Below are 142879 nucleotides of genomic sequence, written 5' to 3' on the forward strand. Positions count from 1 at the left end.
TAGAGCACCTCTAGGGGTCACTGTGGCCTAATGCCACACCACAAGACTCAAGAGTCTGCTTTGACACTGTCCAACACAAAACCTCTTGCTGTGTAAGCCACAGCGGGTGCTGTCAGTCTCCGGCTCTGAGGCCAGATGGAACAGCAGAAGCTGTCTTGTCCAGTGGACCTCGTGTTCGGCTCACCACAGGGGCCTAGGTACCTTAATTTCCCCCTCTAATTTTATTTTGAAAAATATCCTTTTGACAAGTTGAAAGAGTAAAGAATGCCCTCTCCCCTCAATATTTTGTCCCATTTGCTTTCTCTTTTCTTGAACCATTTAAAAGTAATTCATTGGTTTTTTTTTTTAAAAAAAAGCTGTAGATATGACACTTCATTCTTTAATACTTAGGCCTGTATCATCACCTAAAAATAAAAGACATTCCCCTATATTTCCAGAATACTGTTATCACATCTAAGAAAAGTATCAAGAATTCAGTCTTGGGCAGCCCCAGTGGCGCAGCAGTTTAGCGCCGCCTGCAGTCTGGGGTGTGATCCTGGAGTCCTGGGATCGAGTCCCACGTCAGGCTTCCCGTAGGGGGCGTGCTTCTCCCTCTGCCTGTGTCTCTGCCTCTCTCTCTGTGTGTCTCTATGAATAAATAAGCAAAATCTTTAAAAAAAAAAAGAGTCTGCTTCTTGGTTCGACTCTCTCTCTTAAAAAAAAAAAGAATTCAGTCTTAACATTTGCCTAGGATTCCCCCCCCCACCCCAAATCTTACACCTTTTTTTAATATCTAGGTCTCAGCTAAGGTTTGTGGCTTGTATCTTGTTATGTCTAGTCTCTGTTAATCTAGAACTGTCTGCCTGGTAGGCTTCAAAAATACAGATTCTTCAACCCTACCCTTGAAGATTTTGACTCAGTAGGTCAGATGTGCAACTGGAATCTATATTTTTTAAACAGCAACATGTTTAATGAGCCTCCAGGGTTGTGAGCTGGACCATGCCCCACTTTGCTGCCACTGTATGCCAATACACACGTTCCCTAGACAGGAGTCTCCTGGAAAGGTGGGCTTTGAGCTCATGAATATCAAAAGAGAACTTCTTCCATCACTTTGGGCCACCAGGTACCTGATTTCTCTTATTAGGCTTTGTAACATTAAGCTGAAACTTTCCTTCTAACTCACTCGTCAGTGACAGGCTCTAATGGCCATCCCAGGCTACACAGCTGGCTGGCACCTGCTTTCACCTGATAGTCCTTTAGAAATAGGACGCTTGTAAGGACATCAGGGCATCTCAACACTCAGGCATTTATGGATTTCAGACCTGCTGCCATCATGATGTTACGTGGCCTTACGGTGTGGCAGCCGCGTCTGGGGAAACATCAGATGCAGTGATAGCGGTGCTGAATTGAGTGCTCCCTTAATAGGGACACTTCACTTTTCTCACTGTGCTGCTGGTCCATGTGGAACTTGGTCCAGCTGACTGCTCCAGGTCGTTTTCACATGGTCTACTGTCAAGTCACTTTCCCATCATGCACTCACACAGTCAATTTTTGGAACACAAATGTGGAGTTCTGTGTATACCCTACTGTTAAGATTTCATTTTATTATAGTTTCTACCCATCTTAAGTGAGTTCACGTTCTTAATGATCCTGATTTGGCCATCTGACATTGTTAGCTCTGCCTCCCAGTTTTGAGATTGCAAGATTGGATAAACAAGCCTTCAACCTGTCTGTTGGAAACATTGAATGAGACAGAGTCACAGAAGATCCCTTTGGTAAAAAATTCATTTTATATGGCAACCTGCTCCATATACTCACCCAGCAAGATTCATGTGATAATAATGTGCTCTGATACTTTCTAAGTTCAATTCTTTTCTAGTTCTTTTTAAAAAGGGAAACAACACTGAATTGATTGCACAATGCAAAAATAAGTCTCTGTCACAATTTGCTTGTGAGTCACTCCGGGACAGTAAGAGTGCCTACTGTACCTCTGGGTGCACACAGCACGGCTGTATGTAGGGAGGCGCACTTGGGTCCCCATCCCCATCTTCTCACCTACCAACCGGGCAGCCTCCTGCAACTGACCTCATTCAACTTCCTAAAATCAGGCTCCTCATCTGGGAACAGTTTGAGGAGGACTGGCAGGATCGTTTGAGAATTAAGTAAGCTCACATGTCCCTGGGCAAACCCTCAATAGATGGTAGCCAGTTACTATGAATTCCTGTTACTGGCAAAGACAACATTTATGTCCCCCCAAAACCCATACCTTGAAATCTAATCCCTTCCCTCAAAGGTGTGAAGAGTTGGAGCCTTTGGCAGGGGAATGGCTCCACCCTCATGAATGGGATTTGTGCCCCTTGAAAGAGACCCTGGAGAGCTCCTTTGCCACTCTGTCAGCTGAGGACACTGCAGCATGGTTGGCCCAGCCAGAGAGTGAGCTCCTATCGGGCACTGCATCTGCCAGCACCCTGATCTTGGACTCCCCAGCCTCCAGAACTGTGAGAAATACATTTCTGTTGTTTATATACCACCCAGTCTGTGGTATTTGTTATAGCAGCTTGCACTGACCAAGACAGTACCTGATGAAGGCCCTCGTATCCTGAGCAGGTGAAGGACAGGGCCTGATCCTACTACGGTGTTAGGCTCTGGACCAGGTAGAAGCGATTCTGTCTCTCCCCAGTTCTAAGACTTCGAAATATGCTGCTGCCAACCTGTGGATGTGTCACTGCTTTGCAATCCACCATTCAAATAGCTACTCTTCATTCCATTTCACAAGCGAGGAAACAAGCTCCAGGAACATATGACTTAGGAAAGTTTTCTGGCTCTCCATCTAACATTGCCCCTCAGGCCCCCAAGGCTGTTGGAGCTATTTTAATTTGCTCTGTAATTCAGTCATTCATGCATTTACTCAGTCCTGTGAGTCTGCACTAACTTCCTAGAAGCAGACAAATAATGGAGTTGATTCCTTTCTGGGGCCTCCAGAGGGGTTCTGGAAATAGCCCATGCTCAAAAAATGCTTTGGAGTTACCAACAAGTCAGAAAAGTTGAGCTGATCCTGCTCGAGTCCCACTGCTCATTGTCTCTGTCAGGGACCTGGGAAAGGTGGACACTAGGATGTGGCTGCGGGTCAGTCAGCCCCCCAGCAGGACCAGTTAGACCAGATGAGGACCCTAAGACGGCTATGGGGAAGGTGGGAAGGTGGCTCGGAAGAGGCAGGAAGGCAGGAGCACTGGTTTCCTACCAGGGCCTGGTTCTGTGCTTGTGGACCGGCTGATGTGAATAGAGCAGAGCAGGGTCCTGTGTCAGGATAACACCCACATGCTGAGCACTGCTTCTGGCGGAACCGGGGTTCCCAGGGCGCCTTCCCCACAGCATCCTTAGCAGGCTCTGCGGGGCCTGGTGTCCAGTCTGAGGCAGCCGGGCCTGCTGGGAAGACGGGAGCAAGGAGGTGGCCGTCAGAGTTGGAGCAGTGGCTTTTGTGTACTTGGTCCTGGGGAAGCAGAGCTAAAATTAGGTCTTCCAGCTGTGTACAGGTGTGGAATCCCGCCCTTTCCCCTCCCCCAAACCAGGATCTTGGAATCACCACCAATCCCTCCTTCCGTCTCTTAGCTCCCATTCCTCTGGTCACACCAGGCCCAGATGATCTCCAAGGTGGCAAGTGAGGGGACGGTGGCAGGCAGTGGCTTTGGCGTCCCTGGCTGGTCTGGGGCACTATGCAGAACAGATATTTTCCTCTCCTACTGCCACCCATGTGGGGCCCCTGCCTCCTCCGCTGGCCTCCCGCCTCATGGGCTCTGTGCCCCATCTGTGCTCTGCCCCTCTCTGCCCACCGCCTCAGAGGCAGCCTGTCATCCCTTCCATCCCTTGCCGTTCAGACAGGCAGTGGGGCCCAGGGCAGTACGATGTGTGCCCGCTCCCTCTCCCTACATGAGGCCAAAGCTTGAAGAGCATGGCGCTTGCTCCTCATGATGGATGTGCCTCTCAGTCCCAGTCACTGTGCTCTGGGCCCCTGCCTCCCTGGTCCCCGGGATAAGGCTCACACCTGTGCTTGGGTCTCGGCTCAGAGCCTGGCTCTGACTCCAGCGCGTGCGTGCAACATGATTTCAGGTGAGCGCCATCTCCTTAGTCCTGGCTTCCCTACCGGCAGAGTGAGGGAGGGGCTGCGCAGGCTCCCGGGTCCCTCCTGGGCTGCTGTCCTTTCACTGTCGAGGGCCGCGGACTCCTTCGAGAAAGGCAGCCTGCAGGGGTGGCTCGCTGGAGACGGGCTGAGGGAGGCTGGAAGCTGCAGGGGAGAAGTGGGCTGAGGGGCCTCTGAGGAGGTGTGAATGAGGGGGGCAGGGCAGGCTGGTGTGGACAGCCTGGGCCCAGCCCTATCTCCCGTCCCTGACACCCTCTCCACACCCCAGCCCCGATAAGCAGGTGTGAGCCATGGCCGCCTTGTGACAGGCCCTTCAGCAGGGAGGGCAGGGCGGGGGTCCACTCCACTTCTGAAGTCAGACGTCAGCATCTTCCTCCCCCACCACTATTTCCCTGCCAGACTGGCCTCCTCCTGACACTAGGCCCAGCTTGGGCCCTACGACTCTGTCCCTGCCCACGAGGCCTGCTTCCTTGGGAGGCAGGGGACAGACCACCCTCAGTCCTTTCTGGCCAAGTGCAAAGGAGGACAGCCACCCCCAGACAAGCCCACGCCTGCAGTGACTGTGGTGCTGGGGCCCGGCAACCCCTGCTTCTCGCAGGGTGTGCCTCAAGGCCGGTCCTCTTCTCATCCTGTCTCCCCCGGTCCCTGTGGCCATCAGCTTTCACTTGTCTTTCCTCAACCTTGGCTTTGGGTCTGCTGCTTTAGCTGGGCCCCCGTCTCTCCATCAAGGCCCCAGCCAGTGTCCAGAAGGCCAAGGCCAGAAACACCTAGTTTCTACATTTGTGGGCATTGGGGCTGGGGGAAGAAGAGATGCAGGGCTTGGGGCTCTAGGAGAGGGTAAGAGAAGGCCAATAGGGCTTCTGGGGAGGAGGGTCTTCATGCAGGCCCCCAAACCCAAGGCACTAAACTCCTTTCTACTTTCTCATAGGAGTTCTTTCCAGTTCACACCTGAAGATTATTTTGATCCTCAGGCTGTGACGTTTTGGCACCAGGCAGCCCATCTGTGTGTGTGTGTGTGTGTGTGTGTGTGTGTGTGTGTGTGTAAGGCGTGCTTGTCCTCCATGTGCATGCCTGTCCATGGGCCACAGAGCACACTGGCCAAGCATGGACTATGGAGCCCAGTGGAAGGGCCCAACACTGGGTCTCCGCTCTGCCGTCTTACTAGGTAGGGGGCTCAGGCAGGTCTCAAAACAGCTCTGTGCCTCGTTTCCTCATCCATAAAATGAAGATGACCATATATCTTGTAGGACTATTTTAAGTATCGAGTTGACACATGTAAAGTATTTAAACAGTGCCCAGCACACAGTAAGCGGCATATGATTGCTGGCCATTGTTGTGATTTAGGTAAATCTCGTAGTGTAATTTCAAATTTACAGAAAAGTTGCAAGCAATTCCAATACATCCTTTATGGAGACTCACCAATTATTTACATTTTGCTCATCTACTTTATAATTCTCTCTGTGCTTCCGTGTGCATATAATATATTCTACATTCAATAATGTATATATATACTATACATCATATATACACACATACACATGCACATTTTTTCCCGAATCAACTAAGAGTAAGTTGAAGACACAATGTCTTTTTATCCCTAAATAGTTCAATGTGTATTGATAAAGACAAGAATATTCTTTTTTTTTAAAGCTTTAATTCACTTTTATTTTTCTTGTATAAAACTATGTGGTTGGGGATCCCTGGGTGGCGCAGCGGTTTAGCGCCTGCCTTTGGCCCAGGGCGTGATCCTGGAGACCCGGGATCGAGTCCCACATCGGGCTCCCGGTGCATGGAGTCTGTCTCTGCCTCTCTCTCTCTCTCTGACTATCATAAATAAATAAAAATGTTTAAAAAAAAAAAACAAAACTATGTGGTTGCCACAGCTGGACCTGGGTCCTCTGCACGGAGACTCTAGTGTGGGTCTTCACAAGATGGTCAGTGAATTCCTAGTAGGGAGACTTGGTGAACACAGTCTCTTTCCAGAGATCCGGGGTGAGATAGCTGTAGGTCTTAGAGATCGCACCAAAAGTAGCCTTGGCAAAGTTCCCCAGGGTGCCAGTGCAGCCCCGGCCGAAGTGTAGCAGTCGTCAATACCAGCCATCATCAGTAGCTTCTTGGGCACAGGGGCTGAGACAATGCCAGTGCCTCTGGGGGCAGGGATGAGATGCACCAGTACAGAACCACAGTGGCCAGTCACCTTGCATGGGACAGTGTGGGGCCAGTCACCTTGCATAGGACAGTGTGAGGCTTGCGGATCTTGTTCCCCCAGTAGCCTTGCCGCACGGAAAGCTTGGCCAGGATGATGGCCCACGGATGGCAGTGGCTACCTCCTTGGAGCACTTGATGCCAGACCCACGTGTCTGTTGTAATCTCCCATGGCAACAAATGCCCTGAACCTGGTCTGCGGGCCAGCACGGGTCTGCTTTTCCACGGGCATGATTTTCAAAACCTCATCCTTGAGGGATGCCCCCAAGAAGTCAGTGATCTCAGATTCCTTGATGGGCAGAGAAAAGAGATAGATCTCCTCCAGGGACTTGATCTTCATGTCCTTGGCTAGGTGGCCCAGCTTGGTGACGGGGATCCACTCCTTGTCCTCCGCCTTGCCTCCACGAGCTCCGCGGCCTTGGCCCCGGCCCGGGGCCCGACCACGGCCATTGCTCCGGCCCCGGATGCCGCTGCTGAAGCCTCCGCGGAGGCTGCCGCGGCCTCCTATTCCGAGGCCCACCGCAGCACCGGCATCATCCACCATTTGGTGTTCTCTCGGAGAAGAAGCAAGAATATTCTTTTATAAAACCACAATACAGTTATCAAAAGTGGCGAATTTAATATTGATATAATACTGTTACTAGTCCATAGTCTTTTGAAAGAATTATTTATTTTTAAAATTTAAATTCTATTTGCCAACATATAGTCCATAGCCCATATTCAAATTTTATCAGTTGCCTCAATCACATCTCCTTTATGTCGTTTTTTTCTCCTGTTCCAGGGTCACCCACTGCATTTAGTTGTCATCTGCTAATCTGGGTAAATTCCTCAGCCTTTCTTTGTGTTTTTTGAGTTTGACATATTTGAAGAGTTCAGGCCAGTTATTTTGTGGAATGATATTGCTCAAATTCTGTTCTGCTGTTTCCTCATTATTAGTTTCAGGTTATGCATTTTTGGCAAGATCGCCACAAAGGGTGACACTGTGTCATCCTCAGAGTATCACATGGGGAGGTTCCCAATGTTCCATTTCCCATTTGTTAGACATGCTGTCTCTGGTCACTTGGTTTAGGTGATGTGCACCAAACTCCCCCTGGGTACAACTGCTGTTTTCTCTTTGCAATTAAAAAAGGAACCATGAGAGATACTCTTACCCACTAGTTTCCATCCATTGGTGATTTTTGACTCCATCATTCCTTCCAAACTTCCATGACTCTTGGCATCTTGCCCATCTTCGAGCACTTTCTTACCTTCTGGCACTACATGCTCTGGGCTCACCTTGTATTTTCTGTGCTCTGGCAATGAATCAGCCACTTCACCAAGGAGTCCTGTTTTCTTTTAACAGAGAATGGTATTTAGAAACCAAGGTTTGGGTACCGCGTGTGCTCATTCACACTGGTGTATTATCGTTAACAGTTTTTATTGTTCGTTTGTGTGGATGGGATAGTGGGGGGCAGCGCTGAGGAAGCTGCAGGTTAGAGACGGAAGGGGGAAGGTTTCGAGATGGTCTAGAGAAAGAGTTCCCTCTCCTTGTCTAGCTCCCTGGGTCTTGCCTGCTTTCTCTTTCCTTCTTCCCTTTTCATCATGACCTCATCTCCCCTTTCTTGGTCAGAATTCCTCTGGAGATTCCAGCTGTGGGAACCTCTGAAACCATTTCCCCAGCTACGTGTGTGATATCAGAGGCAGACAGCTATGTGACCTTTGTGTGTGAACAGCCAAAGGCAAAGATAATTTATGAGAAAGTTTTTGCTTAGAACAGTCTGGTGACAAGGTGATTGGGGAAGACACATTTGGAAGATTTCCACCTGGAAACTATTCTTTTCCCTGCATGAAAAGCACTTAGATCACAGCATGTGCTGAGGTTGGGATGGGGCAGTGTTAGAGGTCTGCTCTCTAAATAAGCCTCCTCAAGGTTCTGGGGCCTGCAGGGAAGATTAACTGCCCAGGATGGCCCACTTACTGTGTCCACAGGTGGCAGGGACAGGTAGAGTTTAAAGGAAAATGCCTAGAGTCCAGTGAAGGCCACTTGACTGGATTTCTCACTATTCAAATGTAGGGTGAGTGGGGCTCTTCCGACACTTACAGAGTTAGTTAACTGTTTTCAGACTAGATCCAGGTCTTCCCCTTCCTGAGATCCCCAGTATGCAAAGCTGGCCCCTGGAGGAAATGCAGCAATTTACAGAGAGGCCCAGGCTTCAGGAAGAGAAGACCACATCCAGCTGCTCTTTCTTGAGATGGGAAGGGAAGGAGATCTGTTGGGGTGGAGTGGGAGACCCACGATGAAGGCCTTGGGCCACAGCCTTCGAAAATGAAATTACCCCAAGGAAAACAGGAGTCTGGGGGGGGGCGGTGGCTGAGGTTTCCAGGAAGGTCCTGCCTGTGTTTATTGGGGGAGGGCTGACTTCAGCCTGCCGTGGAGCTGCTGTCGGGAGTTCTAGACGCTCGGCCTTGCTGGGATTCTGTGCTCTTGGTTGGGGCCTGTGGTTACTTATCCACAGGACCATCACCTAAAGAGGAGTCAAGTAGGGGCTCCCACCAGGCTCCCCTTGACTTAGAGGATTGGTACCGTCTTTGGTAGCCTGCCCTGGACCCCATCAGGTGTTCGAGTGTCCTCAACAGCGATGTGGCAGTGGACCCCAAATCCTGTCTTGTTTTTCAAATCATTCAAGCTGAAGGCAAAGTTCCCTCAAGAGGGAGTATGTCATGTAAGTTCTTAATTGGGTAATAGAAAAAAATTGGAAGGAGCCTGAGGCCACCTTTGTGCTCTGTGCTCTGGGGCAGTTCATGCACCGGGGTGGGGGTGGGGGTGGCGCAGTACGTACAGGTGCATTCACAGTGACCAGAGATGCAGAAGTGTTCCCATCACTGGCGATGTGTGCCTGCCTCCAGCAGGTCTTTTTGAGCTCATGCTACTTATGATAGACATAGGACAGGAGGAGGGAAGATAGGGCCTATAATTAATTCTTAAATACAAGAAGCCCCCAAAGAATCATCCATCCTACTTGCCAAGTGCTCATTGTGGCAGATGGGGGAGGCCTGAGGGCCAGCCCAGGAGGGGACCCGAGGAGGTCCCTTGTGGCACCTTCCCTACTGTCCTACCCAGAGGCCTCCTCACCCACTCTTGGGTGCTTTGTCTTCCAATTTTGCATCCTAAATAGCTATCAAGTTTCTCACTTTCCACAGTCCCCTTCCTGGGTCAAGTCCCCATCATGTGTCCTGACAGAGGCCCCCTGACCTATTTGCCCCATTCATTTTTGCCCCTCCACAAACCTTGTCCTCAGAGCAGGAGGCAGAATCTTACTAAAGTACAACCCATTTAGCAATCATGCTCTTCCCCGCAAAACACAAAGTACAGGCAGTAAACCTCATCAACAGCCCTGTGGTGCCCTTGGCTCACATCTGATCCTTTCCTAGGAGAGACTCCCTCTCACTCTCTGGGTCCAGCCAGGGGGGCCGTTTTCCCTTCTGGAATGGGTCCCACTCTGTCTCATCAAGGTCAAGACCTTTAGATTTGCTCTTTCCTCTGCCTGGAAGCACCCAACTCAGGAAGACAAAAATGGGGTCTCCCCTGACTCCACCGCCTGGACATTCCTGCTCATTGCATTTGGTACTCTGCCAGCCCCCAACACCCAGCTTTGTGACTATGAACAGTCCCTGTTGGTGGATTTTGAGGTTAACATCTGTCTTGCCAGCTTGATTTTGAGTTACACCAGGGTAGGGGTCTTATCTGCTTTTGCTCGTTTTTAGAACTCCAAAAGCTGCCAGATGCACACAGTACATGTTTGCTAAAGGAAGAATGGACAGATGCCACTGTTTCTCCAGCTGGTCCTCTGTGTAGGCTGACATCATTCTGTGGGAACGAGTGAGGAAGGGGACCCCTTTGGCTCTGAGGCCTACTGCCACTCACTCCTGGCATGTATCACTGGCATCGGCCCTGCTGGCTGGGCCTGGGCCACTGCTCAGCTTTGATTTATCCTGCAAACAGGGTGGTCTCCGCAGGAGAAGGAGACGGTGGCTTGGCTGCATCCCAGGTAAAGCTGGCACAGGGCTTCATGATGAGGCTATCCTTGGGGTTGAGTGGTCTTCAGCTGGGACTTGGAGCAGAGAAATTAACTCGGAGGGTCATGTGGCTGGGGTCTGATAGCAGGCATGTGGTGAGAGAGCACGAGCCGGAGAGGGTGGGGAGAGGAGGGCACGAGCCGGCCAGGGTGCCAGCGTAGTCTTGGGGGAGGCTGGTGGCTGGGGAGGCTGAGTGGGGCTGCCCACATCTGAGGTGACAGTGAGCATGAAGAGCTTGCCTAGTGGAAGTGAATGACTAGGGTGATGTGGCGGGGGGGGGAGTGTGGGGGTGGTAGAGCTTCCCCTCCCACACCCCCTGCCCCTCAGTGCCTCCTGTCCTCCCTGCTCTGGCCTCCAGAACCCTCAGGCTGCAGCCCCTAAGCCCTAGAAGCTTCCCCAGCCACGGCCCTGGTAGGCGGGCCCTGGGCCTGTTGGGCTGTCCTCTCACCACCTCATCCTCACTCCCCATGGCATCCTGGTTCCAGCCCCAGACCTGTGCCTTCCCACTACTCCAGTTCCGTCCCCACTCCCTTCCCCAGGAGGAGGCCTGGTTCTCCTCCAGAGGTCATTTGGGGTGAGAGTGGGGCTCATGGAGGCCTGGCAGTTCACCTATGGTACTGAGCTAGGGAGAGGGCTGGGACAGGGAGGGGGTAGTGGGGGGAGAGCATGCTGAGCTACTGTGGGGCATGAGCAGTGTCCCTGCAAGGCCACACCACTTTCCCCAGACTCCCAGGGTCTGTTGGTCCTGTCTGGTGTCATCTACCATCCACCTATTCATCATACTCCTTCCTGTTTCTTATGGTCCCTCTTACTGGTGACCAACGACCTGGCCCTAGGCCATCGTGTGGTGTTGCATGTGTGATGAGGGTCCTGGGGCTGCATGGCTGTCAGGGGCTCCTCTGGGTGGAGGAAGGGACCTGAGAGAGGTGTGTCAGGAAACAGAGAACAGCTCATGAGAATCAGGGGCTATTAGTACAGAAGGGCCTTGGGAATGGTGCCAACCACTCACAGAGAAAACCCAGGGTGCTGAGGCGGAGAATGAGATTGACAGGAGCAAGTCACCCAGGGCTTCGTAATAATACTCGTCATCACCACACTGGGCATTTATTAAGAGCTTGCCATGTACGGGGGATTGCTGTAAACTCTTAGTTTACCCCATCCTTCACATTCCCGTTACGCCCATTCACAGACTCCCGACCAAGCCCACGCAGAGCAATGGGAATGTGGTCACGCTGCATGGGTGCTTTGCTCCTTTGAATGACGATGGCAATCAACATAGCATTTGCTGAGAGCTCCTTCTCTACGTGGCAGACATTCTACTGAAGAAGATACAGGGGCCGATAAGCACATGGAAAGATGTGCAACATCATCAGTCATCAGGGAAATGCAAATTAAAATTATGGGATACACCCACTCAAGTGGTCAAAATTAAAGAAAAAATAAAAAGATTGACAGTACCAAATGTTGGCATGGGATAGAGATGGAGCCACTGGAACTCCCACTGCCGCTGGGGATGAAAAATGAACAGCCACTTTGGAAAACATCGGCTAACTTGTAGAGTCAAACATACGGTAATCATAGGAGCCTGATATTCAATTTCTAGGTATTTACCCAAAAGATAAAAGACAACGTGTCCACATGAACACCTGTATGCAAATGTTCTTAGCAGCCTCATTCATGATGACAAAATGCTGAGGACATCCCAAACGTCCATCAGGTATTGCATGGAAAATAAACTGCGGTACATCCATGTAATGGAACGCATTCAATGGAAAGGGACTAACAAATCCAGCTAACACTCATAGGGATGAGGCTCAGGTGCCTTATGCTGAGCAACTGCACCCAGACGGGACAGGGTACAGCATTACTCCTTTTATATGAACTCTTCGGAAAAAGTAGTTCTATAGGCACAGAAAACAGCTCAGCGGTTGCCAGAGGCTGGGGTGGGGGACCTCCCTGGCGTGATGGAAATGTTTGATATATTGATTTCGGTGCTGCCTCCACTGCTTATACATTTGTCAAACTCATCAAACTGTGCATTTAGATGTGTGAATTTTATTGCATGGAAATTATACCTCGGTGAACCTGATTTAAGTACAGCCGCAGTGGACTGCAGAGGGTAGAAAATAGAATGATCTTGGTTGTTTTGTTGCAAAAGTGACAGAAGAAACTTGAAGGAACGGGAAGCTGTGCTGCTCTCTGGGAGGAGAGGGTGACAGGCAGGGGACAGCCAGTGCTGAAGTCCCACGACGGTGAGGTGTGCTGGGCCTGGGAGGAACCGGAGGGAGCAGTGTGGCTGAAGCCCAGTAAGAGAACCGGCTGTGGATGGCTCAGATGGGCACTGGGGAGCAGGGGCGCATTATGGAGGGCTGCATGGGGCTCAGGCTGTTGCTGAGTGCCTGGGGTGGGGGGCCCTGGGGGCATCTGTGCTGAGCATTCACGGGGCTCAACCAGCTGCTGTGTTGGGAGCAGTCTGTGCAAGGAGCTGCTGGGATGTCCTTGCAAGAATCCGGGCAAGAGCTAACAGTGCTCAGACCAGCATGGTGGCAGTAGAGGTGTTGAGAAGTGGTTGGATTGGGATATATTTTGAAGGTAGAGCCAACAGGATTTCCTACTGGATTGGATGTGGAGTGTGTGTAAGAGAGAGAGGAGGCAGGGATGATGCCAAGACTTTGGCCTGAGCAGCTGGAAATCCAGCTGTCCCCCCACTCCACCCTCTGCCCCCTGGGGACTGGTTCTAACTGTCGCCTGGGTCCTGTGGCTGAAGTCAAGACTGAGACAGAGGGGAGGGGCTCAGCCCTGCTCCTGGCCCTGGGGATTCAGAGGATGGGTTGCACTTGCTGGTTATTCTATTACTCTTTATTTATTAGCCTTATTGGCTTCTGTCATTTCCTCATTGTCTTCTGTCTGGAGAGAAGACCGTAAATGTGATGGATTGAGACAGGATACAGGAGGCCCAATTATCTCTGTGAAGCCAGCCGCTCTTCTTGGTCAAGCCTCCCAGCCCTCGGCGGTCCTGCAGCTCTTCCCGCAGCCTTGCATGCAGAGCCAGCCTGGTGCCTGGCCTTCCAGGAAGAGGGGGTGCAGCCTGAGAGGGTAGCAGATAGATGGTCACCCAGGAGGTATGGCTCCTCCAAGAACAGATGCTGGAGGCAGGCTCAGCCCCCTGGCTGGTGGCACCTAAAATCCTAGTGCCCACTCCCCGAAGCTCTGCCCACAGAGGCCGGGCACGGAGCAGGGTAGGAGGACAGGACATACTGCCTGCCGGTCAGCCCGCATCCGGGGAGGGGGGCTCGGTTTCACTTGCACGCCTTTCTGGAATCCGAGCCAGTCTGTCTCTCCACAAAGGCTGGGATGATGGGGCTTCTCTCTCCGGCAGCAGGTGCCTGGCAGCTGCCCGGGGATGCCAGCCCCGTGAGCTGGCATGGGAGGAAGTGCTTGTCAGGGTGGTCATTATACGTGCTGGGCTCCAACTGGCCCAGCCGCCACGCCTGACGTTCAGGCTGACTTGGGACACCTGTGAGAGAGTGGTGCCTCCGGCAGGGCCCCCAGGGTCTCCCTGGGGTCCCCCAGACAGAACCTAGCAGTGCCAGCCTTTGAGCATAATATCTAAACTGAGTCCCTGTGCCACCCCCTCTGGCCTGTCTGCCTGCCTCTGTCCTGGGAATGTCCTGAGGCCCCTTGTCTGGGGACGGGCGTGGGGGTAGGGTTTGGGACAGGAAACCTGAGCTTCACTCCTGGTATCTCAGGCACTTCTTGATATCACACCACTGCCTCCAGAGTGGAGGCCCAGCTCACAGCGCTCTGAGTGTGCACCTGTGCGTGAATCGGCCCGTGTAGGTGAGGATGTCAGATGGCCCCGTGCCTCATCTGCCAGGGGAATGCAGAGCGGCAGCTGGGACTGCCTGTGAGCAAGGGGCAGGGGACGCAGAAGACAGAAAGGACCCCGTGGAGGAGAGGAGCCCAGCGAGTTCAGCAGACCTCCCAGCTGCCGTGCTCCGGGCACCCATGTGAGGGGCGCTGCGGGGGTGTGGAGGTGCCCAGCCCGCCGCCCGGGGCTGCAGGGACACTGTGGTGGCTGCGCCCGTTCTGTCCCGGCTCCTTCTCTGTCCCTCCTGCTCTCCCAACCTCCGGGCTCGAGTCTCGTGGCCGCAGGGCTGAGGGCAGGGTAGCCGCTGGCACGGGGCAGGGTGGCTGCCAAAGCCGTGGCCCCGGGGTGAGCGCTGACGTCTATCCAGGAGCATCTCTCTCCCTGCCAAGGGTTGAGCTTTCTGGGCCGCGTGCCTTCCCTCTGACACAGGAGCTGGCATCCGTCCCTCGGAGCCACCCGCTGCCTGGACCCCAATCTCACCCCAGAACTGCCTGGTGACAGCTGGGGCCCGACTCGTGCCTCCCTCCAGGGGAGCCCGCCCTATGGCACGCCAGGCGAAGGCCCACCTCGGCTGCTGGGGAAGACTCCACCCACACGAGGGGCCCAGGAACCCCACATGCCAAGCCTGGGCTTTGAGAACGATGGGAAGCTGCTGTGTGGGCCCAGACCCAGCCGTAGTGTGTCCTGAGCTTGCCAGGCGGAGGCTGACCCTTCCCAGCTCAGGGTGGGGGCCCCAGCCTTTCTCCCTCCGCCAACACTTACGCAGCTCCCACTGTGCCAGCTACTGAGCTGGGTCCCAGCCACGTGGTGAGGTACACCGGCCACGAGCCCTGTCCTCAGGTTGCTGTCATGCTTTTCACTGGGATTTCTTGTAGGAAACACGTTTCTATCACTACCCATCCGAGATATATAACTATCTGAAACAGTGGTTTCACATGAAAACACGCATCCTGCCACACAGGGTATGCAGCTGTTCCCAATTCTGACATTATTTTTAAAACAGCTGGAAGTGGCCCACTACCCTGGAATGTGGCCTGCCCTCTGACAAACCTCCGTCTGGTTGGGGAAAGACAATTCAACAGGTGTCACAGAAGGGTGGTGTGGCTTCTGCCCATTTTGGACCAAGGGACCAACACCAGGTCTCACCAGGTTTCGGGGTACCAAACTCCAGGTCTCTCATAAGCAGATGGCTTACAAGGGAAATGGTGCTGGACACTGGGAGCCCACAGTCACATCAAGGATATAAAATGGGGTCCAGAGAGTAGAGGACTCAGGGGAGCTGTGGGAGGGTTTCTTTGGGAAGAACTGTCACATGCTGTTTCCAGGATCCTGTGGCCTTCTGCAGGCAGTGGGCTATGTGGGCTGCACCAACTTCTTCCTCAGGTCCCCAGAGGGCCTTCTTGGTGGGCTCTGACGTATTGGAGACATGGAGGATGGGCCTCCTGGGGTCTGAGAAAGCTTAGGTGGGCAGATGAAAGATGGGGCTTGATTGCCTGGGACGTGGAGGGGTTATAGGCCAGCTGCTCTGTGAAGCAGGCTGTGGCTGGGCATGGCTGCACCCCAGAGTGTTGTGTATGTGTGTGCGTGGATGGGGGTGCTCTGGTGCTTCTCCTAGGCCTGAGGTGGTGGGCGGGAGAGAGAGGCCTGTGTGTGCCACTGCAGCAGAGCCACCTGAGGGGTCGAGAAGCTTCGAGCAAGAGGCTGTTGCAGACTCACAGGGGCCCCTGGCCCACAGTATGGGCCATAGCATTGGCCCCATATTCATCCAGGCTCAGGGCGAGACTGTCTCCACTGAAGAAAATGGAATAAAATGGGCTTTGCAGGTGTTTGCAATGAGGCATGGTCAGTGCTATGACAAGGGAAGTACCTAGAGTGGGGACACATGATGGGGATGGGGGTGGGTGGTCAGGGTAGGCTCCCAGAGGAGGTGATGTCAAGATGAGTCCTGAGGACTGAGTGGAGAGGAGGCCAGTGTGCTGGGTGCAAGGAATGCAGCTGGCAGGACCTCCAGGAGGAAGAGCCCGGGTCCCTGAGGGTTGGAGAGAGAGAGAGAGACAGGCAGTCACAGAGGTTGGCCAGGCTGGAGGCCCGGGCACTGGTGGCCTGGACCCTGAGGCAACAGGAAACCAGGGAAGGGTGTATCCAGGAGGCAGTGATCTTGGACGAAAATACTCTGGTAGCTGAACAGTTGGGAAGGGACAGGGATAGAGGAAGGGAAGTCCCTGAGGGCCTGCCCTGGTCTCAACCCAGGCAGCAGTGAGTGAAGGACATGCGGGCAAGGCAGTGCCAGCAGGGCCCGGGCTGGCCCATGGGCGAGGAGGATCCGGCGGCTGCAGATGGCATGTGTGGGGCTCGGGCTGAGACGGACGAGCCCAGGGTTGGCTGGCTGGGCTTGAAAGCTGCGCAGATGTCCCAGGAGGCAGCCGGATGTGCCGGCCTGGCGCTCAGTGGAGGGAACTGGGCTCCAGATAAAGACTGGACTCTAGGTGTGGTGGCAGGGAGGGGGCAGGGGGGGGTTTCCTGCCTTCTTCCGGGGAGCGGGCTGGGGCTCCACGTGCTCGGGCATTTGGTGAGATCCCGGAGGATGTGCCCCCTAAGGAGGCACTCGCAGAGATGGAGGAGGGTCTGGAGGGGGTGGCACCACAGAAGCCCCAAGGAGACAGGATGTCCAGAGGGGGCTGCCGTCTGCCGAGTTAGCTGCCGTGGAGGAGCTCTGCAAGGTGGCACAGAGAGCTGGCTACAAAGATGCCTCTGCTGGCTGCGGAGCACTTCTGTGGGGCGGCGGGGCGGCGGGGCGCTGGGGCAGCAGTGAGGAGCCGGGGTGGGTGACACCGAGGAAGCCAGGGTCAGGTGCCACAGGGCCGGGCCTATCTTGACCATCTGGCTGTTCTCCACAGCCTCCCTCGCCCCAACCTTTCCCATTGTGGGAGCCCCAAAGCACACCCCCCTCACAGTGCCCCAGACTGGGGGTCCTGGGAGGTAGGACCCGGGTGCCCCCACTTTCCCTGGACCAGCCACACTCTCCGCTGTTCTCCTGGGAAAATGACGGGAAGTCCTGCATGGTTCTTGGGGTCTCATCTCGCCCCCCTGCACCACGGCCATCGCCTGGGCTTGTTGGGCCGCTGCCACTGCCCTAGTCAAATCATAAGAACGGAGTCCAGGCCAGGTCATGTAAGCCATTTATTGGTTTGTTTTAAAAATATGTATCTTATTTATACACGGAGTTTGGTGAGAAGTGCTCGATTAGCTCAGACAACAGCTGGCACCTGATGCTCCCTCCTTTCCTACCCTTTCCTCCCCTCCTGCTGGCCATCGTGCGGTTCTGGAAAAAAAAATGAGAGCCACGCGAGAAGCTAAGGAGTTGGGCCTAGCTCACCCTGCCTCAGCCTCAGCCCCAGGCACCTTTCTCAGGGCTCCTGGGTCACACACACACACACACACACACACACACACACACACACACACACACGAAACCACAGCTCCCTTCCGGCCAGCTGGGCAGCCAGCCGGCTTGCCTCTGCCTCCCAAACCACATTCCTGGCTGCGGTGGGTGCTAGTGCCAGGGAGGGGCACACGCCGCTCCAAGCCTCGAGAGCAAAGCACAGACAGCTACAAAAATAAGATTTCCACTCAGAGAAGTGTGTCTGGGATGGTCAGAGCCATGTCCCACGCTGGACTCAAGGGCAGCACGGGGAAGAGATCACCGGGACGGCTGGGGCGGGGGCTAGGGTTGCCACCAAGGGAACTCGGAGTGACAAAAAGAAACGTAATACTTGACTCGCCGGCAATGCCCCCTCAGCACCGCCAGGAGCTCGCAAACGTCCAGCCCTCCGACAGCTCGGCGAGGTAGGTGAGGAGCAGCCAGTTTCCAGCTCCCGGGGGGCTGCCGGGAGGCGGTGGCAGAGGTGGTGGCAGCGGCGGCCCCGCGGGAGAGCTGGGATGGGCCGAGCCCCTGCCTGCTCAGGCTCCGCCCCCCAACACTGTCACTCCCGGGGGTGACAGGTCTCAGCGTTGAAAGATTTGCATATGCTAAATAGGATTGTCAGCAGCTCAAGAGGCCCTGGGGGTAATTGGACTAGAAAAAGTATTTTTCCCTGAAAAGGCCTTCTCGTAAGACCTGTGGACCGCCTAGACCCTGCCCCAGGTTGACCCGTGGGTGTGTGCCACCAGGACCCCGGCTGAGCCAGAGGGGCTGGTCTGGGGCCACATGGCTCCCCTTCCCAAGGGAGTCCATCCCCCTCGCAGGGCAGGGAACTGACCATCCCAAGGCTCCTTCCCGGTGCCAGGCTCACACTGCCCTCCCCACTCCATCTGGAGAGCTGCTGGGCACCACACAGGAGTCCCCCACCCCCACCCCCCAATCGCACACAGGGCGAGAGGCAGAAAGGTCTGGAAAGAGAGCCCTGGCCATGACAACAGATTCCCTTCCTCAGATGGGCTGGGGCCCCACGGCTGAGGGCTGGTCAGCTTCCTAGCCCTTGTGGCACGGGGCTCAGGCTGCTCTTCCTGGCCCGTGGGGCAGGGCCTGCCGGCTTGGGGAGCAAGGACAAGCTGGGGGCTGGCCACACGTGGGGCCGGTTCCCTCATGCCCTTCACTTTAATATTAATACTCGTGCAGAGGGCTGGCCTCTCCCAGGAGGAAAAGGCAACATCATAGCCAGGACCAGCCCTGGGACCCAGGCCGCTCTTTTCTGGAAGCTTTGTGTTTTCCTAGAAAAGACCCCAGGATGGCCTGCATAAAACCACAAGGGGGCATATAGGACCCTGGGGACAGTGGGAGGCCAGCGTGAGCCCCCACTGGCGAGAACCCCTCTGCCTGGCACCTGCCTGAGGGGAGCCTGGGCCACAGGGAGCCCGAGTGTGGCCCCCTTGTGTGGACTGTGCGTACACGCATGTGCGAGAAAAGAGGTTCAGCTCTCCTGGCACCGTGGCCTGAGCAGCAGGGGATCCCCTTCTGGTCCCAGGGCATCGAAGGCCTGGGGAGGTCATACTGGGTGTCACTTTTGCTTTGAGAACAGAGTTCCAACAGCTCCACAGACACTCGTGTTTGGAGTTAAGAAAAGGCAGCGTGAACTACTGCCATCGTCCATGGAAAAAACAGTTCTTTGCTCAAGTAAAAAAATATCAAATATAATAAATTTATGAAAGCCCATTCACAACATCTACAGTCCCAGTTTTGTAGTTCTCCTCGGCAGCTGGGGTGGTGTGGCTTTTCAAGGCCCCCGGGTGTGGCCTGACCAGCCCCGCCACTGGTGTGTGTAGGGCCTCCGGTGACAGGCCACCCAGAACGGTCAGCCCGGCCACCTGCTTGTGGCCATCCACGTGGGTGCCACGGGACTCAGCCTCATTGACCTGTGGGGCCAAGGCCCAGCTCTCACGCCCGGAGCCCAAGGAAGGCCCAGCAGATGCCGGCTTGTGGCTGCAGTCACATTTGCTCGGATGCGACAGGCCGCCTCTCGGTGCCTCCTGGCCAGCCGGGCTGAGGCTCACACGATAGACTCGCGGTCCCTGTCTGGGGACGGGGGGAAGTCCGCGAGGTCCTCGCTGCGGCTGTAGTCGGACGCCCGCACCTGGGGGTTATCGCTGGTGGCCCTGGTGACGCTGTCATAGGAGGGGGGGAAGGACGTGGAGGAAATGGAGGAGCTGGAGGGTGGGCCAAGGCGGCGTGAGAAGTTCTCACTCATCATGTAGGCGATGAGGCCCTCTTGCTCAGGGGCCTCCTCCTCGGACAGCCCGCTGCTGGCGGCCTGCTGGCGGAAGAGGAAGGAGGCGTGCTTCATGGAGCGCTGCAGCAGGTGCCGCCGGAAGGCGCGCTGGATGATGGTGGCCGACACCTCCTCGTGCTTGCGCCGCAGCGTGGTGGTGATGGGCTCGTACGAGATCTTGGACGGGTTGGCCGCCATGAACTTCTCCTCCATCTGGATCTTCAGGGCATCCATCTCCCCAGACTCGCCCAGCACCCTCTTGGTGAAGGCAAAGAGGATGTCCATGCAGTGGATCCGGTCCCCGCTCACCATGGGCAGGTCCATGTTGATGAGGCTTATCTGGTTGGGCTTGGCGATGCGCAGCGGCTCGGACAGGGCGTCGGCGAAGTCGGACAGGGCCGAGTACTCGATGAACTGGGTGGCCTCTGGGTCGAACTTCTCCCAGATCTCATAGAACATGTCGAAGTCATCCTCGCTCAGGGGCTCGGTGCTCTCTTCTGTGGCCACGCTGAAGTTCTCGAGGATGATGGCGATGTACATGTTGACCACGATGAGGAAGGAGATGATGATGTACGTGGTGAAGAAGAGGATGCCCACAGCCGGGCTCCCACAGTTCCCCCGGGAGCCATTGCTGTTGGGCAGATTGGGGTCACAGTAAGGGGGCCCCGTGTTGAGGATGGGGCTGAGGAGGCCATCCCAGCCAGCCGACGTGGTGATCTGGAAGAGGCACAGCATGCTGTTGGCGAAGGTCTGGAAGTTGAACATGTCATCGATGCCAGCCTCCCACTTGACATAAGCGAAGTTAGCCATGCCGAAGATGGAGTAGATGAACATGACGAGGAAGAGCAGCAGGCCGATGTTGAAGAGGGCAGGCAGGGACATCATGAGGGCAAAGAGCAGTGTGCGGATCCCCTTGGCACCTCGAATCAGCCTGAGGATGCGGCCGATTCGGGCCAGGCGGATGACTCGGAAGAGCGTTGGGGAGAAGAAGTACTTCTGGATGATGTCTGAGAGCACGGTACCTACGGGAAACAACAGAGGCCGCGCCACCAATGGGTCTCTGTCCTCCCTCTAGCCCTGCCTCACTGTATGCATCTCTGTGTGGCAAGGAGCTAAGGAGAGGAGGCCCTTTCAGGAGGACTGGGTTGACCGGGGCATGCAAGGACCCTGTCTGGGTCTCCGTTTCTCATCTGTGACCCAGAGAATGAGGACCCACAGTATCCACACCTTTTACAAAGTGCTTCCCAGACCTCTCTTCCCTTAGTCTTCTGAGAACACCTGTCCGGTAGAGCTGTACTGGGCCCATCTTCTAGATCCTGGGTTCTGAAACCCGAAAGGATTTGCTCAGCATCTGGGTGGCCTTGCTTGGACCAGAGCTCAGGCTCAGGCTTTTCAGCAACTCATTACTCAAAAGTGGGGTCTGAGGATCAGCAGCCCTGGAATTCTCCTGGGAGCTTCTCAGAAATGTGGATGCTCCGTTCCACCCCCAGTCCCACTGTGTTTTAATAAGCCAGGTAATTCATGTGCTTATGGAAGGGCACATGACCCTTGGAAAGGCACTGGCCCACAAGCCTGTGTTCTCTGCCACACCTGCATCACCTCAGCCTCTCTGAGATTGTCCATGCCACCCTCCCAACCCTGCTAGCTTCCAGAGCTTCCTGCTGCTTGGTCTCTATTGACAACTCCGGGTTTGGAGTTTTGAGAGGCAGGCATACAAGTTATATGAGAAAGAATGACATGAACTTGCTTTGTATTGGCCTGAGTGACCTTTCCAGACTCCTCATGTAATCATGTCACCAGCTGACACGTGTCATGTTCACTGTCAATAAGGCACTGGGCTGAGCATTTTATATCTATCCATTTAGCCCTTCCGGTCACCCGAGGAGGTAAGCTGATACCATCATCCTCATTTTCCAGAAGAGGAAATTGAGAGGTGAGGTAACTTACCCAAGTTGTCACCTAGTCAGTGGAACACTGAGATTCAACTCAGACACTCTGGCTCCAGGTTGACCTGTTAACCATGTCCCTCCAGCACAGAGGCACCAGTACCAGGAGGTGTCCCTGAGGCACATGCCACGTCTCCTCCCAAAGCTCACCCACACTGTCCCTCATCGGCCCCTTGAGGCTGCTGACATCCTGCATTCTCTAAAGCTTCTCTCCAGTCCTGCCTGGCATGCTCACCTTCACCCCTGCCTGGGACCCCCCAGAGTACTTCCTGACCCTCCATCTAGCTTCTAACCATCTGTCACAACAGCTACGATGGCCCCTGACTCAGTCCCTGTGTCTCCCTCTGAGGTCACTGAAGGCACAGGCTGTATGTATATGGCAGAAAGAGGAAAGTCAGCCACCACACAGCAGAGTTCCACAGAGCAAGGGTCAAGCATTTGGGCTCTGAGCACAAGCAACAGAAAAAAAGAAATATTGATAAATTGGGACTTCATCAAAACAAAAAGCTTTGTGCTTCAAGAGACAACAACCAAGAAAGTGACAAGACAACTCACAGCAAGGGAGAAAATGTTTGCGAATTGTGTGCTAAGAGACTGGTGTCCAGAATATAGAAAGAACTCTCACACATCAACAACAAGAACATAAATAAGCCAACTAAAAAATAAGCAAAGGATCTGAGAAGACATTTCTTCAAGACATTTCTCCCATCATAGACCAAGACATACCATAGAAAATGACCAATAAGCACATGAAAAGATGCTCAGTGTCATTAGTCTTTAGGGAAATGTAAACCAAAACCTCAACAAAATGATCACTTCATATCTGCCAGGGTGCCTATGATAAAAAATCACAGACAGTAACAAGTATTGGTGGGGATGTGCAGTCACTGGAACCCTTAAACGTTGATGACGGGAATGTAAAAAGGTGCACCTACAGTGGAAAAACAGTTCGGCAGCCCCTCAAAATTTTAGATTTAATGGTTTTCAGGGCCTGGGGAGAGGGAAATATTCTACAATCAGATGTAGTGGTGATGGTTGCACAACTCTGTTGAATATACTAGCAACCTCTAAATTGCAAACTTTAAAGGGTAAATCTTACAGTATGTGAATTGTATCCCAATAAAATTGTTACTTAAAAAGGGAGTGGTGTCTGAATGACTCCGTTGGTTAAGCATCTGACTCTTGATTTCGGCTCAGGGTATGATCTCTGGCTGGGTGTGGAGTCTGCTCCCTTTCCCTCTGCCCCTCCCACCTCCCTGCTCTTGGGCTTGCTCACTCTATAAGTAAATAACAAAAACAAAAGAGGGTTTGGGTCCTGAGGTCAAACACATGTAAATGTATTCTATGGCTTGAATGTTTGAATTCCAAATTCATATGTTGAAATCCCAATTTCCAAAGATGATGGTGGTAGCAGGTGAGACCTTTGGGAGGTACTTAGGTCATGAGAGTGGAGCCCTCATGAGTGGGATCAGTGCCTTATAAAAGAGGCCCTAGAAAGCTCCCTTGCCACTTCTACTTTGTGAGGACACAGCAAAGAAGGTGCTGGTTATGAACCAGGGAAAAGATCCCCGGCAGAAAACATGACCATGCTGGTGCCTTAATCTTGGCCTTTCAGCATCCAGAAGTATGAGAAATTGATTTCTGGTGTTTATGAACTACCCAGTCTGGTGTTTGGTTATAGCAGCCCAAACAGATGGAATGTGAATCCTATCTCCTCTGTTCCTAGTTTTATGATCTCCTTGCCTCCATGCTGACTTTATTTATTTTTTTAAAAAAAATTTATTTATTTATTCATGAAAGGCACACACACACGCAGAGAGAGAGAGAGAGAGAGGGAGAGAGGCAGAAACATATGCAGAGGGAGAAGTAGGCTCCATGCAGGGAGCCTGACGTGGGACTTGATCCTGGGACTCGGGGATCGCGCCCTGAGCCAAAGCCAGATACTGAACCGCTGAGCCATCCAGGCGTCCCTCAATGCTGAATTTGTAAGGTCAGATGCATGATGTGGGTGATGTCTGAAGGAGTCTGGCACACATGTTGGTGGCTTTTCTCTAGAATTTTCCATCTCCAGGGATAATTTCTACCCAAGAAGGCCACCTGCTCCCATCTCTGGAGACTCACCACACCCTAGAAAGCCACTTCTTCCTTTAGCCTTGGGAGGGCAGGGAAACCTGCTCATCTCTCACTCCCTTTACAGACTCATTCTTGAAGCTCTCACAGAGAACAGAAAACTGTGTTCTAGGGTCCCATGGAAAGTGGGGCCAAGAGTGGGCGTTGGCTCCTCTGTGAGGATGGCCTCCTTGACAAATTCTCTATTGAGGGGGGTGTGTGTGTGTATCTGCATTTGTGACAGGGGAGAGGTGTGGATTGCAGAGAAAGGAACAAAGGAGGCTAGTACACTTGGCATTAAGTCCCCAGACCCCAGTCCAGAGGAGGGGCCAGCTTGTATACCCACCCACGATGGAGAGGATGACAACCACAAAGTCGAAGATGTTCCAGCTGTTGGTGAAGTAATAGTGGCGCAGGGCAGCCATCTTGATGATACACTCGCCTGTGAATATGGCTACAAAGAGCAGGTTGATCTTGGCCAAGATGTTGACCTTCTCGGGACTCTGGTCATCTGTCTCTACCATCATGGTCACCATGTTCAAGCAGATGAGAAACATGATGGTGACATCGAAGGCCTGCTTAGTCACAATGTCGAATAGGAAACCCTGGTACTTGTTCTGAAAGGAGAGGCAAAGGATGGGCTCAGCAGGGACCTGAAACAGGCCAGCAGGTCCCCCTGTGGCTGTCTCTCGACCCAGACCATCCACCCTCCTATTCTACCCGGGGTGAGAGAATCAGGAGGCTGAAACAGGCTGGCACTCCTGCTTCTGGGCCTGGCCCTCAGGCTCCCTCTTCCCTAAAGTCTTCTCTGAACCTTCAGGAAGGGATTTCTCCCACCCTGAGCTTCCCTAGCACATCACTGTTCACTGGGCTTCTCTTCTTGTTCCCACTGTCTGATGGCTCAAGCTTAAATTTAAAGTTCAGTCCTAGTAATTGGATCAGCCCTTAGGTTAACAGATGTCCTCCACCCTTTATGGAATTGATTTGGTTTATTCTATCAATTATATTTGTGTCTTTAGTTGTTTGCCACCTCAGATTATTTGAGGAAAGAGAGAGGATTATAAATAATTATAAACACACACACACACACACACACACACACACACACACCCCTAATCTAGAACAAAGCATGGTGAAAGGGTAGGAACTAGATAATATTGATGAACTGGGTTAAAAACCTGGGACTGTGAAAGTAACCAAATCACTTTAGCTAGTGATTTGGGTTATGCCATGTAATTACTTTGAGTACTGCCTGCCTGCCCCCTGCTGCTGGGCCCTTTATTGGAGAATGTCTGGGTCAGGCAAGGGAGTCGGCCTCAAGGGGGACTGAGTGTCTTCCTGGGGCCACCTGCCAGGGGACTCCAGGCTGTGTCTGTCCCACCCAGAGGTGGCTAGGAAGAGGCTGCAAATGGGGGTGGGCCTGCAGAGGCCACCCTGCTCACTCTGGCAGGGGAGGAGGGTGCAGAGGAGAGGGACCCTTGTGGGAAGGAGTGCCCCTGGCTGGAATGGCCCACCCATGCCTTCCTCACTTTTTCCAGGAGTTTGAGGCCCGTGCATGTGGTCAGGTGCCTGACAGCGCCCCTCCTTCCCTGCACTGACCAAGGGCCCTGGGCTAGCCTGAAAGGCTGTTTAGAGGTCCTGATGGCTGGTCCTGGGGGGTGGGGGCTACCCAGCACCCCAAGCACACCCTCCCCAGTCTTGCTGGATTGGGAGCTGGCTCACCAGAGGCCGAGGGATGGGCTTCTGGGGCTTCTTGGAGCCCAGCTTTTTCATGGCGTTGTAATACTTCTTCTGCTCTTCTGTCATGAAGATGTCCTGGCCCCCTAAGTGCAGAGAGACAGGTACCAGCCTCATTTTGGGGTCCTTAGGGGTTCTAGCATGGGGGGGCATAGGGATCTTGCCTCCTTGATGAGGTGCCTCGGTTGGCCTTCTCACTTTCTCTCCCTATCGTGCACCAGAGAGTCCTCTGCAAATCTGCTTTCACAGGGTCCCTGTCTCCCTTCACTTTGAGGCCTCTCTCACTTTGTCAGGTGCAAATCCAGTCCCCATCTACCACCTGCTCCCCTGCCCAGCCCGGCCACCCTGGAGGTGCTCTCTGCCTAGTTGGTTTGCCTGCCACGCAATCATGGCCCAACCGTTGGAGCTCTGGAGAGACCCTGGGCTGCTGTCTCCATCGTGGACCAGGTGACTTAGTCCCAACCATCAGCCCAGCTCCACTCAGGAGTCTCAGCTGTCAGGCAGCCACAGGCCCCCACTTCCACTCTTACAGACTGGGCATGTCACCTCATGAACATGCCCCTCTCCTGCCCACTCCAGTATCTGTGGGGAGTGGGGGGGAAGCCCATCCCCTGCAGGAGGGCACAATGGGGCCAGGGGCCAGAATGGCTCCTCAGCCCCCTGGTACCCCACCCCACCCTGCTGACCCAGGGGGAGCAGGCGCTCTACGTATCTTTTTCTTCTGTTGGTTGAAGTTGTCAATGATGACACCGATGAAAAGGTTCAGGGTGAAGAAAGACCCGAAGATGATGAAAATGACGAAGTAGATGTACATGTAGAGGTTATATTCCCACTGGGGCTGCTCTTCAAACTGAGCGGGAGAAATCAGACATGGGGGTCAGGCAGGCAGGAAGGGGAAGGGGCTGGCTGGGCGAGAGGGTGTGTCCAGAGGGAGGTCACCAGTCGGGGCTGCGTGTCTGTGTGTGCGTGCATGTGCAGAGCGGGGCTGGCCAGGGTGGGGGTGGGGTTCAGGAGAGTGATGGCTCAGGGCTGATGTGGCACTGCCTGGCTTCTGCCCAACAGAAAGTGTGAGTGTAGCAGGTCCGTGTCCTTGTCGTTCCCCCTGCCCCTTCGCCTTCACTGAATGGTCACTGTGATTGGACAGGGCACAAGGATGAAAAAGAAACTTGATCTGCATCTCTTTTGCTTCTATTCTGTCTCTTCTGGGGTAAGACTGAGATTTAAGTAAATGGCAGTGAATTTAATTTGAAAGATATTTGAGAATTTGGGGCTCCTGGGGAGACCATGCAACTTTGCCCCAGGTCCAGGCCTGGGCATTCCAGAGAGGCTCAACTGCAGGTTGGCACACGAGATCTGGCCCTTATGGGGTGGGCTTCTGAGGGTGCACACTGATTCCCTAGTGCCAAGTGTCCTAAACCTCATGTGCCTGATGTGGTGGGAGAGGCCAGTATGGTTACCTACCCCCCTGGAGTCCACAGCTGCATACATAATGTCCATCCAGCCTTTAAATGTTGCCTGGAAGGAAAAGATAAGAGTAAGAATCATTTGACTTGCACTTATTGAGTTATCTGGGGTCCTATTCAGACAAGTGAGGCCAGGAAATAGCTTCCTCTGAGAAGCAAGCATCCCGCCCCGCCCCTTCGGCCGTGTTCACATGACTGGGCAGTTCGGGAAGGGCCTTCCGGTTCAGGACTGGGGGTGGAGGGGAAGCCCCCGCCCAAGGGGGTCATGGGGGGGGGTAAGAAGCTTCTCGATGTTAGCCAGGACACTGAGGAGGACCGAAGGAGGTCTGCCTTTCAGATCCACCTTCATTCCAGATTCTGAAACGATGCAGTCCTACAGTGGGTGTCAGGGTCAGAGAGGGGGACCCAATGCTAACCTGGACCCTTGTCAAGCAGCTTGGAGAACCCTGTGGCTTCTGTTCCACGACTTTTCAGGATGGCCCTGGAGCATCCCAACCTCCCCTCGTACTTAAGGGGTCCTTTAGTCAGTGGTGTGTCAGTAAGGGGCTAACAAATGGTTTTCCAGAAGAAAACAAGGCTCTGATTGTCATGTTTGCCAATTTCTCTGGGTAAACACTCCCACCACGGCCAATTTCAAGTCACTGACTGGCCGTTACTGAACACAGACTTGGGAAGAGATGCAGAGGAGCATAGCATTATAGTATTTCCACGGTATGAATACAGCACATGTAAGTAACCTTAAAAGCATAGATGATAATATGTGCTAATGGTGAATTTTTATTTTTTAAAAAACTTATTTTTAAAGTAATCTCTATACCCAACATAGGGCTTGAGCCCACAATCCCAAAATCAACAGTAGCATGCTCCACTGACTGAGCCAGCCAGGTACCCCCTGATTTTGTTTCAATATCACTTAGTGAATTATAAGTTTATAAAATCTGATCTTTAATCATGGCTTGCGAAATATCTGAAAATGCAACAATCTGCTCTTGTGAGCCTACACAAGCCTGCTCCAGTTGGCCACCCCAAGGCGGTAAAGGAACAGGCTGAATGACCCAGGGCTCTGGTGCTGGCTACACTGTCTGGGCTGCTACGAAGATTCAGGAAGAGCCCGAGAGACATGCTTGGGTGATGAGGCTGACTTCCAGTGAGTCTCACTTGTGTCCTCGGCAACATCCGATCTTCCCCCAAGCCTCCTTTCAGGGTACAACTGTCCACACAACTTTCATGTCTGAGAGTTCTTATGGCACTGGGAGGCAGATGGGGGAACTGAGGCTGCTCCAGAGAAGGCGAACTTCAGCTCCCTGTGTCAGGAAGCCCTGCCCTATGAAGAGAGGGCCGGAAATGCTCTGGAAACGGCTGGAGAGCACCGATGGTGCTAAGATGCTTGTGACTGCCTTTCTGGCCACTGTGTTGTTCTATCTGCAATGACTGTCAGCTCCCAGTCTACAAAAGGGCCTTTCCTTCCAGGTACTGACATCTAATTTTTATTTATTTATTTATTTATTTATTTATTTATTTATTTATTTATGAGAGAGAGAGAGAGAGAGAGGGAGAGAGAGAGACTGTGCTCACGTGGGTGCATGTGGGGGTGGGGTGGGAGGGGCAGGGAGAGAGGGTGGAGGATCTCAAGAAGACTCCCTGTAGAGCCTGATGTGGGGCTCACACAGGGCTCAATCTCATGACCCTGAGATCATGACCTGAGTCGAAATCGAGAGTTGGACGCTTCACTGACTCAGCCGCCCAAGTGCCCCTCAAGTTCTGGCATCTAGAGGGAGGCCCCAGGGACAGAGGGTCTCTGGGTTTGGCTCTAATCTTCTCTAGGAGGCATTTCAGGGGAGTCTTAGAAGAAAGCCACCTCTGGGATTTAAGGGAGGGCTGGAGGTGCGAGTAGATGTGCATTAAGTTTTCAGATGGGAGCCCACTGAGTGCTCCTCTACTTTGGGGACTAGAGACAGGTACTTGGGCTTAACACTGGGATAGTAAGTGAAGTAAGCTGTGCTTCTATGTGTTACAGTCTGTCCGCATGTCTGCTGTCAAGGCTACTTGCAGGCTAATTGTATGCCATGTATCATGCTCACTGAAGCCACCATCCTCACAAATCAATGGAAACTTTGGAAGGATGGGGTAGCGTCATGTGCATTTCAACACCACACATCTTACACACCAGAAACTGCACAGAGGCATTGTTACCTTTTCTAACAGAAGGCTGGACTCACTGTGTGGCTAACAGTTTCATCTCTGTGTGTCTATGGTCCTTGCCTTTTAACCTGTGCCATCACACTGCCAAACTGATAGCATGAGGTTGTCAACCTGACTACTGGCTGTGAGGTTAGTTCTGCCTCAGTGCTGAACCCCCATGCCATGCACCTTGGAGAATGCGGCATCTGTTCTAGAGTGGAAAATCTGGGGACTTCCCAAGGAGCCAAGAAGTCTCTGGAAAATCCTTAGCCTCCTTTGGGCAGCGTGACCCTACGGTTAGGACCCAGAGCAGTCCCATGGTCCTCCACTTGCCCATGCCATGGGTGCAGGTGCGTGATGCTGGACAGCCTGTGGGAGGGAGGAAGTCCCTCCTCTCCAGGACTTACCACCTGCAGAAGAGCTAGGTACCCGGCGCCCACGTTGTCAAAGTTGACTTTCACCTTGGTCCAGTACAGTTCGCCAGTCACGTTGAAAGACTCACAGTCACTCTTATTGTTCACAACGGTGTAGTTCAAAGGCAGGTCTCCCTCAGTCTGGTTGATGCATCGCCCAAACTTCCCCGCAAACAGGTTCACACCCATGATGCTGAAGATGAGCCAGAAGATGAGGCAGACGAGGAGGACATTCATGATGGATGGGATGGCGCCCACCAGGGCATTGACCACAACCTCAAGTGGACAGAGAAGAAGCTCAGTTCCTGGGGATGCCCAGAGCATGGGCCCTTGTCAAGACCCGCCTACCCATGCCCCTTTCCCCACTGAACTTTTTTCCTACGTGCCCCTATGGGAATGGGGGGTAGAAGAGTTCCTGTCCCCAAGGAAGGGCTAGCCCTGGCTGGAAGCCCTGATGGGGAATAAAGGGAGAGATGATGGGGAGCCTGGGGGAGAGAACATACACTTTTTGTTTGTTTTTGCACACTAATGTCTGACCAAGTCCAGAACTTCTGCTTTTCCCTTCTGGTCCTATCCTGAGTTCACGACCTTCAAACTTAATTTTCAACAGGGTCTCTCTAGTTAAGTATCTGCCAGCAGTCCGATGGGAAAGGGCCTCTGGAGACGCATTCTCTGAGCTAAGTTTCTGGTTTATTTTGGGGTTGCTGCTACTAGGAAGGATGGGTGTTCTCCCTGAAGTCCGCCCAGGGGACCTCCCCGTGGCGTGTCTGGCAGGTGCTCTGGCAGCCCTCCAGCGCTGCGGAGAGAGCCGGGCCGGGAGGGCAGGGGGTGTGGCGTGGAGCTCCCCATGCTCTGCCCTTCCCGGAGCGGCTCTCTGACCCCGTGGAGCCCTGGCATTGTTCTCTTCACGGAGACTCACGGCACCCAGGAGAGGCTTCCTTGGCAAAAGTGTATGGTGTGCTCTACTCCACGGAGGGACCTGGGGCCAAGCCCCCCGGGAGTCACAAAGGTGTTTGCTGCCCAGATTGCAGTGAGGCTGGTGTGGGGCCATGTGGTGATCACGGTGCTGGGAAGGGTAATGCTGGCATGTACAGGTGAGAGGGTGTCCCTGGTCTCCAGCAGGCATGGTGAACAGGGCGGGAAACCCAACTCCCAGGTCTGCCCTCGGCTGGCTCCATGGCCGACAGCCACAACAGAGGCATTCCTGGCAACTCACATCTCCCCCACGTCCCTGTGGAATCAAATGTCCTTGCTCCTGAGCGATGTTTGACTTAGGTAGGATGATTCACTTGTGAACGCCTTCCCACCAGGATTAAGTGACTTGTTTCTCTTTTGGGGGTGTGGGCAAAGTTTAAAACCATCGACAAAGTGGGGGCCGTGTGACAGTGCCTGCCGGGTCAGCGAGAGTTACACAGATGTGGCTGCTGAAGCCACAGCAGCACTATGCGTGTTTCGTAAAAAAGCACAAAACACAAAACACATGTGCACACAAATGTATCTATGTGTTGGTTTTTTTGCTATTCGTTACGGGTAAGATTTTTCTTGGTGGGGTTTTAAAGTTGCCTCATATGCACATATTCCTTGGTAAAATTCGATGACTTGAAAAATGCACAGGGCTCTGCAGTTAGAAATCAGTGCAAAAGCGTTTGCTAAGCAAATGCCAACAGCTACGTGATGGTGAGTATACAGCTGCTCCCCCTTAGCTTCCTTCACCTTCCCTGGCACAGCCCTACTGCCCATCGCAGACCGAGGAAATGGCCTGTGGCTGCCAGGAGGCAGGGCACGCAGGACGCAGAGCACACACACAGATGGCCTCCCACCCCGCGGCACAAGCAGAGGGGCTCCCCGGCCCCCGAGGCCGACAGGCCTAGAGGGAGGGCTCTCACAGCTCTTCACCTCCTGCTGCCCTGGGCCGGCGAGCCCAGATGAACCTCTCCTGGAGATTTTGCACCAAGCTCCTGCCAGGCTGGGGGCCACAGTCCCAGGTCGAGGCTGGGCCGCTCGGTCAGCAAGTGAACCCGGGGGTCATCCCAAGGGAGTCACCGCCCACTGCCCTGGCAGGCAGGCAGGCAGTCACTCCCCTTACCCTCATGCCTTCAAATCGTGACAGGGCTCGCAGGGGTCGGAGCGCACGCAGTGTCCGCAGGGATTTGATGGGGCCCATCTCGGCAAAGCCCAGGGTGTTGGCTACGAGGCTGATCAGTGAGACCTGTGGGAGGCAAGGCGGGAGTGAGCGCCGTGGGGACAGCTCTAGAGACAGGTGGCAGGGCTCCTGGCCTGCCTAAAGCTGGGCTGGTGTGAGAGAGCCAGCAGGCTTCCCCGCACTGTCCTGTCTTTGTTATTTCCGGCTACATCCTCTGCATGGCCACCATGCACTGGGCTGGCCTTCCTGGGGCCCAAGAGGCTGGGGGTGGGCAGGGAGACAAGTGTGTCCTAGCTTTCGGATCTTTGCTGAGAGCCTGCCGTGTGCAGTCACTAACCCAAGGACCTGGGATGCATCATCCCTACTCTGCGGATAGAAAGCCGAGTTCCTAAGCCAGCCACTGGTGTGGAGGAGCAGGCACATAAAGCCTGGGCTTTTGTCCCGACAGGACTTCCTGCCAGCCAAATTCTTGGACCTGCCCCTTCACTCCCCAGTCTTTTTTGGGGAAGGGCTATCCTGGGTTGCCATGAGCAGGGAGACGATCCTGGGGCTCTTCCCCAAAGCCAGACTTCGCTCATCGGACGCCTTCAGAGAGGGGAACCGCAAGCAAATTCTGTGGCCCAGCGGCCAGGTCTGGCCAGTCTGCCCACTTAGGTCCCAGCAGTTCACCCCTGTGCTCTGTGCTGTCACGGCTCATGCACCTGCCCCACTCAGAGCCCTTCCATCTCAGTTGGTGGCAGCTCCATCCTTCCAGCTGCTCAAGCCACAACCCTTGGCGTCATCCCTGCCTCCTCTCCATCTCTCATACCCTACATCCAACCCTCATACCCTACATCCAACCCAGCAGGATTTCCTGTTGGCTCGGCCTTCAAAATACATCAGAAGTCCAAATATTTCTCACCACTTCCACTGTCACCATCCTGGCCAGGCCACTGTGTATTCTACCCTGGACTGTGGCCACAGCCTCCTGACTCTTCGGCCTGCCTCCATGTGTGCCCCACCCCCCCAACCCCTGTGCTCCTCCAGTAGCAGGAGTCACTTCATGTCACTCTTCTGCTCGGGGTGTCACAATGCCTTCCCACTTCATTCTAAATAAAAGCCTGTGGTTTTCAAAGGCTGTGCCCCCTCTGCCCTTTGAAGCCTGGCCTCATCTCCTGCACCTACCTTCCCCAATCACTGTTCCAGCCACTCTGTTTTCCTTGCAGTTCCTCAAGTATGCCAGGCATGTTCCCACCACAGGACCTTTGCACTGCTCTTCCAACCTCTGTGTGGAAGGTTCTGCGGATGTATGCCTGGCTGACCCCAACTTCCTTCATATTTGCTGCAATATCATCTCAGTGGATCCCTCCTGGCCAGCCTAGTTAAAGCTGTAATCTATACCTTCCCCTTGCCGGAGTCCTGGCCCTCCTAATTCCCTTTCGTTCTCTGCTTCCTATCCTCCCTGGCACACCTCGCCTTCTAACAGCCTACAATGCTGGCTTATTGAGTACGTTTATTGTTTGCAGTTGCCTTCCTCCATGAGGGCAGGAGTTTTAGTCTCTTTTGTTCTCTGAGATCCCCAGCATCTACAATAGTATAGTATGTATTGGAAAAATAAATGAAGGAACTCATCCTGGAAATACCCTTCTCCAGACCTTCAGGCCCAAAGACCACCCTTACCATGAAGTGAAGGGGGACAGCACGGCCAGCATCAGGAAAGCTGGATTCCAGCATCCACTTCCTTCTCCCTGACCTTAGGCACAACCCCTGCCTGCTGGGAGCCCGGTTTCCTTCTCCATGGGCTAGCTTTCCAGTTCTGGGACGGAACAGGAAGCGGAACAGGAAGCACTGCCCGGCCTCAGCCCTGAGTTCCTCAAGGTGGCAGGTTGGTGGCCCAGGAGTGTTTGCAAATCTCTCTGCCTTCCCTGAGGGGAGTCACTCAGCAAGCTCAACTTCCCAAGAAGCTGCAGGAATCGCTGGGTGAGGGACCTCAGGGCCCTCCCACAGCCACGGGGCAGGAGGTCTCCCGGGTCCTCTCCTTCCTCTCAGGAAGGCTCTGAGGACTCCAGGCTGTAAAGCAGGTAGACCTCCCTCCCTCCCTCCCTCCCTCTCTGCCACCCTAGTACCCCTCACCCCAACATCAGCATTCTCTCCGTCACTGGGGGTGACAGAAAGAGGCCTGGACCAGAGGCCCAAGGACCCGGATCTGTGTCTCCATGCATGCCCCAGACCAAGGAGCCTCTCCTGCCATGGCCAGTGGTGGACTGGCCTCCCACTCAGGCTGAGCCCCTCTCTCTGGCCTCTGAGTGGGGTATGGGGACCAAACAGAGGCCTGAACAGAGGCCCGAGCCTCTTGCACAACCACAGGAAGGACAACCCCTGCTGGTTGGTGGAGCCTGAGGCCAAGCCCAGAAGCCATGGGGTCCCTCTGAAAGCTCTTCCCAGTTTGCAGATGCTGACTCACATTCTGTTCTGCAGAACCCACCACAACCAGATGGTGAGCCCCCACCTGAGTCCTTCGTCTTTGCCTGTTCCCCCTGCCCTCAGTGAGTGCAGATCCAAGGCTGCTCTGCACTCTGGTCTCATTTTCCTCTCTGGTTCTTCTCCCACTCAACTGCACTCACCCTGCTTGGCACCCAGCAGGGTCCTGGGGCCCCGGGGGCTGTGGGGCAGAGGGCTTCCCCTCTATCTGCCAACTGGGTACTCAGAGAACATGCCACGTCCTGCCCTAGGTCTTCCTTGGACAGGCAGGGAAGCTGTGCCAGCTGCCCCAGCGTCCACAGCAGCAACCAGTGTTCATGGCTTGCTGCCTTCTCACAGGTGCCTACCCCTCTCTCATCCTCCCCAGGGGTACCTTCTACCTGAGCCTGGAGGGTCCCCCCATTGCCTTCCCAGAATCCCTCACCAGCCCTGTCCCCTCTGGCCTTGGGCTCATGTCTCCCCGGTGTAGACAGCCTCCACCATGTGTGGACATGGAGGCTCTTAACTGGCCTCCTACCTAGTGGACCTGACAGATACTTCACAACACGTGTGCCGAGTGCTGTGATACAGGCTCGCCTGCTCCCTGACTTCTGGCCATCCTGAGGGGACGGTGGGGGTGGCCCCCTCCTGCCCTGGCTCACACTCCTGCCTGGACTGTTCCTCACTCTCCTCTGTAGTGGATCGAGTCTCCGCAGAAGCTTAGGTCTCCCTTGCTCCTCTGTCTCTCAAAATTGGGGTTCTGATGGCCAGACGCAGGTTCCTTTCCTTCCTTCCTTTCTTCCTTCCTTCCTTCCTTCCTTCCTTCCTTCCTTCCTTCCTTCCTTCCTTTCTTTTTCTTTTCTTTCTTTCTTTCTTTCTTTCTTTCTTTCTTTCTTTCTTTCTTCCTTTCTTTCTTTTTCTTTCTTTCTTTCTTTCTTTCTTTCTTTCTTTCTTTCTTTCTTTCTTTCTTTCTTTCTTTCTTTCTTTCTTTCTTTTTAGATTTTATTAATGAGAGACAGAGAGAGGCAGAGACCTAGGCAGAGACCTAGGCAGAGAGAGAAGCAGGGGAACCTGATGCACGACTTGATCCCAGGACCCCAGGTTCACGACCTGAGCCAAAGGCAGATGCTCAACCACTGAGCCACTAAGGTATCCTCAGACCCAGGTTCTTATCCCTCCCAGACTGGGAACCTTATGGGTGGCCTGGGCTCTCCTGTGACCCGAGACTGTGGCCTCCTTCCATCTGCTCTGTGGCTTCGCTGAGTGCCTTCACGTCAGCCTGCTGGCTCCCACCTGCCTTGTCATTCTGTCCTTCTGGCCCTCTGCCTCAGCTCCTCCCCACACGGGCAACCGATCTCCCCTGGCCTCTTCCCTCTGGGCCCACTCACATCCACGATGAGGAAGTCCAGCCAGCACCAGGCATTGGTGAAGTACTTCTTAAAGCCGTAGGCCACCCACTTGAGCAGCATCTCCAGCACGAAGATGTAGGTGAACATCTTGTCGGCATACTCGAGCAGAACCTTGATGGTCTTCCGCTCCTCTAGGTAGATGTCCTCGAAGGCCTACAGATCAGGCCGGACAAGGGGGATAGGATGTCCCGACCACTGACAACTGCACCCCTCGAGAAACTTCATTTCTAACAGCAGCCGCTGCCCAGGAGGGCAGGAGCAGGGGAGGCATGTGGCGGAGGGGCGCCTTGGAAATCACAGAGGACTAGAGCAGCATGCTCCCCTAGGAGCCTTGTGTTCCACGGGTGGCTCAAGAAAGGATCGCGGTATGTGGACAACACACAATGTGTAGTGAGAACACTTCTTCCTTCACGAGGAAGAGTGAGGCTGTTCTGAGCTAAAACTTGCTGATCTGTGTTAACAAGGAGATGTCCTGTGTAACAAGGAGCTGTGTTAACAGCTCGGGGCCTTCTGCTGAAAACCCCATAGAACCCCTCCTTTGGCTGTTTTCATTCCACTGTGCTCTTTACTCTCTTTATGCAGTTCCCTACTTCTCATAGGAAACAAAACTGGTGTCCACCAAGAACAGTCATTAAAGGTCTCCTTTTTACAGTAAGTTTATGTAAACACACACAAACCAGTGAGAGTTGATCTAAAGCAAAATTTTGAATAAATGCTGGTGATAGCAGTTTGTCAATAAGAAGTTTGTCAAAGGCACGACTAGATCTCCTGGGGATCCCAAAGCTCCTGCAACCCTCAGAATTCAGTTGTCCGAGTTCTTAAAATGCTAGAAGGTGCCTTTCTCCACCTCCTCGTATCTGCCTCAACCTGAATTCCTGAGCCAATGGAGGAACTCTGCAGGCTCCCCGGTGCCCTCTTGTAGCTCCTGTCCTGATCTGTACCCGTGTCTCTCAAGCCACCTCTCCCCGCCCACCGTGTGCTCGGAGGCTCCCCATCTAGGCAACTGAACACGTCACTGGGGGCCCCAGGGAGTCGCCTCTGCCTGTCACTATGGGCCTCCCTGGCAGCCCATAGGGCCCATGTGAGCCATGGGGACCCCGGTGGCCAGTACTGTCAGCCTCGGTGTGCACTGCCTAGGCATACATATGGCTAATCCAGTCAGTGTAGACAGCATGGCAGGATGATTCAGGTCCTAAAACGGACTCTTGGAGTTGTTCAAGACAAAAAGTAGGTGTTTTTTTTTTCTGATTATAAAAATGTGTGCTTCCTACAAAAAATTAAATAATAAAGAAATGATAAAAAAGAACAGAACACACCTCCGATTTCATGACATTATAGTAACCACTGCCAACATTTAAGTGGAGATTCTTTTTGACACTGTTTCTGTGTGAGTATGAGTACATAATTCTCTAAGGTATACTAAATAATTTGCTTTTAAATTTCTTTTCCACTAAACAATCTTTTGTGAGTGTTTATCTACTCTACAATGTGAATGCACACAGTAATGTTCTTTTAAAAGGCTGCACAATATTTTATTATTTGCATATACTCTTGTGTATTTAGCCAAAGCACCTATTAATGAACATTTCAGTTGTTTTCAATTTATCACTGGTAGAAACAACACTGCAGTGAACAATGTGTCTGATTATCTGTTCAGGATAAATTTCTAGAATTGGGGTGCCAGGTCAAAGGTGCACTTTGGGTACAGATTGGGTACAGGATCTCCAGCAGGGGACATCCACAGACACTTCCTCCATAGTGCATGAAGTTGGCTCTTTCCTCACCACTCCCCCGATGGTGGTGGGGGTCTCTCCTCCATCACTTTTCCTAGACTAAGAATGAAAGTTGTATTGTGTGACATTTTAACTTATTTTATTACTAGTAATGCTGACATCATTTCCTTGGATATTTGCAATGTTCCTTTTGCAAATTGTTCATATTCTTTGTCTAATTTTTTTTTTTAGTTGAGTGCCTGATTTATTCAGCGACATGAACTCTTTGTTTTACATACTCCACCCTAGTTGTGTGCCTTGTAAATCTTGTTTACTGTTCTCATGGACAGATGAGTGGATAAAGAAGATGTGGTATGTATATACAATGGAATACTACTCAGCCATCAAAAAGAATGAAACCTTGCCATTTGCAATGACGTGGATAGAGCTCGAGGGTATTATGCTAAGTGAGATCAGTCAGTCAAATGAAGGCAAATACTATATGATTTTACTCACTTGTGGAATTTAAGAAACAAAACAGATAAACACGTAGAGAAAAAAAAAGAGAGGCAAACCAGAAAAGATTCTTAACTATAAAGAACTGAAGGTTGCTGAAGGGAGGTGGGTGTGGGGATGGGCCAAATAGGTGATGGATATTAATGAGGGCACTTGTGTTGACCACTGGGTGTTCTATGTAAGTGATGAATCACTAAATTCTACTCCTGAAACTAATATTACACTGTATGTTAAATAACTGGAATTTAAATAAAAGCTTGGAAAAGAAAAAAAATTAAATAAATTCAACCTATAAAAATAATCTTTAATTTTGTTTACCATACTTTAGTTCCACACTTTATTTTCATTTATTATTATCATTTAATGTAATTATATCATTTATTATCATTTTCATTTAGTAGAACCTTCAGTGTCACATTAAGAAAGCCCCTACCTATTCTAAGGCTGGTGGAAAATATGACACTTCTTCTCTTCTTTTACTTTCTTTTGAACTTTCTGGCTTCATTATTTTACATTACAATTTTAAAAATCCAATGTATGTTGGTAAAGAGCAAATATCTATTTTAATATGTTTTTCAGAGTGCTTGTCACTGTTACTTTATTAAAGAATCCACTTCAAATCCATAGATTAGAAGTCAATTTTATCATATAAACTACATTTCTATACTTGTTTAAATTTACTGAACCTCTCTGTGTGCTTTTACTTCTTGCTGTCTATTCCTGAATTAGTATCATATGAATTTTCCTGGCCATTTTTAGTAATTTTCAAAATAAAATTTAGTAATTTTTGTCAAATTCCTTTTAAAAATGTTGCAAATTTATTGTTATTATGTTGAATTTATTAACTGCATTAGGATCTAACCTGGAGTCTTCCTACCCAAGACCAGAGTATACTTATAGCATATTTTTTGATTGGTCTTCTTTTATCCTGCCTAGCAAAGTTTTAGAGTTTTCTTCATGTACCTTTTATCATCTCATGTCATATTTATTTCCAGTTATTTTATGCTTACAATGTCTGGCAAATAAGGACAATTCCAGAAACGTTACTTATGACTAAATGGTTTCTGTTGGTATAAAACAACCACAGCAACAATTCTTTCGGTATTTATTTTATAACTGGCTACATAATATTTTTAATAGGTTTAAAAATTTTTGTAGGGATCCCTGGGTGGCGCAGCGGTTTAGCGTCTGCCTTTGGCCCAGGGCGTGATCCTTGAGACCCGGGATCGAATCCCACGTCGGGCTCCCGGTGCATGGAGCCTGCTTCTCCCTCTGCCTGTGTCTCTGCCTCTCACTCCTCTCTCTGTGTGACTATCATAAATAAATAAAAATAAAAAATTAAAAAAATTAAAAAAAATTTTTGTAGCAATTATTATCTACCATTAATGCTATAGTTCTATTTATTTCTATTATTTTAACTGATTTTATACTTCACTCTATTAACTTCAATTCTTCTATTTTCCAGTTTTTATTTTGTATCTTCACTTTTCTTGATTAATTGCACTGGCCAGTACTTCAAGATTATTATTCAATAATGGAACAACAGCTAAAAAGTAGTGAAATTATTCTTTTCTTACTCCTGACTTTTATATAAATGTTTCAAGTGCTTTACTACTAATTATGATAATAGAAATTAATTTGAGAATATATTTTTCGCCAAATTAAGGAAATATATTTTATTTCTATTCTTACTAGAGTTTTATAAATCAGGCATTCATTGAGATAACTATATCTCAATGATTTGAGATATATATATTTGGTTTTTCATCTCTGTTCTAGTCATATAAATAGATTTCCTAGTATGGCACCATTCTACCATTTTAGAACACACCTGGTTATGACTTATTCAATTTTTAAAATATATTGCTTGTTCATATTTGCACGTATTTCAGGATTTTCGTGACACTATTAATACGAATGGAGTATTAAATGTTTTATTTATTTATTCATGAGAGTCACACAGAGAGAGGCAGAACATAGGCAGAGGGAGAAGCAAGCTCCCCGCAGGGAGCCTGATGAGGGACTTGATCTCAGGATCCTGGGATCATGCCCAGAGCCAAAGGCAGACACTCAACCACTGAGCCACCCAGGCATCCCAAGAATGGAGTATTAAAACTGATCTATGGTTTTCCTGTTGATATACTTGAGGTTTTAAAAATCAGCATTATTTAGCTTGCATAAAAAGGATGTGTAGACTTTCCATCTTTCTTCATACGTTAGAACATTTAAACAGGATTGCAATTATTTTCTTGTTTGAGAATGCAAAAGAACCCACCCTTGGAGATGTGAGAGATTAGCTAATCTAATTTGCTACTGATTTATCTATTTTACTGTTAATTTTTCAAGGAATCAGCTTTGGTATTTCATATCAGTTTTATTATTTATTTTCTAATTGATCTGTTTTTAAAATTTTATTTTTTCCTTGTCTTTAAGATTATTTTGTTTATATTTATAATTTCTTGAGTTAACAAATTAATTTACATTCTTTTTAGTTAATAATAAAAGTGTTTAAGTCTATGATTTTTTTTTTTTTTATGTAGGCTCCATATCCAGTGTGGGTCCCAATGCAGGGCTTGAATTCATGACCCTGAAATCAAGAGTTGGGCAGAGATCAAGAGTGAAAAGCTTAACTGACCAAGCCACCCAGGCACCCCTATGTATTTTCCTTTTATTTCAGCTGTGGCTGCATCCTATAAGCAGTACTCTCGATATTATTATTTTCTAGTTTTTTTTTAATCCCTCCAGCCAGTTTTTTTTTCTCTACCTTTAATTTTCTTATTTTTCTAGATCTCAGGTGGATAGAATTGGTTGAATCATAATCTTTGACTTACAACACACGATCATCTTTGGTCCATGAGTAGCCTTTGGATTTTATTTATTTGCTTACTTTTTAATATAATGAACACCCATGAACCTACCACCAAACTATTTTGTTTGATCCAAAGTTTAAGAATTACTTTTACACTTCTAAGGATTGTTTTTTAATCTTTCTATTTTTGTTATATCTAACAGTTTCCTTATCTATAAAATACACTTAATAATAGTACTTAATTAAGTACTCAGTACAACTCAACACAATAGTTATTGTGAGACTCAAATGAATTAATCTTTGTAAAATGGTTACAACAGGGTCTGGCACATGCTGGGTGCTATTTTAAATGTTACTGCTTTCATTATTATTAGGCTAGATCAAATTTGTTAACTATATACATACTTTTAGATCTCTCATTGTCTTCTTTTTTTAAAAGATTTTATTTATTTATTTATTTGACAGAGAGAGAGAGAGCACAAGCAGGGGGAGTGGCAGCCAGAGGGAGAGGGGGAAGCAGACTCCCCCTCAGAGCAGGGAGCTAGATGTGGGACTTGATCCTAGGGCCCTGGGATCATGACTGGAGCAGAAGGCAGACCCTTAACCGACTGAGCCACTCAGCTGCCCTTTCGTTGTCTTTATCTATGTGCTTTGTCAAGAACTAATAGAAGTGTGGTAAAATCTCCCTGTACTATTGCACTGTTGCCACTTTTTTTCTTGTTTTCTTTTGTTTTTTGTTTGATATAAGTGCTATGCAATCCCAAGCAAAAATATAATAGTTTTATTTTTATTATGGCTTAGACCCACCTTATTTTATCTTGAGCTTCTTATGCTGAATTCAACCTTTTTTAATGTTAACAAACAAAAACACTTTGATTTTGGGGATCCCTGGGTGGCTCAGTGGTTTAGTGCCTGCCTTCAGCCCAGGTCATTATCCTGGAGTCCCAGGATCGAGTCCCACATCAGGCTCCCTGCATGGAGCCTACTTCTCCCTTTGCCTGTGTCTCTGCCTCTCTCTCTGTCTCTCATGAATAAATAAATAAAATCTTAAAAAAAAGAACACTGATTTTTGTTGTCATTGTTTGCACTTGCCTGATATATCTTATCATTTTACTTTTAATATTTCTGAGGGACACTGTCTTGGTTTGTCATTTAAGAGCACAAAGGTGAAGTTTAAAAAAAAATCCATCCAGAGTCCTTTCCTTTGAAAATATGAATTTTATCCAGTTACCATTATTATTAAAACACATGTTAGCTTTTGCCTCTGCCATATTATTTTCTGTTTCCTGGTTTAATGTTTCCTTGTTCCTTCTTTTTTCTCTTCTCTTTTGCTGTAAGAGCTCTGTTTTCTTTAAAAGAAAATCCCCTTCAACAATTTGGAAGGGATATATAGTTTGCTTTCTGTTAAACAAGTTTATAACTTTAAATAACACACTCAGACTTCTTTTTCTCAATATATCATCGACGTGGTTTTTTTTTAAACCGTGCTTGGCTGTCTACCCTGATTAGATTCACCATTTGCTTGCCAAAACTCCTCCTCACTTATGCCAAGCTGAGTTTTTCCTCCACAGCCCAGACTACATGGCTCTGGCTGCCCTTGTTTGTGGCTGTTTAAAAACAAAACTCGTTAACATATTGTCAAATCATCCTTCTCTGAAGCCTACAGAGATTTGGCTCTAGCTGCCAATGGTAAAACAGCATGCAGCCTGCAAGTCATGGCTCCAGGCCCACTCTGGAACAGAGGAGGGCAGTACAGGATGGGGTGGAAGGCCCAGAGATCTAGGAGTGACAGTCATGGTGCCTCCCCATGGCCTGCCCCCCAGGAGGCAGCACATAGCCTTGGGTCAAAGTGCCCTTCTCTCTTGCTCCATAGTTCAAAGCATTCCCTGGTAGTTGTTCAAACATGGGGTTCTCACCTCCCCAACAATGTTAAGTGCTTGCTTCCCCAGGTCAGGAAAATTGTGATCTCTCCTGCCTTCTTGGCTACCCATCTCCCTGTTCACCAGCATCTTCTAGAACTCTCTCCAGGGCTACCCCATCTCTTCCTAAGAGGACTCTTGAGAGATCAGAAGAGGGTGCGTGGGAGCCACATGGGGCATTCCTGGAGGGCCTCCCTGTTCCTCCTGGTCTCAGCAAACCTCTTTGTCCTCCATAGTTTAGCTTCACCTGCTATCTCCAGGGAGTCTTCCCGATTGCTTTGGTTCCCCTGGCCTCCTGGTCATTTGCTCCACTCCTACTCAGTTTTCTCTCCTGACCTGATCTCTATCTCAAAACTATGGAATCTGATTTCAACTAGACTCTGAGTTGCTGAGGCTGAGGCTGGGGTCTCCTCCTCCTGCTGCTCCTCATGGCTCACAGGACTAGATACCAGGCGAACTGAGGAAAGATCTATTGACCAAATGGAAGGTCAAGACAAAGGACCTGATGCCTGGGTTTAAATGCCACATCTGCTGCTTGTGAGTGGTGGGACCTTAGGCAGGTTACCTCATGTTTCCACAAAGGCCATTGTTGGGATCAAAGGTGACAATGTGACAATGTGTGAACTACATAGCATGGCCTCTAGCCCTGGAACACCAGAAAAATTGGAGCTACCAGTGCAATCTCAGCCAGCATTGGTAACTGCATTGAAATGGCCTAATGGAGCTATGTGCAGGTGGGTGTGTCACCAGAGCATGGGGGTGGGGGCAGAAGGCTGGTGACTTGCGACCTATGCCAGCTGTACACTGTGAGTGTGAAATCATTTCCCTTTGGTGGAACACAGGGGCCCGCCCGATGACCTCTGTATGTGTGTGGTGTTGTGATTTTGTGAGCTGACTCCTGTTCCGGGGGCCAGGGGAAGCACATCTTCAGCAGAGGCTCTGCCCCAGTTTCTGGCCTGGCTCTCCAGCTGGAGACTTCCGTTCCCTGCCCTCCCCCCTTCTCCATCCCTCTCCCTGCATCCCCAGGAGGATACCAGTGCTCCACTGCTGAGCAGGATCATGAAGATGATGAACGTCTCAAACCAGCTGTGCTCCACGATGCGGTAGCAGGTCTTGCGCAGTCGCCACCAGACCTTCCCTGGGGCCTGTGTGGTATCCACGGCGCAGCAAGGACAGCGCCGGACACAGCCTGTCGGAGAAGAGAGGTGGGGTCAGGCCCAGGTCAGGGCCTGCATATGACTACATCTGATCGCAAAATGTTGGATGGTGGAAGGGGTGACTGAGAAAGCAGTTATGAACAGGGTGACATGGTGGGCAGGCGTGGTGGGACAGTGGAGAACACCATGGTGCTGTCCTTAGGGACCCACGCCCAGCAGGAACTCCATGGAAAAGCCAGATGGACTAGGCACCCAGGGCAAAGGGCCTGGGAGATCTGAGCAGGGGGAAGGCTGGGGCTGGGATGGGCTCCAGTTTCTCCTCTGCTCATCTGGGAAACTCTCCCCCTGGGGGAATATTCCAGAACCCCTGGGGTACTCTGTTTCTGGGTCTTCTCCATGTTTGCAGTTTTTAAGCCTTGAGAATGGCAACCCCCTCACTGGTAGCCATGTGGAGGGCAAACTCTCATTTTACCCCCAGCTGCCTTCTGAATATACCACCGATTCATAAAAGCTACAGATACTGATGACCAACATGGTCACATGTCACACCCATGAGCATTTACAGAAAAGGCTAGGCTCTGTGCCAGGGGCACAGATGAAGAGGATGAAGTCCCTGCTGCTGAGGGGGGCATCACTCTACCAATGTGGGGTCATGGGTCTTCAGTACAGCTGACCCACAGCCACCCAGATTGGCACTCCACAGGCAGGCTTGTCATTAGGTCCTAGGTGGAAGGAGGGGCCCCAGGGTCACAAGGAATGGGGAGGGATGTAAGCATTGGGGTCAGAGTGGGGTCCAATATGGCCTTGGGCCCCAAGGAGCTGCTGGGTGTTTTGCCCCTCTGGGGCTGTGTACCTTCAGTGAAGCAGTCCTCTGGATCCTTGACATCCTCACCCAGGTCAGGGATCTGCTCCAGGAGGTCTGCTGTGTTGGTCATGTCTGCCGTGCTCCCCTCCGAGTAACTGTCCTCGGGAGCCTGTGGACAGGGCCGTGTGGTGGGGTGGGTGAGGGCCATGTGGAAGCTTCCAGCCTTCAGCCCAGAGTCTGGGGCAGTCAGGGGCTCCCTGAGGGGAGGTGCTCAGACTACTTTCCTTTGCATAACCTGGAAATCTGAGCCCAGGGTGGGTGGGTGGGAACCTGCCCTGGGGTTGAACTGAGGCTGGACCTCAGGAGCTCCTGAGTCTGTGGTTCTGGTCTGCTGGAGTCTAGGATGGGGTACAGCGGGGATGGGGAATGCATCCAACTGGGAACAGACAGACTTGGGCAGCAACATGGACTCACACTTGGAAAAGGACTCACGGTGGTAGCTTGGCGCACACGGAGGAGACAGGCATGCCACACCCAGAACAGAATCAACCAGGACCACAGGCACATACAGGTGTGAGGTCAGACGTGCAGAGCACAGGCCAGCAACCCAGCCTACACTTCTCACCCAACTCATGAATGCTGGTGTGATGGGCAGAGTCTGCAGTAAAAGCAAGAAGGTATCGGAGACTTCTCTGCCTGGCCACACAGGGTTCTCGAACCCTGACCCTGCGTAATCTGATTCTAGAGAGGCATGTGCATATGGTATGCCCTTGTGAGTGTCTATGTCTGTCAGGTGTGGGTGACAGCGTCGGGGGGGGGGGTGCAGCAGTGCTCACTGTGGGGGCTTTGTCCCGTTCCTCCTGTTATGCCATTGCACTGTGAACGCAGGCTGCTGAGCTGGCCCCTTCTCCAGAACAGTCTATAGCTGGGGAGTGGCTGTCCCTGGTAATGGCTTGGGGGTTACAACCCAAGCCAGGGGTGACTGACACCCAGTGTTGCACTGACATGGGAAGACACAAGGCCAGCCCCTTGCCTCGGGGTGGGGTAATGCCATGTGGAGCTCATGCTCCAGGGCTCCCCACTGGACCAGCTGAAACCCGAATTCGGTACCTGGCCTTCCGAAGCTTCTTTGTTGGCCTCATCCTGCTTCTCCCACCTCCCTATCAGCTTCTCCAAGGGCACTCCCTCAGTAAATCATTTGCACAGGCAGCCTGTCTTAGCCTCTGTTTCTAGGAGCCCACTCTGCAGACAGGCAAGGCAGGGGCTTCTGAGAAGGAAGGGGAGGCTTCAGTGGTCTTGGATCCCGTCCATGCCACCAGCTAAGTGGGGATGCCCGTGTCGCTCTGTCTCAGGCTCCACTTGGAGATGAGCTGGTTTGAGTCCCCGGGCCTGCCTCTGCTCCTGAAGCTGTCTTCTTTTCCCTTCCTTCCGTGACTCACTCTGCTGTTATCTCAAAGTCCCCTTTAGTTTTGGTGTTTGTGATGGGGAAGGGCTGGACGCTGCGGGGAGAGTTGGGGGGGCTCCCGGGTATAGGATAGAGCCTTAGACCTTTTGGGGTCCCTGTGGCTTTGAAGCCTTCATCCTTCTGCCCACAGCTTCACTGGGCAGCTGAGCTGGAAAAGGGATGAGCCAGAGGATGTCTCTGTGCTTTTCAGACACTGGAGCTGCATAAAGTACCCAGCGCATCGGGTGGGAGGTAAGTTCTCAGGATCCCGCTGCAGGTGAGAGGAGGGGTCTTTTTCTCAGGAGAATTCAGCCCACCTCTCTCTCCCTTTGATGCGTCCCACCACGAACAGATTTGAGAGGAAGAAGTTTCATCATGCCAGTACGAAAGCCCCTTCTCTCTGTGACCTGTGCCCCTCCTGTATCTTCCTGTTCCCATGTGCCTTTGTGTGCCAGACCCTCCAGCGGAGAGGTGTGAGCTGCCCTGCTGGGATGAAGACTCCAGCAGACGCTCATGCTCCAAAGCTGATCATGATCACAAAGCCTCCCATAAGCCCCTCCCATGAAAGGGACAAGGCAGCACGTGCAATGTTCCGTTGGAGGGAGCCACAACTGCGGGACCGAGGACCATGGACGCTGTCTCTGAACACTTGACCTCACCTTCCACAGTGCTTGGTGTGAGCGGGGACGGGTGTGCAGGGTGGGGGCCTGGTAAACACACCACAGTCCTTTATTCAGGGGTTGTGACACAAATGCTTATGGGGTGGAATGCTTGTAGGTAGTGGAATGAAGTTAGGCAAGTGGGGTCTGTGGCAAACCAGAGAGCTCCAGCTCATCCGTCAAGGAGGCGGTTATCACTTGTCTCCAGCAGCGTGGCTCTTCTTCCAATGTTTTTTCATTTTTTTCCACTTTTGTCTACATTTCAGAAATGCAGATTTGTTTTTACTTTGGCTTTTGGGTTTTTTGGTTTTTGTTTTCGTCTTTTTATATAAAAGCTACTGGGTTTTAAATGTTGGTAGTAAATTGAAATTAAAACCCTTCTGTGGCCAGAACAAAACTCTACACTAGGCCTTCTGTTTGCAGCCTCTGCTTTAGTCAAGGAGAGAAGCAGCTGGTCGCCAATGTGCCAGGAACTTGTTCTCAGCAACCCCCCCGATAGTCCCCTGGGATGGGGTAATTCATAGGACAAACATTTGCCAAAGAGGACCAAAGCACGGGGACTGAGTGAGGTGGGGTGAACACATGAAGGTGTAGGGTTAGTCCTGCGTCAGGGGCCTGAGCTGGCTGCTTCCAGAATTTCCCAGAAGCTCTGGGCCCCACCCCATCCCTCCCCTGCCAGGACAGGGCTGCCCATGCTCCCCTCTGCCAATGGGTCTCCCACACTGTGTGTGACGGTGGCTACGGCTCCCCCAGCAGGTGCAGGTGTAAGCCAGGACCTCTCATGGCCTGGCTCCAGTCCAAGTGGCAGTGCCATGCCGGCTTCAGGAACAAAGATGTGGGTTACCTCACTGCACCCTGGGGCTGGGGGCTCCACCTTCCGCTGCTGCCGCCAGTCTGCCTGAGCCACACTGGCCTCGGAAGAGGCAGTCTCTGACACCTGGCTCCAGGCCCCCGGCTCTGGGACGGCCTCTGGGCTGCCGGAAACAGGCTGGGATTCCTGCTGAAGAGACCCCAGCCCATGAGTGACCCAGCCAGAGTGTTTCCAGGGTCCCGCATATGCAACTGGAACATGGTCTCCTGCCCTCTTCATGGGGCCTCATGTCACTGAAGATCTCTCCCTCAAGGGCCCAGAGTGGGCAGCTGGGAGGCTTCCAGAAGATCCAGGCAGACAGCTCCAGGTCAACCTGGCTTCAATCTCCCCCTCCCCCCACTCCCTGGAAGGGCGCAGCTGGGCTGCAATGCCCACTGTCCAAATGCTGGCAACTCCACTCTGGAGTGACATACCGACATCCCCATGAGCTCCCATGGCTTGCCACGTGTATCCCCCCTCCCCACCCACACCCACACCCACACCCACACACACACACACACACACACACACAGGCCCCAGGGAGCCAGAGTCAACAGGCTCAGGAGAAAGAAAGGGGATGAAAAGGGAGCATCCTAGAGATAATCGGTAGCCGTGGTCATGGCAATGCCAATCCTCCCCTCCCCCAACATATACCACCACTGTCCCACAGCCTGACACAAGGGGTGGGTGGAAGCTGGCCTCTGGGACCACCGGGAGGCACAGAGATGTGGAAGCAAGCCTGGAACCTCAGTTCTAAGTTCACACACGGGCGGCGGGGGGCGGGGGGGCGGCAGTTGCTCTTCACAGCAAACCTGCCCAGTACACGGCCCAAAGGAAGTAGCCAGGACGGGCCCAACCACACAGAGAACCACTCACTGTTTGACCTAAAGACCTAAGGAGGAGCCATTTGAGCCTGGCTCGGGCCACAGGAAAACAGAGGGGGGGGGTGGGTACTGTCTCTTTTGTCCAGACTCTGGTCCTAAGTGTTAAAAATAACAGGTTGGGAGATAAGATAGTGCTGTCTCTGACACCTGCCATCTTAGGGATGCTTATTTTTAAATCTCAGAGTTAGCCCTGGGCCTGGGAGGAGGGGAAAGGGCAGTCAGGAGGTCAGGAGACTGCACTCCTCCCTCACCAAGACATTCCACCTTGTTAGTCCTGGAGGGGGACAATGGTGGGCGGGGACCAGGAGTGCTGGCTCTGTCATAGGGGTGTAGGGCACTCCTAGCAAGTTTCTCTCTTGCCACATCTAGTTCCCCTTTCTGTACAATTAGCTGCTCGTGGCTGGCATCAGATCAATGAGGGACAATAGTCCATTCCGAGGTCCTCTCTGGGTCAGGTTGGGAAAACAGGGTTGGCACCCATCGGTGAGGCTGCCTCTACCTCCACCCTACTCCTGGAGCAGTCTGGCAGGGGCTGGGACCCCTGGAGAGCACAGCCCCAGGCCCTGCATATATGCATTGGGGGGCACTCACCTGCTTGCTGGACTCTTCCTCTGTGCCCAGGCTATTCTCTTCATCCTCCTCTTGGTCGTCCGTGTCTGACTCAGCCATGGCAATGGGCACACACACAGGTTCTGTATCCCCAGGGGTGCCCTGGCCTGGCTGCTTGTCTTCCTCAAATCGTGTCTCCTTACGGGCAGGAGGCACCTTCTGTGACTCCGGGGGTGGTGGGGAGCTGGATGTGGCCATGCAGCCGGGCAGCTGGCCATGGACAGCAAGGGCCGTAGGCTTTGGAGGCCGCTGTAGGAGTCCACAGCAGAAGTCCCAGGTGGTCCGCTTGAGGAAGCGCAGGCCACGCTGGATGCGTGCCAGGGCCAGCTGGAGGTTGTTCATCTCCCCATCGTCGTCAGGGGCTGTGAGGTTGTCTGCACTGAAGGAGCTGAGCAGCAAAGCCAGGAAGAGGTTCAAGACCTGTGGAGGCAATGGATCAGGCTTGTCAGGCAACTGAGTCCCGGGGACCTTAAGGATCGGTGATGGCCAACAGCTCTAGGGTCAAACCACTGGGCCCTCATCCTAAATCCTAATTCTCTTGAATCTAGTGCATTTGGCTATAAAACAAAAGATAATAAATTCTCATCCCTTTTTCCCAAGGGCTCAGATACAGTTTGGGTTGAGGGCGTTTGGCGGCATGGCCCCAGATCCCTTGGCCCAGGGTCCATGGGAGAACCATGGGTTTATCCAGTGATGAAGCCTGCAGATGGGCTCTTGCTGCCTTGGGAGTAGTGGAGGACAGTGGGCTGCTCCCCAGGAAGTGGGATCCAATCTGGGATCACCAGGGACAAAACAGAACCCCACCCAGAAACAATCCAGAGCTCCTGGGGGCTTTCCTGGGAAAGGGCCTTTACCTCTGTTGGTGAAGGAGGGGGTAGTGGTGAGTCTCTGAGCTGGCTCAGTACTTGGACATCAAAGGCTCTTGCTGTGGAGTACACCCTACCTGTGTCCCCAGGTGTGACTATGCTTTCCAGGTGAGGGACATGGAGGACAGAGCCGAGAAGGGGCAATGGCAGGAGAAGAAAGGCACAGGCATCTGGGACTGTAACTACAAGGTCAGGACACAGAGAGGTGGCTGGCTAGGTGGTGACGGGTGCTTGGATGGGTGCTAGGTACGGGACCAGACACTGGGGATGGGGTGGAGGCACCTACGGCTGGAGCTGGGGGAGGGGCTGAGGTTGTCGGGTGCCAGAGGGACAGTGCTTCACTCAGGTGACTTATCGGGGCTAGGGACTGAAGACTCCCTTAAGTGAGGTGTGCAAAACCCATCTCTCTTGGCATGGTTCTGGACGCCTCCACCCCTGTGTTGTTAAACCATCCTGCCAGTGTAAAACTTTAGCTTTTGTGAATAAAGAGACCTTCAGCTGAATGACAGAAGGGTGGCCTTGTGTTCATTTCCCAGCCTCAGGGAGGGCAAATGGAAGTGACGGTGGGCTTGTTCCCACACATGGGTCAGACTGGCTCCTGAGGCTGACAGGCCAGAGACACCGCCTCCCCACCTTGGGCTTTGTGTCTTCTCCCAGACACCCCCAAAAGAGGGTTCCCTTGAACGGGGGACCTTTACGGCAGGGAGGTATGTGAAGGTGGGTGTGTGGTTCTCTAGGCCCCTCTTCGGCTTGTCACAAGCCCCTAAGACATGCTTCATGCCTGTCAAGGAGCTAGGGACGAGAATTCTGAAGGAAGCAGTGGCAAGGCTGGAGCGCCAAGAGTCAGAAACACGTCTTTGCTTTAAGAAGCAATGCACATTCACGCGGACAGAATGGCAAGGTAAAGAAGCAGGGGCTGGCATTCCATATGGGGAGACGATCACATTTGACACCTGGCAGCCTTTTTAATGTCATCCCTGGGGGGTAGGGCACTTGATGTGATTCAGGGCTGCTGTCTATACTGACCTCTGGCGCGGTTCCTGGACTGCCTCCACTCCCAGCTGCCCACCCTGAATCCTCTGCCCTCACCCGTGCCTCACCTCCAGGTATCTAGGGCCCAGGCTGGAGGAGGTGGGTGTCTGGGCAGCCCCAACCACCCCCACAAGAATGCCAGGTCCTCCCTTGTTGCTGCTTCTGAGGTTTGGCTTCTTCCAGTGCTTTCCCCGTCAATCATGCTGCTGCTCCCCAGCCCCTGCCTGATCATGACTTCCCATTTCAATGGCAATCTTGCTTTTCCACCCACGCCCGGCAGCGGCCCAATTCCTGAGGCGACCAGGGAGGGGGCTGCGTGGGCTGCGTTAGCTTCCCTCCTCCAGCAGCCTCTAATCTTCTCATCCCCAGGCAGATCCGCTAGGAAATCGCAGGGCTGTGTGCATGAGGGCAGCGGGCCTGGCCCTGGGCTGAGAGCCTGGTGCACTTGCATCCTCTTTAGAATACATAGTCTGGTGGCTCCCGGAGCTGACCCAGGGCTGAGGAGGCTCCATCCTGAGGGGTAGTCAGTTGGAGGTTGCAGGGGGGTGCAGCCCAAGAACTGGGTTTTACTGGCACCATGCACCGATGCCCTATCCCCTCTGGGGGCTCCACCAGTGGGGCTGGAGGGGGCCTGACCCCAACTTGGCTGGGGGCCACCCTTGCATGTTTAAGGCACACTGGAGGAGAAGCAGGCAGGTTTGCAGAAGGGCTCTGTCTGGAACCTGCAGCCCACAGTACTTGAGCCACCCACAAACCCTCTCTGAGCTGATGTGAGTCTACACTGCCCACAGCAGCGAGAGTCAGATTATGCAGGTGTGATGTCTGAGCACATGTGGACCACCTGTGTGCTCAGGCAGGTAGCTCCCTGTCCACGTGGACACTGACTCCTTCCTGAACCACCCATTTGCTGCAACCTTGCCTCTTCCCATAGTTCCTTCTCTGGCATTTGGCTTTTTGATCTCTCTCAACTCCAGAATTCCTCACATTATTAAGATACAAGGCAAAAGGCACCTGTTCTAGGACACAGGTGGCCAGGGAAGCAAGGGTAGCTCATGACAGGGTAGTGGGGACTCCCACCATAGTGAGCCAGGGTGACATACAAGCCCCTGTGGGCCCTGCCTTACCTGGACCACCTGCTGCACCTATGCGGTGCTCCCGTTGTTCCTTCCCACTCTAGTATCATGAAACCCTCCTCTAGGAAGCCTTCCTTGATTTCCCTTTTTGAAGGGGACCACCACCCACGGGCTCCTCCTTAATGCCTCTGATCATTCAAACCAGCTTGAGAGTTATCTCAGGCCTGTTTGAACTTTCCTTCTCCCCACTCTCCCACTGGTGAGCAATGTGAGGGCCATGTTCACCTCTGTATGTCCAGCAGCATCTGCCACAGTATATTGCATGCAACAGGGGCTCAGTAAATGCCTGTTAAGCTGAATTGAAAAACCATGTGATAGATCATTGACAGTAAATGACTAATAAAATAGCTGGCAGATGAGTAAATAAGTTAATGAATATAAAATGAGTATATAAAGAATAAACAGGTACCTAGGTAGGTGATTGAATGAATGAGCAAATGAGGAGGGATGCAAATGGATGGATGGATCCATGGCTAAGTAGAGAGCTGATTGGATAAATGGGTAGATGGAGAGGACTGGTGAATGAGTGAATAGATTGTGGGTTGACAGATGGATGTGCGGGTGTATTAGTGAGAGGAGGGATAGATAAGAGAGTAAAAATATGGGTGATGGATGAATGGATAGATCATGGGTGGATGAGTGAATGGATGGGTGGACAGTTGGGCAAATGGATGGATGAATAGGTGTGTGTATGTGTTTATGAAGAGAAGTTGATGGATGGATGGGTGAGTGAGTGAATGAATAGATGGACAGATAAACAGATGAGTGAAGGGATGGATGGGTATGAGAATGAATAGGTGGGGGTGATGGATGGCTGGGTGAGTGAGTGAATGAATAGATAGGAGGACTGGAAACTGAATAAACAGACTCATGAAGAGGTGGACAGATGGATGGTAAGTCAGTGGGTGGGTGACTGATAAGTAGATCAATGGCTGGATAGGGAGATGTATGGATGAGTAGAGAGATGGAAAAATAAGTGAATAGATGGAATCGTGAGCAGATGGATGAGTAAATGGGTGCCTAGGTGGGTGGATGAATGAATGGATGAATAGATAGATGGAAAGATGGGTAATGTATAGGTGGCTGGGTGGGTAAATGGACAGATGATGAGAGAATGATCGATAGATGGATAGTTTGATAGATGGCTGAGTGAACGAGTGGATGGATGGAAGGAAGTTAAGTGAATGGACAGAGGGGATGACTGGATGGGTGAATGTGTGTGTGGTGTATGTGAGGCCACTGGCCAACTTACCACAAGGTTGCCAATGACCATAACAAGCAAGAAGACGAGCAGGCACAGTGACTGCCCAGACACCTCCATGCAGTCCCACATGGTCTCAATCCACTCCCCACAGAGGATGCGAAAGATGATGAGAAAGGCATGGAAGAAGTCCATCATGTGCCAGCGGGGCAGCAGGCCCGAGTCACTGATGCGGTGCCTCTGTTCTGAGTAGTTCTTGCCAAAGAGCTGCATGCCCACCACAGCGAAGATGAACACGATGATGGCCAGCACCAGCGTCAGGTTCCCCAGCGCCCCCACTGAGTTTCCGATGATCTTGATGAGCGTGTTCAGGGTGGGCCAGGATTTGGCCAACTTGAAGACCCGCAGCTGGGGAGGGAGGTGTCACTGTGAGGGGCTCTAGTTCCTGCTACCATGGACACCCTTAACACTGCTAGCTCCTGCCTAAACACCCAGGGGGCCCACAGACACCTGTTTCTCCCAGAGCACTCACTGCTGTTTCTCTCTACAGCCTGAGGCAGCTTTGCTGGGCTCGGCTCTGGGAGTCAGGACAACAGCTCCAGCTTCATCTCCCCAACTCAGTCTTGCTCTTCAGCCCCACACCAGCTTCCTACCCGCCTCAGGCTCACTTCCCAGAACTCCTTAGTAGATTTCTCCAGCACGGGATGTCCTTCCTCTTCCAGACTCATCTTCATCAGGTCAAACCATCTCTGATTTGCCCAACTGCCTCTAACTTTCTCTCCTCTCAGTTATCACAAAGAGGGCAGGTGCCTAGCATCTCTTGAATACCTGCTGTGCCAGCCCATGCTTAGGATGGCTTACCTCATTCAGAGCCCCAGTAACCTCTTGAGATGAAGCCAACCCTTTGACAGATGAAGAAGCCAACCCTTAAAGGTGGAGTAACTTATTTAAGTCCATTAGTTCATGGCAGTGGAGTCAGGATGAGAACCCATAGCTTGGACTTTCTCTGCCCCTATCATCCTGCCTTCCAAGCCCCCAGTGAACCCGGCAACATTGCCCAGACTTCCTCCAGGAAGACATCCCTCACCTACCTTCAGTCCCATGTGTGGAGTCAAAGAGTGGTCCACAGACCAGAAGCTTTGGCATCACCTGAGACCTACTAAATTAGCATCTGCAGTTTAACAAGATCCCCAGATGATTTGTATGTGCATTAGAGTTTCCAAAATGCTGACTTTGAAACCAGCATGGAGAACCTCAGGAGAGCTCTCAGCAGACCTGACTCTACCTGTTATTTGCCATGTGGCTTTTGGGAAATTTATTTCACTTGAGTCTTAGTCTCCTCATCTGTGAAATGGGTATGTAGAAATACTAGCTCTTCTCCTGGGATCCTATGAGGACTAAATGGGGCATGGTGAACCATAAAGGGCTTTGCAAGTCACCAGGATGGCCATCCCAATAGTTTCCCCAGAGGAATGTCTCCCATCTTGCCCCCTCTGTACTCCCTGCATTACCAGCACTGAGGTACCCAGCAAATAGCTGTTGGACGAAGTCAAGATGGATCAGAGTAGGGGTGACTGAGCGGTGACCTCAGAGGGAGTTGCCTTAGTGCCCCAGACCCCCACCCTGCCTCCCTGTAGTGGACCCAGTTGGGTACCAGGCGGAAGGAGCGCAGCACTGAGAGGTTGCCCATGCGGGACAGGCCCAGCTCCATGAGGCTCAGGATGACAATGATGCTGTCAAAGATGTTCCAGCCCTGCTGGAAGTAGTAGTAGGGGTCCAGAGCGATGATCTTGAAAGTCATCTCTGCGGTGAAGATCCCTGTGAAGACCTGGTGAGGGACAGAGAGATCAGGGTTCCCAGTATTTGGGCTGGAAAGACCCTTGGGCCAGGAGGGGTGCCCTGCTTTCTGACTCTTGCTCCCACAGGGTCCCCCTCCTGGGCTGCAAGCTCTGACTGTACCCTGGCTCCCAGGGAGTGCTTGCTTGGCCATGGCCCAGGGCCTTGGGGATACCTGCAGCCTGATGCCCCAGCTTCCTCTTTGGCTCACTACCCATGATCTGGCAGCCTGCCAGAACCAGCCAGATCCCTCTCAGGCCCCACAGAGACTTATAGCTCAGGAAGCACCTGGGGGGCAGGGGAGGCTGAGGTGAGGGCGACACAACCCAGCCTGACACCTTCCAGCCCGTGTCACCACAGGAAGTACTCTCATTCCACATGTGCCAAATACACGTATTCCTGCAAACACTCGGCTTTCATGTCTCAGGGCATTTGCCCATGCTGTTGCTGCTCCATCTTGTCCACACGCTGAACTCTTGTCTGTAATAACAGCTAGCCAACTCTTCTCGAGGGCATGACAATGTGCCAGTCCTGGGCTAGAATGCTCTGTATGTGTTGTTCCTTTTAATCCATCTAACAACCCCATGAGGAAAGTATCATCATTCCCATTTTACAGGTAAGGAAACTGAGATGCTGACATGTTAAGTACTTTGCCTGTATGGAAGTACCATACATAGCTGGTATGCTGGAGAACCAGAAAATGAACTCAGTGTTGTCCTTTAAGATTTAGAGCAACCCCCTCCGCCTCCTGGAAATATTCTTGAGGTAGGCAGGGGCTCGGTTTTCCTCCATTTGTTGGCACGGAGTTGGGAGCCACCCAGCCTCGACCAGCAGTCTCGTGGTCCAGAAGCCCTTCGTGTGGTGGGCCACAGAGCTGTGACCATTTCCAACTGCTCCATGGTGTGCCAATTGCCTCGACAGGGAACTTGGTTCCCGCAGGAGGGGATGTCCTAGGAAGGCGTGGCTGGCAGGAAGCTGGGCCTGCATACAAGGCCATTTGGAGCTGAGGGGGTTATTGTGAGGATGGGGAGGAGTCACGAAGGTCTTCTGTGGGTGAGGGCTGAGGTGGGAGGGCCAGAGCATTCCTGGGGACAGTACCAGGGCTGCGGCAGTGGCCAGGGAGGAGAGGTCAGAGACAGGAAGGCCGAGTAGCTTGCTGGGGTCAGCAAACAGGAGGGGATCACCCAGGCCTTGGCAACCCCCATGAGAGCTCTGTACTGAAAGGAAAGAAGGAGAGATACCTGGACCGGCCCCTTCCCCCTCTGCTCAGATAACGCCCTGTGGTGGTGGGCTGGGGGGCAGGGATCTGTACTGGCCCAGGGAGCGGGCACCAGGATGGCAGGTGGGCAGGTACCTGTGCATGGCCACGCAAGGCACCGCCCACCAGCCAGCCCTCATGCCTTCAATGGTCCCTTTAGGGCTTGTGCCAGAGAACTGATCTTACACCAGCTGGGATCTTAGGGAAGGGAGGGCCCCTGAAATCTCTCAGTCTCAGCTCTGATGCCTGGGCTCCCCTCATGGTGGGGAGGCATCCTTGGGTTCTTCTGCACCTTTCCTCAGCACCCAGGCCTGTCCCTGGGTTCTGTATCCATAACATTTTCCATCCCTCTGACTGCATCTCTGACTGCATCTCCTCCTGCTCTTCTAGCTTGTTTGTCTCCTCACTGTCGTTCCTCAGGGCCTTTGTATATGCTGCTGCCTTTCCTTGGGCCATCTGCCCTCCGCCACCCACAGAGCTCACTCCCTTCAGGTTGGGGCTTAAAAGCCACCTAATGGATGAGGCTTCCTGATGTTTAAAATCAGGACTTCCTCCCACCAAACTCCTCTTCCCTCTTCTCTGCTTTGTCTTTCCTTCACTTACCACCATGTGACATACTGTGTATGTAGCTACAGATTTGGCTAGACTGCAAGCTCCATAGGAGGGACCTTTTCTGCCTACTGGTACAAGAATTGTGTGCAGCCAGGAGGCAATCCACTGATGTTTGCTGAATAAACATACAAATACTTGGGCCTTTGACCTTAGGCCCTGCAGTGTCTGGTGTCCTGCCAGCCACACTCCCTGCACTGGGTCTCCCTGAGAACCCCTAAGGGTGGGGCCTGGGAGACTAGACCCTCTGGTCTCCCCCCATCACCTGTTGGAGCATGCCAGGGTGGGTGTGTTCTTAAGGCCTGTTCAGCAGACCCATGAGTGCTAACTCATTTCTGGGAAGGGAGCTCAGGAAAGATCCTGTCTTTGCCCAAGTGCAAGTCTATTTTGACATCAAGAGAGCAGATATTAGTTGGCACTGGAAGTCAGAAGAAAAAGACAGCAGAAGCTCTTGGGGAATGCAATGCCTCTTGGGGACATGATAAGGAATCAACAGCATCACCTGGAAGCTCTTCAGAAATGCAGAATCTTGAAGATCCGTGACCTGCTAGAGCAGAACCTGCATTTTGATTAGGTTCCCAGGAGATCAGAAGTTTAAGTAGTACTATTTTTCAGCACTGGTTTTCCAACTTGGTGCTTGATCCCAGGACACCAGTATCATGACCTGAGCAGAAGGCAGATGCTTAACAGACTAAGCCACCTAGGTGCACCCCCCTCCCCCGAGAGCTTTAACAATACTGATGCTTGGATCCTACTCTCAGAGATTCTAGTTAAATTGGACTAGAGTGCAGTCCAGGGATTGACTTGTTGTCATTTAACTTCCTAGGTGATGCTAATATACTGCTAAGCTTTCGAAGCACTGCTTTACAAGTGCATAAATTTGGTGTCAGATTCCTCCTTCCAAAGGATCAGCCCAGGCTTTCTAAGGCCATGTGATCAAAGCTTGATGGCTTAAGACACGTAGAGAATGGCAGGAGACCCAGGTTCCAAAGCTAAGTCTGCCACTGTGTGATCTTGGTCCAGTTTCCTCAACTCCCTGAGCCTCAAGTATCCTCCTATGTAAAATGGGAATGATGACGACTCCATAGGAAGTTTCTAAGAGTTAGAGCTAATGGATGCAAAGCAGATGCTCCCTACTGGCGGGCCATAATTGTTATCATGGGCAGCATTTATTATGACTGATGAGAGTGGCCGAGAGTGCCAGGCGCAGGGCTGCTTCAAACAACTCTGCATGTTTTATAGGCTCCCTGGGATCTGGCAGGCTGAGACTGTGAGGGTGGAGACCCACTTTCCCTGACTCCTGGCAGGATGGCCAGTGAGCAGTGCTGATGGTGGCTTCCCAGGAAGTGGGGGGACCTTTGGGAAACTTAAATTCTCCTTGTATATTTAATATCTTTAACATAAAATTGCTTTTAAAACTTCATTTCTGTGAACATCCTTCAATGTCAATTAAACATGTCTACGGCATCTCTTTCCCTCCCTCCCTCCCTTTCTGAACAGTTGTGGAATATTCCACTGTACAGATGTGCCATAGTATTTCCCTCTGAGGCATTATTTTGTTCCTATTAAAAACATTGCCATAATAAATAAATAACCTTCCACATACTTGTTTTGAGACATCTTGCCCAGTTCTTTTCTTAGGATAAATTTCTGGAAATGGAATTGCATAGTCAATGAGCATTTTTGGAGATTCTGACACATATATTTTAATTGCACAATGGTTGGAGATTGAAGCATACATGATACCCTGTCTTTGGTGCAATTTGCCTTGAGACACAAAATGTGGTCATTCTGTAAATGTTCCATGTGTATTTTCTCTAACTATTGGGTGCTGTGCTCTGCGCATTCATTAAGTCAAGCTTTTTATTTCTGTTATTCAAGTCCTCTAGACCGTTGGTGATGTTTTGCAAGCTTGAGCCATGAGTTATGGAGGATGGTCTCTCACTAAGATTGTGGTCTTGTTAAACTGATCTTATTATCTGCTTTACATAGTTGGAAGCTATGTAATTTGGTGCATACAGATAGAATTGTATGTTCCTGGTGAATTGTTCCTTTCATCTTTATGTTTTGGATCTCTTTATCCTTCAATAATACTTTTTCTTTAAAGTTTGATAATAACACAACTCCATCAATTTTCTTGATAGTATTTGTCTGTTCTCTCTTTTTCCCATCTCTTTTAGGGATTTGGATCTCAATATATTTAGGTATCTTCTGTAAAAATATATAGCTGCATTCTATTTCTTTACCAAACTGACAACCTGTCATTTAACTGGTGACTGCAGTCCCTACCACTATTTATTATGATTTCTGGTATATGTGGACCTATGTCTTCATTTTATTTTGTGTCTTCTATTTTTTTAATTTAAATTCAATAGCCAACTTACAGTACATCATTAATTTCAGATGTAGTGTTCAATAATGTATCAGTTGCATATAACACCCAGTGCTTATTACATTACGTGCCCTCCTTAATGTCTATCACCCAATGTGTCTTCTATTTTTTGTTTGCTTTTTTTTTCTCCTTTGCTTTCTTCTATTAGATTGAATTGTAAAATTTCTTCATTTTCCTCTCTACTGGCTTGGCAATTAAGACATTCCTATTCTCTTAGAGGTTACCCTACAAGTTTTAAAAATTAGGCTTAAGTTAATAACACCTAAATTAATTAATATTTCAGAATGTACATGAACTTCAGACCATCCTACCTCCAATCCCTGCTCCATGCCTGGCAGGAGGGCCACTGAGCAGTGCTGATGGTGGCTTTCCAAGAAGTGGGGGGGACAGTATAGTTCCAATGTTTTAGTTCCTACTTTTTATACCCTCCAGTCATCCTTATTGTTATTGTTTTTTAAAAATTTATTTATTAATGAGAGATACAGAGAGAGAGAGAGAGAGAGAGAGAGAGAGAGAGAGGCAGAGACACAGGCAGAGGGAGAAGCAGGCTCCGTGCAGGGGCCTGACATGGGACTCGATCCTGGGGCTCCAGGATCAGGCCCTGGGCTGAAGGCAGGCGCTAAACCACTGAGCCACCCGGGCCGCCCATTGTTATTGTTTTCACAGTTAATGTTTGCTTAGCTTTACCCACATGCTTACTATTCCTTTCAGGTTCTTCTCAATACTGCTTCTGCTATCATTTTACTTTCTTCTAAAGTACAAATTTTTGTTATTGTTTCAGAGAGACAATTTGTGTGTGGTGGACTCTTGGTCTTTACTTACTATCCTTTGTAAATGGTAGGACAATCCACTGTTTTCTCCAAGAACTTTGAAATGATTATTCCACTGTCTTCTGGATTTGGTTGGAGCTACTGTGGAGTTTCCCATCTATGCAACAGTTGTTCCTTAGTAGGCAACCTTTCTTGTTTTGGTTGCTGTATGTTATCTTTGCTTTTGATGTTCACCATGTCTAGATATTTTATTTATCCTGTGAAGGACTTATTGTAATTCCATAATCTGAGGGTTCATTTCTTTGATCAATTCTTACCCATTCTTTTCTTAAACATTCTTTTGTCTGCATTCTCTTATTTTTTTTTTCCTTTGGAACTCCTATCAGCTCTATGCTTGACCTTCTCATTTTGACTCCATGTCTCTGAACCTTGATTTCAGATTTTCTATCTCTTAATCTCTTTACATTCTGGGCAACTTCCTTAGATCTATAATTATATTAATTTAATTTTCCCTAGCTATATGAATGTGCTATTTGATTTATACATTGAGATTTTAATCCCAGTGACTATATTTTCCATTTCTAGAAATTCAATTTGGTTCTTTTCCAAAGCTGTTTTATTCTTTAATGTTTAATTCCTTCTTTTTAAAAAAGATTTTATTTATTTATTTATTTGAGATAGAGATAGTAACAGAGATAGGAAGAGACAGCTCAAGAGGGGAGGAGAGGGAGAAGTGGGCTCCCCACTGAGCAGGGAGCCTAACGTAGTGATCCATCCCAGGACCCTGAGATCATGACCTGAGCCGAAGGCAGATGCTTAACCAACTGAGCCACCCAGTTGCCCTGTTTAATTCTTTCTTTTATGTCTTTAGTTATTACGAACATTCTTATTTTATAATCTGTATTAGACAGTTTATCATAAGACATTCCTAAGAGGATAAGCCTCTGTATGTGTGTATGCGTGTCTGTCGGTCTGCTGACTCTTCCTCATAGTGGACTATTTCCTTGTGTGCTTTGTAATTTGGAGAACAGACTTGGCCTGGGTTAAAAGTGTGTCTTCCCAGAGAAGTTTTGTGTTTGCTTCTTGCAGTGGCCCCAAGATATCACAGGGTCACATTATCTTTTATTTTAGGCACAGGTTGCAGAAATACTCAGCTATAAATTTGAACTCCAAATCTATATAAGGCCAAATTTACAGTCATAAGCTTCCAAAGGTTCCTTTTCTCCTCATCTTCAGCCCCAGCCAAGACTGACAAGCTTCCTTCTTTATCATTTCCCAGTTTTGGTGCCAGGAGTTTTTTCTGATTCACCATTCTACTGAACTAGGGTTTTATATTCCCATGGTTACTCAGTTCCAACCCTTACCCACACTGTCTAAAGACCTGCCTTGTCTCTACACGTTCACTAAAATCCAAATCCCCAGATTACCCAAATCAGCAATATCACCTGCTCCCAACCCCTACCAGGGCAACTACAGAACCCTTTCACATGTTTACTGCTATGGTTTTTAAGTTCCTCTTTGTTTCTGGCACTAGGGGATTTTTGTTACTTTCTCATGAGCTTTGATATGCATTTCAGAATATCTGCTATATTTTTAGTTGTTTCCTAGTGGAGGACTTTTCAGGTTTTTTGGTCCACAATGTTAGGAACAGAAGTTGCATTTGCTTTCTAGATGATGAGCTAAAAGTCAAATCTATTCATCTTCTCTTTTATGGAAATGGTCTTTAATGACATGCTTCGAAAGGTTTTTCCCATACCGAGATTATTTTCCCATGCTTATTTTTGTGCTTTTGTTTTTTTTACATTTAACATTTAAACCACTGAGAATATATTAACTTCAAGACAATCAAAACCTTTCACAGTAGTAATAAAGCTATCCAAATGAAACAAAATAGAGCTATACTCCAACTACATGACCTATTACTAACAATAGAACCCCAAGTTTAACACAGCTTCAATCACAACTCAATGATCCAGGGAAGCCACCACTGCTCTTTATCACTTTGATTTGCTGCACAGAGCAACTCAGTGGTCACATTCCAATAAAAACACATTCAACTGCAATCCTACATAACCACCATCTGAAGACCACCCAACACACCAGGTACAATAATGCTTGAGACACCTACAGACTATACGAGAGCTTTCCCTCTGTTTGCATATAGAAGGAAAGAAAGTAGAATTATAGCAAAATGGACTCACGTTTACAAAAAAAAATTGAATAGACTTTGAGATAACTATCTAGAATTCTAGTTAGGAGAAGTGATAAAGGAAGAAAATCCTCAGGCTCCATAGTGTAAGAGACCTACCTGCCTGGGGGGCTACCTGTGCCGCTGAGACTGAGATAGGGCTGGCTCTGAAGCAAGAGAAAGCTTGGACTGAATGGCCCTCTCCTCCATCCCACCTCAGTGAAGATCCTGGGAGCTCCTTTCAGAGGCTACTGGGCTCTTGGCCAACCTGACCTGGGATCCCCTGGAGAAAGGCTATCTGTGTTTAGCTGGGCAGAGCCAGTAGGGCCCTGTCTCTCAGAGTCAGGAAACAGTAGTTACATGCCCACCTCTGCCACCATTATGTTACCTCTTGAGCCTCAGTTCCCCACCTTTAGAATAAAGAGGTAGGACCTGATCTGATCTCACGGAAAAAAAACCCATCAGAATCAGAACCCAGACATTCTGACTTCCAGGGGAAGTCTCTTTAATAACAGCGCCAGTGATAATAACCACAGACCGCAGCTATCATTTATTTTGAGTGCTTACTGTTTATCAAACTCTGAGCCAAGCACATTATACACATTATCTTATTCAATCCTCATTAGCTTCCTATGGGCTTGATATTGTCATACTAATTTTACATTTATTAAATTAAACAAATACTTATTGTGCCAATGACTGAGACTAAGTAATTTGCTTCAGGTCACATAATTAGAGCTGAGTCAGAATTCAAATCTGGCTCTGCCTGATTGACTCACTGCATCCAACTATCCATCCATCCATCCATCCATCCATCCATCCATCCACTCTGTCCTTCCCCCTTCTCTCTATCCATCCATCCTTCCCCTGAGAGAACTGCTGCTTATTGCATTCATTCTCCTCCTCCATTACTAATCGCCATATCTCACATCCCGGTGCATTTCAAGTTCACCCTCAACTCACTTTTGTTTTCTAACCTCTGGGCATCTTTATCCCCAACTCCTCACTCCCAGCTACATCTCTCAGCTCCTTAAAACCTGATCCTGACACTTCCTATTCCAAGATGTCTTCCACGGTGACTCCCACCTTTAGAAGACCCTTTTGTGCTCTGAATGTCCCCTCACCATCCATGAAGGCTGTGCCAGCTGGCCAAGGGCTCTTCACACCAGGATGCCCATTTGAGAGTCGGCTGGTGGCAGCCCTTACCAGGTTTCCGACCTGCAGCATCTCCTCAAACTCAGCTGTCATGTTGTAGTGCTCCAGTGCCATGAAGAGCGTGTTAAGCACGATGCACATGGTGATGGTGAGGTCGGCGAACGGGTCCATGACCATGAACTTCACTCTCTGCTTGATGGACATCCACAGCGGGCAGCACTCCCAGATCAGGTAGCGCTGGGCGAAGCGGTTCCAGCATGGTGGACACTTGCGGTGAGACTCTTCCAACTCTGGGGTGGGGGTGGGGCAGCCAGTGAGCTGGTTTGTTTTTGTGGACTCACATATAATTTGGTATCCCAGAAAAGACATATGAATTAGCTGGGGAGAGGTCAGGGCTGCTACATGACAGGGGGACAGTGAGAGGGACAGGAAAGCTTAAAGGAAGATGTGGCTTATGTCGCAGCCCCTGCCTCTGGAAATCTGCTAGGGGAGGGCCACAGGGACAGGAGGTCGGGATGGATGTTCCTTAAGACAACAGTCTCACACAGACATGGGGCCACCCAGCAAGAGACAGGCTGAAAAGGACAAGACAACATCTGACACAGGCAAGTTCAGCTCTAAGGACAACCAAAACAAGAAGAACAGACGTGGGCATCTGGGACATGCTGGACAGATGGTGGTGCCTGGAACAGGCCAGAAAAGATGTGAACACATATGGGACAGGAGGGAACAAGATGGGGGGGTGGTGTCAAGTTCAGACTGGGACGGTTGGGGGTCACCTGGGGCGGTACTGGCCAGGAGAGATGTAGGATGCCTGGAATAGCCTGTGGTAGACAGGGAATGACTGGGAATAGGCTAGAATTGGCAGGTCTGGGCCAGGATGGTCTCAGGAAGGCATGGTGTTGCTTGGGAGTGGACAGGATGAGATAAGGGAGCACCCAGGACAGGCCGGGACAGCTGTGGGGATGTTTGGAAGAAACACAGATAGGGTTCCTGAGGGTAACATGGACTGGAAAGTCTGGGCCTGCTCTGGGGATGTCTGAGGCAAGCCCAGCAGCTGGTGGGGGGCAGAGGGGAGGAGAGGCTCAGGTCAGGCTATGTGGGAGAGGGGCCTCAGGCAGGAATGGGGGCGTGTGGATGACAGCAGGGGTGCTGACCTTCCAGTGCACTGGTGAGGACGCTGACTGCGCTGAGGGCCCGCTGTCGCTCTCCTGGCTCCTCGAAGCCATCCACACATGGAGCCTGTGGGGTCAGCATCTGGGGCCTGCCTGGCTCCTCCGACGGTGTGGTCTGGGTGCAACCAGGAGATATGCATGAGGGCACAGGGGTCCTGTTGAACCTGGGGCAGCTGTTGGGCCTGGGACAGAGGTCCCAGACTCAGGTTGGGAAGACCCACGGGGAGATAGGATGCGGGTCTTGACAGGGCCCAGATGCTGGGTTTCTCGGTTCCCAACTCCCCCCCTGTTAGTAACATCCCCCATCCCTCTTGCCAATCATTTTCTCCATCCTCCTTTCTTCAACATCTCTTGTCAGTGGTAATTCTTGAGTGTGGACAGGAAACTACATGTACCAAGTTCTATCAACCAGATGCTGTCAGTATACATTAGTACATGTAAAAACAATCTGGGAGTCTTAATTGACCACAAGCTCCCTAGAGTCGACAGCATAAAGAAACATAAGGGAAAAAAATCTACCCGGCTCTACGGTGACATTAATAGAAGCATAAAGCACAATGCTTAGACATGGCTAGTGGGAGCATCTGTGGAGGCAGTTTGGCTCTATCTACCAAGAAAATGTTAAATTGGCTCTGCAATTCCTCATCTAGCAATCTAACTTCATAAATAATTATACACGTGCACCAAAAATACATATGCAATGATGCTCATTATTGCAGTGTTGTTCCTAATACCGTAAAGACAAGACCAATCAATAGAATACTAAAATCAATTATGGATACAATCTGACCCTGGTCCCTGATACAGTCAGTAAAGAGTGAGAGGCAGTTCCTTGTGCGTTCCCATGGGAGCACCTCACAGACAAACAGTTTGATGAAAAAAAAAAAAAACAAAAAGATCAAGAAGATACACACGGAATCATTAAAGTGAGTATATCTGGGGAATGGGATTGTGGGGCGAGGTCTTCTTTTACTCATACACTCCTGTACCATGGGATTTTTTTGTCCATGTGCTGGCATCATTTTTGTAAGCAAAAGAGCCAGATCTGCAGACAGAGATGTGGTGTGCCCGACAGAGGGAGATGGCAGTAGGAATTCTCGAAGCTTACTCAGAGCCCCGCCTCCCAGGACGTGTTAGCAGGGTCCTATGTGACCACAGTGCAAGAGCCTGAGCTGGGGCTGTGCAAGGCATAGGGCTGTTCAGCATGCAAGCATAAGGCTCTAGAATCTCTGTTGATCAGAAGGAAGAGGGGCCTAGGCTACCCAGGGCAACAGAGTCAGGGCCAGGGGTGGTCATCAAAGTGATCTGAGCTCAAGCTAAAGTCAACCTTTGCAACTGGTGGGACTGCCCTAAAATGATGCCTAGCGAGGGAGTGAGCTCCTGGTCACAGAAGTATGCAAGCAGAGGCACCTGAGAGGGCTGATGGGGCTGCCAGTAACAGTAGTACCTGAAGTCCGAGGCAACCACAAACCTGGCCAGCTTAACTCACAAATGTGTCTTAACTTTGCCGGCTTCTCTTCTCTTCCTCAACTACCTGTGATAGTCTGAGTTAGCACTTTAGCAAATGTTTACTCATTCGTCTCCCACTGTGGGGGATGCACCCTTCCCTGTCCCACAAATGACACACTGGCCCTGGCCACTGGAATGTGAGTGGACATGATGTGAACAACAGCTCCTTCGGTCTATGAAAATAGTTTCCTCAGGTAGCTGCCTCCTGTCCAGCCTGAGCCTCAGCACAGAGACACATGGAACAGCCCTGAGCCTGACCCACAGTGTGGAGCCAAGCCAGGGTGCAGCCTGAAACAGAGCTGCCCAGCCAGGCCCCACCTAGAGCAGCCAAGCCATGGTTATCCTGATGATAAGTCAGCACGAGAATAAAGGCTTACTGTTAGCCACTGATCTTGGGGGTAGTTTGTTACACAGCATTACGTAGCAACCACTGACTGATACATCACCATAGCACAAGCTATTATCTCTTCTCCCTTCTCTACACAGTAGAAAGGGGCTCACCCCCCTTTTTTAAAAAAATATTTTATTTATTTTTATTTATTCATGAGAGACACAGAGAGAGGCAGAGACACAGGCAGAGGGAGAAGCAGGCTCCATGCAGGGAGTCCAATGTAGGACTCGATCCCAGGACTCCGGGAACATGCCCTGAACCAAAGGCAGACGCTCAACCACTGAGCCACCCAGGTGCCCTCCGAAAGGGGTTCCCTTAAAAGGTAAATCAGGTCATGATAATCCTCTCCTCCCCTCACCCCATGCTTTCCATCTTACTCAGACTAAATTCAAACTCTTCTATTGGCTACAAAGCAGTACAGTCCAAATCCTAACTCATCAACTGTACCCCTTCTTGCTGTTTCCATCACACCTGACCCTGTCTGGCTCCCTCATGCCTCGAACACGTCAAGCCTCCTGTTCTTCTGGGCTGTTGTACTTGCTGTTCCCTCTGTCTACAACACGCTTCTTCCACATCTTTGTGGCTGGCTTCCTAAAATCATCTGCTTGTCCATTTTAATGTCGTCTCCAGAGGCAGGACTTCCTGAGTATTCTAAGAGCCATCCCCAACCCTCACCCTAGCAGCATGCTGTCTCATGACCCTTATTGCTAACCTGGAAATATCGACCAGTTTGCCATCTGTCTTCCTGACTACAGAGTAAACTCTGCGAGGTCAGAGCTCTTGACTGCTCTGCTCACCACTATATCCCTGGAGCCTCCAACTCAATGCAGCAGGCTGGCACTGGGCAAATGTTGGTTACGTGGATAATTGCTCAGAAATCAGAAGGCGTGGGTTAAGTTCTAGGCCTGCGTCTAACTTGCTTAATGACCAGAGGATAGGTGGACGCTAGTCTAACATGTGGAGGAGGAAGAATGGTCATTCCCCACCCCCTCTGGTCTTCTGGGCCAGGCGCTCTCATATAGACGGTGGACAAAGGAAAGCTTCACCCTCTACTCTCTCAACTGGGATAAATTAAATATGAGCTGTCTGTTGGGCTGGCCCTTCTCCTTTCTTGTCTTGGTTGAGCACCCACTATGGGCTCCACACTGTACTCGGCCTTCAGATTGCAAACTGGGCAGACAGGTACCCAGTGGAGGCAGAGAAGGCATTCCCAGGGGCCGAATGCCTGCTAATCTCTTTAACTTTACAATGTCTCCATCTTGGTCTGCTAGGTAATTCCCTTAACTTTGCAAATAAGCCCCTTGGCCTGCTAATCCCTTTGAGGTTACAAATGGGCCCCACAGAAGTGAGAAAGGGTAAAGTCAGAGTTCCTGGTAATGAAGTGTTTGAACTTGCATTCCTCCTGACATGTGCAGCACAATGAGATGATTTTCTCCCTAATGAGATTAGGAAATTCTATTAGTGTTCTGGGCTGCCGACCTGATTCCACAAGGCTAAGCCTCCAGGGCTGGATGAGCAGGGGGGCCCAGGCTACCGGGGTTTGCTGTTTCTGAAAGGCCAGACATCCCACCCTCCAGGTGAGGGCTCAGGCCCCTCCAGGCCCGCCCGACACTGTGGTCTGCCCCCAGGTGCTCCCAGGACCATCTCCCTGACTCTGCTCCAGAAGAGTGTGAGGGCCCTGGGCACACTGCAGTGTGCCCCAGGAGTCTTTACTCCTCCTGCCTCAATAATAGAGCTAACAGATAATAATAGTAATCACTCGAACATGAGGCAAGGACTGGTCTAATCACCGGACATATTTTTAACCCTTTTAGTCCTCAGCAGAAGCTGCTGATGTGGATACAAATTTTATTTACACTTAACCCATGAGGAAATTGAGGCATAGAGCAACTCCTTAACCTGCGCCAAGTCCTGTAGCCAGAGCCAGGGTCTGAGCTGGAGCAGAACAGACCATTTGGCTGTAAGCCATTTCTCTTCAGCCCCACCTCCACCTTCCTGATCAAGGCTCCCTGTCTTGTCCTAGCTTCCTCAGAAAGTCTCCCCTCCTGTGTCTCCTGCAGGTTCTGGGGTATAAGCCACACCTTTGCCCTTTCTCCAGGTGGGTGGCCCTGGGGGTAATGTTAGGGGCAGCAGTCAGCAAGGACACTCCAGGGCTGCTGGGCAGTCATGTCTGTCATGGGCTCAGTTGACTGAGTGATCAGAGCTCTGGTTGGCCTTTCATGCTCTGGTCCATCCCTCTGCTACCTTTTTTTTTTTAAAGGATTTTATTCATCTATTCATGACAGAGAGAGAGAGAGAGAGAGAGAGAGAGAGAGAGAGAAAGAGAGACAGAGACAGAGAGAGAGAGAGAGAGAGAGATAAAGAGGCAGAGATACAGGCAGAGGGAGAAGCAGGCTCCATGCAAGGAGCCTGACTCAGGACTTGATCTCGGGTCTCCAGGATCAGGCCCTGGGCTGAAGGCGGTGCTAAACCGCTGAGCCACCTGGGCTGCCCCCTCTGCTACCTTTTTGATGGTAACTCCAACTCCTTTTGACTTTGTTCTCTGAGTTCCGGGCATTCTGACCTCATGGCATTTCCTTCAATATGCTGGGCACATTCCTGCCTCAGGGCCTTTGCACTGGCTGCTCTCTAGGCCTGGAACATGCTTCCCTCAGATGATATAATGATGGTATATTATTATAACATTATCACAGCATCAACATACTCATAACATCCTGATTGCTGGACCCATATGAGACCATTCATCCTCACAACAATCTGAGATGGGTGTTTTCAATTCATTTTACAGATGATAGGCACAAACAGAAAGAAACTTGCCCATGGCCATCCAGCTGGTAAGCTATGAGCTAGAATTCAAACTCAGTTTGTGTCTGGAATCTGGGTGTTCAATCATCCCCCAGAGTTTCAGAAAGCAGCCTGGCTCCCACCCCTGCCTCTGGTTGGTCTTCGTTTCAATGCCTCCTAAGGAGTACGGGATCCCGCTCCCCCATGCTTACTTTTGCCCTCCCACAGCACTTACTACTTGGGCTAATGTTTACCAGTTTGTAAAGTACTGAAGTATTTAAGGCTTGATGAATAATTGTTGCTCAGAACCCTGTGAGTATCCCCTTGCCACTCTGGTCCCTTTCCCAGAACCCCCTGCTCTGCCCAGGATCCAGCAACCCTATGGGTTAACACCTGACACACACAGGGCCTTCAGGACTCCGGTCCTGTGCCACCATGGCATCTCGGTGCCAGGGCTTTATTGGTTACTAAATATTTAACTGTTAGTCCTATCACTCAATGTTATACACCATATACACATATATGTCTATTTTTCTTTTTTCTTTTTCTTTTTTTTTTTTTTTTTGCCTGCCTGCCCCCATTAGCATGGAAGCTCTATGAGGGCAGAAATTTTTTTGCCACGCATATTCATCCAGAGTCCAGCATACATCAGGTACTCAGTAAATACTAAGTGAATCTGGGAGACCAGATCTGCCCTGGGGCTGCATCACGGGGCTGCCTCACCGTGTCTGGGGGGCGATCCAGTATCACAGGACGGAGGAGGTGGCTCCCTGGGGAGGTGGCCTCCAGATCACCTGCCCCCAGCAAGGAGACCACCCCGTTGCAGTCCACGGTGCTGTTCCTTTTACCATTGAGGGCGGGAGCCGAGATCCCTGGACTGAGCTGTCCCTGGGCACTAGGCTGGCGCAGAGGCCAGGGCACCAGCAGGGACGTGCGGTGGCTCTCGCTGTCTCCCGCTGTACTGTTTTCATCATCTGCAAAATCTGTCTCCGAGCCCAGGTCTCGCCTGCGAAAGGTGAAGATGCTCCCACGGCTGGAGCGTGGCTTCACGGAGGTCCTGCTGAGGCCATGTGTGCTGCTCAGGCGATTCTGGGGATACAGGGAGAAGGCACACCACCAAGCCAGCTCTTTATGTGCTCCCAGCCTATCCCCTGTGATGTTCTCAGAGACTGAGAGGTTGTCTCAGAGCAATGAGAGTTTTTTTGTTGTTGTTGTTTTGTTTTTTTAAAGCAGGCTCTGTGCCCAGCAGGGCTTGAACTCATGACCCTGAGATCTAGACCTGAGCTGAGATCAAGAGTTGGATACTTAACTGATGGAGCCACCCAGGCTTCTGCTGGCCACTCGGGAACTGGGGGTGCTGAGCCAGGGTGTGTTCAGAGGAGGAGGTATAGAGGGGATATAGTTGGTCCTGCATCATCTGGGATCTCTGCTCACTTAAAGCTTGTGCCTTTGGGGCTTTGAGATCCAAGTTTACCTGGGCCTGAAGCTGTGGCTGTGGCTGGGCAGGAGATGAAGGAGGCACGAAAGCTTCTGGTGGTGCAAACAGGCCTGGCCTGAGCAGGACCTGGGGCCATCAGCCATGTACTTGACTCAAATGGGTATGTCTTTGGGTGCCTACCAATCTACACCACAGGGTAACCTCTGGTTCTAGCCCCAGCCCCAATGCTGCCCAGCCACAGGTCTGCCCAAACCTCCTCCACTCCAAGAATGGTCATGGGAAACACGGAGGGCTGGAAGGGGGCTCAAGGATAGTCTCCTTGGGGAGCAACCACGGGGGGCTGCACCAGGGGCCCAACTAATGGGCTTTTGATGCCAGACCCACACTGAAAGGGTCAGAGCCACGGCCGGGGATTACCATTGTTCTGGGACCATCCTCTGAGTCGGACTTGGGGAACCTGTCATCCCCACACTCCTCTGTCCCCGAAGACATTCGTTTTCTCCTCTTGCTTCTTCTCTCATGGGTGGTTACTGGGGCCAAAGGGGACATCTCCAAGGAGCTGCGGGACACAGTGTCCACACCCCTGATGGTGAGGGCCTGGAAAAGGTGGAAGAGGGGTGTTTTGGTTATTGAGACTTTGTGCAGCCTCAGGCTAAGGCAGGCCAAGCAACTCTCAGTATCTCCATTTCCCCATCAGGAAGTAGACTTGCACACTTAACCCCAGACCAGAGTATCGTGGAGAGATGAGCTCAAACAGACCCAGCATGTTTTGAAAAGAATCAAAGTCCAGGGAAGAGGAGAGAAGTGGCTGATGTGGGCAGCTCTAGGAAGAGGGGAGTGTGAGGGACAGTTGAGGTGGGAGGATGTTGGTGAGCAGAGGAAGCAACAGAATTAGAGGGCAGGACATCTTCTAGAAGGTTCAGTTGGCCAAAACTGGTGATGGGGGAGGTAGCGTGGGGCAATGAGAAGAAAGTGAATGCCTACATGGCTTCTAATAGCTTGGTCTGTAGTTAGCCTGCAGTACCTGTGTGTGGAGCGATGGGTAACCAGGGCAGCACTGCCAGGGCTTATTTTCCGAGCTGGGTCAGGCCTCCAACCTTGGACCTTCCTCACCAAGCTTCCAGAAGACATCCCTTGACTAGGGTAAACTCAGTCCATGGACATGTGGTTCTCTTTTATCCAGCATGCATTAGGTTCCTTTACACAGGAGCTACCACCTTTACCTAGCAGCCACCATTTTTACCCAGCTGGCACTGTTTTCTCTGAGAAGACACCATGGTCATAGGGAACACTTTCCTCAGTAGGCACCACACTCACAGCACCCACTTGCACCCAGTGAGACTTTTACCTACTAGGTGCCTCATGAACAGGCACTGTCCTTAACCAGGTACCAAATTTTCACCTAGCAGACACTACATTCACATGAAATACTTTAACCCAGTGGACGCCAGCATCGCTCAACAGTAACTGTCTTTTATCCAGTAGATGCCACACTTGAAGGCACCAGCTTTTCCCAGCATGCATCACATCCGCAGACACCTGCTTTACCCGGAATGCATCATACCCACAGACACCTGCTCTACCTGGCATGCATCACATCTGCAGACACTAGCTTTACCCAGCATGCACCATGCTTATAGGCACCAGCTTTATTCAGCAGGCACCATGCCCACAGGCACCAGGTTTGCCTAGCAAGTAGAAGGTTAATAGGTATCAACTGTACCCAGCAGGACCTGCCTTTTATCTATAGATGCCACACTTACAGATAGCAGCTTTACCCAGCAGGCACCAGCTTTACCCAGCATGTACCAGGTTTGTAGGCACCAGCGTTACGAAGCAGGTGTCATCCCCATAGGCACCAGCTTTGCCCAGCAGGCACCAGGTTCATAGGCACCCAGAATCAGGTGAGGACTTGCTTTGGAGGCTCCTTGGCTGCATGCTCACTCACCTCATGCTCTTTCTTGAGCATCTCCATGGCCTCCTGGAAGCGCTTTTCCTTCTCCTCTGTCTCAGCAATGGTGGCTTGGTTTTGTTCCTCGTAGGCCATGGCAACCACAGCCAGGATCAGGTTCACCAGGTAGAAGGAGCCCAGGAAGATGACAAGCATGAAGAAGATCATATAGATCTTCCCTGCAGACCTCAGGGTCTGGGGGAGTAAGGCAACAGAGGTTATCTTCACTGGGGCCCTTTCTGGGTCATGGTCATGGTCTTAGAATTTCAAGTTGTCCAGTCAGGCTACGCCAAGAATTCAAATGGCCACAGCTTGGGGAGGAGTAGAGCATATCCTGCCTATAGAGGTAAGTATTCTAACCCATAGAGAAGAATGACCTACATGCAGAGGATAGTGTCCCATCCATGGAGGGAGGCAGAATGTTCCAGTCAACAGAGTAAATGTTGCATGCATAGAGGCAACTATTCCATCATATAGGGCAGAGAAATGTCCTACTCACAGAGCACAGTGAGCCCCATACAGAGGGAAGGGTACCTGGTTACCAGCAAGAAGTTTCTTTGCTTGCTGTGTCCCCATTCCTCAGATGCAAGGGTTCCTGTCCCTTATTCCTTGAGCCTCCCCAGCTCTTGCCAGTGGAGAAGCTGCTGGGGCCTCTAGCTAATCACCTGTGCATCCTGGTCCCTAGTCAGTTCCTGGTGTTCCTCCCGCCCATGCACCCATGTACCTGCTGGTAGAGGCGCTCCCAGCAGTCCTGTGTCATTAGGCGGAAGAGCGCAAGGAAGGCCCAGGCAAAGGAGTCAAAGCTGGTGTAGCCGTGGTCAGGGTTCTCCCCTGCCTTTAGGCACCGGTAACCCTCGGGACATGTCCTGCAGTCAGACACACAGACTCTGTCCCCTGCCGTGAAGGGCCCACCCCCTAAGATGCTCCCTGGGCCTGACTCATCTCCCTGGGCGGCCCAACAGGTGCCCCACTGCTTCATGAGGCTGACTTTCACAAACTTAGTGCCACACGGTTGGTCCTGCTGCCGTGACTTTCCACGCTGTGCCTCCGGCCTGGAACATGGGTTTCACCTTGTCTCTCCCCATCTGTATCAGCTAGGCCTGAATCCAGCTCCCTTCTGCCCACATGATACACCATCCCCGCTGTGACATGAGTCGCCTCTCCCCTCACAGAGGAAGTGCCAAAGGCCTGGCTCACAGTGATTTCCTCTGGCTGCTTACCCCACAGGGAGATGGGCACAGAGTAGGCATGCAGTGGGGGGTGGGGGGGAGGGCAGTGAGGCTTGGCTGAATAGCATGAGGCTGAACAGCACGGAGCCTGGGGCAAATGCCAGCCTGTGGGGCGGATGGATGGACAGGCTGTGATTCTGGGGTGGACAGGCTGGGGTCTGGCCACACCTGGAGGATGTGCCCCTTTATGTGACCACGCACACAGGCATAGTGAGGGGGACTGATGACTCACAGAGCTGGATGGGATAGCCTCTCTCCCAAAGAGAGACTGCTGGGCTGGATTCACGAGTGGGGGAGATGGAGGGTGGGGGTGGGGTACTCAGCAAGTGGGAGGTGCAGCTTCTGTGCCTTGTTAATGTCCTAAGACCTTCCAGACAAATCTCTTTGGCTACAGGAAGGGCTGGAATTTCATACTGAGAGATGTGGGACTGCAGCCCCACAGAGTACCAGGGGACTCCCTCCTCCCCTGCCACCCTCACCTCACCTCACCTCACCCCTACCCGGTGAGGTGGCCCTGGGGGCTGGGCACCACATACCCGGCATCAGAACTGTTCCCACACAGTAACACATCGGAGGTGCCATTCTTCAGCAAGTAGTTTCCTGAAAGGGGAATGACCGATGCTGAAGAGCATGTGTGGCCCAGACTCCTGGGGTTCCCACTTTGTGCCCAGGACTCTGGTGGGGGTAGACACCTGAGGAACAACACCAGTTGCTTCCCTGGCCTGCCTCCTGCTCCCCCCTAGATGTTCAGCTGCCAGTGTCCCCCACACTCACAAAAGACTCAGGGAGTCCCCATAGGGAGCTTCTGTCCCCTGCCCCGAGGAGGACTCAGGAGGATAGCTGGGGTGAAGAGAGGCCCTGACCCAGGAGGCAGGGGTCTGGGCAGAGGCCCAGCTCAGCTACTGAGTCACTGCCTGGTCTCGGCAGGCTACCGCCCGGCTCCATCTGCACCACTTCTCTGTGCCTAAGGTGGTACAAGTGATACCTGCTACTGTCACCATGGCGTGATGCTGCTGCAGTATGTTCAGACGGGGCTGGGGCTGCGCCAGATGCCATATGGGACACATAGTCCTGTCCTCTCCTCCGGCCAGCGGTCAGGCCCCATTACTTAACACTACTCGCCTTAGTTTTAGGCAGCAGTTCTCAAACTGTGGTCCCCACCCCGCGAGAGCAGACAACTGGGACCTGGTTAGAAATGTAACCTCCTGAGTACCACCCCAGATCTGCTGACTTGGGAACTCTGGCCGTGCTGCCCAGCCACAGTATGTGCTTCCTGGAGCCCTGCTGGTACACATGAAAGTTTTGGAACCGCTGCTGTTTGGCCACAGCTGAGCCATAAGCAAATTGAGTCATTGAGCTTCAGTCCGTTTCTTTTTCCAAAGCGGACTGCTGGTGTAGCGAAGAGGCCCTAACTTCAGAATGTCCCTTGGGGCCTTCAATCTGCACTTGCACCAGTGTCTACCTTTGAACCAGACTGATGGTCTTGGTTAAGAGAGGTGCTGGCCATTGGCCTGGAACATTGAAAGCCACGTATCACTGAAATGGCAGGAGGGGCTCATGTGACTTTGTACAATCTCCCGGCTTGTTCCAACCCTCTCTTGAGGTTCTGTGGGGCACATGTATGGAATTAACGTCTTGGCAAGGAATTCTGAAGTTGGCTGAGACATCCCATGCCAAGCAGGTGGGACCTCCACTCTAAAGGCTCACAAACTACCCCAGCTCCATGTCCCACCCTTTCTCTGGCTAATGCTCCTCTCTGGATAGGTAGGCCAGTCTTCTTTCCCTTCTCAATTCTCTGGGGTCAGTCCCCCCTTCACCCTCAGCACCTGCTGTCCCTCGTCAGCCTCTCCAGCTAACTTCCTCCTTCCTGCTCTTCAAGTGTCTGGTCATCGAGTCCAAGAACTCACGAGGGCAGGCCCAAAGTCCTCACCCCTCCTGTCCTCTCCTGGAGTTCCAAAGGGCAGGGGCTGGGATCCCGGAGCATACCTTGGGGTTTCTGGGGGACCAAGTACAGCTTGACCAGCCATGGGGGAAGGTCTACCCTCTGGTAAGGCCTGTGTGGCCTCACAAAGCCCGACCCGGGCCCGCAGAGTAAGCCTGCACCTGAGTCGCTGAGGTAGTGGTCCAGTGACTCCCAGACCAGGCCATCAGCCTCCACAGAGCCGTTGGTGTCGTTGAGCGCCGTGAAGTTGCGGACACACTTGTGTCTCAGGTTACCCATAAAGAGCTGCAGGCCGATGAGGGCAAAGACACTGAGACAGAAGACGGTGAGGACCATCACGTCGGCCAGCTTCTTCACAGACTGGATCAGAGCCCCCACGATGGTCTTCAGACCTGGGGAAGGCAAGAATGAGCAGGGGTGTCACCCACAGGCTCTGTGCTCCTCATTCCACTGGGTGGGGGGCCAGGCCTGAGGGGGTGCTGGGCCAGATGGGCAATCATGAAGCAGGGGCAAGAGAAGGAGGCCTCCATTTCCTCTGCTACTGAGATTCTGTCCTGCCCCACCCCCCCACCAGGGTGGAAGTCCAGTCTGGCCATGTATTTTCAGGAGGACCCAGTCCTCTTTGCTCTCCACTAGCCACATATATTAAATGGTTGTGGGAAATGCTGGTTTCTTGAGGAAAAAAAACACTCAAAGTCTGTCCCCATCCGGCTGGTCCCTAGGTATACCTTTAAATATAATCTGCAGAAGGGACACAGGTCCAGGCCCATTCCAGGGCAATGGACAGGGCCGTGATCCTTGAGATGGAGAGGCACAGGTCATTCTTGGTAGAGGAATGGGGTGTGTGCTTGGGTGATGGGGGGCTATCAGGAGGCCTGGCAAGGTCATGGTGGGTAATGTCCTAAGGGGTTTGTTCTGGCTAGGATCCCACCTTTGGGAAGGCTTCAAGGGCAGGGGAGGGGTTGACTTACTTTGCATTTTCCTCCTCTGCCCTGTCCTTCCAGGACCCATCCCCTTCCATCCCATTCCCCAAAGCCAAGAGGCCGTGATGTGTTAGTTGCATGGCCCAGCTCCCTGCAGAAGCCAGCACCACACAGCAAAGTGACAGAAAAGCATGTGTAGACACCTTTGGTCTGACACCGAACTATTGTCCTATGACAAGTTCGAGCAGAGCATCGGGAGCGAGGGGGCTTCTCTGCCAGCAGCAGAGCCCGGCCTCTTGCCCCCACTCCCCAGCCCCCAGGCTCAAAGCGGCCAGATCTCAGATTAAGCTCCATCCATCCATCCATCCATCGTCCAGCTGGTTAATGTGTTAGGAGCACCTGTGGTGGCCGTGCCCACAGCTGCCATGCCCATGACCTCAAGACAGGGAGGCAGCGATGGGCAAACATGGGAGCAGGGGAGGAAGTCCTCCCACTGTGCCACTAGCGCTGCTCCCTGCCCACAGCTCAGAGGCACTCAGCGTGCTCTGTGGAAATTGTCCTGACAGATGTTGGCAACTGCCCCAGGCAGGTGTGGGCCTTGCAGGGAATGGGCCTGGAGTGGTGGTGGTAGTAGGATTCCCATTTGGTAGCCCAGCACACCTCAGCTCTAGCAGAGCTTCTAGGACCCCTCAGAGAGCACACTCCGGTTCTGCTTACCGGGCCTGGAGACCCTGCCCATAATGTATGTGGCAGGGAGCCCAGGGCAGGAGGTGATGGGCAGCATACACTGCCTCAACTGTTAGTCTAAAGGATCTTTGGACTAGAGCATCCAGTTCAAGGCCCAGCAAAGCACCTCCTGGTCTGTGGACATAGCATCCAGCGGGGGGAAATAAGCTGGTGAGCATAGATCCAGTCCTTTAAATATTTCTCATATTGATGACAGAGTTCACTTCTGACAAGAATGAGTCCAATGAAGTAACAGGATTCTTTCTGAAAATACCCAAGAAGGGAAAGGTCCCTGGCATCAACTGGGACACTCTCCTGCCACTGAAGGTCTAACAAGCTGGCCAAAGAGCCCTTGGAAACCAACCCCTCTGATTTCATTTCCATCTTGCGGGAGAGGAGACTGAGGTCTGGAGAAGGCCGAGGCTCTCTGAGCCTCAGCCCAGGGGACACCTCCTCCAGAGAGATTTCCATAATGCCGACCACAGCATTGTTCTAATGACCACTTTCAGGGTCTGTTTTTTGCTTTCTCACTGGGTTGCTGGCAGCTTTGAAGAGGTCCAATGTGCCCGGGCTTAGGTTGGCAGGCTTCCTGCATTACTCCAGGACTGAGAGATATTTCCCTTTGCTAGCCTTTCTTACAAAACAGACTGGAACATGCCTTTTCTCAACTGCTATGGCCAGTGTGCTTCTCTAATCTTGTGGGTGTATGATGTGAGGTTGTCCCCGGGATCCTAGAGGACAGACCCTGAGCTTCTAAGCATGTATGTGTGCACCCAGGCCAATGACGACACTCGTCTCCATGGAGGTGACTGTGCACTGTGGGCACGGTGCCCACTTGCTACTGGCTCTTAGTGGGGGGTCTGGGCCACTGGAGAGCATGGGGACAAGTGGCCCTGTGCACATCCTATGGGGTTCAGAGGTCAGGAGGAACAGTCTGAGGCTCAGCTTGAACGTAGCATAAGGGGGGGTGTAGTCTTATTAGATAATTAACACCACCAAGGGAGAGTCTGAACACCTCCAAGGAGCTCAGAGCAGGGCCCATGCCTTCCCCGGGCAGCAAGAGCTACATGGAGATCAAGGGGCCAGGACCTAGGGCTTTCCAAATCAGGAATGGATGCCACCATCTGCTTTAGTTAATTCTTCCCTCAGCTCTGACACCTCCTCAGATCTGTGGCATACAACCTGTCTCCAGCTGCCTTCTTAAAAGAAGTGCCATCTCCAATTCTGAGTGTGGCTGCATTCAGAAAAAGGCCCTGGAAGAAACTTCTGGGCACTGCCCTGTGGGCCATGAAATCATCATAAGCCTTTTGAGAACTTTTCTGGATGGATGGGGTAGACCGGCTTTCTAGAGAGGCCATCCGGGCTTAGAATTCCCGGGTGCAATTGCCAACATCTGTCAAGGAGAATTGCTTCCTGAGGCTACCATGCACGGTTTGCTATACCTCTACCGCACCATGCAGCGAGGGCTGGTAGACGCCAAGGCCCGATGACACCTGTCCGCAGAATACACTCTGTTTCACAAAAGGAGGCGGTGGCGGTGGCGGCTGTGCCTTTGTCACCAAGAGGGGACACAATGCAGGGACTAGGCATTCAGCCCTGAGTTTTCCCTTTTTATTGTGTGTGTGTGTCTGTGTGTGCGCGCGCGCGTGTGGTTTGCTTCAAACCCAGTTCTTTGGTTTCCTTATTGGAGGATGATGCTTCTGGCTGAAGCAATCCACACGCAAGCTTTTCGCTATTCAAAGCACTGAGCTCAGTTTGGGAAGGACATCATTATCTTGGGAAGAATCTGGGTTCGATACAGGCCCTGCCATGGGAGCCATGTGCCCCCCCAGCCACTGTGAGGGCGGGCTTTGCTTGGGGGGGGGCATCCCGAATCATCTCGGGAAGCTCTGAGGGGCCAGCCACGTCCGCCACCGCCGCCGGATCCCCGCCACCAAGCTCTGGGGAAGGTATTCTGGTGACAGGCACATTCGGAGGGGCCTTCCCCAGGGTCGCCTCAGGCCCGGGGGGCTGGGAAGGCCTGCGTGTGTCCCTCCAGCCTTGGCGTTTAACCTGATTTTCACCTGAAATGACTGATATAGTTTTCAGGGCCCGGAGGACTCGGAAGGTACGTAAGGCTGACACATTGCCCAGGTCCACAAATTCTGTTGTGTATCTGTAACAGGGGAAAGTCACACACGGGACAGTGACGACACGCCAGCAGGAGACACACGGTGGGGGAGGGGAGGAGGGGAGACAGAGAGAGAGTCACTTGTAGCTGAGATCCGAGAGGCGAGTCCGGGCATCTTACCTGGGATAACCGAAATAGTTTTTAGAGCTCTCAGGACCCTGAAAGTTCGAAGAGCCGACAAATTGCCTAGTTTTATATTTTCTGATACATACCTGCAGAATCAAACCACAGTTATTGGGAATCGTAAAGGAGCACCTTGGCCTGCCCGCCCCGCCCCCTCCCCCTCCCCCTCTCCCTCGGGCAGGGGCTGCTGCGGATGCCCAGGCCTCCCGGGTGTCTGCTTCCTCCTCTCCACCCTCCTGACACCAGGCCCTTGTGAGATGACCTAGGGACGTCTACACAGGAGGCCTCCACACGGGAGGCGGCTCTCTTGGTGACGGTCCTGCGAATAACCGGTGCTCTGCCTTCTTGTCTATGCCCTGCGGGATGGTGACATGAAACCACACGGCGGGGACTATGGCTGGAGACACAGCAAGGTGAATAGGGAAATGGTCTTCCAAGATGTCAGGCTGGGTGACAGTGATGCCGAGGCGGGGTTCCGGTCCTAGCTTTGCTCTGTATCATCCATCAGTCGTCTGCGATCAGCTTGTGCCCAGCTACCCCAACTACCCCAATCTGTGGAGCCTTAAGGCCTGGTTGAGACCATCACGGAGGCATAGCTGGGTCTCTGGGGGCCCAGTCCCCCTCAGTCTCATCCCAAGACCTCCAGAGACCCCCAAGGATGGCCTTGAGTCTTCACAAGAGGAGTGACCTCAGGAGGGAGGTCTCAGCAGGGTTGAGTGGGAGAGACGTTCCATCCTACAAAACGGACAGTCATCCGCCTGTGGTCTTCACAGGCACAGGAGGAAGGCGTCGGATTCTGGGGGGCAGGCTGCCGCCTGAGCAGAGTGTGAGGACATGCATGAATGGGCCATGTGACCAGAATGTCTAAGAGCTGGGTGGACGGTGTGTGACCAGGACCATCGGGACAGTGGCAAGTGACTTGTGATATTTAACCAAAGATTTCACATCCAGGATGTCTGACATTTAAGCGAAGGCGTCTGATGTTTAACAAAGGACAGTGGACTCAGGATGTCTGATTTTTTAACCAAGTGTGTCTGACCTGGTCTCTGAGTGACATCAGACCCAGGATGGCAAACCAGCGGGGCTGGGTAAGTGTCATGGGTGGGTGGATAGTGCAGCCGGACTCACTCTGCCAGTCAGTCTGGACCCCCAGGCCCTTCTACTTTGCTCAGAGCTTCTGAATCTGCTTTTAAGCTGTGGGTCCCGCAGGGAAGAACTTGTAGGCTATGTCAAGGGACTCAATGTCCTGGAGGGAGCTGGGTCCTGCCTGGTCCGGCTCTGACACTGGGCTGACACCAACTTCCTCTATGTCCACTCATAGGGCCCTTCCATCTTCATGGGGCCCTGTGGTCCATGCCTGCTCCCTCCTCACTCGCCACATCCCTTCAGAGATGAGAAATTAGCAGACACATCCTCAGAACTTTTCTTCTGGCTACACCAGATTCTTTTTGTGTGATTTCCATTCCTTCCTCTGGACTCACTTCAGCTTGTAAACTCCCAATGAAGAGTACAAGTCACCTCCCTTATTCTGGCCCATATACACCTATTAATTTGGTCCAAGCTCCCTCTCTGCTTTTAATGGCTATTCCATTCTCTGTGATGACTCAGATCCTCAAATTTCTGTCCCACATTCTTCTCAGGTTTCACTTTCCATCCTTTATGGTGCTGCCACAAGACTGTCAGGTTTAGCTCAGAACACTGCTGATGTTGCCATCACATGCAAGCTATGGGTCCAGCCTGCTGGTGGCTCTGGGCCCCATTTCCTGCTGCCGGACAAATAAGCATGGCCTGTGACACCAGTCTCTTCTGGTCACAGGGAGTGAGCAGAGCATTGTGCAGATTGGAGGGAACCGGCTGTCCTTCCTTCTCCCCTCTTGTCCCTCACAGACCCTGTCTGCCCCCTCCCATCTCCAGTGAAGTCCTGCATGTCTGCAGCTCGGATCCTGTGTCTCTGCCTGTCCTACTGTAGAACCCGCCTTCCCACACCCCCAGGCTTGCCCTCCATTCATGGTCCGCCTCCTCAGCAGCTGGTGCTAAGCACAGAGAAGCCAAGATCCCAAGTGTGTGCTCGCAGCAGGCTTGTGAGGCTGGCTGAGTGGCTGAGAACAGGAGTGGGGCTGGTGGTAGGGTGTTTGTGAGGTCAGGACACGTGTGGGAGGGCAGTCCTGACAAGTAGGAAGTCTCGAAGGTGAGACACAGGGCTGGGCGAGTGCTCTGCATGTCTGTGCCATGGGGGCTGCTGCCCTTTTTACTTGGTTCAGAACCTTTGGCCTGGCTGCTTCCCATGTGGGGGCCCTAGAGCCCCAGTAAGGCCTTTCTCAGGGCCCTGGGATGTGTCCTAAGAGACCCTGTATCTGGGAAAGGGCCAGCTGCAGCAGGGGCCAGGCTGGGGCTCAAGCTCTGCCCCTGTCAGGCTGGCAAAACGTTCCTCCGAGCCATTCTGCTCCTTCTGCTCTGGCCAAGCTACTGTGTAGGGGCAGACGGCTGGGTTGGCGGATCACAGGCCTGACACAGAAAGAGCAGAGGCCGGTAAGTGAGCCTCATCTAGCACCCCGGCCCGAGGGCAGGGAGAAGCCCCCTTGGAAGCTGAGGAACCCAGAGGCAGGAGATCCCGGCCTTCCTCCTGCTCTGCCCCCATCTTCCTGCGCAGCTCTCCTGCGGCATCACAAGGCCCCTTCTGGGCTGCTGGGCAGGGGTAGAGCCCACCCTCTCCTGGCTGCCTTCCCTCCCTTCCCCTCTAGGTTCAGTTTCCATAACAACCCCTGGAGGTGGGAGGCCGTGCTAACTGGCAGGTAATGCCCAGCCGGGAGGGGCCCCAGGAAGAACTCTGGCGAGAGGGTTGCCTGGCAGGCCTCCTGGCAACCCCGACCCTCCCACCATCTCTACACTGAGTGGGGGGGGGGTCAGGTGGAAACATCAGCCCTGGGGTGCCTCTGGAGCAAGGAGACCTGTTCTAGTTCCGACGCGACTGCTGATTCATTCCCTAATTGTGGGCGAGCCTCAGTTCTCCATCTGTAAAATGGAGGAGGGGGAGTTTCAGTGAATGGACGGTTTCTGCCACCCCAGTCTCCTTCGATGATTCTAGGAGTCCCCTCCCCATTATCGAGCCATTCTGACCATAGCAGGATGCTTTCCACTGCATTACCAGGGCAGCCGTTTTTTTGTCCTAAGGCAGGGCCACCACCAATCAGAGCTGCCAGGCCAACCCAGCCCAGAGCAGAAACTTGATGTTCCAGTGGGTCCATGCAGCCCCAGGGGAAGTGGGTTGCCAGTTTCTGTGAGACACCCAGGACTTGGAAATAGTCTGCTGGCCTCTGAGTCTGTTCTGCTTTGTTACCCCTGGTTCTCGTACAGAGTGAAGGCAGGCAAGCCTTGCTGAGGAAGGCACACCTGCTCTGTGATTCCAAGCGGAAGAAGCGGTTCCCCGTGGGATCCCGTGGGGATTGAGACAGAGATTCTCTCATGGGACAAGACAGCAGGACTCACTGAAGGCCTGAGGTCACACAGAGCATCTCCCAGAGGCATGGGCCGAAGACAGGCCAATCCTGGCTCCTACTATTAGGCAGGGGACCCAGGGCCTGGGGGTATCGCTGCTGTGACACAGTCCTGCTCAGGCTCTGGAATGGGAAGATAGGAAAGACACAGACCCCGGACACGCCTCCCTACTCTGTGGTCTCAGCTGATGATCTTACCACGGAGAAAATTGAAGCAATCAGGAGAGAAATTCTCCTCTCTCATTATCGACTCTACCAACCCACTCGAAATTCTGCCTTCGGTGCTCTTAAGGCCAGTGCTCCACCTGGGCCCGTGATTCCCAGCCCTCAGACCAGCTCAAGGGCTTTGCTCCTGCAACCCGCCCCCTCCATCATCGGGCTTCTCTTCTCTCCTGGATCGTGCCCACCCCCTTACAAAGACACCTCCCGTCTTTAGAAGTGCTCCCCTGCCCATTTTCTCCAGCCCCCAGCATTCTATTTTCAAGGTTTACAGCTAACTCCACAAGCAAAATGTCTATACTTGGCCCCGTCTCCTGAGCCCTATCTCATCAGGCGTATGTCCCCGACCATGTCCGGTCAAGGCCATCAGCGGCATCACGGTCCTCAGGGGTGTCATGTCGTGACTGCCATGGTCGATGCCTTGGATGTCTTCAGCCTCCTCAGGACATCTTTCGAGTGGAGTCACGCTCCTGAGCTGGCTTTCACTTTCAGGACAGTCCTCTGCCTAGGCCTTCCCCCACCCACCATGGCAGTGCCCTCCAGACTCCTCGGCTCACCCCTTCTTTCCTGACCTCGAGATGTTGGAGCATCCCGTGGTACAGTTCCCAGGCGCCGTCCCTTCTCTGGCCGCGCTCACTCTAGATGATTCACTCATCCGGTCTCCTGGCTGCAAGTCTCATCTGCACCCTGATGGCTTCTAAATATATATCTCTACCTCGGACCTCTTTCCTGAACTCCAGACTGGAATATCCAGTTGCCTATTCTGTGTCTCACCCTGGACGCTTTCAAATTTAATGCATTCCAATCTAGACTCTTGATTCCCTCTCTCCTTCCCTCCGCCAGCTCCTCCCTTCATCCTCCATTTTAGTGAATGGTAATGCTGTTCACCCAGCTGTTCGGGCCAAAACCACTTTGGGGTGTCCTATCAGCTCTACCCTCAAAGTACATCCAAAATCTGACTGTGTCCCATAGCTTTTCTACTTAAACTCTCTGAGAGAGATGTCCCGGTCATGTCTCTCCTGGCTACTAAAATAGCCCCCCAGCTGCTGGGTAAACTTATAATACGTAGCTCAGGTCAAGTTACTCCCTGCTCTCAACCACTGGTGGCTCCTGCCACCCTGGCTCTTACCACAGCCTGCCAAGCCACAAGTCTGTCCCCCGCCCCCCCGCCTCCCCCCTCCCCGCATTCTGCCTTTCCTCCCACTACACTCTCCCTTGCTCACTTAGCTCTGGCCAGGCCTATGTCTACACTGGCTTTGGGCAAGTGGCAGCATCTGAGCCTCAGTTTCCCCACCTGTAAAACGGTGGGCTGGAGTCAGCTTACAAGCAGAGCGCCTAGAAACCAGGTCCTGGATGCATCTTCTAACCATCAGGCTCTCCACTTAGCTAGAAAGCACCCCATCAGCACGGTCTGGCTGCCTACTCTCCCTTCTCTTCCCCCCGCAAGGCTGAGCTCACAGCAGGGCTGCTCATGTCTGGGGTGAGGCAGATCTTGTCACAAACAGGTAGATTTAGTGAATCCGAGAATTCTAGAAAGTGAGAACTGAACCAAACCTCTGATACCACCTAGGCCAACACTGTCCTTCCACAAAGTTGCTCTGCATGGGCAGGGAGTGTTGCCCTCACCAGCTCTGCTCCCTGCCAATGTGTGGTGCCCAGCCCTGCACACACATCAGGCTTTCCGAAAGGGTTTGATGGCTAAGCCCTGGCCACAGCTCCTGCACTGGAGGCCCACCCTGATCAGTCATCCCTGTCAGAACACAGCACAGCACCCATTGCTGACACATCTTGAGGGGAATGCCTCCACCCAGCCTCAGTGAGGGTCTCTTTTTAGACAAGAAAGTGGGGCCCCAGCCTGCATGGCAGCAGGCAGGGGTATTCACATTCACATTCACTCTCTGGCAGGCTCCTTGGGTGTCCTTGGCATCTGTTTTGTCATCTGTAAAATGAGGACAAGGAATCCCCATCCAAGATACCTCTCTGGCTGGTGTGACGACCCACTGGATCATGTCAGTGACTGGGTGCCTTAGAATGTGCCAAAAGTGGAGTGAGTGGAGGCAGCAGATGTGCTGGTGTGCCTGGCATGGGCTCCTAGGGTTGCCCGGTCTTTTCCACACTCCTTCTCTTTTCTGTTGATTCATTCTTAATCACCTTGGAACCCAGGTCATTGTTCATAGTGGTCCAGAGGTTTTGGATTGTAACATTGGTTTCCTCCTTAGAAAGGACAGAGGATGCTAAGCCAGAATCGTAATGATGTCTGCGGAGCACAGGGCTGTCATGGAGCCACAGATGAGCCAGCGGGCCTGACCTCCACAGCCCACCATGTGAGCTGGGGCCCCCATCCTGTCTCCCTCTTGCCACAGCAGTAAGGTGGGCTGCTCTACAGCCACTTGTAGAGAGGCATGCGACTGCAGCAGTGGGGAGAGGGCCCGGTAATGGCCCAGGGCCAGAGGTGATGCACACATTCCTTACTACGGCATGGCATGGCACAGTACGGCGCAGAGAGCAAGGTACTTACGCCATGACTATCACACTGAAGTCTAGCCAATTCCACGGGTCCCGGAGGAAGGTGAACGCATGCAGGCAGAAGCCTCGAGCCAGAATCTTGACCAGAGACTCAAAGGTGTAAATGGCAGTGAAGGTGTACCTGGGAGGAGAGACCCGCAAGGTTTCTCAGGGAGGCTGCTGCCCGCGGGCCAGATTGGCCAGGCTCCTCACACGCAAGCAGGAGGCCTGTACAGCTCCTTTCTTAAGGAGCCCTCGTACGAGACCCTCGGCCATGCCCCATGGCAGAGCTGGAGCGTTGGTCCAAACATTGGACTAATTATTTCATCTTCACACGTTTACTCAGCATTGCTGAGTGCTCGCCATGCACCCGAATTTTGCATTTTCCCTCCTGCTTATTTTGGCATGAGAAAGACCCTCGACTTCTTGCCTCACCCCAGCCTGGGGGGCCATGCACACAGGCAAATGGTGGCCACTGGGTCTACCCTGTAAGGCCACCCAGATCATTATCACTCCCTCACCCTTGCTTGTGGGTCCTCAGCAGCTAGTGACAGAAGCATGGTCCATGCTCAGCTACCTGCGGGGGCTTGGAAAGGGGGCTGAGGGTCTAACACCTGAGGCTGGGCGGGGTGGCCTGAAGAATCCTGATGCCTAGATGCCAGGACCGTGGCCCACGGACTGGGATGGGAGCCGGCCACACCGGCGCTGCTTCCCTCATCCCCGATGCACTGATGATCCTGTGCGAACACAGCCACAAGACAAGCCACTCTGGTGAGAGAGGCTGTCCCTGATGTTCCATCGGTTCCCTGAAAACAAACCAAACGCCCCAAGGGCCCACCAGGTCTGTTTAAAACTTGTGGGTAAGGTACTTTTCATTTGAGAAGGATGGCCTGGAAGTAAACCATGCAAAGGGTCACTGGAGGCCGCAGAGGTAGTCCTGAAGTGGGGCCAGCCCTGGGCCTTGCCCAGCTGCTAAACCCCCTGGCCACATCCCATTGGACAAGGTGTGCCTGGCACACACTAAGTCCTCGATAAATTATCAGGGTTTTCTTTCAGAGCCTTCTCTGATGGGCCCAGTGCTCTTCAGGGTGGGTCAGGAGGGTATCTCCCATTTTTGCCAACCCAGAGAGCTTCATCCTCAAGGCAAGAAGCTGGCAGGACCAGGAGTGGCCAGAGAGGGAAGGGGCTGGGCCAAGGTCCCTCCAGTTGGGCAAGTCCTGCCGGTGACTTCAGGGGTGACTTCTGGGGCCACAGTATGGAATGGAAAAGAAGGGAGGGAGGGGGCAGGCTACTGAGGCCTTAAGATACTCACTCGACATACTTGGTCCAGGGTGGAGGGTCGTGCTGGGCCATGAACACGCAGTTGGTCAGGATGGTGCACATGATGAGCATACTGAATAGCGTAGCGCTGGTGTCAAGGAAAGCCGTGTGCAGCGGGCCAGCCAGGCCTCTCCTGCCATAGGGTTCTGTCCCCGGGGTTGTCACTGCCATGCCAGTGCTGCCAGGTCAACGAGACAGGGGCTCCGAGGGGACAGACTGGTTGCCAGTCCCTGCCAACAACTCCCCACTGAGGCCAGCCCTGTCCTCTGCCCGGCACTGGCGGCTGGACCCCTGCCCTGCTCTGTAGCCTCTTTGGGGGCCAGCCACCAGACACCACACCATTAGCAGAGTCCCACACAGGGTCCTGGAGGGCAGGGAGGAAGACCCTCGGACCACAAAGGCTTTTACCCACAGCCATGGGGGAGTGCCGTCCTTAGCCCCACGAGGAGGAGGGATTTAGAAGCTGTTCCTCAGGGGTTACTGCTGGGGGGAGAGGACAGTGGGGCTCCCAGTTCTCTCTCCTCCCTTCCCAGAGGCTTTTCACCTTTGGCTCAGGACTTCTCTGAAGGAGTGTTCCGCTGCCCAAACTTATACACCCTGTCAGGACACACTGACCCAGAGGGCACAGGAGATGGCTTCTAGTACTGCCTCCTGCCCTTCACACGTGCTCCACCTCCTGCTCTCCTCCTCTCCCTTCGGGAAACTCCTCAGCTGGGGAACCCCCTCTGAGCAGGGGCATCCCTCAGAATGAGCATCCTCTCTGGGCAGCAGCACCCCCTCTAAGCATGCTGCTCGATCCCTAGGTGACCACACCCCAGGGCATGGGGCATCATCTCTCTTTAAGTGTGCTGCTGATCCCTCAATGTCAATGCCTATCTGTTCCCCCCCCCCCCGACCCCCCAGAAGGGGAACTCTTCAGATGTCAGGACTGTTGTGGGCATACTTCTGGGCCTCCGGTCTTGAATTGAACTGCCCCGGGCTTGTCTGATCCCTGACTCTCTGGCTCCTTCTCTGCTGCTTCAAGCTGGATGGAGCTCTGACTAACCCCCACGGGTCCCTCTCATCTCTGCCAGACCTACAGAGGAGCAAGGGGCAGACCTTGGTCCGCGTAGGGGCTAGGGCACCTCCAAGGGGCCTGAGCCAGAACAGACACCCTGCTGCTCTCACAAATTCCCTCCTCAGCCCAAGAAGAGAGGCTGGGCTTCCTGTGCCCGGTGGCTGCCCCCAGGCTCACGATGTGGCCCCAGTCCCAGCTCTGCAAGCAGCAGCTGCCCGCCTGAGAATCCCTCCGGCTGCCAGGGAGCTGAAGTAATTGAGCCCTAGGGGCCTGCCTCTTTCCTCCCTAGTAGAGCTCCACCCTTTTCTAAGGCCTGGCGGGGCCTCAGGTCTGAGGGGGAGACCAGTGCAGTCACCCTGGAGACTGGGCTTAGCTGGGGTGCTGACTTCTGGGAGACAGCGATGCTGTCCCATCTGGGGAGAGAGAGGAGGGGAGGGAGGCCTCTCAAAGGATCTAGATGCATGCCCTCCACACTCAGTCCTCCTGCTAGGGAATCCAGGGGATCAGGAAATAGCATGCCAAGCCCCACCCCCAGTTTATAATGAATTCTCCAATTTCTCACCTGAGATGAAAGAGGATCAGGCTTTGGGAACCTCCCTCAGCTATAGCAGAGCTGCTCAGCTCAGAGGCCATCGCTCCATGAAGCCCTGATTCCTCCCTGGTGGGAGGACACCTCTCTAGGCCCAGGTGTGTGTAGGGGGGTGTCCCTCAGCTTGAAAGTGGTCCATCCCTCTGCCTGTGGGCAGGTCTCCATGGCTGAGACTCACTCCCTTCTCTCTTACACACGCACATGTTCCCTACACCCAGGCTCTGTGCCAAGGCTGTCCTTACTGGGCAGACAGTTAATATGCCCCTCAACCAGCTTTATTCACTGCCCTCTCCCGTACCCCCACCTGGCCAGATCCACTACTGTGGATCCCAGGTGATTCCTGAAATATGAAAGTAATGACCCTAAGAGCAAATATTTATTGAGCCCTTCCTAGGTGCCAGGCTCTGTTCTCTGTAACCATTAACTAATTCAATTCTCCTAACAACCCAAGGGCAGTGTGTGTGTGAGGGGAGGATTTGTCTCCATTTTGTTCATGAAGAGACTGAGGCACAAGGTCAGACAGGAGGTTACTATAACAGGGAGAGAAACAGTACCCACCCCGCCCACCCCAACCACATCTTCATCCCTGACAAGCACAAATGCTAATTTCTTCAGCAAAAGGAATTTATGGATGTGATTAAATTCAGGGTCTCGAGATGGGAGAGCACCTTGGATTGTCTGGGTGGGCCCAATGTCAGCATAGGGTCCTTCTAAGTCAAAGAGGCAGGCAGGAGGGTTGGATGTCTGTGGGATAATTGCACCAGGAGTTGCTGGCTTTGCACATGGGGGTGCCACAAGCCAAGGAGTCTGCACAGACTCTAGAGACTGGGGAAGACTAGGAACAGATTCTCCCCTAGTGCCTCCAGAGAGGAACGCAGCCCCGCCAATACCCCGATTTTAGCTCAGTGAGAACTTCTTGGATTTCTGACCTCCAGAACTCTAAGATAATAAATTTTTGTTTTTTAAACCACGTTTGTGGTCATTTGTTGCAGCAGTCACACACTGTCGGTACAAGGCTGGTCAATGGCACAGCCCAGCTCAGAGCCCCGGGCTGGCCAGCTCGGGACCCCCAAACAGCCCTGCTGCTGCACTGTCTCTGCATGACAATACCAAGGGTCAGTCTCTCTGCCTCCAGACCAAAGGGCTGGGGGGAGTCACCCTGCTTCAGGGGGAAATGCTACCCCAAACTTGACTTCTACCATTCACAGGGCAGTAAACCAATGAGTGAAGGGCTTTGTAAAGTGTGAGCAGACTGCCACCCAGGGGAGGGATGAAACTGTTCATTATTTTAAAGAATAAACCTAAAGAGCATGTGTGCCTGGCCCTGGGTGGGAGACAGGAGGCATCTGAACAGCTTCATGATGGGATATTATGAGAAACCAGACCAGCCTCTGGCTGGGCAGGAAGGCTTCCTGGAGGAGAAGGCATTTAGGCAGGCACCCAATGCTGGGCAGGGTTCCTTCAGCAACCTATCAGCGCAACTGGTCAGGGTGATGAGGCAAGGTGGGCTGACTGGGGGAGATCCCTCTCAGTGCTCTCACTAGAGCAAAGAAAAGACCCTTGGGCAGAAAACAGCAGTGTGAACAGGCTGCTCTGGGCCAAAAGATTTGGCTGGAGTTCAGGTGAGCTGAACTCAGGCAGCAAGACTTAGAGAAGAGCCAAAGTAGACAGCCCTTCTAAGTGCTGCCAGCCAGGGCCTGGAGCCCATCCTGGGAAATGACAGGAGCTGCCTGCCTGGGTTCTGGCTTTTCTAGACATAGTAACAGGTTAAGGTGAGGTGCAGCAAACTAGACTCTGGAGGCCCTTGAGTGCTGGAAGTTGCAGCAAACTCTAGACTCTGGGGGTCCTTGACTGCTGGAAGCCCTGCCTGGCTCTCTTGACCCCGTGGATGGTCATTCCTGTATGTGTGTGGTCTCCTCCTACCTAGAAGTGCATGATTCTGCTCAAAGCATCCCCAGGTCCCCCATGGAGCTCAGCAGTAGGCCAATACCAGAGAAATGAGTCAAGTGTACCCCAGGCCAGGGCACACCTGTTTGCACTGCCTGGCAGTCTCAGGTTGATGACTAAGCTGGCCCCATGTATGGGCAGAGGCAAAGGCCAGCTCTCTAGGTGGGAGCTCAGCTGAACATCTTCAATCCTGTGGTGTCATTGTGCCCCAACACCCACTCCCAGCCTCATTATGAAAATGCCAGTAAGGACTGCCTGCATGGGTGGCAGGGAATGCCTGAAACTTGGCCTGCCTGTCTTTGGATCCCAAGGAGTCAAAAAAAAAATGCTCGCAAACAGAAGGGATGCCGTGGGGGGCATTTTCATATATTTGTGCCATTCAATGAACATGCACACACACACACACACACACACACTCACACAAACACACACAAACATGTGGTTTGATTGCCCATTTGAATCTGCTAGAGAAACGTGGGTGGATTTTGTGAACAGATCCTGTGCACCCAGGAAGGCAGAAAGCTGCTCCGTGTGAACGTGAGGCCTCTCTGAATGTGACTGCAGTGGAATTGGGAGTTCAGTTGGTTTCTTTTATTTAATCCTGGCAGGAACACACTCTGCAGGATTATAACAAAAATACATTGGAAAAAATAATTCTACATACCCATATTTACTTTTTAGGCCACTTCCCAGGGATGCACTGCAAGCATGGAGCACAGAGAAAAAGCCACTAGCATGTCGCCGTGAGTGCCTGCATCATTAGTAGTGAGTGGGTTTTCTTCCTTGAGAGCAGGCGCTGCCCTCCTGCTCCTTCCTAAATTTGTCTTTGGCCCCTTGCCCTCTCCAAAGGGCCTAGCACATAACTGCATGTGTGGCTCCGGAGGTGTCTGAATGGATATGAAAATGTAAGCTAATCATGGGTAAAGATTTTCAGTTTTGCAAGATGCAAAAGTGCTGGAGATTTGCTACATGACAATATGCACATAGTAAACACCACTCAACTGTACACTTCAAAATGGCTAGGATAGTAAATTTTATGTTATGTGGGCTTTTTTTCCCCACCACCACACAAGAGAATGTAAGCAGAGCGAAAGTTCATTATTTGAAACACAGAATCTGTATGCATTCAAAATTCATAGCGACTGATAATGGGCACGGGATTCCTTTTTGGGGTGATGATATGTTCTGGAATTGGAGAGTGGTGATGGTTGCATCACCATAGGAATATACTAAAATCTACTCAATTGTACGCTTAAAAAGGGTAGGTTGTGTGGTACGTGAATTATATTTCAATTAAGAAAAAAAAATGCGTGGACAGTTTGGGGATTCCCAGGCTTCACACTGGAGCTTCTGGTCTGGTAAGGGCCAGGAATCTACATTTTAAATAAACTGCCCAGGTGAGCCTAAGGTGATCCTCACAAAATGACAGCTGCTAACAACTGCCCAGGGTGGTGTGTGCTCGGATTGTGGGATCCTTGCAAAAATGCAGGCTCTGGGGTGGGGCCCGAGATTCTGCAATTCTTACAAGATCCTCACGATACTGCTGCTACTGGTCTATGTGCTACACTTTGAATGGCAAGGCTCAAGGGCACAGAGGGGCTGCTCCCAAACCTTCCCCCGCAACCCAAGATATAGACCCTTCCTCTCCCCCATTGCCCCCCGAGACCACTAAGGGGCGCTGTTGAGGGCCAGCGGAGTGCTCCCAATCCCAGGCAGTGGAGTGTCAAGGCAGCCCCTGGGAGCCCACTGCAGGGCCTCAACCATGACAAGCCACCTCCCTGGGGCCGCTGCCCTGGGGAACACAGGCCAGCTCTGAGGCCTCAGGGTGGGTTGCGCCGGGGGCAGCAGGTGGTGGGGTGGGCAGGCGGGGCCAGCCCCACACAGCCTCAGCCACTGCTCAGTGGATCCTCTGGCCAGGCTGGGGATGTCAGTTAGGGTGGCTTCATCTGGCTGCCCCCACCCCGGCCCAGTCCAGGGCCCTGCTGGAATCCTGGGGCTGCCGCTGCATCCCTGGGGGCTGCCGTGGCTGCCAAACAGTGCTGGGTTGGTTAGATACCTGGAGGAGAAGCCCCAGGTGGGAGGTGGAGCATGCTTTCAGGGAGGCCACGCCCTTGGAGTGAGGTGGAGACAGCTTAGACCAAGTGAGAAGGCTGGCCTTTCCTCCTCACCAGGCTGTGCCCACACGCTGGCAGGAATGACAACTATTCTTGTAGAGGTCTTATCGCTCTTAGGGGACTGTAAAATTCCCAAAGGGGCAAAGACAGGGTCTTATTCAGCTCCATATACCCAGGGTGCCAGGCTAAGTGCTTAGGAACATTTGCAGAATGGTTCAAAATTCAATCTGGAACTACTCTTGACTCACAAAGTAAGATGAAGCTATGAACCCCAGGCTGCCCCCTGAATAGAGCCCCTTCCCATGGTGTCTGCCCCCCCTAGAGCCACCCTGCTGCTCCCACAGCCATGGCAGCACGTGGGACTTGCCCTGCAAACACACATCTCAGGAACCCCACAAGGAAGGCAGGAGCAAGCCAGAAGAGGGGACAGAGCATCTACGTGCAGAGAACAAGTTTGGCACTGAGCCCCTCCAATTAACCCCTGCAGTGAGGATCAGGGACTGGGCACAGGTGGGCAGGGAACCAGGAAGGGGCATCCCTCATCTCCGCCTGGACAGAAAAAGCCCCTGAGCTGTCAGCATCTGCCTGCGTCACTTAGCTCCTCATGGGGCAGCTGTTTTCCTGAAGCCTCCTGCCCTCCTCGGAGGTTGATGGGTCGTTGCCTCGGCCTCAGGAAAGGTCCATCCAGAGTGGGGATCTGAGGGGCGACCGTGGGCAGCCTGCCACACCCATGGCTAATCATGCTGCAGAGCCCAGCGGCATTGATTCAATTAACAGCCCAGCCAGCTGCCAGCCAAAGGGAGGCTGCCCAGGCCCGCGCAGGGAGACACAGACGCCTCTGGCTGCATGCAGACACCCGTCTCCCCGCCTCCCCATCTGGGGGGCCCCTTTTCTGAAGTCCGCAGAGCAGCCGTGATTGGGTGCTGGCACCCCGTCCCACATCCCATGTCCCACGTGGCCTGAATGAGGCCCCCTGAGGGCCCAAAGGCCAGTCCTGTCCCTTGTCAAACTGCAGCACTCAGGGGCCGCTCCTCCCCAGCCGGCAGCTTTTTTAGGCTGCGGTTTATATAATTTAACGCTAACCAGAGTTCTTTGAGATAACTCTGAAACTGCAAACATTTTGTCAACACCTAATCAAAAAGCAAGTGTTGCCTCCTTTGAAGGATGCCCACATATGAATAAACCAGAGGTCTCTTTACTGGGAAGTGGCTTCTCCTTGGCTGAGCCCCAGTGACCTGCCCGAGGTCCCCGCAAGGGGATGGGGAGGAGGCTGTGGGAGGGGACTTTGGAGCCAAAGCAGAGCCGGGGGACACTGACAGACCTCCTGTCCTCTGGGATCCTCAGCAGACTGGCTTCTAGGATGTGTCTCTACTGAAGAAGCAGGGTTTCCCCCAACTTTCATGTGCCCAAGAATCCCCTGGGATGTTGCTGAGATGCAGATGCTTATTTGGCAGGTCTGCACGTCCAAGAGCCTACATTTCCAACCAGCCACTAGGTGATGACCGTGTTGGATGGTCCACAGGGATGGGCACTGCTCTCGGCCCTAAACACCCTTCCCACCCCCGTGTGGGGCCCAGAGGAAACTCGTGGCAGGGACTCACTGCAAAGGATATGAATGAACCAGAATCTTCACGGCCGCTCTCCGGACAGGGTGGAAGGGACTGAGGACATACAAGGCATTGGTGGCACTGAAGCGGAATATGGTCTTGCCTTTATTCAGCACGATGAAGGTCTGTGAACAGAGAGCTGCTTTAGGTTGGGGCAGGAGCCCATAGACCCCTGAGGAGAGAGGATTTTGGGGGGCAGCTGTTGGCTCTGAGCCGTGGAACCCTAGCTAAGGGTTGGGTGGAAGGAAGAGAGGGATTGAGAGAGGGGGAAAGGACAAGGGAGGGCAGCCAGCCCGTTCCGCAGGTCAGCAGCGGCTCACAGTGTTGCCCATGGCTGTAGTGGGATAAGGTCAAGTTTAGGGGAATGTCAGGCTGGGTGGGACTGAGTTTAGTTTCAAAATTACAGTCCTGACAAGAGGGGGGCCTCTCATGATCCTAGCTGAGATTATTTTCCCAGGAGAGGCCAGGATGTGGCTGATGCCCGCTCCTTCCCCTCCACCCTTTTGAGCCCTTCCTGCCTGCTGGGGAGTGATGGGCTAGTTAGGGAGTTGGGTCAGGAGAGAAGACTAACAGGTGAGTGGTAGGGATGGGAAAATGTAGACCCCAGCCCAGGAGAGAGAAGCTTTCCCTGAGGCCCTGTCTCTCTGGGTTCAGGGCAAGTGTCAACCCTAGCCCATCCCAGAGGAGATGACCTAGGGTCTCCCCCCTGGGAGGATCTTAAGCAGCCCAAGGTGGACTTTCTCCCCAAGCTTCCAGAAGATGCAGTCCACCCAGCACAATGGGGCCTGGGACTGGACAGGAGGTGCTGGCGGCTGAGCTACCAGTGCCTCCCCAGCTCCCCAGGCTAAGGCTGGCACAGCTGAGGTGGCATGGCTCTGGGGTTGTGCTTCTCTAAAGGCTGAGCTAGTGAGACAAAGTTCTATTTAATCTGAGCTGGGGAGATCAGCTGACTGGATATATCAAGACCAAAAGCTCTGCTTGTGTCACCCCTTGGGACGTGGGGCAATGTGGTCAGGGGTCAGCAAGAAGAGTCAGAAGGTTAGAGGCCAGAGTCATGCCTGGGCCATGGTTCAAGTATTCCTGATCACAGTGTTAGAAAACAGGGTCCCTGACTGCTTCTAGGCTCAACTGCCACCAGCCCCCAAAAGCCTAGCCCTGCTTTGACTCCATCCTCAGTTGGGTCCTCCTGCCATGCCTTCCGCCTGTCCCAGCTGACTCTAACGTAGCTGTCACTCTGACTGGCCACTGAAAGCTGGACTGGCCACCAGCTTTGACCTTCACTCTGACCCTAATTCTTCTAGCTGTGACCCACCATGACCTAGGCCTATCTACCCTGACTAATCCCAGCTTCTGGCCTCACTCTGACCCCAATGGTAACCCCTGGCCCTGACCTCAACCCCACCTGCATCACCTGAACCAAGGAGAAGCACAACCAGGTTCAAGATCTCTGCTCCCACCTGTGTGTATAGATTGGGTGGGCTCTCCCTTTAGCCACTCACATTCATGCCCACACCCACTCCCATCACACACAGAGACAATGGTGTACCCCTCCCCCGTCGGCTCTTGGTCTAGCTTCAGTCTTAAAGCACGGTCACACACACTCAGGCGCCTGGTGATACGGACACACAAGATTCACACTGCCGCATGTCCACACTTGCCTTGTGAGCACCGACCCGGTCTGCCTGCCAGCGTTTTCCAGGCCTTGGTACTGACTGCAGTGCTGTGAGGAGCTACCTTCTTCCTCAGTACCTGGCCTTCTGGGGAAATGCCTCCACCAGATGCAAACCCTCCTCCCTCCAGCAGTGAGGCCCAGAAGTATGGGCAACTGGCTAGGGACCGGGCCTCTGCAGGAGCCCTGTGGCCTGAGAGGTGAGGCCAGGGCAGGGCACCCAGGTAGGGGAATTCACCTCCTAGGTGGAAATCCCTGCTGGAAGAAAGCCTGAGTTGCCCTGCCTGGTGGTCAAAAGCTGCTTCCTCTCCCTATACCCAGGAGGACGATGGCAGAATGAGCTCCCTCCTCATCCCTCTCAGGCCTCCTGTTGGCCTTCACAGACTCAAGACCACCTGCAAGGCCCAGCAGCTGCTGCTACCACCCCAGCCCGAGCTACCCAGGCACAGCCAGCACCCAGCGAATTCTCCAGGCAGGAGGGTGTGGGCTACATGCTGTCCCGAGTAGGAGAGGGGACCACGTGCTGTGCTCTGGAGCCCACACTCAACTCAAGACCGGACTTAGGACTCAAATCCAAATTGCCAGCCCTGCAGGACGGGAGGAGTCTGCCCAAGGGGAAAGTCTAACGGCAGAGGACTCCCACAGAAGGCACACCACAAGGAGGCAAGATTCAACTGTGACTGCCCGCTTCTTCTCTTCTAATACCAAACCATATCAGGCTGCGTAATTCTGGCTTTTATTCTGGAATAAAATTAAAATGATTGGAATACAGATCCCCAATGACTCACTCCCCCAGAGCCCAGGGAGCCCACCCCAAACACAGCCCCATATGGAGGCGAGGCCTTCTCCCTATCTGCTGCGCTGACAGGGGAGCTGCAGGAAGGTGTGGGCAGGGAGGTGGGCGGCAGTCACCTTTTGGGTGCTATAGAAGGGGTCCAGGTCCTCCAGGGGCTCCCCGATGAGCTCTCGGGGCGGGTTGCCATAGAGATCTGGCAGCTTTTTGGAGGCCTGCAGGTCCAGCTGGGGCCGGGGAGCCTCCTCCTCGGGCAGCCCTTCCCGGCTCTCCTGCGAGGCGGCCGAGCCTCGGGCTTGCTTCTCTGCCATGCGCTTCTCGATGGCCGCCAGGGACTCCCGGGTGAACCTGCGGAAGCTGCTGGTGCCCCGAGGTAACAGGAAGTCTGCCATCTTCTCATCCTGCTTCTGGGGCACAGGCAGTCCTCGTGTGGCCTGTGGGGAAGCCAGAAAACACAGACGCAGTGCGTCATGCTATGTCCAGGCCCAGGGGGCAGGGTGGCCACACCTGCTGGGGAGGGGCTGTGCTGGTGGAGGGAAGGACGAGGTCTGCCCAGATGGTCCAGGCCACGGTTCCCAACCTCTCCAGAGGCACACCTGGCCGACACGGGCCTGGGCAAACCCAAGGTCCTCCAGGCTATGGGTTGCGTGGGGACCCGAAAGATGGTCCCCTTCCCATCCCTATGAGCACATCTGATGGCAAGTAGGCAAGAGGGGCTGTGTTGCTCAAGTCCTCTGTTCTGCCCTACTCAACCCAAAAGTGAACACTTGCACCTCTTGGTTCTTTAACCAAGCCACAAAGGTACTGACAGTCTCTGGACTAGGAGGGACACTCCCTGGGGCAGGTCTGGGACCTGTCATCTTTTTATTCCAGATCCTTGGCAAGGCTGGTCCTGAGCAAATGAATGATGGTAGGAATGATGAAGATTATGCAGGTGAGGGAAAGGCATTAGAAGGTACCCAGTGCCACCCCTGCTCTCAAGCTCATCCCTTCTATAGGAAACCCTGGGGCCTGTGGAAGGTGATCAGAGGCCTCCTGGGCCAGCGCCCAAAAGCACCCACTTCTTTTCTGGGAAAATACAACCTGGGCGGTGGGGCAAAGGGTGGGGGATACTCTGTCTGTCTCCCCACTGCACCATCTGCCTGCAGGGGGAGGGTGCCCAGACTTTACTTGGGGCATGGAGGTACCAACACATGAAGGGGCATCTGTGTCCACCCAACGAGACCCAGGTAAATCCCATGGGTTTTTGGAAACAACAGGGTAACAATTTTGGAGTTGTCATCCAGATGCTACCCTGGGGTACACACGGGTGATAAAGCCCTGCTGAGAGGACCCTCCTCAAATCCCCAGGATGGGCATCTTTCCAAAAATGGGAAACTCAGAGAATCGTGGACTCTTCACACCTCTCCACTTGATCCCCTCCTCCCCCATCTGAACAAATGAGAGCTGATACCAAGTGACAGCAGAACCAGAAAATAGTCACCACCGTCCACTGGGGCATCCAACCAGCACACACATGTGATGCCAAACCGGGAGAATGTGGGCCCCAGTGGCCTCAAACGATCCAGGACCTGGTGTGAACATGCTCTGCCTATGACATGGAGACCAAAGAATGTGCTCCTGACTGTCCCAACAAAACAGGATGTGGCAGACACAGCTCCTGACTGGGACACCACCGGGAAGGGAGAGGCGGTGTCGCTAATTACCACATCAAACCCAGGAATGGCTGGGCACTAGCTCAAGAGGGCAGGGTGGACACCTGTTGGAGATCTCTGCCAGGACAGAATCCCTTTCCGTCAACCAAAGGCAGGCTTTGCCTTGATCTCACTCCCGTGAAACATGTCACCAGTGACCCCAGGGATCTGCCACACCGACCCTTGCACACAGCTTCAAAGGGCCCAGGCCCGGGATTGCTGTGAGGCAGGCACCTGGCCAGGTGACAGGTAAACAGTGAGCAAGCACAACACAGCCAGGTCTCAAGAGGGCTCCTCCGGTCCCCAGGGAAGTGCAGCAAGGAATGCGTGAAGGCGAGTCAGAGGAGAGGTCCTAGGACCTAGCACTTTAAGAACCACTCCATCCCTCAGGGTCTTGTTCCTCTGTTTCATTCAAGTCAAGTTAAAGGAACATCTCTGTTAAAAATAGCAGGTGGGGGAGTAAGCTCTCATTTTGTAAAAGCATGTCCCTGTCTAGCTTCCATCTTTGAGTGAGCAAGAACGGTGTCTGTAACACTCATCACCAAATGTGAATGGTGACTTTTTTTCCTCCACCGATAAACATTTGGGTAATTTTACACTTTCTTTTTTGCCCTTTTCTTCAGTGCTTGAATTGCTTATGCTGATCTTGTATTATTTTTATAAAAACAACAAAGTCATTAGGCTTTACTTAAAAAAGAAGAAAGAAAAAAAAAAAAGCCAGTCTGGATGACAACAGCCCTTTCAGGGCAATTCGCTCCACCATCAGCAATCACTAGTCAAGTAAATCAGGAAGCCTCCTCTTTGGCTTGGAATTATTTCCTAAAAATAGTGTTCTCTGTCTCACTGTATCCATCTGTGTCCACATGCCTGCAAGGGTTCTGGAGACACGTGTATGCTCATGGACCTGCAGAGGCTCACCGGCATATACTGTGTGTGTGTGTGTGTGTGTGTGTGTGTGTGTGTGTGTGTGTGAGAGAGAGAGAGAGAGAGAGAGAGAGAGAGAAGGTGCATGCACATACAAGCTTACACCTGCATATACGTCTATTCTAGTAAAGGTGGTTTCAAAATGTGTATTGAAATCAATGATTCATGCAGATTGGTGCACAGAGCCTAAGTGTACAGGTGGGCGAACTTCCGCAAACTAATCACACCTGGTAACAGCACTCGGGTCAAGAAAAAAATTGTCCCCAGTCCCTCACACTTGGATTCCCCTCCAGTTGCTGACTACCCTCCCCGGTCAAGGGCAACCACTCTTTCTTGACTGCTAACAGCATAGATAGCTTTGCTTGTCTGCGGAGTTCAGGGGTTCCTAACAGCCTCCTGGACGGATGGGAAAGAATTCAGGGCAGGAAGAACCACTTCTCCCTCTTCCCAACGTCTAACTGCAACTGAGCACTTCCCTCAATTATGAATGCAGGCAGCAAAGTGATAGCGTTAGCAGTGCCTGTGACCAAGAGAACCTGCACATATTTTCCTATTCCGTGACAGGTGCCGCAAACATCTCAAATATCAAGAAGGCTTATTGATACTTAAGCATTGCAATGCTTATTAGACCCACTGCCAGATCTTATTATTGAACACGTTAATAAAGAAGTGCTGACGAGGGGAGCCTAGGTCGAGAGAGGGTCTTGTTCCCAGTGGCCTCCAGTGGAGCACCCAAATCCTTAGAACTCGGTGGTTTCTGAACCCAGAGGAAGTTCCCTGCGCCCGGGCAGCCAGGCAGCCTCAGGTTGCAAAGTAAACCAGTCAGGAGTGTCCTTTGTCTCAGGCCCCGAAGGCGGTGCATGGTGGGCGGGCAGAATGGATCCATTTTCTCCCTTGTTCTCTCCCTGCCTGCACCTGGCTTTGGCCTTGTTCTTCCTTCAGCAGCTCAGGGCCCACGCCCTGTCTGTGGCTGAGATTGGCTGAGTCCTGGCTGCAAGGTTTCCGGTGATGCCAGGGTAAGGAGGGGCTGGGGGGCGGTCCGAGGACACTCCAGGCTCAGGCCCAGCCATACACCGCAGGCCTAGGGGACAGGCCCCCTGCTTGCCACGGGAGGCCCCACTTCTGGCTGAGGTAGAGCAGAGGGTCTCTGTCTTGTACGGATCCAACATTTGGGGAAGCCTGGGCCTGATTGATTCCAAGACCATTCCTCTAGAAGCAACACCCCCACGACTGTCTCCTCCTGTCCAGGACAGCTTCTCCGTCTACACTTACTCCGTCTACACTTGGCCCTTAGCTCTTCCCTGGGCTGAAACAGCTTCTTCCAAGGGACCACTCTTCTCAGCCTGACTTAAGTGCAAAGGGCCCCTGACTCCATCCTATTCCAAGTTTATTATTTCCATTTACTGGGGGCATCTCCCCCAAGGTTCTGCTGGCTCCCAAGAGTTCAGGGAAGCAAAATGTGAACCCTCCCCCTTTTTTTTTTTTTTTAAGATTTTATTTATTTACTCATGAGAGACAAACAGGGAGAGGCAGAGACATAGGCAGAGGAAGAAGCAGGCTCCCTGCGGGGACCCCAGTGTGGGACTAGATCCCAGGACCCCGGGATCACGTCCTGAGCCGAAGGCATTCACTCAACCACCAAGCCACACAGGTGCCCCATGAACCCTCCTTTTTAAACTCTTTCCTCCTGATCCTTTCCTCTGACAAGGGCTACACTCTCAAAGCACCATCAAACACCCCAGCCTCCACTCCCACTGTTGCTCCCAGGGACGGGCCTCCTCTCCCAGCTGGGACTGTGCTGACCTCATGGCCATTGGCCTCCCCCCTCTTTCCCCTTCCATTGTCCACAGGCAGCTCTACCACTCCTTGTCTCAACCATCCCCAAACACATCCCCTGTCCTCTGCCCTGTGTGATGGCAAGGCCACCTCAGGCTCTTCTCACCACCCCACCTTCTCCAGGACACCTTCTATGGTTGCCCACCCACACCTAACTCCCTCCTCTGGGCATCCAGCCCTTTCCTGCATCCCGGCCTCAGCTGCTTTCTGTTAGTCCCTGGGGGGAGTCTGATTTCACCAAACAGCCTGAAAACCTCTTCTGAGGGGAGGGTCAGGTCCCCCTCCCTCTTGAATCTCTGGCCTGTACATGTGGGGATTCACAACAGGATGGAGATGCCATGAGGGACACTAGGATTGCCCAGAAACCAGAGCCCTATGGACTTGCCTCCTCTAACTCTTCAGTTGGCCTTCCTGAAGGAAGATCCTGAATGTATGGGGCACAGAGCTGGTGCTCAATCCATAGTGGTGACAATGCTATAACGTGGAACATGACAGAGTGCAGCTGTGGAGACTGTCCAGGGTTGGGGCATGATGCTCCAGACTTCTCTGGTTTCAGCATTAAGATTCCTATAGCCTGAGAGGGGATACCCTTCCGTCCAGGACAAACCAGAATGGCTGGTGCCCTGTGGGGTGAAGAGGGGCTGGCCTAACCTCTTCTTACAGTGCTTTCCAGACCATTCCCCTCCGGGATCCCAAGGCAGGCATGCTCCAACATCCTGAGTCACTTCTAGCATTTCAGTGCCTTGGAATCGCAGCCTCTGAAACACAGTATGCAAAGAATATTCTTTGCCATGTAAATTTATGCAAGGCGCTCTGTGGAAGTGGTTCCTAGGCTTCCTAGAAAATCTCTACTGGCTTCCTCTGCTCCTCGCTCCTCTCTCCTGCCCTGGAGGCTCAGGCCATCTGTGCTCTTGTGCCATGGCCCTGCCTCCTACAGCCCCTCAGTCCTAAAGCAAGAAGCTCAGGGGAGAGCGTGTGGTGCCCATGAAGGTTCACTTCCCACAGGTGGAGGTGAGGGCACTAGGAATGAATTCATTTTTCCTTGAGGAGAATGAGTTAAAACTAATTAATACCTCAACTCATAGGCTCATTTTATTAATCAGACTATTCAGTGAACACTTAATCAGCACCCACTGTGTACATGGTCCTACAAATGACTTCACAGAATACTTTTCTTCCCAAGGTCATGGATCCTAAGTCAACAGGTGATGATGAGGAGATAAGGACCAGTCCTCGGCAAAGAGGCTCCATGGTAGCTTGTAAGGACATTTCTATTCAGCTTTGCTGAGATGGGCAATGAAGAGATGCCTTGGGCCAGAGAACCCAGCCCTGTGCCCAGCTCTGCTTCTGCCTTTGGCCTCCCTAATTCCCTCTCTGCAAGGTATTCTATTTCTATGTGGAGTAGGGACATGGTTAGATTGCCTGTGTGGTTCTGGGTCCACTTATTGCCATGTGTCCTTGGACAAGTCAACTGATGTGTTTCTGCCTCAGTTTTCCCATTTGTAAAATGGGGTTAATAATCATACCAATTTCACAGGGCTGTTCTGAGGCACAGATTATCAATACTTACACAGGCTTGACACATGGGAATTATTTCATGAATGCCAGTTGGTCTTATCATTGTGGTTGTTGTCACTACTTTTTTTCCTACGAGATCCAACTCAGAAGATCCTCCTCTGAAAAACCTGTCTTGCTGCCCACCCCAGCCAGCCCTCCCTGCCTGGCTGGCCTTCCCTTCTCTGCATTCCCAGAACACTTGTATTCCCATACCCACTTTATCATAGAATGGAGTAATTTACTTCCACACCTGCCTCTCCCTTCAGCTATGTTCTGAGCTCCCAAAGCACAGTCTGGCCCACAGAGGTGCCTCTAAGGGCCTGGTGAATGAATGAATGAGTGCCAGATTAACCTTCCTATTGCCCAGCCACTAAGCCACACCGTGAGCTTGGACAACGTCACAACATTCTGGACCTTGGTTTTCTCAACCACGAGCTGAGTGGGCCATTCCAGCAGTATCACGTGCTCACCATGTGCCCAGGACTGCTGTAAGCACTATTGTGATCACCTTATTTCATCCTTGCAACAATTCTAGGGAGAGGGGATTATTATCCGTTTTACAAAGGGAAAGCTGATGCTTAGAGGTTAAGTAAGCAAGCCCCAGTCTATCTGAAGCCAGGTCTCATGAAGCTACTACATTGCCTCCTAACTCTGATGACACAGAGGGGCAAGGTCTACCTGTGGCTGCCCCCCTGGGCGGGGCACGTCTGTGATCCCCACTACAAAGCTAGGAGTCCCGCCCTGTTGGCCTCCTCCGAGGTTGGTCTTCCCTCTCAGCAGCCTGGCTGGCTGACCTGCCTATGCCCACGCGTGGGCAGATACTCCCAGGGAGACTTGGCCGATTTCTGCCAATGCCCAGAGTGTCAGCAGTTTCTCTGTCAGAAATGATTCCCCAGCAGTTTTTCTCTCCAGCTCTGGGACTGTTCAACTGCCCTGTCCAACAGGGTAACCACCCAGCCCACCTGGCTACAGAGTACTTGGAATGTGGCTAGTGCCCATCAAGATGTGCCATTGTATAGTCCATACCCATTCTGAAGGCTTAGTATGGTAACAAATGTCAACTATTTCATTATTAACTTTTAAACACTGACTACAATTTACGCTGATAATATTTTGGATACACGGGTTAAATAAAATGTTAAAATTAATCTCACTTGTTTCTTTTGACTTTTAAAATACGGCTACTAGAAAATTTTAAATTGCATATGTGACTTGCATTTGTAGTTTGCATTCTGTCTCTATTGGATGGCATTCCCTCCCAGCGCCAGGCCCTAAACCCTTACAGAGTTCCACCTGCATTAGGCTGGGCCTCAGGCAAGCCTGGGGGTGGGGGAGGGAAGAGAAACGGAGGGGGTGAGGGGTGGGGATAGGTTGAAAGAGAGTTGTCTTCAGCAATCCAGAGAGTGGCCACCCCGGTTCAGGGCAGCGGCCGGGAGTGGTAGTGCAGCCCCGAGCCACAGGTTGGGGAGAGGGGGGGGGAAGTGGGAGGGGTCGAAAGCATCCCTCCAGCCCGGGCAATTATGTGCACAGTCCTGGCTCTCCCAGGGTAACCGCTTGGACAAAGGCTCAGTGGGGGTGCCAGCTGGTGCTCGTGGCCTATGCATTCAGGTCCTTGCTCCCAGATCAAAGGCACATTGGCACGTCCTTGTGCAAGGCCTCAGCTAACCGGCTCCCTGCAGGCTCCACTCCTTTGAGGCTGCACAGGCATTAACTCTGTCTAGTCCGGATCCCGATCTTTGGGGCGGACGATCCCGATCCGATCAGATCCCGAGGGGGCTTTCCTTCTCCAGTCCCTAGCCCAGCCCCCACCAATCTGGGGAAGTCCTGCAGCATCCCCCCCAATCCCTTCTGGAGGCGAACACACCCACCCCAGAAGCCGGGGATGCCCTCATTTACATGCATTTGCATCTCATTTATTCCAACACTCAGGCTGAAGCCGAGGCTAATTCTGCTGACAGGAAAACCCTACCGGCTTGCTCTGCTGAAGTGATTCCCCAGGCAGGATAAAATGGGGTCCCTGAGACCAGGCCCCTCTATTTGGAGTGGGAGCTGAGAGGAGAGCTGGAATGGGGCGGGGGCACCTTTGGCTCGAGCCCTGGACTCAGCCAAAGCCTCTGTTTTTTCAAAGTCCTCCTTCCCCACGGTAAGGACAGCCCGATGGGGGCTTGGAAGTGGCTCAATCATCTTGAGTTCAGTGGTGTTTGGTATTTCTGGTGCCAGGTCAGGGGATTTGCAAACTCCCCAGGTCATTCAGAGCCCCCTCCACAGGGCAAGTGGCATCCCCTTCCCCCCAAGCCCGAGTCTGCCTTGTAACCCCATTTACTGCTGCATGCACAGGGGATCGGTGCCATTATGCTGGGAGGCCCTGAGATGGTGATCAAGACCCAGGGCTGCTGCCTACAGGCCTGGGGTCTCCAGGGTGGGGACCTGGGTGATCCATGATGTGACCACACAACTCAGAAGTCAGGCAGCTGGCTCCACCAACTAGGGCTGCCCGGACTGTGGACCATCTGTACCCACTACACACTACACACAGTCAGGCAAGAGGGTGCTGCTCACCTGTGGCCTAGGAAGCATCCTGGTGGCACACAGGTGCCCACGAGACAGCAGTCAGCATCTTAAGCCTCTCTACAGCCCTATTTCTCTCAACTCATTTTTCTCAATACCTGGGCTAAAGAAAAAAAAAAAAAAGGACTTCACAGGGCAACTGTGCACTGATGCCATGGCAATTGAAGCACTTATGGAGCACCTACTATGTGCACTGAGGGAGACAGAGTTGCCCTAGAGAAACCCGGTGGGGGCTTAGGGTCCCTTAGCCCCCAGAGACAGATCCATCGATCCACTCATACCCAAAATCTATGCCACAAAAGTGTTCATGACATAGTATAGGCATATCTGCAATCCTTTTCCCCCATTACTTTTTGAAATTGAGGTATTATGTATTATATATATATATATATGAAAAAGCACAGATTTTAGGCGTATAGGTGAATGAGTTTTAACAAATGCATATACTTGCATTACTACCACTCCAGTTAAGGCAGTAAACCTTCCCACCACTCCAGAAAGTTCCCTAGTGTCCCCTTCCGGTGAACTCTGCAGATTTCTATCACCATAGATCAGTTTTGCCTTTTCTAGAACTTCACATCTATAGAAACATAACGCATGGGCTGTTTGCGTCAAATGTTCTTCTCGACATAACGCTTCTGAGACGTTTACTTTGTATTTGTTGGTGACTGCCATCTGAGTTCCCTTTGCAATGCACTGTGACCGCATGTGACCCATCCGGGGACAAGTCCTTAACTCAATCACAAAAGGCAAAGACTGGAAAGGACCTGAAGTCCAGCTATCTCTGGGGACGAACGCCCCCAGGGGATCCTTAGGGAGTATTTTTCTCTCCTTCCCTCAGACATTTCCTGAAACAGAAACTCAGCAATTATACATCTAACAGGCACCCAGCTCAGCAAGCGAGTGGGGGCTTTCCCTGGGTTTCCACTTTTGTTAGCAACGAGCTGTCGCTTTATTTAACTGGCAGTCTGTGCTGCATCAACCCACCACGGGTGGTGGTGGTTGTGGTGGTGGTGGTGGTGGTGGTGGGGCTGGCGCTGCAAATGGCCAGTCCAGCTCAAGTCTGGCTGTAGTGGGCAGGCCTCCTCTGCCCCTCTGGCTCCCCACACCCCTATACCAGCTGGGTATCCCTTGGAGGGGGGATGGACTCAGGGGCTGGGATTTTTGCCAGGCTGGGTCCCAAGGCAGGAAGCAATGCTGGGCAGCAGAGGGCAGGCTCTGGCTCTGAGGGGCTCTTTGGACCACTTCCCTGTTACTTGCTGGCCCAGGTTGATGAGGCTGGGGCTGTGATGGCCACTCAGGAAGCATTGATGGGGCTGGGATGGTCCCTCCCAAGGTCTGATTTTTCTCCTGATCTTAGATCTCCCAGCCTGGCCAGATGGAGGGTCGGGTAATGTAGCCGGAGAAGTGAGATCAGTGCCTCAAGCTAGACCACTCCCTGCCCCGCCATCCCTTTGAACGCTGCCTCTTGAGTCAGGCCCTGCCTTCACACAGGACTTCGAGGAATCAATACCCGCCAGAAAGGCATTTACCACCCTCTTGATGCCAGGAAGAGCCTTTCTGCTGTTCAAAATCCATTCCCAGAAAGCACGGGGACTGCCTGGGCAAGGCCCGGGTGGGGCCGGGGCAACATGGGCCCAAGCACAGCTGCCCGAGTGCCCGAGTAACCTTGAGGCCAGGGGCTGACGGCACCGGCTCGGCCTCCAGGACGGTCCGGAGGGAGCACACGGCCCTGTGTGCTGGGATGACAGCAGTGGGATCTCCAAGGGGGGAGGGACCTTCGCGTGGCCACACAGCCGCCACGAGAGCGGCTCTGTCCGTTCACTTACTTAAACACCCCTGTGGGGGCTCGACTTCCCACCGCCTCCCTGGAGACTCCGCCAGGGGAAGAAACTGAAGAGGAGGAAGAAAGAACTAAACACCAGCCCCGGAGCAGAAACGTTCTCTCCCCACAACAGGCCCCGATCCCTTTCGTCTCTCCAAATTCTGTGTGACCTGCCATGGCTGGGCTCTAATCACACCTCCTCTGGGCACCCTCCCCTGGCAGCTCTGGGCCACACTGACCCCCACCTCCACCGAGTGTGTGTATGTGTGCTGAGCCCCCAACTCCAACCATAATCTCCTCTATCCTGAGCAGCCTTTGCTCACCGTGGGGGTGAACCTGCCAGGCCCGGAGGGACCCTGGTATCCTTTTCTGCCTATCCAGGGTAGTAAACAGGGTGAGGAATGGACAAGACAGATTCATAGACCTGTCCCACTGGACTCTCGCTGCAGTAACCACTACATTTTCTGTTGGGCTTGGGGCACACCAGACACTCCTCCAGGAAATGAAGTTGGAGGTGGGCAAGCTGAGGGTACCCAGCTCCCCAGCCCACGGCTGTGACTCTGCAGGGATGGGTGAGGGTGGCCTGCCAGGGGAGGTGACACAAGTTTCAAAGAGTCCGTGAGTCACATCACTCCAATGCTGTGTCAGCTGTGGGGCTTGCCCCTGAAAAGCCTGCTCCTGGACTCCCTCCCCCATTTGAGGGTCCCTGGCCCTAAGAATTGACGTGGGGTCTCTATAAATAGCACCCATTCCATATTGATCATCTTAAAAAGACACGGTATGTTCTAGGCCCACGGAGAGAAGAGTTGTGTCTAAAAATAGTCTTATCCCCAGGAACCACTGCCAGCCCTAGGCAGTGGTATAAGCTGTGCGCAACAAAAGGGGCAGCCTGAAGGGGGCAGATGATGGAAGGGGAGGGGGTTAGAAATTGAGACATGGAATCTCTCCATCTCTACCTCATTCTCTCTGCTATGGCCACAGTAGCCAACCATGTCTCAGGAGACTTTCACTGCCTCAGGGCCTTTGCACTTGCCATTCCCTCTTTATAAGACATTCTTTCTCCAGATTTCCTCTGGATTGCTTCTTTCTTGGTTTTGCTTTTTCCAGATTTATTTATTTTAGAGAAAGAAAGAGTGCCTGCGAGTGGAGAGAGGGGCAGAGGGACAGTCTCAAGCAGAGACTGAGTGCAGAGCCCTACGTGGGGCTCAACTTAGGGCCTGATGCAGGGCTCAATCCTGTGACCTGTGAGATAGTGCCTGCAAATTATGAGTTGGCTGCTTAACCAATTGAACCACCTAAGCACCCCTGGTTCTTTCTTGTTGTTCAGGTCTCTTTTTGGTCTCCTCCTTCAAGAGGCCTTCCCTGCCAATGTAGGGTCACTCCTGTCTCTCTACCACATCATCCAGTTTTACTTCCTTCATAGATCTGGTCATGATCTAAAATTGCCTTCTGTATCTATTTGTTTAGTGGTATCCAGTCTGTCTCTCCCCCATATTATGTAAACTTCATGAGAGCAGTTATTGTATCTGAATTATGCACCTTCTAGAATCTTCCATGGCATGAGTAGGTGCTGAATGTCCTATCCAGGCTCTCCCCTACCACCCCAAGCTGAACTCGGCCTCAGACCGCCACCCCAGGCCAGTCTGGGGTGGCAGAAGGCAGTGGGCATCCAGTCCGGGCTTACTCTGTAGTCCCCCATCCCTGCTCTGCTCTCTGCAGCGTCCAGTTTCTGCCCACTGGCTGCCCCTGGCTCATCCCTTCTCCTCTCTCTGCCTCCTTCATAGAGTTTGCCACAGGAGTTTTACCCTAGCTCCTCTATTCCCGGGTATCTACTTTAGACCACCTCAACATGTCCCCAGGCACCGCTTTCTAGAACACTTTTCTCAGAGCAATATCTCTCTCCCTTTCCTGTCCCCCGCCCCCAGAAGGAATCACAGTTCCTGCCATCAAAAAGCCCCTTCTGAGGCACAACTTCAACTCAGACCTCTGGGCCCTCACTGTGAGTAAAAGTATTTTCCCACCTCCCATGGCTGTACTGCATGGACACACAGGCCTAGAGTCCACTTTGGGCTCTCCCTACAACCCCCCCCTTGACTTCACCCCTGGCCAGCTCCCCTCTATCTCCTGCCTCCCTCTTAAACCATCAAACTCTTGCAAAGAGCTGTCTACACATGCTGTCTCCACGTCCTCACCTTCTGCTCACTCCTGAACCCACTCCAGACTGGCTCCTATTCTCACCAATTCATTCATTCATTCATTCATTCATTCATTCATTGAACAACTAACTGTCTGAGCTGGGCACCACATCCTGTAGGTGTTAAGGAAGTTTCTATTGCCTGGAGCCACCAGCACCCTCGCTGTTGCTCAATCTAATGGACATTTGTTTTAAAATTATGCATTCTTTTCAATCTATGTATGAACTTCTCAGAATGCATCTTATGCACTCTCAGCAGAAAGGAACAGAAGACTCCCCTTCCTCCAGGACGTGCTCTCTCCTTGTTTTCTGTGACATCTCCCACTCCTGGCTTGCCTCTCACCTCTCTAACTGCTCCTTCTCAGCCTCCTTTGCAGACTTTTCTGGCCTTGTGTGTTGGGGAATGCCTCAGGGCTCTGGACTCAACTCTGTTGTCTCTGCACCCTCTACTCCACATTAAGATCACCTGGGTGCTTTCAAAATTTCTGATGCCCAAGAGTCCAATGAATTAGAACCTAAGGGGGTGGTGCCTGGGCATAGTTTTTTTTTTTTTTTTTAATTTTTAAAAGCTTTTCAGGTGATGCTAATGTGGCCAGGGTTGAGGGCCACTGATCTGCATTCTTGCTGGACAACCTAATTCACTGCCATGGCTCCCATGGCCAGCTTCTGCAGACAATTTCAAGTTTCTACCTCCAGCCCTGGTCTCCTGCCTGAACACTGGACCCTCTCCTCCAACTCTCTGCTGGATGCTGACATATCTCTCTGGAAGTACTAGGTTCCAGTCAGAACCCCGAAACATCCATCACTTCTCCTTTGTTCCTTATCAAGCCTGCCAACCTCAACTTCACTCTCACAGTGTGGTGCACTGGTGAGGAATCTCACTTAATGAGCAGTCAAAGTGAGGGCTGGGAGAAGCGCCCCTGAACAGAGAAGAAAGTTGGGATGCCACAGATCCTACCACCTGTGGTAGCCTGACCATTCCTCTCCCTCAACTAAAGGACTTCTGACGGCACTCCTGGTCTGCGCTGACACGATAGTACAGCCTACAGTGGATGTATCGACACCTGGGCTCAAACCCAAGGCCCACTACTTAGTAGATGTGTGACAGTGAGCAAGTGATTTAACTGTTCTGGGCCTTCAGTTTCGCCACCTGCAGTACTGTCATTATATGGCCTCTGCCTCCGGGATTGATGCAAGGATTCATGAGATGACCCTTATAAAGTGATTAGTGCCATGCCTGGCTGGCAGAAAGCACTCAGTGAATGTTAGCTATTTTTAGTACCATTACTGAGGATAAATTCCCAATTCCTGAGTAGAGCTCACAAGGGCCCCCGTGACTGTGACCTTGGCTTTTGCTTCCGTCTGCTCTTCCCTCTCTCACACCATGAGACCCAACGGGTCGCTGAACTAACAACTGCGTTCTTTCACAAATCTGCGCTGTACATGCGGGTCCTGATGGCCAGACTGCAACATCTCCATCTAGAAAACTCCTATTCATCCTTCAAAACCCATGTAGAAGGTTCTTTTTGTTACATAGATACTCTTGACTCTTCTGGCTGAAGGTAATCATTCCTCTTTCAGGTGGGCTATGGGGCCACACTTCTTATCATGCACATCTTTCCAATAACCTTCCCAAGTATCAGTGGGAACTAGCCTCCTGTGAACAGAACAGAGACTGCCATTGATCAGACACTGTTCCAGGATGTTCCCAAGACTCCCTCCTAGGATGGCTGAGGCACCAGCCTCCTCTGTTCCATAATTCCCAGCTGTCTCTGGTGCTTCCCACCACTCCTCCGAGCTCAGTCTTCATGCTGAGTGAGTCAATCCTGGAAGTTTTCCAGAGGTGCTTTGATCACCACACTGAGATGGGTCAAGCACCCCAGGGCCACAGCAGCTGCCCAGGCCACATGGGGCCGAACACTGGTTCTTGGCACCCGAGAGCCCATTCCCTTTCTGCTCAGATCCTCTTTGGTCAGGCCTGGTCATTTTGGCCCCTAGGAGGTAGTTCTCAAGGAATCTTTGCCCTGAGTGGTGCGCCAAACCTACTGACTCTCTAGATGACCTTGGGTAAGTCCTTGACCCACTCTCAGCCTCGGTTTCCTCCCATACAACGTGGCAGTGATGACAGGATTACATTAAAAGTTCAGTGGGTCCCATTTCAGCACAGGGCTGGACACTCTAGCATAAAATCTGTGTTCCACAGTCTCGCTGTCCCTTGACCCTCCCCTCCCGATGCCCCTGTGACTGCAGCATGGTTTGAGCTATCAGCCTGTGCCACCTTCATTCCGCCTTCCAGCTCCATTACCACCCACTCACGTGCACCTGCCCAATTCCAACTGGGAGGAGTTGAGGGCAAGAAGATGGGAGTTGAGGACAGCACCAAGGGCCTGGGCTTCCAGTGGTCTGGGCCTCTGCTACCTGGGATCTCCTCCAGATCCTGAGGGGTTTGGTGGGAATCGGGGAGACGGCTGAGGTGGTGCCGCATGATGGGGGTCATATCGTGTGTCTGCCTCCAACCCGCTGTCCAGGCTCACAGAGGGAGGAAGGTGACCAGGGTGTCAGCAGGAGGTGGGGAGACAGGTGGGGGGATGAAATGCCAGCCCAGAACCCTAAGAGGAGACTCACTCTGCCCTCCTGGGACTGGTCTCAAGGCTCTAAGGAGAGGAGACTGACTCGTGCCCCAGTCTCAGCCATGGCTTCCTGATTCATCCATGCGCTGGCCTCCAACAGGTGTTTGCAAGGCGAGCCTCTGGCCAGGCCTCGGCCCCTGCATTCCCCCCCCCCCCACTGCCACTCCCCACCCCTCCAGCCTCCACAAGGCTAGGCACCGCGGCTTCCTCCCGGGGCCACCAAAGACGATCAAATAACACAGCGGATGAAAGCCACCTCCCTCCCTCCAGTCAGGGCGAGTGGATCTGCCCGGGTCAGAGCGATCTCGAGGGCGGCAGAGAACTCTCCCTAATCCCAGCACACAGAGACCTCCCTTGTTGGGAGCACAAGGAATCTCTCCTCCTTCACGGCGCACAGAGACCGAGGCGGCCCGTAAGGGCGTCAGAGGGCACAGAGATCTCTTCGTGGTCGGAGAGCGCAGAGATAAGCCACGCCTATCAGATCTGGGCCCCCTCCGGGCGCAGGGATCCTTCCCAGGTCGGGACGGGCAGAGGGCTTGTCCCAGGGAGGACACCCCTACAGGACCGCTCCGTGGGGCTCAGCGAAGGGGAGACGGCCCCTCCCCCATTCCCAGCCCCGCTCGGCCGGCTCCCCCGCTCTCCGGAGCCACACTCACTGCGCGCCTGTCGCCGCTCTGACCTTGGGGTCTCCGGCCTCGGGAATCCGGGTCCCAATCCCAGACCCTCCGCGGGCCTGCGCCAGGGTCCGCCGGGAAGCCGGGGCCGCAGCTCCTCCTTCCCGGCCCTCGAAGGCGCACCGGGAAACCCGGAAGGAAAGGGATGGGGAGGGGGCGCCGCGGCCACGGACGCCCCCCCCGGGAATCCCCTGCAGCCCCGCGGCTCCGCAGCCTTTCTCCTCCCCCTCCCAGCCCCGGGGCAGCGGTGGGGGAGGGCACTGCCGGGCGCCCGCGGGGCAGGGCCGGGGGTGCGCGGGGGCTGGAGGCGCCGACCCTCGGGGAGGAAAGTTGGGCGGCGGCGGGCGGCGGGCGGCGGGGGCTCGGGCCGGGCCGGGGCTCCCGGACGCGGGGGCGCTCGCTCACCTGCTGGTCCCCCGGCCCGGGCCCCGGGATGGGCGGCTGAGGCTCGGCGCGGGCTCGGCTCGGCGCGGGGCGCGGGCGCGGGGCGCGGGGCGCGGGGCACCGGGCGCAGGCTCAGCGGCCCCGGGGGCGCGATCCCCGCATCCCACGGGCGCCGCCGCCGTCTCGGCTCAGCGGCTCCGCTCGGGCTCCGGGACTCGGCGGGCGGCGCGGGCTCGGGCTGGGGGCGGGGTCGGGGGCGGGCCCCGCCTGGGCTCGGCCTGGGGCGCGGGGCCCCGGGCTGGCTCCGCCCCAGAGCGACGCGCCCCGGACTCCGCACGTGGCGCTCCGCCCGCTGGGAGGGCGCACCCCCCGCAGCGCCCCGGGCCGCCCCGCCGCGGCCAGCCACCCACGCGGGCACGGACGGGCACACAGCCCGGCACACTCCGGGGAGTACGCACGGGCGTCGCCTCTGACCTGGGCGCCCACATCGGAGAGCCAGCCCCTGGACGCGGGCGTGCCCTGACGGGGCTCACCGGTACACGCAGGCACGCATGCCGACCAGACACTTTCCACATTCGCACACCTGCACAGCGAGGGAGACGCACTGACACGCAGACACCCACACGGACACAGGCAGACACACTCCGACACGACTCACACGCGCATCCACTGCCACGCCGCCAGAGGCACACACCGACATAGGGCCCCGTTCTGTTAGAGAGACACGCATGGCGCACGAATGTGCACAGTGGCACACACCTGCACTGACACGCGTTGGCACACACAGACCAGAAGCAAGGGCGAAACCAGCAAATACAGAGACACCCGCACTGAAATGGGACTCACACGCCCGCTCACCCACAGGCACGTTGTTGGGACACAGGCAACCTACACCTTTACACACAGACACACAAACATGCGGATACCGAGACAGGCACTGCCTCTCTCCCACACTCAGTGACCCGTACACTGACAAACCCAGGCTGACCCATAGGGAAACATGTCCGGGAACACACCTTTTATTTTATTTTTAAAAATATTTTATTTAGGGGATCCCTGGGTAGCCCAGCGGTTTAGCGCCTGCCTTTGGCCCAGGGCGCGATCCTGGAGACCCGGGATCGAATCCCACGTCGGGCTCCCGGTGCATGGGGCCTGCTTCTCCCTCTGCCTGTGTCTCTGCCTCTCTCTCAGTGTGTGTGTGTGTGTGTGTGTGTGTGTGTGGCTATCATAAATAAATAAAAATTAAAAAAATATATTTTATTTATTTATTCATGAGGAACACGGAGAAGGCAGAGACATAGGCAGAGGGAGAAACAGGCTTCTCGCAGGGAGCCCGACGTGGGACTCACTCGTTCTCAGGACTCCAAGATCACTTCCCCGGGCCAAAGGCAGACGCTCAATTGCTGAGCCACCCAGGCGTCCCAGGAACACACCTTTAAAAAACAAAACGGGCTACCAGATTTTTTTCCACAGGCCAGTAACATAATTGGAAGAGAAGGTATATGCTTTGCCCTGCACAGTGGCCACTGCTCAAAGTTGTCACCGCCACTGCCTGGAGCTGTCTTCTTTACCAACAGCATTTTACTTTTCTGACATATTTCAAAGCTCCAATATGCAAGAATTGCTCTTGGAGGGAAAAATGGGGCTGCTGCTGTCTCAGAAGGCACCCAGGTACTGGGTTTGAGAGCTCAGAGGCTGTCACCTGCCCCTCCCAGGCTGTCACTGGGACCTTGGAGAGGTCATGACGAGGCCATCGTCCTTTTGGGACCAGGTGTCACAGGGTGCCTTACATATACACTGAGGAGCTTCCCATGCTTTGAGGACAGCCAGTCCAGGATGGGGGAATCGGTTGATAAAGTTCGTCTGCAGGAAAGTTTAGGACACAGGACCCTTTCTGGCCCTGGATTGAGCAGGATGGCTGCTGGCCAGACAGATGAATCACAAACAGCATGCCGGCTTCTAGCCCCCTGACGGGCCTCAGGTTGGCCAGCATCTCCCACTAGCGGCCAGAGCGGGAAGTGCAGGCGGTGTCACCTTGGCCGCCGGGGGTGCAGGACCACCTTCCCTGCGCTCTCACCTCCTCGGTGGGAGGAGAGGGGTGTAGAATGGGGGTCCTCCCGAGGTTTTACACCACCAGATTCTGGACCCCAGAATGAAGATTCAAACTTATAAATGGACATTGGGCTAAGCAGGAGGCCAAGCTGGAACGGAGGGTGCTGGGGCCCCGGCTTCAGCTACATCCCAACAGGGGTGTGGATTTTCATGGTCTTCCTTAGCGTTGAGCAACTTGGATGTTGCCAGCGGGAGAGGTAGGCTAAGGCACCCCAGATGTAAACGAGGGGAGGGAAGACCATGAGAAGGAGGAATCAGCTCTGACCACGTGGAGATTCAGCAAACATACCTGGTGGTCTGAGAGAGGCCACAGGGGGCGGGACAGAGCTGGAAAGGGCACTGGGCTGGGAGGAGACACCTTCCACAAGGAGCCCTTGACAAACTAGGCGACTTCCTTCTCTTCCCCAGGCCCCATTTAATTGAAGCAAGACTATGCGGTCAGCAGTCTTCTAGTTCAGAGTTGAGTTGAGCACATTTTATTTGTGCATCCATTCAAGACTCTTCTCCTATATTACTTCCTTTTATTTCTTCCCTTGGCTACCATAATCGCTTCACAGTCATTCCCTGGCCCACACAGGCTCCTTCCCTAGTAGAAAAACAGACAAACAAACAAACAAACAAACAAACAGGTCTTTGAAAATGTACACCTCTTTGTAAAATATGTAATATTGTCGTTTGCACCTCTGTGTTATCTGTTTTTATCGCCCTGGGCTTTTCTTGCTCTGTTACTGCTGAATTATAACTTATGCATGGAAAAGAGCACAGACCCTAAGCGTTCAGCTCAAGGGTTGTCGCTAGCTGAAAACCTCTGTATAACCCGCACGCAGATCAAGAAACCAAGCACCACCGGCATCCATCCCTCCACAGCCTCTTCCTGTCACTCCTGCTTCTCCCCCAGGGTTAGCTACCATACTCGCTCACATTGAAGTTCCCATGTTAGTTTTGCCTAGTTCTGATATTTTTAGAAATGGAATCATTAAGTAGAAACTCTTGTATCTGGCTTCTTTTGGACTTAGGTTTGTGAGATTTATCCATATTGCTGTTTGTTCTCATTGCTTTTTAGAATTCTATTGTGTGACTATACGACAATTTTTTTGTCCATTCTAGAGCAGATGGGTGTTTGGTAGGTTCTAATGTGGGGTTCCTGCATATAGCACTGCTATGAGCACTCTAGTGTACGAATTTTGGTGAATGTAAGTATGCATTTCTGGGAGGGAGTTGATGTGAGAGAGTGTTTTCACTTTTTGTAGACACCGCCAAGGAGTTTTTCAAAGTGGTTCTACCAATATATACTCCATCAGCTGTGACTATATGAGAGTTCTGGTTTATCCTCCAGCATCCTCCAGTACTTGGTATTTTTATCTTTTTCATTTTAGCCACTTGAGTGGGTGTGCAGAGGTTTCACATTGTGGATTTAATTGGCATTTCCCTGATGACTAATGAAATTGGGCACTTTTTCATGGTTTATTGGCCATTTGTGTATATGTGCTTTTCATTTATATAAATGGGCATTGTTCTAACTTCCATTCTTTTTTCTTATGTTTCTCCCCTAACACTCTGCTTTGGAGCTCCTATATTCCTTCCTTTTATTTCCACATCGTGGTGTGGGCAGTTAGTTCTTTGCTTCTGACAGCTGCGGAGCATTCTATGTTATGCACCCACCACATTTTATTTATCCATTCCCCTAGAGAATGACGGCAGGTAAGAAAGAAGATGGTAATTGGAGGGAAGAGTGGTAAATAGCTTGTGTTTCTGTTGTGTTCACTCTGCTCATACCTGGGGTTGGGGCAGGTAAGGAAGCAAGCTGATCTGGGGCTCTGAACCCACAAACACTCAGGACTAGGCATCCTTCGGGTTGGGGCTGAAAGCAGGGGGCCTGGTGGAAAGCTCACACAAAAGCCAGGAGGATCCAGAGATGCCTCTTCTTGCCCTCTCAGCCAGAGACTGGCCCATCAGTGGCCAACTATCTCTGACTCTGGGAGGGGGCATCTTGCAAGAGTGAGGGACTTTATTGAGAGTAAGGAGACCTAGTGAGATCCCTGGTTCCCTACCTCTGCTAGGTGCTGGAACTCTGGCAAAGGACTGGGGAATTCCACAGTGAGGAAACGACCAACCTGAGGAAAAAGACCTTTGATCCTGGGCACCCAGCCACCCCCACTGTAAAGCCCACCTGTCATGGGGTTCTGCTGGTTCCACATTCATCCCCACCCTTTCTCCTTGCCTGTCTCTCCCAGGAAGGCTGTACATGCTAAGTACCTGCCTCCCTGTTTCCCCTGTACCCAGTGCCAACCACGTGACTGGACAGTGGCCATGGGTCCTGAGCAAAGTTTGACTGAGGAGGAGTGGTTTCTGGGGAAGCGTTTGCTTTCCTGATAAAAAGAGGACAGGAGCAGCAGGATGGGCTCTCTTCCCTCCTCCCTCTTGTTCCTGCCTTGAACAAGGCCACCATGCTTGGAGCTGGCAAAGCCATTGCACAGGCGCAGGGGTAAGGCCGGGAGATTTGCAGAGGTCGACCCCCAGGGACAGTCGACTGCAAGCCCACATACTTCTCTTTCACTCTGTACGTGAATCAATGAGACTGATTCTTTGAAGTCGGAGGCAGATTGTGTCTGGTGGGGAGGGACCAGGGAGCCCAGGTGCTCTTAATACAAACTGTTGTCCAGCCCTCTTGTTTGTTTAGCTGCCCCCCACCTCCCCGCTTCCAGGCTTCCAAAGGTACCCAGTGCTTGTGTCTGTGGAGAGTCCCAGAAACACGCTAAGGTTTCGAGGAGAAGGAGAACGTCTTTTGTTTTCCCTTGGAGCCCCTCCCTCTGCGAGCACCTGGAACGCAGCCTGCAGGCCCTACTAGGTCAGTTGCCTCTCCAACTTCCAAAAAGTTGTGGTCGTGGTTGCTTCCTGCTGTTACTTCCTCTTCCACACTTTTTGTTTCTGTAATATTTATGCGTTTTTAAATTACTGCGCTGCCATTTTAATGACAATTCAAGAGGTAGTGCACTCCGCTGTATTCCTGAAGACAGACCTCCGTTTTGGTTCCCATCCCAGATCATTCTAAGGAGTGGTCAGAGGTTACCCTCGTGGGTTGTCAGCGCTCTCTTCAGAAGAGATTTTGCTTTATCTTGAAGCTCAAGCAATTGAGACCTTCTATCTTAGGAGGGGCATAGAAAGAGAGAAATGTCTCCACTGTCAAGGGCAAGGACGTATTTCCATGGGGGTGGTGACCCGATCCCTCCTATACCTAAATGATGGACAGGCTAACTCTTTTATCTGAGGGACTCTTGCCAGGTAGGATTTGCTGTCTCTCACATGTACCCTCTGCCCTAGTTAGTGTCTCTCTCTCTCTCTCTCTCTCTCTCTCTCTCTCTCTCTCACACACACACACACACACACACACACACACACACACACACACACACACGTGCTGGCCCCTTGCTTGCTGCTGCTGACTCCCCACTAGCCCAAACGATGCTGGGTCTGCAGATGAGCAAAAGCTGCCCCTTCGTCAAGTCACTTGACTGCCATCTGCTGGACAGTTGAGAGAAAATGGACACAAATCTGATGTCTAGGAATGTGCAGCGTGCCCCAGGATTGTGTGAGGCAGAAGTGTATATGGCAGCCTGCTCCTACGACTGCCTTTTCCATCTCCTCCCTATAAAATACTGTCCCTCTCCCATAAGCTCTGGCCATTGTAGAGAGCAGGGCTTGGAGGGCCAGAAGCTTAGGTCAGATTATTACTGTCTGTGTGACCTTGGATGAGACACAAAACCTTTCTGGCCCTTCCTTTACTCATGTATAAATGGAGTAGTTATATACCCACCCACCCACCTCATTGAGTTGTTGACAGGATCAAGTGAAATAAAATATAGAAAATTGTTTGAGAAATGTTCGCCTTACAGGTGAACTTGATATTTGTACTAACTAAAGCCTGTTTGCCCTTTGCCTTTGGTTGGCTTCCCTAGAAACAGACTCTGAGGTGGAGACTTGCATGCAAGTGGTTTCTAGGGATGCGTTCAGGAATTGCATGTGCAGGGCATGAGGGAGGCAGGGTTGGGCAGAGGGAGGAGTTACCTCCAATGCAGTTGTGGTAAAGGTCTCAACTAAGCCCATAGCAGACTGGAGCTGGATGACCCCTTGGAGTTGTGCCAAATGGAGACCAGAGGAGAGTGAGCAAGCTTTTCTATCTCTCCTTCAACCAGTCATGGTGTTAGGCTGCTCCTGCCATGCAGCCATAACCTTGGGAGAAGCAGCTCCCCTCTGAGGCAAGGGCAACACCAGGAAAGGGCACAGCTGTGAGCCTTAGGCTGCCACACTCCTCACAGCTGGAGGGGACACAGTACCTCTATCCCAGAGGGGCTTTGGGTAGCTCTCCACATTCCCCCCCACCCTTAGTTGCATATGTGGGGGAGTGTGTTGTCCTTGGTGTTCTCGGCTGTGACATGGCAGGAATAAGAAGCCAAAGATTGGTTCTGTTTACTGGGTGACCTCCATGGGTTTGGGTACTTGAGAGTAAGAAGCACCAGACTGCTGTGGCTGGGGTGGGGTCTCCTTGGCATTATCCCTTCCACTCAGCTGGTCTTTCTAATGGCTTTCCCTGCATGAAGCATATCCCAAAGTACCCCAAGTCCACATATGGCAACCCACTTTCCTATGTTCTATTACATTCCGTGGGGAACACGTGGTCACCCTGAGTTCTGCCTCCTTGAGATCGGTGACATGGTTGCCCTGTGTGCTGTCATAGTTCATAGCTGTGCAGAGATTCAGAGGTTGTAGGCAGAGTCCTGGCACCTGAATGCAGCCCACAGATGTAGTTTATTTCGGGGGGTGGGGCAGGTACAGTGTTTCAAATACTTTATACTACTGTGAATGTCTTTTGCTGGAACATACAGTTCTCTTTGGTTTCCACCGTTCCTTGTTGTATTATATTTATTTACATTACCTGCATGGCTCTGCAGGCATTGGAGGTTTTCTCTCCCAGACTAGGGCCAAGCAGCCCCATGAGGACTCTGGAGCACCCACTGTGGTCAAGTGAACTAGGATCAGGAGTAAGCAGGTGCCTATGGAGGGCTGGGAATTCTGGGCTTGGGCAGGCTGTGGGTTGTAATGAGCAAGCAGGTCAGGGCAGGAATGAGATGGTCGGGGGGATGATGCTGGTTAGAGAGGAACTGGTGAGCTGTGCTCAGAGCTGGACACCCCCACCAGATGGGCACTGTGCTTGGGCACAGACTTTCTACCACACCTTATATTTATACGCCAAAGAAGCATTTTTATTGATACACATAATATGGATGAATCTCGGTTGTGTTATGTTAGGTGAAGGAAGCCAGCCTCAAAGGTTACCTATACTTTATGATTCCATTTATATGACATTCTGGAGAAGGGAAAATGAGAGGAACAGTGATTGCCAGGTGGTTGGGCATGGAGGGAGGGGTGGGCTTAAATACAAAGGGATAGTATGAGGGAGAGAATGTTTTAGGATAACAGAACCTTCTGTATTTTGACCGTGGTGGTGGCTCTGCATTGTCAAAACTCATAGAAGTGTACACCAAAAACCATAAATTTACCTGTATGTAAATTGAAATATAAATAAACTAAAAATTTTAAAATAAAAAACGAAGACATCTTTACCTTTTTGAACAGAGGTGGTACTTCCTTCAGAATGTGTGAGTGGGCGGGTGTGTGAGTGGAAGTTATGTGTGATTTTTGAAGAGACGGTGGCCAGGGCCACTCTTCTGAGCCCCTCAAAAGCTGGAGCAGTCCCTGGACTTCAGGTATTTAATTTCTACTGCTCTGTTTATGAGCTTGAGCTAGATTCTGGTTGCCCAGAAACAGGGGTCGTGGACTTTGAAGTGAAAGACGGGTGGTTTTTTTTTTTTTTTTTTTTGGTTGTTTCTTGGTTTGTTTTTTTTTTTTTTTTGTGTGTGTGTGTGTGTGTGTGTTGTTGTTTTTCCAGCCAAATATTTCCTCTCCAGTACTGCAGTGGTAGAGGAGAGGGGAGGCAGGCAGCAAATGAGTCCGCATTGCACACTTAGGGAACCTCTGAGCCTCCTCAGCACCTGCCCTACCCCAGCATCCACAGCTCCCTAAAAATACAGAATATTATGGTTACAGAAAGAGGACTAGATGTAGGGTCAGCTGCTCCAATCGATTCATTCCCTGGTGCTGTGCAAAATAACAGCCAGATTCCACTGGACCTCAGTTTTTCTATCTCTAAGAGAAAAGCCTTGGGATTATGAAATCCTCTTCTAATGTTCAGTAAGCAGTAAGGAAGGAAGGAAGCCCCCCTGAGTCCACAGGCACCGAAGAGGAACTCTGCCTGGGGCTTCCATCCTCATCTTTGTCCTGGGGGGGCGTGAGTCCAGGCTGGCCCTGGCTGGTCAGCTGCCTACCCTATGTCATCTGCATGCTCCCAAGAGAAGTAGATGAACAAAGGTGCCAGCCCTGACAAGAGGATTCAGAAGACTTTGTAGGAAAATTGTTTTTTTCACTGCAAGTCAATGCTTCAGGCCAGAAAATGCTCAGAACTGGCAGCAACTGACAAAAGCTGCCTCTTGTCTGCAAGCGTATCAAGAGGCAGGGGCTGGAGTGCAGGCTTTTCGAGTGAGCGCTGACAGGAGAACAGAAGAGCTGCCTCCCATTCTTGCCGGCTCAGAACATCCGGGCTGCCTGGGCTGAGAGGGCAAGCACTTCAGCCCCTTACCTGTTGCGGTGGGAGACAGGCCCAGGACAAGCGGTGATCTGCCCAAGGCCTGTAAGTGGCTGTGGCCATTTCTGGAGTTCCTGGGGGGTAGGTTCTGGGAACACGGCACTCCAGATGTGCACTGTGGGAGTGTGGGGCTACTCTGGGCTCATCTGTTGATGGAGGCAGCCTTATCATTTGTAAAGCCTCCTGAGACAGGATCCCTATGGCCACCCCCATTCTGGGAGAGGAATGTTGGGGACCAGATCAGCCATGCTTCCCAGGGAGCTTGGCTTCAGCCTGGGCTGACACCGGGGAGCGACCGGGGCCACGCTCTTATCTATCAACGGACCCTTAGAGGAGAAGATGAACACTGGTTTGGCTTTTGTTCTTTCAGAAATCCCTATTGAATGGCTCTCACTTGTCCCCAGGGGTCCAGACCTCAGCTGGAACCCCTTCAGTTTATAACTTCAGGCCTCAGCTGCCAGCTGGGATGCCCTTCCCAGGCAGATAAGCATCCAATAGGAACGCCTTCTGTGGTTTTATAGAAGAACTCTCTGGGGTGTGGAGAGCAGGGAGCTGCTCTCCATCTGTCTCCTGACTCACATGCCTGGTCCGTACCTGTTAGCTGGCAATTAGGAACAAAATAGAGCCATTTGATGGTTTCTGGCACCATCCAATCCCTGCTGTGATGGACATAGTGGGTCAGACACTCAGCTTCCACCTTAGCATCCTTCTGGTATACCTTTCTGTACCCAAGCCAGAAACTAGATTTCCTAGGTTCTTTTGCAGCTAGAATCCTAGATTGGAATTTGGGTTCCACCAATTAGATGTGCGATAGGAAATCTGAATAGCAGAAGCCATTTTCCTAGTGCTTCGGCTGTTACTGGCAAGCGTGGTTAGGGGGATGCTGGGCTTTTGTCAGTATTTCAATGATGTGTGACCTGATTTGTGGGTATGAAGAGGCAACATGCAGCACTTGCAGTGGCTCCCTGATCGTAGTGGATTAAAATGGCTGCAAATTCTTTGCAGAATCCCATCAAGAGATAGAGTATGTTTTCTTTCCTCTGACGTACAGGTTGTTCTGTGACTTGACCAATAGAATGTAGCAGAAGCAATCCTGTAACTTCAGGGGCTGTGCCTTAAGAAGTTTGAGTTTCTGCTTTCATTTTTCCTTTTTTTTAAGATATTATTTATCTACTTGACAGAGAGACAGAAAGATAGAGAGTGCGCACAAGCAGGGGGAGCGGCAGGCAGAGGCAGAGGGAGAAGCAGGCTCCCTGCTCAGCAGGGAGCCCAATGCTATGTGGAGCTCGGTCCCAGAACCTTGGGATCATGACCTAAGCTGAAGGCAGACAGTCTAATTGACTGAGCCACCCAGCTGCCCTGTTTTCATTTTTTGGAACCCTCTCTTGGAGTCAAATAGTATGGAAAAAGTCTGACTCCCATGTGGTGAGGAATCCCAAGATTGCCAGGTGGAAAGATACAGTTCCTGTGAAGGAATGCCAAGATGCCAACATGTGTGTAAAGCTTTCTTGGGTCTTCCAGCTCCTCCAACCACCAGCTGAATGTAGCTGAGTGAATGATCCCAGCCCTTGGCACATGGAGCGAACCACCCACCTGAGCCCTACCCAGATTCCCAATCCTTAAACTTATGAGCACAGTAAATGATCATTGTTTTAAGCCCATAAAGTTTTGGGCGAGATTGTTACATATCAGTGGACAACTCAAACACTGATCTTTGGATCACAGTTTGGGATGAGTTATCTTTTCTAAACTAGATGCAATTTACATAGAATAAGATTTAAAGTGCACAACTCAATACATTTTGATGTATGTATACATGAATGTACTGCCACAATAGAGTGAACATATCCATTACCTTCAAAAGTTTCTTTGTACCCCTTTGCAATCCTATCTTTGTGACCCTTTCTACACCCAGCCCCTATCACCAGGTGACCACTGATCTGTTGCTGTTACTATAAATTAATTTGCATTTTTCTAGAGGTATATATATATATATATATATATATATATATATATATATAAAGAGGTCTGTGCCATACTCTTTTTTTGGGGCGGGGTCTGGTTTTTGTAAGCATAATTATTCTGAGATTCATTCATGTTGTTTTATGTATAAAGGAATAGGTTATTCCTTTTTATTGCTGAATAGTATTCTACTGTATGGTTGTATTACACAGTCTGTTTATCCTGTTGATGGACATTTGGTTTGTTTCTAGTTTTTAGCTTTCATAAATAAAGCTGCTATGAACATTTGGTACAAGTCTTTGTATAAATATGTGCTTTCTTTTCCCCTCCCCAATATGTGATCTGGTTAGTTTTTTAAAATTTTAACTCTGGGGATCCCTGGGTGGCGCAGTGGTTTGGCGCCTGCCTTTGGCCCGGGGCGCGATCCTGGAGACCCGGGATCGAATCCCACGTCGGGCTCCCCGTGCATGGAGCCTGCTTCTCCCTCTGCCTGTGTCTCTGCCTCTCTCTCTCTCTCTCTCTGTGACTGTCATAAATAAATAAAAATTTAAAAAAAAAATTTTAACTCTGTATGTGTGGTATATCGTTGTAGTTTTAATTTGCATTTCCCTAATGACTAATGATGTGGAGTATCTTTTTGTGTGCTTATTTGCTATCCTTATATCTTTATTTGGTAAAGTGTCTGTTCTTTTGTCAACTTTTTGCGTTAGTTTTTTGTTATTTGCTTATTATTGAATTTTGAGAGTTTTTTAAAAAATATATTCTGGATCCAATTCCTTTACTAGATTTCTTCCTGTGTGTGGATTATCTTTTCATTTTCTTAAATGTTTTTTTTCAGACCAAGAGCTTTAAATTTTAATGATGTATAATTTATTTTCTTTTTATATATATTGCTTTTTGTGTTGTATATAAGAAATCTTTGCCTTGTCTAAGGTAAAAACATATTTCTTCTATATTTTTTTCTAGGAGTTATATAGTTCTAGGGTTGACAGTCCACTTAGAGTTAATCTTCATATATGATGCAAAATAGGGATTGAGTTTTTTTTCTTTGTATATGGATGTCCTATTGTTCCAGCACCATTTGTTTAGAAAATATTCTTTCTCCATTGACTTGGCTTTGTCAAAAATCAATTCACCATATATATGTGGATTTATTTTTGAGCTCCCTATTTTGTTCTAATCTACATGTGTCTCTTGTTATCAATACTGCACTTCTTGATTACTATTGATTTATAGTAAATGAATCAGGTAGTGTGAATTTTCCAATTTTTTTCTTGAAAAATATTTTGGCTATTCTAGTTTCTTTGCCTCTTCATATAAATTTTAAAACCAGCTTGTCAATTTTTAAAAAAGATTTTATTTATTTATTTATTTATTTATTTATTTATTTATTTATTTATGAGGGACACAGAGAGGCAGAGACATAGACAGAGGGAGAAGCAGGCTCCTCACAGGGAGCCCGATGTGGGACTTGATACCTGGACTGGGGATCACACCCTGAGCTGAAGGCAGACACTCAGCCACCCAGGCATCCCACAGCTTGTCAATTTTTACAGAAAATTACGCTGGGATTGATTGAGAATGTGAATCTATAGATCAGTCTGGGGGAGAATTGACAGCAATATTGAGTCCTCTAATTCATGAACAATTCAATTCATGAGTATTTATTTCTTCTTTGATTTCTTACATTGTGTTTTGTAGTTTTCAACTTACATCTCCTATACCTATTTTGTTATATTTATGTCAAGCATTTAGTGTTGGTGCTATTGTAATTTTTAAAAAAATCTCAACTTGTATTTCATCTTGGAAGAAATATCTAAATATGCTTCAGATCCTTTGGAAATTTTTACTGAGGTTATATGTCCTTTTATTTTAATGGAGTTTATCTCCCATCTTCTGGTTCACATCTGTCTTGCTAAGGCAACTAAAGAACTTGCTATTTCCAGCTGATCAGATCTAATCAGCATAATATCAAGAATGAAGTATGCTGTTGTGTAGAATGTCAATATGATGAAGATTTCTGCAGACTAAATCATTGCAGAGAACAGGCAAGTTTATTAGCCCTGTGACAAAACTGTGCAGTAGTATTGTTACCCATGCCAGGTAAAAGCAAATTGCTTCTGGTAATCTTTATAAATTCATATGGAGGAAAAAGCATTTGCAAGGTCAATAGCTACATATGGGTGCCAGGGGCTATGTTGATTTATTCTAGTAAAGCTACTACATGTGAAACAGCAACTGCCATTAAAGCCACCTCCTGATTGGGTTTACAATAATCCATGGTAATTCTCCAAGATCCATCTGCCTCTTGCATAAGACAAACTAGTGAGTTAAGTGGAATGTGATAGATGTCATTACCTCTGCATCTTTAAAGTCTGTCAGTGGCACTAATCTTTTAAATTCCCTCAGGAATGTGATACTACTTTTGGTTTACTCTCTGGATAAAGAAAGCAAATTCAAGGAGCTTCCACTTGGCCTTGTCTACTATGATAGCCCTTATACAACATGTCAAAGGGTCAATGTGGGGATTTTGCCTATTGTCAACTATGTCATTCCAATTGTCAGGGATCAGCAAACATTTTCTGTAAAGTACCAGATAACATGTGTGTGGGACAGAAAATTGTCTCCTCCTCCTCAACACTTTAAAAATGTACTCAACAATGGCAGCCCAGGTGGCTCAGCAGTTTAGTGCTGCCTTCAGCCAAGGGTGTGATCCTGGAGACCCAGGATCAAGTTCCACATCAGGCTCCCTGCATGGTGCCTGCTTCTCCCTCTGTCTGTGTCTATGCACCGACCCCACCCCCCCCACCGTGTCTCTCATGAATAGATAAATAAAATCTTAAAAAAAAAAAAAGAAATTTTGGGATGCCTGGGTGGCTCAGTGGTTGAGCATCTGCCTTTGGCTCAGGGCATGATCCTGGAGTCCCAGGATCGAGTCCCACATCAGGATCCCTGCGAGGAGCCTGCTTCTCCCTCTGTCTATGTCTCTGCCTCTCTCTCTGTGTCTCTCAGGAACAAATAAATAAAATCTTAAAAAAAAAAGAAACTTTAAAAAAAATGTACTCAACAAATTGGACAACCTAGAAGAAATAGATAAATTCTTAGAAACATATAACTTTCCAAAACTGAATCAGGAAGAAATAAAAAATTCAAAGAGACCTATTAATAGCAATTAAATTGAATCAGTTTTTGTAGCAAAAATAAAGTGACAGTTGTTAACAGCCATAAATAAATAAATAAATACATAAATACATAAATAAATTGAATCAGTAATTGAAAAACTCCCAATACACAAAAGTCCAGGACCAGATACCTTCCCAGATGAATTCTACAAAACATTTAAAGAATTATTATCTATTCTTCTCAAACTATCCCCAAAAAACTTATATCTATTCTTCCAAGGGAAGAAAAGCTTCCAAATTCAGTCTATGAGGCCAGCATTATCTTGATACCAAAACCAAATAAAGAGATTGAAAAAAATGAAGAAGACTACAGGCCAACATCTTTGATGAACATAGTTGCAAAAATTCTTAAAATATTAGCAAACCAAATCCAATGCTACATTTAAGAAAATCATTCACTACAATCAAGTGGGATTTATTTCAGAGATGTAGAAAAAAAGAAAGAAAAGGTAGGAACCTTTCTTAGTTTGTGGACTATACCAAAAAATTCCCCCAAACCAAAGAACAAATAAATAAAACAAAATGAAACTTCAAAAACAATAACGACAACCAAACAAAAAGAACAAAAAGGCAAAAGGACAGGTTTGGCTCATAGGCCATCATTTGCCAATCCTTAATCTAGACCTGAGCTGTCCAATAAAACTTCCAGTGATAGTGGAAATTTAAATTTAAATAGCTGCATTTGGCTAGTAGTGACTACAATGAAGTACACAGATATAGATCCATTAACTGGAGAATGGGTCAGTGGATCTACTGGTCTACTATGATTTGACCTTGGCTCTATTCATCACCTGACCCTTATAAGCTCCCACTTTGACTGGTAGACCACAGAGGCATTTCGTGTCCCCCAAATTATTGTCATTTCAGAGTCAATGTTTTGTCACCATTGAAAGGTCTGAGTATTTCCTTTTTCCCAGGGCATAGTTACTATAGTAAATGGTAGTAGACCCCTTTGAGGAAAGCCTGGTAGAAAATTAATAGTATATACTTATGGGAGCTCTGCAAAACCATTCTTCAGGGAGAATTTGTCTTCCTTTTAAGTGAAAGGATCTTAGTTTGTGAAGTTGTTAAGGAGGAGAGGCTTGACTCTCAATTGTGGTGACTCAAGTTATGTCTCTGGCCACTGGATCTGGAGTTTCCCCTGTTGAGTAGGTCAAATGAATTTTAGTAGGCTTCGCATCTATTTCATTCCCATCAATTAGCCATCCTCAGTGATTGCTATGTTGCAAGTTATTTTGATTACTTCTTCTCTTCTGCTGCCTATTATAGTAAAAGTACAGTCACCTGTCTTTTAATTAAGGCAGTTACACATTGCCCTTTGGCCTCTGCTATTGTGGAATTCCATCATTTCACTGAAATCAAGGTATTCAGGTCCCTGACAACATATACTATCATTATACCTGATTGCAGAGGACAGATACTACAGAACTTCTCAAGGATGTTGGTTATCCCCCTTCATTTGTGTATTTTTCAGTGCCTTGGGGAAGGGAGAGCTCTTTTGAAGGTTATATTGGAAAGAGCTGATACACAGATCACACATAATAAATCTACTTCAACATTTCATGCTAAGGAACTTCCTAACATTATGTTAGGAAAGTTCTGTCATTTCAACTTTATTGAACATAGGCCACCATTGTCTCCAAGCAGCACAGGTTGAGCATTCTCTTCCTTTTGCCAGTCTGTTGGCTAGAGGTGGCAGTGGTTGTAGTGCTGGGGTGATGGTAGTCTAATCTAGTGGCGGGCTAAATTTGAAGCTTTCAGCTTTCTTCTACTTGGCTTTTGGTCTTTCTTTTGTGCTGTCCTTCTGAGGGAATCAATTTTTTGCAGCTCTCAGTTGAATTCTATGGTTATTTTCATGGAATCCTTGCTAGCATAGTGGTGGGGGCAGGGAGGGAAATATCCTCTGATGTACTGACTTAACCTCAGTCTTGGGAGGGTATGTGAACCTGGACCTTGGGAAGGTAGCCTTCAAAGTGTTCTTGCCTCTCCATAGAATGTTGGGTCTCCCATATATTCCTGTGTCTCCAGCCCCACAGAGTTTTTGTTTGTCTGTTTGTTTTGTCTCCTAGCTTGTAGTGAGTTTCCGCCATGCTCTCAGGCTCATGTTTTGTTGTTCTTCCCCTTGTAGAATATGGCTTTGTTTTTCAGAAGTGATTAGGGAAAGGGGTGGTAGAAAGGGAGGTGGGCAGGAGGTGGGGGTGACTGGGTGACGGGCACTGAGGGGGGCACTTGATGGGATGAGCACTGGGTGTTATTCTATATGTTGGCAAATTGAACAACAATAAAAAATAAATTTATATATATATAAAAAAGAAGTGACTAGGGAACACTGGTCTGGGTGGAATTTTGGCAGTGGCTGCTATTCCCCTTCCCAGCCAGCACTAGGGAAGAAGCTTTATCAAGATCCTTCCTAATCTTCCCTGTGAAAGCCAGGAGGGTTCCTGGAGAAAAAAAGTGTGAGAGGGTGTGAACTCCCCTATTTCTGGGCCCCTCCAAGAACTTTACACTCTCAGGCTTCTCACTGGCTTATATGGCATTTCGAGGATCTGTCCCTGTTACACAAATGCTCAGGTCTTGTTCTTCTCTACAGAGCCTGTCTCAATCCAGATATTGGGTTAATTGTTGCCTTGTGAACTCCATTCTCTCAGTTGTTTGCTAATGTCAGAAACAGGATTATGAGGCCCACTCTCACTGCCACTGATCGACATGGCTCAAGAGGCCCTCAGTACATTAAGAGAAGAAAGGAAATGGAGGATAAAGGGTTGAAAGGAAGAGACAAGACAAAATCCTTGTAGGATTTTCCTACAAGGAAAATCTAGAAGAATGTGCAAACGTAGTACTAATAAGAGAATTCAAAGAGTTTCCAGGTACAAGATCAACATTTGAAAATCAATAGCATTCCTATCTAATAGCAGAAATCATGGAGCTACTCAAAAAAGGTAAAATGTACCTTTCTTCTATCATCTGAATATTGTGTCCTCCTAAAATTCATATGCTGAGATCTAATCCTCAAGGTGATGGCAATAGAAGGTGGGACCTTTGGGAGGTGCCTAGGTTATGAGGACAGAGCTCTCATGAATGAGATTAAAGCTGTTACAAAAGAGACTCCAAAGAGTTCCCTAGTGCCTTCCTCCATGTGAGGATACAATGAGAGATCTGCAATCCAGAAAAACACCCTCACCTGACCATGCTGGCACTCTGATCTCAGACTTCCAGCTTCCAGAATTTTGCGAATTAAATTTCTTTGGTTTATAAACTCCCTTCTATGGTATTTTGTTATAGCAGCCTGACTGGACTAAGATATTTTCATAATAGCAGCACAGTATTTCCTAGGAATAAATATAATAAAAAATTGCAAGCATTTTATGAAAATTACTTCCAGATGTTATTGAAGGACATAAAGATCTGAATAAAGGGATAGTTATATCTTGATATTGGATTGGGAGACTGAATATTTTCAAGATGTCAGTTCATTCCTAATAATCTATGAATTCAGTGTATTTTCAATAAATATTCTAGCAGGTGATTTTATGGAACAAACAATAATTCAAAAATTTATATGGAAAATGAAAAAGCCAGGACAGTAATAAAATTCTGAGTAAGACTAGGGAACGGAAACAGCTTGCCAGAGTTACTCGAGTAATTTACATAGTGTAAATAGTAATTTACATAGTGTGCTACCAGTACAGGGACAGAGAAGTAGGTTAGTCGGATTGCACAGAGTGCCCATAAACAGACCCAAACATATATAGGAACACAATACTACATATGTCAGAGATGGTATTTCAAATCACTTGGGGAGTGAATGGCTCTCAAAAAATGATATTGGAACAAAAGATAAGTAATATAGAGAAATATTGAATTTGGTGATAGAGATAATTGGTTCAATATCCATTCTCCTGTTTTCAGAGTAGTAGAATTTTCAGTTGGGAACATTGCCACTCTATCAACCAAGTTCCCGTTAGGAGACAGAAACCACACTAGTTACTCACATAAGGAAAATACAATGTATTATAAATTAGTAGAAAGTGCTTAGCTACTAAATGGAGTATAGAAGACTTTAATGGATCCAAAAGTAGCAAATGTGACAAATAGCCACCATAGGACAGAGGGAAAAAAATTATTAGGAGCATGCCACCCCAAGGCTATTTGAAGATGGTAAGGTTCCCAAAGGAACATGCAGCCAATAAATGGTAGAGAAATTTACCATACAGTGTGGGTTGGAACTGGTCTTAAGAACTGGTCACCATTGGCTGAGACTGTGGGTAGGCCAGACCTGACCTACAGAAGTGATTTAATAGAATGATGTGCCATTGCCCAAGGGTGTAGCTGAGCTGGTCTTCAGTGATGGATAGTTATAATGGAGGCCTAGAACCTGGGAAGGAATATGTTCTTGTTAGAACCTAGTCATGTGGCAACATCTAGCTGTGTGGGGGCTGCGAGAGAAGAAATGTAGGCAACTTCCAGTTATGCATTTAGAGGACAGAATGGGTCCTTTCCTTTATTGCTTCCCACTGGCTGCAATGTGGATGTAACAGTGGGAGCCAGAGCAACCTTTTGAATCATGAGATGGAAGCTTCATGGTGAAGATGTTAGAACAGCATGATGAAAGGAGCCTTGGCTCCTGATCATTCTTGAGCTACCCTTCTAGTCCTACACTTCTTGTCTGGACTTTTATGTGACCGGGAAATGAACTTCTAACTGTTTAAGCCTCTGTTAATACGGTTATTTTTGTTACAACAGCCAAGGCTATATCCTACCCAACATAGACATATACCTTGTATATCAATGAATAAAATTCTAGATGAATTAAAGACTAAGACGTAAAAGCAAAACACATAAAAATTTAAACCTTTAGAAGAATCATAGAAAAATATCTTTATATTTTCTATTATATAAGGGATAATTTCTTAGATAAATCACAAAAGGGGAAAGATTGGCATGTATGACTACATTTAGATTAAATTTTTTTTTTTACAAAAATCGTTAAAAATAAAGAAATAGTAACTAATTTGTATGGTGAGGGCTAATTCTTCACTAAGATTGTTCTGAATTTCTTTTTGGTTATTAAATATTTATAGTCAAAACAATGCTCTGAGGTCTGTGCCATTGCTATCTGCATGTTGTCAATGAGGAAATGAAGGCTTTGCCATTTGCTCAAAGTCATGAGCCTAGTAAGTAGTAGAAGTGATACTTGAACCTTGGCAGTCAAGTTCCAGAGGCCACATACATGACTATCATATTTTGCTGCTCTTAATTAATTCCTAAGTAGACTAGAAAGAGAGAAGATAGGCCAGAAGACATTTTCAATGTAGGTAATAAATTTATATCTGGAATACCTAAAGACAACTCACAAATTAGAAGAAGACAAACAATGCAACAGACAAGTGGGTAAAAAATACAAAGAGGCAGTCCATAGAAGAGGAAGTCCAAATGACAAAATTTTTTAAAAAAAGAATCATGTTTACATATCTTTCAGAAAATGAAAGATGAGAGAACACTTCCCATTTCATTTTATGAAACTAGTATTACTCTGATATAAAAACCAAAGATGTACAAAAAAGAAAAAAGAGACTGACATCTCTTATGAGCTTAGATGTGAAAATCATTAAAAAGTTTAATAAATTTAATCCAGCAACATATGAAAATTATTATACACTACTGTGAAGTGTGATTTATTCCAGGTATTCAAAGCTGGTTGGAAAATAATTTGAATCTCTGAAAATAAATTAATGTGATCACCATACCAACAGGCATTAAAAAAGAAAAATGTTATGATCATATCAACTGATGCAGAAGAAAGCATTTGACAAAATCTAACTCCTATTCATGATAAAAACTCTTAGCAAGTTAGGAATAGAGGGGAACTTCCTCAACTTGATTAAGAACATCTACCAAAAAAGCTACAGCTAATCTATTTAATGGTGAAAGACCAAATGCTTTTTCCTCTAAGATTAGGAATGAGGTGAGAATGTCCACTCTTACCACATTTCTTCAACATGATATTGGAAGTTCTAGCAAGTACAATAAGGTAATAAAACAAAACTAAAAAAAAAAAAAAAAACAAACCCAAAAAGTATGCAGAGAAGAAAGAAAAAAATAAAACTGACCCTATTTGTAGGTGTAGAAACTCTCAAGGAATCTACAAAAATAAATTCCCAGAACTAATCAACGAGCTAAGCAAGATGGCAGGATACAAGATCAATACAGAAATTTCAGTTACATTTCTATATACTAATGATGAGCACATGAGACTGAAATTAAAACCCCAATATCATTATAATTACTCCAAAGAAAGTGAAATAGGGGGCAGCCCAGGTGGCTCAGTGGTTTAGTGCTGCCTTCAGTTCAGGGCCTGATCCTATAGACCCAGTATCAAGTCCCACATCAGGCTCCCTGCATGGAGCCTGCTTCTCCCTCTGCCTGTGTCTCTACCTCTCTCTCCGTGTCTCTCATGAATAAATAAATAAAATCTTAAAAAAAGGAAAATGAAATTGGTATAAATATAACAAAATATGTACAGGATCTAGATCTTGAGAATTACAAAATGGTGGATAAAAAAAATTCAAGAAGATCTAAATAAGTGGAGACATACCTTATTTGTGGATTTTAAGACTCAATATGATAAAGATTTCAATTCTGCCCAAATTAATCTATAGATTTAGTACAATTCTTTTTTAATATTTTTTATTTTTATTATGTATATTTTTATTACAATTCCTATAAAAATTTTTAGCAATAGTTTTTGTAGATATTGACAAGCTTATTCTAAATTTTATATGGAAAGGCCCAGGAACTGGAACTGCTAAAATAACTCTGATTAAAGGAGTGGGGGCATCACTCTACTTGATAAGGCTTACTGCATAGCCACAGTGATCCAGACAGTGTAGCAGTGGAAAGATAAACACATCGATCAACAAAATGGAACAGAGAACTCAGACCCACACAAATGTGTTCAAATGATTTTTGACAAAAGTACAAAACCAATTTAATGGAGAAAAGATAGACTTTTAAACAAATGATTTTGGGGCAATTGGACATCTGTGGGCAAAAATGTATACCTAAACCACAAAATTAACTCAAAGTAGATCATACACATAAATATAAATGTAGATCTAAAAACCTTAGAAATATATATCAGAAATCTGGTCTTGGACTTTGACACCAAACATATGATCCATAAAAGGAAAATTCGGTAAATTGTATCTCATCAAAATTTAAAACTTTTACAGCCCCCAAAACCCTGTTAAGAGGATGAATATACAAGCTACAGTCAGGGAGAAAACATTTGCAAACCATATATCTGGCAAAAGACTATTACCTAGAATATGTATAGAATTCTTAAATCCCAACATGGAAACATTGAACAACCCTGAATAAACACCAGAAAAGAAAAAAGAAAAATGAACATAGGACACAAACAGACATTTCATAAAGAGGATTTACAGGTGGCAAATAAAAACATGAAAAGATGTTCAACATCATTAAACATTAAGGAAGGCAAATGAAAATCATGGGGAAATATCACTGTACACCTATTCCAATGGCTAAAATACAAAATAGTGATAGCACCAAACATTAATGAGAATGTGGAGAATTAATCACTCAGACATGCTGAGGGACTGTAAAGTGGTAGTCACTCTGAAAGGGAGGAAAGAGAGATTGGGAAAGGGTAACAAGAGGCACCTCAACTCATCTTTAATACATTTCAAGAATAAAGGAAGAGATCTGAAGTAAATAGGATGGCTAACATTTGCTAAACAGTTACAGTGCTCCAGGAACAGATCTGAGTCTTTGATTTAGTCTCTGAGTATTCACAATACTATGAGGTGGATTGTAACTATTAGCCCTTTTTGCAGAGAGGAAAATGAGACAGGAAACATCAGATAACTCACCAGAAGTCCCAAGTGGGCAGATTTGGATTTTAGGTAGGTTGGCTCCAGAGCCCTTCCCTTAACTACTAAAGAGCTGGCATTTTTTATTCAAAGAGGTAGGTAAATGGGTGGTTGCTTGTGGAATTGTTCTTTGTGCTTTTTCTCTATATCTTAAAGTTAGAATAAAAATTAGAAATAGGGATCCCTGGGTGGCGCAGCGGTTTGGCGCCTGCCTTTGGCCCAGGGCGTGATCCTGGAGGCCCGGGATCAAATCCCACGTCGGGCTCCCGGTGCATGGAGCCTGCTTCTCCCTCTGCCTGTGTCTCTGCCTCTCTCTCTCTCTCTCTGTGTGACTATCATAAATAAATAAAAATTTATAAAAAAAATTAGAAATAAAGAAATCCTCCAAAGCAACCAAATAAGAGTTAGGTGAGTAAAGAGTGAATCTAGTCAATTCTTTAGCCAATTTTGCTGTGAAGGAGTGCAGGGACATGTATCTGGAAGGAAATGTGGGGATGAGGGAGAAAGAGTGTGTGTGTTTTAAGATGGGATATAGAACATCCTGGAAGGTTGATGGGAATGATGGCATCGATGATGAAGAAGAAAGGACAAATGTAGTGGGGATGAGGGTATAATGTGATCAGGGCACAGAATGACTTCACTAGAGCTGAAACTCTCTTTTTCCATTTTTTAAGAGCAGGGAATTCAGTGAATATGTGCATAGAGCCAAGTGGATTCATCTACTTGCTGGTGGGAAGATATCCGATAACCTTATTCTTTCAATGAAGTGTAACAGGATGTTCACTTGAAAGTGTTGATTGAGACACCAAGATATAATAGAACTGACATGCTGAAGTGAGGTGTTAGACCAAGATACACATTTTTGGAGAAATAGTTACATGACTCTTAAAACTGCATCCACATTGAGGGATGAAGAAGTAAGGCTGTCAGGATGAAGGTGGAAGGCTTTTGAGGATTGTCCTTTGATAGAGAGACTGGTGTGTACTGAGACAGTGTTTAGAGACCTGTGCCTGGGAGAGGCATTCTGTGGGGTGCTTGTATTTTATCTGAACCTTGTGAGGAGGTCCATTTTGTGGATGGGAGATATAGTGGCTAGTGTTTAATTCCTGCTTGGGACATTAAACAGCTGAAGATGGGATGTCTCTCTGCTGGCAGAGAAGCTGAAGGAGGGGTGGCTGTGTTGTGATAGACATACCCTCCCAGAATTGGTCCAAGTAGAGGACCTTGTGTGTTCCCATGCATCAGATATGAGTTATGGGGGTGGGGCGGGGGGAGAAAGAGAGATTGAGATCATCTAGTAGCAGCACCTCTAAGCAGACAGAATCTGGAGGTGGATCACCTCAGGGTTTCTCAAGGCTGTGGAAAGAAGTGAGTGGGCAGATGAGCTGAAGAAGAGCACACTACTCCAAACAAAGGAACTGTAGCTGAGATATCTCCAAGAATGAGAGCTTTTAGATGAACTCATAAAAGCTCCACAAAAGTGGTCTTTAAACATTGCCCAGGCTCAGAGAGCAGAGGATTTTCCACTTCCCTTGTCTCTCCAATCCCAAGCCCAGCAAGAGTCAAACAGAGTATCTATGAGAGAGGGGAAGGCAGATGAGTGAGCACCTTCCTGGGCAGTGGGCAGCAGGCCTCAACTTGGGGGAGGGGGAGGAGCCAGAACTCTGAATGAAGATGGAAGCCTTGGATCTTACATGAGACCAAGATTCTTTTTTTTTTTTTTTTAAGATTTTATTTATTTATTCATGAGAGACAGAGAGAGAGACACACACACAGAGAGAGAGGCAGAGACACAGGCAGAAGGAGAAGCAGGCTCCATGCAAGGAGCCTGACATGGGACTCGATACCAGGTCTCCAGGATAAGGCCCTGGGCTGAAGGCGGCGCTAAACCACTGAGCCACCTGGGCTGCCCTGAGACCAAGATTCTAAACATCAAATCAATTATATTTTTGGATTTAGAGTGATCAGTGGATTTTTTATTACATGAAAGTAATCAGAAAAGTTATGGGATAATCCAAGATTTCATTCAGAAGTGTTGTAATTTCCATCCCGAATAAAATTTTAGGGACAGTTAATGACACAAGTGAAGTTGCATAAACTGAGAATTAAGGCATGGAAGAAGGCAGGGATTGGGAGGGTTGGAGATTTGAGAAGAGAGAAAGAGGCTCAAAAATATCAGTTTGGTGAGAAGGAAAATGAACTGTGCAGTGGGATCATTGCACAGTATTTAGAACCCATCTAAAGTTTGTGGTCATGAAATTGAAATGACCAACAACTGGCTGGAGCAGGAGCAGTGAAGGTAGTAATTTGGGTTTAAATGGAGAAGTTCAAGGTTTTATCAGATGTGTAAGATGCAGGGAGAAGGTGGCAAACATTTGACAATGTTTGCAAACATGTGAGAAGGGATAGTTGATAAAATTAGGAGATTTGTGTTGCTACGAGTAATGACAAGGTTCAGGATATGATGGCCTGAGTGGATGGTGAATGTAGGGTGGAGGATAGCATCACTGGGCCTGAGAAATCTGTGTTTTGGATAAATCACTCAGAAAGGAGTGATTTGGGAATAGAGTTGGGAACAGTGAGCCAGAGGCCATGGCATTGATGAATGGTGAAGAATAACCTTAGACTTACTGCTGATGATACCCCAAAGTTCAGCGGACGGATCAGAAACACTGGTCATTAGGTCCAGGACTAGGATGAGGCAAAAAAGGTGCCAGGTATAAAATTTAAAATTTAAGGAGGCATTCACTCTTGTGTTAGTGCAAGTGCAAGGTCAGCGCTTGAGAATGACCCCTTCTCTAAATTTTGTGCTCAGGACACCTTGCTTGCCTCATTCTAGTCCCAGCCCAGTAGATGGTACTAGAGGGGAAAGGATGTCCCTGAAAGAGGGGAGGAGGTTAGCCTTCTCTTGAAGTACTCTGCATACTGGGAAAGGTCAAAATTACTGTGTGTGGGCTTCTTGAATGGAGCTCTGCTTCAGAAACCCTGCTCCACAGTCCTGAGGGCAATCCATGAGAACTATGGGCATGCGGCGGGAGGTGTTGCTAGATCTAACTAGAAAAAAACTTTTCTGGTCCAATATGGTTAAGAATTCTCAGACAATACATTGCTGAATATCTGCTCTGGTGGACTCCAGCTGTGGCACCTTTAGGATTTACTGCGATGCAGAAGCTCTGCTTTCTCTGTGCTACTCCCACCAAAGACTGAAGGTGGTGGGAGAACTAGTTTGGTTTGGCCATTTTTGTTCAGTCCTCCACTGGGCAGTATTTTTTAAAATATTTTATTTATTTACTCATGAGACACACACACACACACACACACACAGAGAGAGAGAGAGAGAGAGAGAGAGAGAGAGGTGGAGAGAGAAGCAGGTTCCACGCAGGGCGCCGGATGCGGTACTCGATCCGGGATCTCCAGAATCACGCCCTAGGCCAAAGGGAGGCGCCAAACCGCTGAGCCACCCAGGGATCCCCGGAAGTACTTTTTTTCTGGGACTCCTCACCGACTCTCACAGCTGCACTGCAGTCTGAGGCTCTTCCTGTCCAATCTTCCTTCCTTCCTTCCTTTTCTTTTTCCAGAGCATCAGACTTGCATCGCAATCTGAGAGGCTCTCTCTGAAGACTCCTGCTTCCTCCCTTTTATTCTGCATAACAGTCTACCCAATTAATATCTTGCACATATAGTTATGACCTGACATCAGCTCTTGGAGGGCAAAGACTGACCCAGAGTCCTCTCCCCATCACGTTGTAAGAGAAGTTTGTCTTGGTTATAGATTCTCTATGGGAGAGATCCAGGGACGGATTATGAGAACTGGTTGCTATAGGAAATGTCTTGATTGGCAGGATAAAGACATCTGGAAGTGCTCTCTATTATCCTCAAGGAGATTCATATTCAGAGATTTAGAACTTTGTAAAACACAATGCAGGCTCTGTCCAAAGATGGGACAGTGGACAGTTACACATATGATGCCACTTGGAATGAAAGCACCTTATTTCTTGATGTTCAGGAGAGAGCTTCACATGCTCATTGACTTCTTTTATGGAGTGGATAGCAAAGCAGAAACCATGAAGTTTCTCTTATAGTCCTCTGCTGTTTGAGTGGCACAAATAAAGCTACTTGTTAACTAATGGCCACTTAGCATGTGCCATGTGTCATAATGCTAAATGCCAGAAAAAAGCACATGACAACTTCTGTGTAAAGTCTCAACCTGAGGGTCTTGTTGCAAATTGTGGACTTTCAAGGTGCCAAATACAATACAATGATGGAAAAAGGGACCATAGATACTTTTAGTCTTGTCAAGAATCTTGTCAGTTAACAAGATGTACTGAAAAGCCAAAACTTGAACTTGTAATGAACCTTTTATTGATCACAGAACAGTTTTGAAGGGGACACAAGGATCGGATCCACCTGGTCCTAATGCAGTTACCACCACAAGCAAATCTTCAGTAGTACCTTGAGAGGATGGGGAGAAGAGCCCCACCAGCATCATCAATCAGAAGCAGGGGAGTGATGGGTAGCAATCTAGAACAAGGAGATGACATTATCACTTCTGGGTAGGGCCCTGCATACACCTTACATAACCTAAGGGGGGTTATTCCCTTCCTGTGGTCTTTTACCCAGTAATGAGATTAAAGCAAGCCTGCAAAGGGGATGATGGGTATATGGACAGCATGAGAAAGCAGCTTCCTAATTCTGAGCAATGGGATATCTGGGAGCTTGTCTTAATTTGGGTTCGCTCAAATCAGGAGCTAAGACAAAGAATTGGGGGCAGGTAGTTTTTGGAAGGTGGCAAAAGTAAAGAAGCAGAGAGAGTTAGCTAAGGAAGGGAGAAACTCCAAAAATAGCTGGAAGTGCTGTGGGCAAATGGGCAGCACAGGGGGTAGTGTGAGCTGAGAGAGTCACCTAAAGCACAAAACTTAATGGGGCACTTATTCTCAGGTTTGTGAAAAGCTGGTCCTGTAACCAGATTTTCTGGCCTCCTCTGATCAACCTGACTCCAAACTGTCATGCTGAAGCTTAGGAGGCTGGGTATTTACTTGTCTTACAATTCTTGTCCTGCTTTGGTTGAGAGTTGTGCTCAAGGCTGTCAACATGTCCCCTTCTCTCTGCACAGTTGGGCTGCTGTGCCTGCGTGCAGAAGAACTTAGTGACTTTGGAGAGGAAAGCCATTATGGTTGCATTCAAAGTCACATGAATTTCCCATTGTATAGGAAAGGAAAGTTGTTCAGAGAGGTTATGTTATGTGAGCAAGGGAAGGCCTGGAATCAAATTGGAACCCTTTGTCCTCTCTTCCAGAACTCCGTCCAGAGCACCATATTGCTTACCTGATGAGTTGAGTGTTTTTGTGTGGGTCATTTGCAGATATCCTCAATCTCCAAGAGGTTCTGGGGCTCCCTGTTCTAACTATAGGAAGCATCATTATTCAACAGGCACACAAACGCGCGCACGCGCACACACACACACACACACACACACCTTTATATTGCTTTATAATATAATTAAATCTAAGCAGGAGCAACCACATTCTAGTAATCAGTTAACTTAGTTCTGGTCAGGAAAAATAAGTGAATCCTCTTCATGCATACCTATTTAGAATTTGTTATCTTCATACAATGAATCATTTTGACTGAATTTTGTTTTTGGTGTTGGTTCTATTGTCAGAACTGATGTTTTAAAGGATCAACAGTAGACATGAACTTTCTTGGTATGGATTTGATATAGAAAGTCAAATCCCGCCTTTCTCTGCCTAAACTCTTTTGGATGATGATTCATTTGGGGCCACTAAAAAGAACACTTCAAACATATCTCCACTTCAGGGAGTGTATGAGTGATTTTACAGAAACAGAGTACATTGCTGATATTTGGGTTCTAGGAAGTATTTGTCTGGAGGCAAATGATTTGGACCTGCCACCAAAGATGAAGAAGGGAGCTGACATTCTGGTCCATATTGTGGGGGGTTCTAGGTGAACATACTTATTGACTTTAATTAGTTTACTTGAGGGATCCCTGGGTGGCGCAGCGGTTTGGCGCCTGCCTTTGGCCTAGGGTGCGAGCCTGGAGACCAGGGATAGAATCCCACGTTGGGCTCCCGGTGCATGGAGCCTGCTTCTCTCTCTGCCTGTGTCTCTGCCTCTCTCTCTCCCTCTGTGACTATCATAAGTAAATAAAGATTAAAAAAAATTAAAAAAAATAATTAGTTTACTTGAGAGACTAAAAAATCCACAGTTCAGGTTCCCATTTGGCACATTTTGTCCTCAACTGATCCATGTGAAAGCAGAAAGGGGGTTATATTGCCAGAGAAACTTCAGTTCTGGCAAATAATGGCTTGTGATTGCTCAAACCTGAAGACAATTTCCAGAGCTCACTGATGCCAATGAAAAATGCAATAAATTGCCCATTCCTCAGAAGGAGTCTCTTCCCAATATTCCTTCTCATGAGAGAGTAGAACAGTGAATGAGGAATTCTCCCAGAAGCAGAACCAAGAAATCCCTCCACTGTCAGGGCAAAGGGTACATGCTCCAGTGTATACTGTGCACTTGTACTTCTGGATATGGTTTCTTTTCTGAATAGGATGTTTTAGTGGAGCTAAATGTTTATCCTATTTTACTATATATCAGATGACTTGCCATCTAGTGGGCTATGATACGGGCTAGGAGAAGCTAGATGTGGACTGATCAAGAAGAAAGCATTTCACTCATTTACAAATATTGTGAATCTACTTTGACACTGTTTTAGGTATAGGGGATCAATTAGTGAGGAAAGTAGGTAGAGTCCTTGCTCTCACAGAGCTTACATTCCGGGGGCGGGGGGGGGGGGAGACAGACAATAAGCAATAAGCAAGTACATGTATGATATCTGGGAGGGTGATACATGCTATGGATATAGCTGGTAATTTGACAGGTTGGTCAGGGAAGAACTGAAGAAAGTATAGGAATGAACCATGATATATTGATATGTATATCAATCTCACATCTTCTTTACTCATTCATTTGTTGATGGACATCTGGGCTCTTTCCGTATTTTGACTCTTGTGGACATTGCTGCTACAAACATTGGGGTGCATGTGCCCCTTTGAATCACTATTTTGTATACTTTGGATAAATACCTAGTAGTGCAATTGCTGGGTCACAGAGTACTTCTATTTTTAACTTTTTGAGCAAACTCCATTCTGTTTTCCAGAGTGGCTGCACCAATTTGTATTCCCACCAATAATGTCAGAGAATTCCTCTTTCTCTACATCCTCACCAACATCTGTTGTTTCCTGAGTTGTTCATTTTAGCCATTCTGCCTGGTGTGATGTGGTATCACAGTGTGGTTTAGATTTGCATTTCCCTGATGATGAGTGATGTTGAGCATTTTTTCATGTGTCTGTTGGCCATTTGTATGTCTTCTTCTTTTTTTTTTTTTTGTATGTCTTCTTTGAAGAAATGTCTGTTCATGTCCTCTGTCCATTTCTTGACTGGATTTTT

General features: G+C 50.6%; 1 protein-coding gene and 1 pseudogene across 4 annotated transcripts; both read right to left on the reverse strand.

Annotated features, from left to right (window-relative positions):
* Positions 1 to 4178: 4178 nt before the first annotated feature.
* LOC129507305 (40S ribosomal protein S2-like) lies at positions 4179 to 6866 on the reverse strand (annotated as a pseudogene).
* An 11755-nt stretch (positions 6867 to 18621) lies between these two features.
* Positions 18622 to 113718, reverse strand: SCN5A (sodium voltage-gated channel alpha subunit 5). 4 transcript variants are annotated; one of them, XM_055321550.1, is made up of 28 exons: positions 113581 to 113718; positions 97393 to 97707; positions 94818 to 94936; positions 87490 to 87579; positions 86191 to 86319; positions 79730 to 79821; positions 76179 to 76409; positions 74612 to 74675; positions 73571 to 73712; positions 72844 to 73041; positions 71313 to 71492; positions 70181 to 70546; positions 64756 to 64888; positions 63650 to 63888; positions 55045 to 55218; positions 53442 to 53798; positions 49141 to 49578; positions 47660 to 47812; positions 44761 to 44881; positions 43785 to 43939; positions 35774 to 35947; positions 31890 to 32012; positions 29798 to 30079; positions 27208 to 27261; positions 26459 to 26596; positions 25732 to 25836; positions 24356 to 24626; positions 18622 to 20976 (listed from the first exon to the last, which is right to left on the reverse strand). In XM_055321550.1, the coding sequence occupies exons 2-28, from the start codon at positions 97663 to 97665 to the stop codon at positions 19736 to 19738; spliced, it is 6042 nt and encodes a 2013-aa protein (XP_055177525.1). In that variant the 5' UTR covers positions 97666 to 97707; positions 113581 to 113718; the 3' UTR covers positions 18622 to 19735. The 4 variants fall into 4 exon arrangements, with proteins under 4 accessions (XP_055177525.1, XP_055177522.1, XP_055177526.1 ...); XM_055321547.1 differs by having other exon boundaries at positions 47660 to 47815; XM_055321551.1 differs by lacking the exon at positions 79730 to 79821 and adding an exon at positions 79957 to 80048.
* Positions 113719 to 142879: the final 29161 nt, after the last annotated feature.

This window comes from Nyctereutes procyonoides, unplaced genomic scaffold (assembly GCF_905146905.1).
Source record: "Nyctereutes procyonoides isolate TBG_1078 unplaced genomic scaffold, NYPRO_anot_genome, whole genome shotgun sequence".
Classification (NCBI taxonomy): domain Eukaryota; kingdom Metazoa; phylum Chordata; class Mammalia; order Carnivora; family Canidae; genus Nyctereutes; species Nyctereutes procyonoides.

Excerpts from the sequence above, each read along its gene's own strand:
- SCN5A (XM_055321547.1), bottom strand. The coding sequence starts at position 97,665 with ATGGCAGACTTCCTGTTACCTCGGGGCACCAGCAGCTTCCGCAGGTTC. Across the intron at positions 30,080-31,889 it reads CACGATTTGAAGGCATGAGG|GTTGTGGTCAATGCCCTGGT; the intron begins GTAAGGGGAGTG and ends TGTCCACTTGAG. Across the intron at positions 25,837-26,458 it reads TCAACCAACAGAAGAAAAAG|TTAGGGGGCCAGGACATCTT; the intron begins ATACGTAGAGCG and ends GTCTCTCTGCAC.